General features: G+C 43.0%; 1 protein-coding gene and 1 pseudogene across 1 annotated transcript; both read right to left on the bottom strand.

Annotated features, from left to right (window-relative positions):
* Window positions 1-28,261: 28,261 nt before the first annotated feature.
* LOC126181874 (zinc finger CCCH domain-containing protein 18-like) lies at window positions 28,262-127,257 on the bottom strand. The gene is made up of 3 exons (XM_049924809.1): window positions 126,658-127,257; window positions 100,731-100,982; window positions 28,262-28,402 (listed from the first exon to the last, which is right to left on the bottom strand). The coding sequence occupies exons 1-3, from the start codon at window positions 127,255-127,257 to the stop codon at window positions 28,262-28,264; spliced, it is 993 nt and encodes a 330-aa protein (XP_049780766.1).
* LOC126097379 (U6 spliceosomal RNA) lies at window positions 74,070-74,125 on the bottom strand (annotated as a pseudogene).
* Window positions 127,258-144,179: the final 16,922 nt, after the last annotated feature.

Here is a 144,179-nt window from a genome sequence, read left to right as displayed (position 1 = left end):
TCCTGTACCACTTTTACGAGTGGGCTTCAAGTGACACAAAACGTCCCACGTAAAGACAAATGCGCAACGAGACGTGCACAGTGTCAGAGTGTGCCTGGTCCAGATTTCCGGGGGCACACTTTTGCTGCGGTGTGTACAACAGGTGCATCGTAGTGTCGGTGTGAAATTCTACGGCAACTGGAAACGTGCTACAAAGTTGAAGTACACGTATCAGTACGATTGTTGTGCTCAAAAACTCAAAATTCTCCTTGGGATTCTGACAGCATTTGCACCATGTGCAATGTTGCGTCCCGCCGAGGTGCCAACAGTCCGACCAAGCCCGCACAGACATTGATGATGCTGTTCGGGAAGAAAGCTGTCGAAATCAACCACAGACGACAGTATCCAGGTAGTCTAGGAAATGATTCGCAGCAATCAAAGATTTCATCATCAATGATAAGATCGGCTAATAAAACATTTTTATTTTTTTTAATCCCCCCCCCCAAAAAAAAACACAACCCGGTTTCTGCACATGTGTCCCTTGTTCGAGTGCATCTGCAAAATAATAAATAAACAATGACGTCAGTCCAAACTGCATCATTAAAAGGGGCTAAAGGAAATGAAATTCTTAAGGAAAAGCCTCATTCACGTACATAAAATGAGAGACCATAAAAATCGAATAACAGAGGTTAAATTAGTCTGTGTGTGTAATCTTTTCGGAGATGGTTTGGAAATTAGACGGCTGAAAAGTGTTTGATTTGACATTCTGAGGTTAAAATAGGTTAAAATAAGGCAATCCTGGTACATGACATAAACAGGAGATCCTCTCAGTGCTTCTAAAGGCATGTGTAAACACTCGTAGTGATCCCTGTGTAAACCAGTGTCGTATCCACTCCCATGAGGTCCGTGCCGAGCACACACCTAAGTTAAAATGCCGGCGGGAGAGCGTGTAGCCGTGACGTAAGCGAGTGCACTGCCCTGCCAATTGACGGTCAAAATTTGAGATGTCATAACCGTTATCGTCAGGACTAAGACCTCAAAGATATCCACAGACTGCAGTGAAAGCTAACTTCGCTAATTTAGCAGAGAGGCACTAATATTACAGATTACGTGTACCGTAACCCAATAGAAACCAAGGATATAGACAAAAAACGAAGATAACGTACGTACTTCCTATAACTCCACTGAAGAAATTATACAGCACCCTATGAGAGCATTAAATTATCACTAATTTGCATCTATTCAAAACCGTCAATAAACTAAAGCAAGTCGAAGAACCTATGAGGCCCTTTGTAACCTACGAACAATATAGGTGAAGCAGCTTCTTAAAAATCATCAGGGACGCACTGTTTTAACCTCATTTAATCTCTGTTATTCGATTTTTATGGACTCACATTTTATGTATGCAGATTCCTTTTTCTTAAGAGCTATAGTATAGGGTGAGGTAAGGTGTTAAATTTTCGGATAGCTATGGAGATCTACGGGCACTGTTGATTAAACGTCGGTAGAAATCTCCCGAAAATGACTGAAGTATGTGAAGCGTAATAGATTTTGTTTATGCATAACTTTTCATAGCACAAGTCAACAGATTCTATTCCATAATTTATATCAAAGAAACTTGTGCATTTTAAAGAGTGTACGCAGAGGGTGCGTCATTTCGGATAGTGTGCTTCTTAATTTTGGATAGAGCTATGTCATAAGGAAAATTCAAGATTTCATACCTATAGGAATATTGTTTTATTACAAAACGTAATGTTGAGATATTCCAGTTTCATTACAGTAATGATACACTTATAACTACATTGAGACTACATTTGGAGTTTTCGCATTTGTACGTCTTCCAGCCATGTTTTTCAGTCCCAGCACGTAGTTCGTGTACCCAACGCAAACATCCTAAATACGTATTTAGTCTTCTCCAGATTCATCTTCCCGTTATGGGATAGAGCAATACATACAATGCTATCTTCCACTGTCTTCATCATTTGTGGAGACAAGGGGCACAGAACTGTCGGAATGCGCAGTAGATGGTAGCTCACACGACGATTTTCTTCATCGCCATTTTAGCCATCTTCGTGTTCTTCTGGCTGGCCTTTTCGTTGCTTTGATGTTTTCCCCTTTTTGAAGATTCATTTAGTTCTTCTAAAACTGTCCCCCTGGAATTTAGTTTGTCTTGAGCTGAAGACTCTTCCTAAAGCACATTTTCTGCCTATCCTAGAGCCCAGTTTCTCTTCTAAGTTTCCTGCCTTTGTGTCCCTGAAAATATAGAATTTTGGCACTTAAAACACTTTGCTTAAGAATCCTATTTCCTATTTATACTGGCTTCTCCTGTGCCAACCTCTTCATCTCAGCGTAGCCCGTGCAACATACGTCCTCAATTATTTGCTGAATGTATTCCAATCTCTGTCTTCCTGTACACTTTTTGCCATATACTAAAAAAACTTAGTGAATAACTTGAAAATATTTCCATGTATCCTCGTCACTTTGAACTGTAGTGTAGCAACCAATAAATGGTACTTGGAGTATCACAACAACGGTTGAAAGTCTCCTAGTCGTTCATAAGCTTTCCACAAGAGTCGCTATATCTGCGACGCTAGAAACACCATTAACCGGAAGCGGCGCTACATTACCGCTTGTTTTCATTGCTAATTAATTCTGAAGATAAGTCCAGGTACTGCAGTAAGCCGCTAGCGTACTGCCTTCACACTTGGCTACAAACAATCCTCTCGGCGGAACATCCACAATTGAGCATTATACCAGGTCTTGAAAATACAGATACACTTGTAAGGTTTTTTTATTTAGAACATGACGGGTTTCGGGCTCTTATACGCCCATCTTCAGGTATCGTAATTTGGTGCTGTGACCTCGAGCGCCGCGGCGGACTACAAGGCGCCGTGTCTTGACATCGTGTCTTGTATTCGACCACCGCGGTACTCGGGGTTACAGCACCAAGTTACGACACCTGAAGATGGATATATAAGAGCCCGAAACCGGTCGTGTTCTAAATAAAAAAAACCTTAAAGCTGTAGCGGTATTTTCAACACCTGATATAATGCTCAGTTGTGGATGTTCCGTTGAGAGGATTGTTTGTAGCCAAGTGTGAAGGCAGTACGCTAGCAGCTTACAGCAGTACCTGGACTTATCTTCAGAATTAATTAGCAATGAAAACAAGCGGTAGTGTAACGCCGCTTCCGGCTAATCGTGTTCCTAGCGTCGTAGATATAGCGGCTCTTGTGGAAAATTTGTGAACGACTAGGAGACTTTTAACCATTGTTATAATACTCCAAGTAACATTTATTGATTGCCGCACTACAGTTCAAAGTGACGAGGATACTTGAAAATATTTTCAAGTTATTCACTAAGTTCTAAATAAATGGACCTTGCAACTGTAGCGATATTTTTAGCCTCCGGCTTCACATTTGGGTTATTTATGGTGATAATGTCCACCCCCGGTAGCTGAGTGGTCAGCGCGACAGAATGTCAATCCTAAGGGCCCTGGCAGGGTCGGAGATTTTCTCCGCTCGGGCACTGGGTGTTGTGTTGACCTAATCATCATCACTTCATCCCCACTGACGCGCTAGTCACCGAAGTGGCGTCAAATCGAAAGACTTGCATCCCGCGAACGGTCTACCGGACGGGAGGCCCTAGTCACACGACATTTATTTATTATATGCTGACAATGTAATACGTCACTTGTCCCACATTTTCCTCCGATTAATTGATGGCAGAGTAGGATGAAGTTAATTCGCAGCAGGAGCACCTGTCGGCGGCATTCGGCGGAACGCACAGCGCGGCCGGCTCTCGGCACGAGTGCGGCCGCCGCGCTGACGGCCCGGCCCTCGACGTCAGATGAGGCTGGCAGCTGGAGTGGCCGCGGTGGATCGCGCGGGCCGCGCTCGAGTGCTGTCCACCTGTCGAGCGAGTCTCTTGGCAACCGGCCGCCACAATTATCGGAGTCGCCGGCCGCGCCGGATATCCGGAGTGTGCGCGTGTTGCGAATAATTAGGCGCATCGGGATTAAAACCGACAGCGCGTGCGCGTCCCTCGCGCTCCCGACCTCGCCGGGACCGGAAATTTACTGCAACTGTTTAGCGGGGCGAGAGAGCGTAGTATTTCCTAAAGCGACCCTCGATTTTGCTTGCCGTTCCGAGTTGGCCCAAACAGCGGGTCTCATTTAGCTGGCCAGTTTGTTCCGAAATTCGTTCCCGAAACCCTCCTCCCCCCACCCCTTTCCGCGTCCCCACTCCGGCAGGAGTATTCGGTGCGACGGTCGCGAAAACCAATTAACTCCGGCTAGAACTAATTTACAGGCGGGCGGAATACGAATAAATAGGCTATCGTGGCCCGCCGCTGGCGGTGTCGCCCGGCCGCTACCTCGGCGCGCTACATGCCTGCCAATTACAGCCGCAGCGCGCCGCACACTGCGACGAACTGTGGACCGCATCTGGCTCTCACCGTGCGCTGACCACTATGGAGGCACCGCGCAAGTTGTTGGTAAGACACAGAGATTGCTCAAAGTAGTCGATAATCTTTATCCTGAAACATATTGTATAGTAGGTCGAAACGTAAAGCGTACTTCAGCGCGATACGATTTTAATACTTTCCGCAATGAAACTTTGTCTCGAAATCTGACAGAAAAAAAACTGGTCATGTGTAAAACATGCCAACAGAAAGACACAATTAATACCTTCACTGCACGATAAAAATGGTGGTGTTACTAATGACAGTGCTAGAGTTTTTAAATACGACTTTCCGAAATTCCTTCACCAAGGAAGACGAAGTAAATATTCCAGAGACAGAACCAAGGACAACTGCTAACTGGAGCAATATGGAAGTAGATATCCTCGCTGTAGCAAAGCAGCTTAAATCTCATAATAAATGCAAGGCCTCTGGTCCTAATTGTACACCAGTCAGGTTCCTCTCAGAGGATGCAGGTACAATAGCTCTATATTAAGCAACCATATACAACCGACCACTTCTTGAAAGATCCGTACCTAAAGGCTGAAAAGTTGCACAAGTCACACCAACACACAAGAAAGAAAATGGGAGCAATCCGTTGCATTACAGATCTATATCGCTAACGTCGATGCGGAGTAGAATTTTGAAACATATCATGAATTATCTCGAAGCCAACGCAGATTCAGAAAATATCGTTTTTGTAGAACACAACTACATCTTTATTGTCACGAAGTAATCAGCGCTATCGACTGGGATGTCAAATTTATTCCATATTTTTAAATTTCCAGAAGGCTTTCAACACTATACCTCACCTAATCAAATTGTACCTGTGGATTTTTGTCCAAGTTGTGCTAGTGGATTCGTGATTTTCTGTCAGGAACGCCACATTAGTAGTCCCTGGCGGAAAGTCTTCCACTAAAATACAAGTAACATCTGGCGTTCCACAACGAAGAGTTATATTTCGTCTGTCGTTCTTGACCAATTAACAATATGGGAGACAATCTGAGTAGCACTCTTAGATTTTTTGCGTACGACGCTGTTATTTAACTTTTTATAAAGTCATCAGATTATCAAAACAAATTTCAAAAGGATTTAGACAATATGAAAAGTGGCAATAGACTCTAAAGCCGCGGGGAGTGGCCCGGCGGTTTGAGGCCCCATACCACGGATTGAGCGGCCCCTCCCGCCGGAGGTTCGAGACCTCCCTCGGGCACAAAGTTGACTCTAAATAATGAGAAGTGTGAAGTCCTTCACTTGAGCATAAAAAATAATCTGCTAAATTTCTGTCACAACATAAATAACACAGTTCTAAAGGCTCTACATTCAACTAAATACTTAGAGATTACAATTACCAATAATTTAAGTTGGAATGATCACGTAGATCGGTAAAGCAAACCCAAGACTACAATTTATTCACAGAAAATCGGGAAAAAGCAACAGGTCCACTATAGAGACTGACTACCGTACGTTTGTACGTCCTCTTCTAGAATATTGTTATTCAATGTGGGATCCACATCAGAAAGGATGGACGGACAACATCGAAAACGGTAAAACAAGAGCAGCTCGTTTTGTGCTATCAAACTGGGAGCAGCGCGCTTCGTTACAGGATCATTTAGTAATCGCGAAAGCGTTACGGAGATGATAGATAAACTCCAGAGGAAGACACTGCAGGAGAGACGCTCAGTAGCTCGGTACGGGCTTTTGCTGAAGTTTCGAGAACATACGTTCACCGGGGAGTCAAACCGACAATCTTTCTTTCCACGAACAATACGAGACTGGAATAGAAGGGAGAGCCGATAGAGGTACTCAAGGTACCCCCCCGCCACACAACGTCAGGTGGCTTGCGGAGTATGGATGTAGATGTAGATGTAGATCGCGAAATAAGGGAAAGACAGCCAGGGGTATAATACATGAATTTTGGTAATAACAATTAAAACAAGTCTGGTATTCTTTGGGGCAGGATCTCTTCAACAAATTTCAATCAGCAACTTTCTCCTCTTTGTGTGAAAATATTCTCTTGGTTCCCATTTACATGGGAAGGAATGGTCATCATAATAAAATGAGATATCAGAGCTCGCACAGAAACATTGAAATGTTCGTTTCTCCCGGTCGCTGTTCGAGAGAAGGAATAGTAGAGAAAGATCCTGAAGGTGGATCAGTCAATCCTCTACCAGGCACTTGTTTTTGAAATGCAGGGTAATGATATAGAAGTAGATGTGAGATGTAACAAATGTCTCCACCATAAAGCTGGAATCAAACAGCAATAAAAGTTATGGACGAGTACTTATTTAGGCCATGTATCCACTGCAACTCGACAGTAACCACGAAATTCTCACTCTAGGTTTCATTAACAAAGGCACCTTACCGACCTGAGTACATTACTTGAAAGTTCTGCACGCTCAGTGCCGAGACATCATTTCACTTGAGCAGCGTGACTCAATTACAAATAACTTAACTACAAAACATTTTCTTGCAGAATTTCCATGTTGAACACTAAAGGCGCATGTGTTGCATTGTACATAATTATTTATAAATTGAGTTTATTTTCCGTTATATGATGTGACTGGGTGAAATTGTTTGTATTTGTTACATTTTCGCTGTTCATACAGTAAAACTACCGCATCAGGTATGACGTCATAATTTATGTCTGGTAACTCTATTCGCAACACATTGTGAATGCAGTATGCACATTTACCTGCAAACGACTGATGCCGTGCAGTATTGGAAATTTGTGGTAAGATCTTATGGGACCAAACTGCTGAGGTCATCGATCCCTAAACCTATACACTACTTAATCTAAAATCTAACTTAAACTAACTTACGCTAAGGACAACACAAACACCCATGCCCGAGGGGTAGGGAGAATGGAGTCAGAACAATAATTTCACATAAAGTTCAAGGGTCTGAACGTCGGATAGCATATGATTCTAAAACAATGCTAGACAAATAAGTTATTGCCAAATGGAAAAAGTGACATTAGCATTTGTTTTCGTTCTCATGAAATTTGACGTCTACTTGAAAGGGCAAAGAATTATTCTTTTAACTGACCTGATACCTTAGCTCTTTATTTAAATACAGCAACACGATTGCTCAAAGAACTAGTCAGCCACGTCAGTGATAGGCATTACTCCTGTCAAGTGATAACTTCGAGACAAAGCACTGCAGTATAACACAGTAGCACGCCGATGTGCTTATCTGAATCCTGGACAGGGAGGACACACTGTACGATGATGGGCACGAATTCTGCTTTGAAATTGTCACTCAGACAGCAGAAGTGGTGCAATAATTTCCTACCACTGCCATAGGGAAATTTATCTTGAGAGATAAGCTGTTTCCTTCTAGCAAAACTTTCATTTAATAGTAGTTAACTGACATAATATATAAAAAAATAGCCTCATTGTAGTGGGTGCCAGAAGTCTAATTTAATATGTCTTAACGTTCAGTACGAAGGAGTTAGTTAACATTCTAGTACTTTTTGTCTGAATGGCTCCCTCCTCCTCTGCTTTCATATCAGACCAGGAGGAAATTGGTTAACGCTCTCGTTCGATGGTGAGTAGCCGATAAAGTGCCTACAATTCTTACAGAAAATATCACGTAAGCTATTGAAGACTTATCAGTACGATATATCAGGAAAGCTTTAGTCTCATTTAAAGAAACAAGTTCGCCGTCCAACACTTCGTCACCAAACTCTCTTATTTACAGTCTGAAATACGATTCTGAAAACACAATCAAAATTATTTCCATGAGAAGAATCGGATAGGTGTCGGAACTGAAATGACTAGCGGGGCAATATATTAGATATTATAATAATTATTCAAGTAATTTAACATACAGAATCAAATTTATATGTTTCCTACTAAACATAAAACAAGTGAGAGTGAGCTCGCAGGCTCCAGATAATAGAAGTGCCGTTCTTCTTCAGTTTTCCCTCCATATTATACATTCTTCTGTACAAATTGCACAGAAATTAAATAGTATTGTGATTCCTTAAAAATGTTTACAAAGGAATGTCTTTCCCATAATGTCGCAAGTTCAAAAGTGTACCTTTAACGTACAGGTTTCTTCTGAAACGTCACAGTATTTTGTCACTGTAAAAGTAATCATTTAGGGACACTCTTCTATGTGACACCAAAAGATACGTCGAAATACAATGTCCAATACACAAGAAATTGCTCTGGGAGTAAATACATGTTGGAACAGAAGAAATTAAGCAATTGTCTTTGAGGTAGTTCTCTTCCTATACGCTGAGAATGGAGGAACTGGTCTTCATACCTAGGACTCTCCAATATAAAGTACTAAGTTTGGGGTACCAAGGTCGCCGAGGCATCGTGCTCACTAAAAGGATCGCCTGAAAACGTGTTTATGAAGGGGGATGGAAAAATATATTGAGCTAAACCTACAGAAATCTACTCCCTGCCACTATAACTAAGCAGCATTGCCCGAAATGTATTTTCCGTGGCTAAAACCCACTCAACCTTGGACTTAGGTCACGCTCGACCTTGTAGAACTATTTTAGATGCTCAGTGGTTCATTGTAGTGAATGCATTTAATAGGTTTCTCTACATCACGAAGATGTAGCCGACAACATCAATTGAAGCCTTATGGAGAATTTTGAACGTGGGACGGTCGTCTATAGCTTTGGTTACATGTAATGGCGTACCATTTATCTCTCAATAGTTTGAGAAATATTGTAAGGCAAACGGCGTCAAACATGTTAGTTCAGCAGCGTATCACCCTGACTATGATGGTCTGCGGAAAAAGTCGTGTGAAGCTTCATGGCACAAATACTCTAGTAACTCATACTTACAATTAAGCTTGTCTCTTAACTCTGTTTATCTCCATATTTCGGAACACACTTGAAGTTCATAAATGCCCAGCTGCGAAAACACGAGGTTGATCAATAGTCAGATTGGTGGAACATACCGACCTACCATACTGAGTACAGCACGCAAAAATGTAAGCTGCGTGTCAGTGTGTTTGGTCAATACTACGACAGGGCAAGTGAATGTGGGTGGGGGCATACATCGCCGTACTGTTGGAACACTACGGTTGAGATACAAACGGCAGTTCAGGCCAGATACACTTAAACTAATTACTGCCATAGCAAGGGCGTCTCGAGATACAGAACTGCTCACATGTTTTCTTACTGTATCCATTATGCTAAGAGGCCGCACGCGTAAATGCAGAATCTGTGGGGTACCTGTACAGCAGGCATACGCAGCGGTTTGACCTCGTAATTCCGGTCTGGCGTACAGAGGGTGCAATTCAGAGGCAAAGGGCGCTTTCTCAGCCACACTGGTCACATTGGCGGAGCTAGAGTAAAACACCCAGAAGAAGCTTAGGAAACAGAATGGAAGGTTACACACGAGGACGCAGAGTGTCCGTGGTGTACTGTAACACCATCAGAGATTCCTTATTCACTACCCGCCGTGACCAGAAGTAACACTCGATGGCTTCTCACACTAAGAGGCCAGGAGCAACACCGCTGTGGCTCTCCGAAACTGGAGGAATGTGAACTCTCCCGGAGTCACTGCCGTATTCGCCGTCGATGATCACCAGGGAACCTCCATTATCACTGGAGGCAATGCGATGCCAATACTTACCAATGACGACACTATCCGTAAGCAGGCTTTGTGATGTGTTAATGGCAGCCTAAGAATGGAACAGTCATTTCCTAGTGCAGTTGCTGTTTTTCACTGATCAATGGTGCAAGATGAAACAGTGTGTGACAAGCCACTGTCACATCTGGATGCTCCGTAAATTTGGATATTGCACGATTCATCCATCCAGCCAAATGTCAACACACAATGAGGCGCCATTCAAATTGTGTCGGTTACTGATAAATCTCGGTGTCCTTTATAACGGTCACTCAACGTATGAAGCTATTCACGCACCTTATATATTCCTTAACGGTAACAAAACTTAACAGGAACAACACTTATACACACTGGTGGGCGTTCTACAAGTCGCAGACAATTCTTTGCCCGCATCTCGTGGTCGTGCGGTAGCGTTCTCGCTTCCCACGCCAAGGGTCTCGGGTTCGATTCCCGGCGGGGTCAGGGATTTTCTCTGCCTCGTGATGGCTGGGTGTTGTGTGCTGTCCTTAGGTTAGGTTTAAGTAGTTCTAAGTTCTAGGGGACTGATGACCATAGCTGTTAAGTCCCATAGTGCTCAGAGCCATTTGAACCATTTTAGCCAGACAATTCTTTAACATACCCACACCGACATGTACGTGTACGTAGTCACACCGACATACAGCCATGTCTTACGTATGCTTTACTTCTTTTATGGTCAACGTACGGGGAAGCAGGGACAACTAAAAGAGGTCCAGCAGACGAGTGGATACGACTGTACGTGCTTCTGTGCATATAACCACACGTCGTGATGCGCTCAGCCATGTACACGCCCACTACATAATCCGCACCGGTTCAGAGAGTAATGTAGGCTGCGTCAGTGAGTGGAGAATTAAAAAGGGCTAATGGTACTCACAGCTAATAACCAGGTATTCGTTGTGGAAATTTAGGTGTTAACAAAGTCGTGGAAGCAGTGTGGTCAGTTGTTTCTGAGAATTCGAATGGTGTCACTTAATCTGGAAGTGGCATCAGATAGAATCTGTTTTGAACAAGCCAAAAAACATAACGAACTGCGCCCGCATACCAGACCATGTGGCTGCAGTTCAACAGAAAACGCTTCAGAGTCCGACCAAATCAACCAGACGCCTGTCGTGAGAGACCGGCATACCATGCCGCTTTTGTGGACGAATACTCCAACTGGACCTGCAGTCTGGTCGCGGCTCTAGCTGACTACCCAGGTCACCGATTCTGTCAGTGCGAGATTATTTTTCGTGGAAGCCTGCAAGCCTGTGGTGTATCGCGACAACCCTCATAGTTTTCAAGAAGTACAGCAGAACATTTCGGATGAGATTGCAGCAATTTCCGTAATTTGCTGACCAGGGCCCAGAAGTGCCAAGAGATGAACGGTGGTCACTTTCAACATTTGCTATAGTCAGGTTAGTATTGTATTTCCTTTTCCATGCTGTGTTATTTTGTACCCTGTAATTCTTTTCTCCGGACCCATTTTATTTGCCCCAATTGCATATAAATGATGTGCCGTGCGTAGGCTAATATCGACACCTGTAGCTCATCGAATTTCTGTGGACTTCTTATCATACCGACGGGATCGCTGCCGTCCTGCGAGAGGCTGTGTATCTGCGCATCAAGCAGATTTAACCAAGCGCATTCTCTCTCGTAGTCTCCATTCCTGCTGTTCCGCGTGGTTAAGAAATATCTCACCGAGTACAGAGGACCGATTCGTCGTGTGATGGATGGCTATCCTATAGAAACTGGACTACCATATTTGAAGAATTACTCCTTCCTTCTGCCTTGTGGTCAAAGGTTTGTGTCTTCAGAGGTGGCATGTTTCTTATTTTTATTTCTTTTGTTACGTGTGCTATGGTCGTAGGTTCGAATCCTGCCTCGTCATGGATGTGTGTGATGTCCTTAGGTTAGTTAGGTTTAAGTAGTTTTAAGTTATAGGGCTCTGATGACTTCAGATGTTAAGCCCCATAGTGCTCAGAGCCATTTGAACCATTTTTGTTACTTGTGATTAAAGTACAGTTTGTCATTCGCTAATAACCGCGGGGAGGCTTTTATAAGGAGAGTTAATTTGGGTTCTCGCAGTTAACGCTGTATAGCTTTGATAAGCGACCGTCATATTAGTCTTATCTCACAAGCTGGAACATGATCGCTAAGAGATTAGTGTACCACAAAGTGTAGAAAATATTCTTATGTATGTTATTATATTTTTATCTAAATCGCTACTGAAGGGTCTTGGAATCGCATATCATCACTTTCATTTCCTCTTAAATCTATCTAAATTTAACTTGCTCGTATTTATAATTTATTGAATTTATCACTGTAATTACTTATACACTTGGTAATCCCTCCATATACTTTAGCTGCTGTGTTCTTCTTCTTATTTCATTTTGTAAAATTATGTAATTTACGAATATGTATATATAGGTTTGTATAGCGACATCTAACGTGTTTACGACACAAACATGCTGTGGCTAGTGTAGTGCATTTTGTCATGAACAGTACCGGTTTTTATGATTTTATCGACACTATGGCCTGGTACAGTATATACCACATCTTAAATATGCATCTTAAATATACACTGATTTTGTGTGCATCTTGTGGTAATGCCACTACGGCTTCATTGTGTTAGGACATGAACAGCTTTGCTCGTCATATTTTAAGCTCATGTTTCCATATGTATGTCAGTAATACTTTTCATCATGGCCTATTTCATTGTTTTAAGATGTAGACAGTGCACTAATTGTTTTTCCTTTTTTCATGTTTTGCTGCAGATCTGTAGATGAGCATCGCTGACCGAATCTGTTAGTCTAAAGGCTTAACGATTTTGTGATCATAGACGAAAATATAAGAAATTTATATTAGTTTTGGTAACGAATGTGGATCAACTTTCCGAGTTACCAGTACAAGCCAGAGTTATTTTAAGCCTACATGTAAAAGGCAAACAGAAATTATACTTTAATATTGACTGTTCCAGAGAAGCCTATTTCTGTACTTATTTACAAAAAGAAATTAATCTTTTTAAAATTGTGTGCCTCCTTTTAAAGGCTAATGTGTTTAACTTATTATGTATGAATCCTTTAAGTGTTTCTTCTATTTTACGTACTCATGGGTTAAAATTGCGAAGAATTTCAACATCAATGAGTCACAGTTGAAGCCTGAAAGGACCTTATGAGATTTTTGACGGTGCGAATTGTAATTCACGTCTGCTGCTGTCACTTCGTGGCTGTGTGGATTTCAACCTTACTCTGGGTGTGTTTTGAAGAACCTAATCAGAGGCGAACTTTCACTAATAATTTCCTCCAGATATGTATTGAACAGTGTTGGTGATAAACAACGACCTTGTGTTACACCTCTTCCCAGGTAAATTTCTTCACTCATCAAACCTCCTATTCCTACTCTTGCTCTCTGGTTCAAATATAAATTTCTAATTAGCCTTCTATCCCTCCAGTCAACTCCATGTTTCCTCAGGATTTACATCAGTTTGTCCCTTCTCATGTTCAGTGAATACAACATACACCTTCCTTTTCTTCTCCATGTACCTCTCCCCAATCACTCTCAGTAGCCCAATGGAACCTCTAGTTCACACTCCTTGCCTGAAACAAAATTGTTCATCTCCTATTACGCAATTCAGCTTTCCATATAGCCTTCTGCTGAGCGTCCTCAGCAAGACTTTGGCCGCCTTCCATATCACGTTCACTGTTCTATGTTCCTCACACTTTTTGCTGTTATTTTTCTTTTCTGTAGGTATTAAGATACATTCTGTAAAGTCCTTGGGCCATTTTCCTGTCATGTATATTTGATTACACAATTCAATCCACTCCCTTTTCCCTGTTAAATGTCTTCTACATCCTACGGAGGTGAATAAATGTTGTTAAAAATCTCTTCAGTAGTGTTCAGCGCCTTGTCACTCGAAGCCTCAAACGCTCTACCGCTTCATAGTGTCTAGTGAATAGCGCCAGAAGCTTCTCGAGACATTTTACATACGATGTTGTTGACAGCAGATAAATGGCAACGCTAAAATAGTGTAGCGAAATGCAGAAAGACATGCGCAGGATCGCCGGTCAGTGTAGGGGTGGCAGTTGACTATCAATGTAAAGAAATGTAACAGATTGCACGTAAAGAGAGGAAGGGACCCATCACTGCTAGATTATTGTACTACTGAAAACTGGCTGGAAAGCATTAATAGCCGTAAAATATCTAGTAGCACCCATCCACATTGATCTATGCTGTGTATAACTGGTAGTAGGGAAAGTAGATGCCAGTTTTAAATTCATTGGAAGAATTCTTACGAGGTATATTTGTCACCGAAAGAAAAGGGTTACAAAACTCTTTTTCTATCGTTTCTTGAGTACTGTTCATTAGTCTGGGACCCTTAGCAAGTAAGACTGCCATAAGAGAGAGAATATAATAATATTGTATTAACAGCCGTTACTTTAATATTGTGTTATGACGCAACTAGTGTTGAAGTTCCAGCCACGTCATCTTCAGACCTGCCAGATTAGTGATACCAGCTACCACTCGTGAATTTACGTGGTACTTGGATTCGTTCATGCGATTGGCCTGAAAGTGAAGTGATTGTTACGTCGAAACTGTTTGCCTAATAAAACAATATAAAAATAACTGTTGTTGGTACAGTATTATTACATTTCAACGACTACCCACTGTCCCAGGCTCCTGAGTCCAGGATGGAGTTACATTTGCTATAAGAGTTATAGGTGATCCAGCAATGAGCGTCACGTTTTGTCACGGGCTCATACAGTCATGCTAGAGCGTCATGGAGACTCCAGTGGAATTCGTTACAAGTGAGGAACTGCGTATCACGGGGCAGGTTATTGTTGAAATTTCAAGAGTGTACGATCAAAGAAGAGTCCATTCCGCAGCTCGTGGTCAAGTGGTTAGCGTTGCTGCTTCTCTATCCCGGGGTTACGGGTTCGATTCACGGCCGGGTTGGGGATTTTCTCTGCTCGGGGACTGGGTTTTTGTGTTGCCCTCATCATTTCATCATCATCATCATCATCATTCGTGACAGTGGGTAGATTGGTTGTGTAAATAAAAATAATGTTACTTAAAATACGTCTTGATTGCAAATTTTTTTATTCATATGACCGGTTTCGGTTCATTCAGAACCATCTTCAGATCTGTAAAAATAATGATACTAATTTACTATTTCACGGAAGCAAATCATTTTCATCCTATCTAATCAGCATCAAATGTACCAGAACGTACCTGATATTTCAGTTACAGGAGTAACCCGTCCAAATCCAGCAACTTTCACATGCTACGTCACATAAAATTGGTTGGCAGAGTGCACGTCATTTACATTAATTATAACACTATTACCGACAGGTGGCGTCTGGTACATTTGTTACATTCCAGTTGCACATACTGTATTCAGTAGGTCTTTTATTATATTAAAAGTACTTAATTAAAATATGTAGATGTCAAGGTTAAAATATTGTACTTGTCAGAATTAAAAAAAAACAGTAAAATTGTCATTTTTATACGATCTAAAAAGCATAGGGCGATTTATATATCTATGGTGCTGGTGTGAACTTGTTTTCCTCTACGGTCTGCTTCCGTGGGAAGGTTCCCGCCATTTCGGTGTTGTGCCGCGGTCCGCTCAGTCGTCTGACGTCCATCGCCGCGGGCAAGAGGGCCGCACAGGAGGGCCCCGTCAACGACGCCAGGCGCTGCACGCGTCTTCCGGCTTCTCCACCGCGCACCGTCTCTCATCCTCGGCCTGGATCTCCACACGCAACAGTTGTCATCTTAGTAGGTCGTCATAAATGCTAAAATAGGCGTTACGATTGAATTCGCTTTGCTCGTTGAGGATTAAATCCGGATCTTTATTTTTGTGGGAGTATATTTCAATCTCTTCCAAAATGTTAAGAAACCGTCCCTTATGAGCTCTATGCAGGATGTCTAAATTGTGTTCAATGTTCGTGACTGAGTGCTTTGTCGCAGCCATATGCGCCCCAAAAGCTATTTTGTTTTGAGAGTAGGTGTGCTCCCTGAATCTGTTTTCAAAGTTCCTACCAGTCTGCCCTATATATCGTTTACAGCAGTCATTACATTTGATCTTATATACACCTGAATCCTGAAATTTATTCCTACTATTACATATTCTATGCCGGAACTTCAATTTTAATGTGTTATTTGTTCGGAACCCTATTTTAACGTCGGATTTACGAAAGCATCTTTCAATTTTGTCTCCAATTCTTTCATAAATCCGACATGTAGCATGTGAAAGTTGTTGGATTTGGACGGGTTACTCCTGTAACTGAAATATCAGGTACGTTCTGGTACATTTGATGTTGATTAGATAGGATGAAAAAGATTTGCTTCCGTGAAATAGTAAATTAGTATCATTATTTTTACGGATCTGAAGATGGTTCTGAATGAACCGAAACCGGTCATATGAATAAAAAATTTGCAATCAAGTCGGATTTTAAGTAACATTATAAAATCACTGATTGTTGTTATCCCATAAGACATTATGTCTGTTTTTGTAAATAAAAATGTTGGACTGTGTAAAAATAGGAAATTTGTACGGGCGCTGATGACCTCGCAGCTGAGCTCCCCACAAAACCAAATATCAAAGAAGAGACCTCCCATGCGTGTTTCGCGAAATGAGTAAGACCAGAAACCGGGAGAAATTAGAGCTCAAACGGAAGTTTATAGATAGTCGTTCTCCCTACGCATCAGAACCGAATGGAACAAGAAATAACAATGGTACCGCACTACAAGGTGATTTGACGAACCGCGAATAATGCTTCTGAGAGTCGAACTAGCGCTGCGTTGTGGACAGTCAACATCAGTTTCTCTAATTCCGTTCTGCGTCTTCTGCTTTTTACAGATTTGGACATCTAAATCTGCAACTGTACTCCATTACCCACGTGATGGTGTGTGGAGGAGGGTAGATTGTGTACTATTGTCACTACTCCCATCCCTGCTCGCGAGATATGTGTACGAAGAAGCGTTATATTGGTTGAATCTTCCAGGAACGTATGCTCCCAAAAACTTCACCGAGATTCCGAACGACTGTCTTGCAGCGTTTGTTGGCTGATTATCGCTGTAACAGTTTCACGCTTAGCACATGCACCCATAATGAAACGCGCTGCTCCTTATGGATATTTTCTGTTTCTTCCATTTATGCAATTGGTACGTGTTTCAGACTGAAACGCAGTATTCGAACATTTTAAATCTGAATATCCAGGTATTGGTCAGACAAGCATTTTGTAACCTACCTTCACTGTGGGTGGAAAACACTTTCTGAGGATTCTTAAGCAAGTATCAGTCTGGCATCTGTCTTAAATGTGACTTATGTGGTGCCACTCAATCTATACATAATTCTTGATATTTTAGCGCTGTGAGTGTTACCGGTGATTCTTCTGCAACGCATAATCATACATTTAATGGCTTCTTGTACGTATGTAGCGCAATATATTTTATTTGTCTTTTCTTTATTTTTATTTTTATTCTTAGGCCAGTAGATGGACCAAGTGTCGATCTTCTACAGGTCGTCGTGCATTTCGCTACGAATTTCCCTCGTTGCGACTTTTCTGTGTGTAACAGCATGAACCTCCAAACGCTATATGGAACATCCAACGTTATCCACTTGATAATTTATATGTAATATATAGAAATAAACGTTTACTTGTTCGCTATATGCGTTCCTGCACCATTCATCCGATTAAGCTGAAGCTCGTTAAGTTTTCTGTATGGGTAAGAACCGCCTTCCCATAGCGACGAATGTGAAAATGAATGAGACAGATGCTTAACCCAGGTACGTCTAGAGCAACTACCGTAAAACTTTGTATGTACATGACGTATTATTTGTATAATTATTTACATAAAAGTATTGTCGGCGTAATGCACCCCATGTACCCCAACTACCGCTGGGAGTTGGTATGCGAGTGAGGAGAAGTGGCATGTAAAAGTAGTCGACAACGCCCGATGTTACAATCAGATGCATAGTTTTCGAGGTCACTAGACTTATTGGTGACAGTCACGATGGAGTTCCACCGTAAATAATTGGGCAGGAGGTGCAAGCACAGTGAGATATGAGAGCATCTGATTGACGCCTGAAGGAATTTGTAATAAAACTGCCACATTTGCTCTCTGGACTGGGCGACGGTATCTACTGCTTTCGTGGAAATTCAGAAAGAGCTGAATTTTGGAAGATTTTTGTTGATCACCCCTGGGGAGATTTTCGGCTTCCAGAAATGTTGTAACACGTGAGCAAAAAACACATTCCAAAATTCTATAACAGACGGATGTGAGAGATATAGGCCTGTAGTGTTGGGCGTCTGTTCTACAAACCTTTTACGGCTTGTAATACCCTAAGCACTGAGAGCAAAACGGCGCTGTTGTTGACTGACGGAACGCGGCGTGCTCTCTGGCGCTGCTGCCTCGGAGCACGCGGAGGACAATGGGGAGTGGCCAGCCGGCAGCTGAAGGCGGTGCGGCGCTCCATCTGTAAACAGAGATGCGGGCCCCGCTCGGTGACACGGGGTATGAGGCGCGTCGCCCGCGCACAATAGGCTGCGCCCCCGCAGCCACTGTGCGCTCACAATGCGCGCCGCCTGCCGTTTACGCTCTCCCTAATAGGTTTATGGCGGCGTGCGTCGGCGCTCGTGCTGAATTATGTTTACATCTCATCCGGCGGGAGCTGTTTGCGGTGCAGCCTCGCTTCCAGGACGCGGCAGGCGGGCGCGCAGGGCCTCTAGCGAGGATCTGCAGTGCCAGCGACGACGTTGGTGACGACGAGGAGAGCCTAGAGGTGGCGAGAGCTTCAGAGATCGACTTGGAGTCTACTGTGCTGCTACTGCAGCGTAATTACAGTGTATATCCGCGCAGCTAGAGACGAGTCGTAGACAATATGTGGTCTCGTCGTTCTCTACAGTCAGTGCCCCCCCTCCCATGCCGAGTCAGATGCTTTGAGTGTTCAAGATGTGGAGCAGGCTGTGTTAATACAGCACTCGTAGGCTGCCTACCTTTGGTGCTTAGAACATATTCATTAGCAGGTATAGTTTGCACATGTGGATGGGAATGTAACTCTTACTAGACCGCGGACCTGTAGGTTTAAACCTATTCTTTTCATGAGTTCCCAGTTGCATGTTAACTTGCTCTTATATGTTTCGTGACTAGTTCAAACTGTTAAATTTTTAGCACCTAAAACCATCTATGTCCACGTTAAAGTCTACTTTTGCCTATGTTAGCTTAAAATCCGAGTATTTACCTATTTATTTAATGTAGAAAATTCTTGTATTTTCTGAAAACACGAATTGCTCACAAGAATCGAAAGTGGTATGGACTGAAGGTAGTATTTGGGAAGGGGGGGGAGAGGGGAGAAATATCTGTAACTTACAAAATCTTGGCCAATTGCCTGATTATGGAGAAGGATAATCTTCGGCCTTGAACTGACCTCAGATGAAGAAAATAACTTACAAGGGGAGACTTAAAGTTGCCTAGTCATTGTAATAAAAAAGAAACCTCATTTCTCTCCTTGGTTATACAGGGACTCTCACTGTAGGAAAGCAAGGCACTTGCCGATTTTTACTTTTTATTATTTTTTTTATCCACCCACAGGGCGTCGTGTACTACTTCTAGTTTCAGTGCGCGAACAGCTCTACAGGAGAAAATTCCGATAACAGCTAAGTATACTCATATAAGACTGGCTACGCTGTATGAGATACGGAAAAGTTATTTCTTTACTGGAGGCAGTTTAAAAGGTGCACAACTTTGCTTCCGCCGTTCGTCGATAGGTGACAACAACGGTAAGTAGCGGTCGAAAGAAACAGATCGCAGACACAGGCAGTTAGCTTGGACCACAGTCAACATAATCTCTCAATTTGTGTCTCCATCATAAACTTGTTCTCTATGAGCCTAATTCTCGTCATTTGCGGGAGGTGTTACTGTTTTGTTTCAATATGAAGAAAACAGCGGCTGAGTCTCGGATGCTCTCAAGTACGTATGGTAAGCACTCTATTAGTGAAAGAACGTGTCGTGAGTGGTTTCAAAGCTTCAAGAATGTGATTTTAGCGTCTTAGACCGGCATAGTGGTGGGAGAGAGAATGTTTTCGAAGATGCAGAATTGGAGACATTACTGAGTGAAGCCTCGCCTTGAACTCAAGAAGAATGGGCACTATAAGTGGGAGTGACAGCAATCCATTTCAAAACGTCTCAAGGCTATCGGCATGACTCAGGAAGAAGGAACTTGGATCTCGTGTGAGCTGAAACCAAGAGACGTTGAACGGCGTTTGTGTGTCTTTGGAACAGTTGCTTCAGACGCAAAAACAGAAAGGATTTCTGCATCGCTTTAAAGTCAGTACCGCCATTAGACTGTTTATTTACAGTGTTACATTTACACTTACACAATCATGATTTCGGCTTCAAAGTGCCATTATCAAGTGTTTTAAGTGTTATACAGCGCCTAAGATGTATTTAAAATACAGCATGCCATCTTAGACACTGTATAACACTTAAAACACATGACAATGGCACTTTGAAGCCGAAATCATGACTGCGTAAGTGTAAATATAACACCGTAAATAAACAGCAGTCTAATGTGGCCCCGCATTATGAAAAAAATATTTCTGCATCGGATTGTGGCGGGGGACGAAAAAAGGGTTCATTACGAAAACCCTAAACGCAAAAAATCATGGGGATATCCCGGTCATGCTTCCACGTCGACGGCCAAACCGAATATTCACGGCTCCAAGATCATGCTCTGCATTTGGTCTGACCAGCTCGGCGTCGTGTACTATGAGGTGTTAAAACCAAGTGAAACAATCACAGGTGCTCGTTATCGAACGCAATTAATGCGTTTGAGCAGAGCATTAAAAGACAAACGGCCGCAATATAGCGAGAGACAAGATAATGTTATTTTGTAGCTCGACAATTCTCGATTCCACGTTGCAAAAGAGGTCAAAACGTACTTGGAAACGTTAAAATGGACATTGCTCCCTCTGACTATCACCTGTTCAGATCAATGGCGCATGGCCTGGCTGATCAACACTTCCGATCCCATGAAGAAGTCATAAATTGGATCGATTCGTGGATCGCTTCAAAAGATGAACAATTTTTTCGACGCGTGATTCGTACACTGCCCGGAAGATGGGAGAAAGTAATGGCCAGCGATGGAAAATACTTTAAATGATATATGTGTGACCGACTTGTTTCATTAAAGCCTCAAATGTTGAGGAAAAAACGAGAAAGAGAAAATAAATTAAGGACCAAATGAAGTGGCAGAAAAAGTATGGACAAATATGTGAAAGATTTTGGAGAAGAACACCGGCCTGAAGTACTCGCGCTCAGCTGCGTACACAATTAGCGGAAAATCGAGCTACCCTGATTGCAGCATCCCTGTTAAACATGTGCCAAAGTTACGCCTATGTCACGCCCGTTGATGCAGAACGTTCTTTTTCGGCATGTAAATTAATACTGACTGTCAAGCGCCTTAATTTTTTTCTGGAAAACCTAGAAAAGATTTTAGTTATTTACTGTGAAGCCAGCAATGATCTGAATGTTCGGCTCCACTGATTTATCCAGCATTGATTAAATTAGGTATAACTCTTATTTCAGCTTTTAGCTATGTGCCTTATACAGTATTTTTATCTTAGAGAAACTAAAAAGTTTGGGGTCAAGTAGAACATTAAAGTAGTGAAATTTTTGCTGTGTTCCGCAACTGTGCATATTTTCATTTTCCTCGTTTTTAATCGATAATAATATGCTTATATGTCAACACTGTGTATTTTACATTATCTTTAGCTTTTCTGCGTAATACCTTCTACTGTCTATTTTAGGCTTAATACTGAATTGAGCTACTGAAAGACTCTATTTTAGGTGACTCAAATCTAAAATGCACTTTTTACTGCCTAAAAATGCACGGTTTATTTTATGACCCTCAGACATGAAAAACTGATACTTAAATAATATTGACCTGTAATATTAACTAATATGTCGTCTATAATGCACCCAGTTTTAAGGGCTGCGACTGATTGGATACAATTCCTAGAATACTGCTTCAATGTCCTTTCTGTTTATTTTAACACGACCATGTGCTTCGATGGTGAATTGGATAATGGTAAATTTACATTATTTGAATGCATTATGGCATTATCATTGTAAGCACGTTACGTATGTAAGACAATAATACGAAATTGCCCAAGTCACTAGATCAAAATTATAGATTTTCAAGACTTTTTATGTGTAATGGCGATCAAGAAGTTTCCGTCTGAGGGCATTGCTGCAGCCTCTGTGCAATGAAGCAGTACTCTGATCCGAGTACATTAGTAAAGTATCAACCAAAGATCGCGATGCAACACCAAAGTTGCAATCCACAACGATGAATGGAAAGAGTTGCCGAAGACACGCCTTCTCTCTCAGCACTGTAGCGCCATTACACAGAAGTTGACAAAGCCGAGCATGGGTTTGTTCTGCTACAGTTCGTGAACTCTAATGATGTCACCTACTTAGTGATATTCAAGTCTCAGATGGAACAGTACCTTTCTAAATGTTGTGCTTCAAGGGAAGAGTTCGGAATTATGTGTATCAAGTGATGCTTTACTGTTCAAAGATAGTTGTAAATATTTAGCTTATTCCTGTGGCCTTTGTGTAAAGTTATCTAAAACTTCCTGGCAGATTAAAACTGTGTGTCCGACCGAGACTCGAACTCGGAACCTTTGCCTTTCGCGGGCAAGTGCTCTACCATCTTTTTTTTTTTTTTAATCTCGTTTTGTTCGCTTTCGTTCGTTGTATCTGCTCGGGGCGGACGTCGTAAGACATCCGATGAAGTTCGTTGATGATCGATTAACTCAGTTTTTTTATTACAGAGGGTACGTAACCGTTTTTTTTTTTTTTGTTCGCTTTTGTTCGTTGCATCTGCTCGGGGCGGACGTCGTAAGACGTCCTGTGAAGTTCGTTGTTGATCGATGAACTCAGTTTTTTTTTTTTTTTTGTTACAGAGGGCACGTAACCCTCTGACCGTACACGTTGAGCTACCGTGCCGGCGCCATCTGAGCTACCGAAGCACGACTCAGGCCCCGTACTCACAGCTTTACTTCTGCCAGTATCCGTCTCCAACCTTCCAAACTTTACAGAAGCTCTCCTGCGAAACTTGCAGAACTAGCACTCCTGAAGGAAAGGATACTGCGGAGACATGGCTTAGCCACAGCCTGGGGGATGTTTCCGGAATGAGATTTTCACTCTGCAGCGGAGTGTGCGCTGGAATGCTAGTTCTGCAAGGTTCGCAGGAGAGCTTCTGTAAAGTTTGGAAGGTAAGAGACGGATACTGGCAGAAGTAAAGCTGTGGGGGCCGGGCGTGAGTCGTACTTCGGTAGCTCAGATGGTAGAGCACTTGCCCGCGAAAGGCAAAGGTCCCGAGTTCGAGTCTCGGTCGGGCACACAGTTTTAATCTGCTAGGAAGTTTCATATCAGCGCACACTCCGCTCCAGAGTGAAAATCTCATTCTGGTAAGTATATCTATTTACCATTGTTAAAATTCATAGGGAAACGTTCAACTGTCATTTATTTTGCTCAGTTCACTAGCAGTTTCGGTCAATAATTACTATCAAGCTTAGCTGGCATAAACGACAGGAAGGTTATACCATAGTTGAGTAATTTGCTCTTTAAGCCTACCGTAGTGCGTAAAGAATAATAACTGTCTACTATAATTTTCGTCGAGAAACAAGCCCACATCGACGGTTAGTAACACACTCATTATTCTTGTAGTGAAGTGAAGAACTCATGGTTATGACCAGACTTTTGTAGTTTCGTCAGCCGTAAAGATAAGCAGCAGCATGTAGGCAAATGTGTGCTGTAAATGTGGAAACGTGAACTATGGCGACATTATTACCAACTGTGTCCAAACAGAACCAATATGCTGTTGGTCGTTTCTTGGCTGTCGATGGATAAACACCGTTAGGTATCCATCGGAAAACGAAGAAAGGGCATGTCTGTCGAAATCTTCCATTCTGGAATGGTGCGCCTAGTTTGGTGCTGGTCGCGATTTGAGACAACACGCTGGTCTATCACGGAGGTCAACTTCGTCCTTTAGAAACTAGTGAGAGACACTCGAGCATCCAGCCTTCAGTCGTCATCTCTTCCTATGCGACTATCGCGCCTTCCATCCATTGATGAAGGTCATGAAAGGTCGACACTTCCGGTCGGACGAGCACGTGCAGCAGACAGTTACGGACTTCTCCATGCAGTATACAACGGTGGTTTACTAAACGGGTATCTTCAACCCGATGCGTTGATGAAATGATTACCTCAGTGCTCACGACGATTTTGCCTGCCTGGTAGCGGAAACTTTTTAATCGCACCTTAAACATTTACAGGACAAATATTTGAATTAATAACTTTTAAACACTTTATGGGATTTCAACAAACAACGTCTCAGATGACAGCATTTTACAATATCTGTACCCCTTAAAGCCACTTTTCTGCATATATTTTATTCCCTGATTTATTACGTCTTTTATCTCTTTTTGGTTATTTAAATGTTTGTCAGAACTTCGTACTCTCCACAATAACACAGCAAATGACTGTAGCGTGAATACCTAATATCTTATCGTACTGAAATAATGTCGCGCTGTATTAGTTTAATGCGGGTAGTGGTCAAGTTGAATGAAATAATGTCTCCAGAACTTAAGAACGATGTATTCTTGTTGGGCATGGCCTTCGGCCAATGGGAACGCAGGTAGTAGCAGAACACTACAGGAGTCAAATGAAGAGTGGGACTCTAAGTAAAGAGGTCAAGGTAGCGATTGTGGACACTTTTTTATTGGTTCTCGAGAAAGCCAAACTGCTAGTGATGTATTGCATTTTTCTTTCGTGTCAGTTATAGATCATGGCTGGTGAACAGCTGCCAACACACTAACTTCTGAATGGACTTTATAATTTGAGAGTTCTGAACGTGCTCCAATGTAGAACCCATCCTCCATTCGCATTACAGAACTAAGAATATACAGAGTTGAGTTACTATTAGTGGTATCATGTTTGTGAATTATCGTGTTGAACTGTGAACTATTTTGATCTGTTGAATATTTCCTGTATTGTAATCAAGGGCATAGTTTTCACGTATCTATAATGACTATTTAGTTTATGGGTTTTGCTACCATCCTTGTAAATCTCTCAACATCACTGCATTTGATGAGGGTATTTTCCATCTGAGTATATAGAGGGTCTATACAAGGGTGATGTACTTGAGGACAATATTATGGAAATGAAGAGGATGTAAATGAAGATGAAACGGGAGATATGATACTGCTTGAAGAGTTTGACAGAGCACTGAAAGACCTGAGTCGAAACAAGGCCCCCGGAGTAGACAACATTCCATTAGAACTACTGACAGCCTTAAGGGAGCCAGTCCTGACAAAACTCTACCATCTGGTGAGCAAGATGTATTAGACAGGAGAAATACCCTCAGACTTCAAGAAGAATATAATAATTCCAATCCCAAAGGAAGCAGATGTTGACAGATGTGAAAATTACCGAACTGTCAGTTTAATAAGTCACAGCTGCAAAATACTAACGCGAATTCTTTACAGACGAACGGAAAAACTGATAGAAGCCGACCTCGGGGAAGATTAGTTTAGATTCCGTAGAAATGTTGGAACACGTGAGGCAATACTGACCCTACGACTTACCTTAGAAGAAAGATTAAAGAAATGCAAACCTACTTTTCTAGCATTTGTAGACTTAGAGAAAGCCTTTGACAATGTTGATTGGAATGCTCTCTTTCAAATTCTTAAGGTGGCAGGGGTAAAATACAGGGAGCGAAAGGCTATTTACAATTTGTACAGAAAGCAGATGGCAATTATAAGAGTCGAGGGACGTGAAAGGGAAGCAGTGGTTGGAAAAGGAGTGAGACAGGGTTGTAGCCTATCCCCGATGTTATTCAATCTGTATATTCAGCAAGCAATAAAGGAAACAAAAGAAAAGTTCAGAGTAGGTATTAAAATCCATGGAGAAGAAACAAAAACTTTGAGGTTCGCCGATGACATTGTAATTCTTTCAGAGACAGCAAAGGACTTGGAAGAGCAGTTGAACGGAATGGACAGTGTCTTGAAAGGAGGGTATAAGATGAACATCAACAAAAGCAAAACGAGGATAATGGAATGTAGTCGAATTAAGTCGGGTGATGCAGAGGGAATTAGATTAGGAAATGAGACACTTAAAGTAGTAAAGGAGTTTTGCTATATGGGGAGCAAAATAACTGATGATGGTCGAGAGGATATAAAATGTAGACTGACAATGGCAAGGAAAGCGTTTCTGAAGAAGAGAAATTTGTTAACATCGAGTATTGATTTAAGTGTCAGGAAGTCGTTTCTGAAGGTATTTGTATGGAGCGTAGCCATGTATGGAAGTGAAACATGGATGATAAGTAGTTTAGACAAGAAGGGAATAGAAGCTTTCGAAATGTGGTGCTACAGAAGAATGCTGAGGATTAGATGGGTAGATCACATAACTAATGAGGAGGTATTGAACAGAATCAGGCAGAAGGGGAGTCTGTGGCACAACTTGACTAGAAGAAGGGATCAGTTGGTAAGACATGTTCTGAGGCATCAAGGGATCACCAATTTAGTACTGGAGGGCAGCGTGGAGGGTAAAAATCGTAGAGGGAGACCAAGAGATGAATACACTAAGCAGATTCAGAAGGATGTAGGCTTCAGTAGGTACTGGGAGATGAAGAAGCTTGCACAGGATAGATCAGCATGGAGATCTGCATCAAACCAGTCTCAGGACTGAAGACCACAACAACAACAACATTTTCAATCTGTTTTATACTTAACTATCGTATACTCTGCAAGCCATCTAATGGCGTGTGGAAGCGGGTAATTCTGATACCAGTAACTGTTGCACTCGTAAGTGGCGAGTGGGAAGAATGGTTGTCGCTGAGCCTCGATATTTCTCTCTTTTGTCGTTGTGGTCATTATGTAAAATGTATATGGGAGGAAACGTATGTTGATCGATTCTTCCTGGAAAGTGGTCTCTCCAAATTTCAATAGTAAACCTCTCGGTGACGCACAATGCCTCTCTTGTAACGACTGATAGTGGAGTTTGAGCATTTCGATAATGCTCTCGCGCAGACTAAGCGACCCCGTGGATATTCGCCGCTCTTTTTTAGATCTTGTCTTTCTACTAATTCTACCGGGCAAGGAATCCATATTGATGAACAATACTGAAGAATCGGTCGAACTACCGCCCTATAAGCCATTTCTCTCCTGGATGAATTACAGTTACTAAAGGTCCTTACTATGAGTCTCAGTCTGGCATCTGCCCTTCCTACTATTTGTTTCATGTGGTCACTCAAGGTTGCTATGAATAGTTGCTCCAAGATACTTTACCGTAGATACTGTGTCCAGCTGTTTCTCATCAATACTATTCCTGTACAGTAATGGGTTTCTAAAATCAACTACAGGGACCAGTGCCTGATACATGTAAACATTGTGAATCACTATAGACATAGAGAAACGTAGGTGAGGTACGTGTACTGCAGCATTGTCATGCCTTGGTGAAGTCATATGTTGCATTGCTTTTGAGTCTCTGGAAACAAACGGCTACGAACCGTTATTTCTGGAGGTCCAGTCTACATGACGTCTTCCGATTCGACTATGTTGTGGTACTAATATTTTTCATCTTTTCATCTCTGCACTCTACAGTCCTCATTAACTGATACTACGTTATAAAATTAATACATGACGCAAAAATTTCGAATGACCACGAATAAAGTGAATTACATCCGTTTATAAAAAACATCATCGAGAATACTCCGCAATAATTAAATCTGTGATGGAATTGGTTTTTGTTTATTATTCTGTATTTGAGCGACATTTGAATATCAGCCGTAGAAAATGTTCCTCGATGGCGTTTACTTCTATGTTTTTTTCTGTGAAAGCATGAAATCATGTAAATTTCATAATTTAGTGGTTTTCCTACAGTCGATTTATACTTTTATATGTTCATAACTGTACCTTTTAACATGGACTTAGATTTTAGTTTTGTTTTAGTTCAGTAACTGAACCAGAAGTGTTTCTTATACAAGCAGCTACTTCGTTCCAACTCAACCAGTAATGAAGTCATTACGGGACCAGAATAGTCAATTGGACACTGACGCTGCTGCCGACTCATGACGCTGGTTGGAGAGGGCGAGGTATCAGTTCCCTCGCAGCGAGGACTCAGAAATGTAACCAAATCAGCATCATACTTTATTTAGCATGAACTCACACAGTTGCCTCAAGCGGCTTCTCGATGGTGCTGTGTTGACCCCGGGCGGCGAAGCTCGCCTCAGCGTAACTCAAAGCGGCGTGTCGGCGGCGCACGGACACCAACAGTCCAGCAGGCAGAGTCACGGCTTCAGCAACCTGATGGCATATGGCAGCGTCAGCCGTCCACTGACAGCGAAGCTCCTAAGCACCGGACGCCAACCGGTCTTTTTAATAAGCAATTGTGTTACTTCTTGTTAACTTTTTATAAAGTTCCACCTTACATTTGAGGATTGCCTTGTCAGTATGCACTCAGTAGGCTGGGGAACGGGCAGCGTCCGTATGTAACCTACACTGAGATGACAGAAGTCGTGGCACACCTACCAATATCGTGTCGCACCTCTTTTCGCTAGGCGTAGTGTAGCATCTCGCCGTGAGATGGACTCAAAAACTCGTTGGAAGTCCCCTGCAGAAATATTGAGCCATGCTGCCTCTATAGCAGTCCATAATTGCAAAAGTGTTAGCGGTGCAGGATTTTGTGCACGAACTGACCTCGCGATTATGTACCATAAACGTTCGATGAGATTCATGTCGAACGATGTGGGTGGACAGACCATTCGCCCGAACTGTCTAGAATGTTCTTAGACGCGAACAGTTGTGGCCCAGTGACAGCGCATTGTGATACATAAAAATTCCATCCATACTTGGATGCAAGAAGTCCATTAATGGCTGAAAATGACTTCCCAGTAGCTGAACATATCCATTTCCAGTCAATGATCGGTTCATTTATACCAGAAGACCAAGCCCTTTCCATGTAAAAACAGTCCACACCATTATAGAATCACCACCAGCTTACACATTGCTTTGCTCGCAGCTTGAGTCCATGGTTTCATGGCGTCTGCACCACACTGGTGTCCTACCAGCAGCTCTTACCAACTGAAATTGGGACTCAACAGCTGCGACATTGTCGCGTATATGAACAGTGATCCAGTACTTTCACTTGTTTTTTATTCCAGTCTCTCATCACAATATTAATTCTTTTGATGATGACCGGTTTCAATCAGTAATGACCATCCTCAGACATGGTGTAGAAAAGATCTGAGGATCGTCATTACTGACTGAAACCGGTCATCGCCAAAAGAATTGATATTGTGATCAAAGACTGGAATAAAAAGCAATTGAAATTGGGACTCATCTGACGAGGCCACGGTTTGGAACCCGCCTTGGGGCCCAACCAAATGGTCACGAGCGTAGGAGAGGCGCTGCAGGCTACTTCGTGCAGGTATCAAGGCACTGGGGTCGGCCGCCTTCTGTCATAGCCCATTAACGCCAAATTCCACCGCACTGTTCTAATGGGTACTTTAGCGGTATGTACCACATTCATTTCTGACGTCATTTCACGTAGTGTTACTTGTCTGTTAGCACTGTCAACTGTTCACAACCGCAACTGTTCTCGGTCGTTAAGTGGAGGCCGTCGGACACTGCGTTGCATGTGTTGAGAGGTAATGCGTAGAAGTTGGTATCCTCGACACTCTCTCGACACAGTGGACCTTGGAAACTTGAATTTCCCATGCGTCTAGCTCCAACTACCATTCAGCGATCAAACCCTGTTAATTCCCGTCGTGAGGCCATAGTCACGTCGAAAACCTCTACGACATGAATCACCTGAGTACAAATGACAGCTTCGCCAACGCACTCCCATTTTATACCTTGTGTACGCGATGCTACCGCCATTTGTATAAGTGGAAATTGCTATCCCGCGACTTTCCAATACTGGTTGGAGGCGACTTTAACCTGCCGAGTATAGACTGGGTTGTCTATGGATTCATTGTGTGGGGTGCTGACTAGTACTATGGATGCAGAGGAATTATGGTCAAAGTTTAAGCAGACTGTAAATCATGGTCTAGAGAGTTACCTGCGTAGTAAGTCGATAAAGGATGAAAAAGATCCACCATCGTTTAATAACGAAATTCGTAAGATACTAAGGAAGCAGAGGCTGTTGCACTCTAGATTCAAAAGGGGCACACAAACGATGACAAGGGAAGATTAGTAGAAATTCGTGCGCCTATGAAAAGATCCATCCCCGAAGCATACAACAAGTACCACCGTCACACCTTAGCGAAAGATCTGGCAAAGAACACGAGAAAATTCTGGTCGTATGTGAACTCCCTAAGCGGGTCTGAGGCTTCCATTCAGTCCCTTGTCGACCAGTCTGGTGTGGCTGTGGAAAATAGCAAAACGAAATCGAAGATTTAAATTTCACGTTCAAGAAATCGCTCACGCAGAAGAACCGTCATTTGATCATCGGACAGACTCCCGTACAGGCGACGCAGAAATAAGCATACATGGTGTAGAGAAGCAGTACAAAAATTTGAAAAGAAAATAAATCACCAGGTTCAGAGGGAATTCCAGTTAGATTTTACAAAGAATAGTGCATTGGCCCCTTTTATAGCTTGCATTTATCGTGAATCTCCAGCCCAGCACAAAGTCCCAAACGACTGGAAAAAAGAGCAGGCGACTCCAGTATGTAAGAAAGGTAATAGAACGGACACACAAAATTACGGATCAATAACCGTAATTTCTGTTTGCTGTAGAATCCTTGAACACATTCTCAGTTTGAAAGCTTTCTTGAGGCTAAGAAGCTTACTTCTAAGAATCAGCATGGTTTTACAAAGCATCGGTCATGCGAATCTCAGCTTGCTCTTTTCTCAGAGGATATCTTGAGAACTATGGATGAAGAGCAACGGGCACTAGATTTCCGGAAAGCATTTGAGACGGTGCCCCATTGCACGCTGTTAACCAAGGTACGAGCATATCGAATAGGTTCACAGGTATGTGACTGGCTCGAAGACTTTAAGTAATAGAACCCAGTATGTCAACCTCGTCGGCGAGTGTTCATCAGGGACAAGCGTATCGTCAGGAGTGCTCCAGGCAGGTGTGATAGGACAGGTATTCAGAATAAGATTTTCACTCTGCAGCGGAGTGTGCGCTGATACGAAACTTCCTGGCAGATTAAACCCGTTTGCTGAACAGAGACTCGAACTCGGGTAGCTCAGATGGTAGAGCACTTGCCCGCGAAAGGCAAAGGTCCCGAGTTAGAATCTCGGTCCAGCACACGGTTTTAATCTGCCAGGAAGTTTCATATCAGCGCACACTCCGCTGCAGAGTGAAAATTTCACGTAGTGTTATTTGTCTGTTAGCACTCTCAACTGTTCACAACCGCAACTGTTCTCCGTCGTTAAGTGAAGGCCGTCGGACACTGCGTTACATTTGTTGAGAGGTAATACCTAGAAGTTGGTATCCCTGTGAGGACGGGTCGTGAGTCGTGTTGGGTAGCTCAGATGGTAGAGCACTTGGCCGTGAAAGGCAAAGGTCCCGAGTTCGAGTCTCGGTCCGTCACTCGGTTTTAATCTGCCAGGAAGTTTCAGGACCGGTGTTGTTCTCCATGTACATAAATGATTAGGCGGACAGGTTGGGCAGCAGTCTGCGGTTGTTTGCTGATGAGCCGTGGTGTACGGTAAGGTATCGAAGTTGAGTGACCGTAGGAAATTTTCAGTTGGTGTGATAAATGGCAGCTAGTCTTAAATGTGGGAAAATGTAAGTTAATGTGGATGAATAGGAAGAAAAAACCTGTAATATTTGAATACAGTATTACTGGTGTTCAGCTTGACACAGTTAAGTCGTTTAAATATCTGGGCGTAACACTGCAAAAGAGATATGAGTTGGAACGAGCGTGTGAAAACTATGATATGGAAGCATATGCTCGACTTCGGTTTACTGGGAGAATTTTAGGAAAGATTGGTTCACCTGTAAAGGAGACGGTATTTAGGACGCTGGAGTGACCTATTCATGAGTCCGAGTGTTTGGGATTGAAGGAACACAGCGAAGCAATTCAGAGGCGGGCTGCTAGATTTGTTACCTGTAGGATCGAACAGCTCGTAAGTGCTACGGAAATGGATCGGGAACTCAAATGGGAACCCCTGGAGGACAGGCTACGTTCCTTTGAGGAAACACTATTGAAATAATTTAAAGAACCGGCGTCTGAAACTGACTGCCACACGTTTCTTCTCCCGCCAACATACATCGCATATAAGGACCACGAATATAAGATACGAGAAATAAGAGATCACACGGAGGCGTAGAGACAGTCGTTTTTCTGTCGCTCTGTCTGCGAGTGGAACAGGAGGGAGAATAATGTTACTTAAAATCCGTCTTGATTGCATTTTTTTTAATTATTCATATGACCGGTTTCGGTTCATTCAGAACCATCTTCAGATCTGATATTTCAGTTACAAGAGTAACCCGTCCAAATCCAGCAACTTTCACATGCTACGTCACATGCTAGATGTGACCTAACCTAAGGACAGCACACAACACCCATTCATCACGAGGCAGAGAAAATCCCTGACCCCGAATTGAAACTGTACAAATTTATTCGACCCAGCAGCTTACCACCTACGAACCTAGCTCCCTGCCGTTTCAATCATATAAACACGATATACCTGTCATTCTGCTGCACTACAACAAATCACAACCATGTAAAAATAACACGAGTCAGACTTGCCATGTATGCTTCAACTTGCCATATATGCAAGATACACTGAGGATATTTTAAAGAGCTGTACTTCTTAGTGAACCTCTTTTTAATTACTCTGTATAATTATCCGTGCATTATGCATGCACGACAGCCCTCTAGAATAGTTTTGCAAGTTTATAATGTTTATGTCATAATTGTCTGTCCATTGTTTCTAATCTCTTAATGCAGTAGCTAGTTATTTTTATTTTAAATATCTGAAGATGTCTATTGCACAGTCGAGACTGGTAATTGTTTAACAAATTTCGCGACAAAGGCATTTAAGTAGAAAGATTGTGTGTATCACTTGATCGCTCTCCAGATTGTCATTTTACGTCAAATTGTGTTCTACAGACCTACCTCTCCAGTCGCTTCTTTCATGTCACCAGACCAGCCATGCTCGGTGGCGTGGTTATGTCTTGCTATTATTGGTAGTCTGGCTGAAAGTACGCTTGCCTTTTGCAAGCAAACGCTTCCCTGGCAACGCAGGTGGTACAACATGTAGCCGTGTTTAGTCCCCAGATGATGTTCGAACAGCCAATGTTGCTCGCTATTGCACCACACAATAAAATCTTTTTCTCCTAACGATGGACGTGTGACGATTATTAAGATAAAAATATAAATGTAACATACACTGCTGGTAAATAAACTGTTAACACCCTCAAGTACTGTGTTGGGTGGCACGCGCATATATTTAGAGTTTGTGTATAATCAGATGTTTCGAATTCCGGTCCGGCACAAATTTTCATTTCCAATGTTCCATCACATAGCTGATGTTTCTCACTATTCGCAAATGGGAGTACGTTACATGTAGACCAAGGCTGAATCCCCACAACGGGTTAACGACCGTTGTTTCGGAACACCGACGCGTCTGAGTGTGGCATTTTAAGAGGTTTTCCGCTCGTTATTGGGCAGTTGCTGGGCGTGTGAATAAGCTGCACCTCAGAAGATGTGATACACAGATAGCCAGGGTACGGTAATACAGAACAGAGTTTGCACGATTCACAGGTGGATGTCGCACGCACTTTTCACCCGTTAGGTTAACTGATGACACTGCAATGAGGAAGGTAATCTGACCATGAAGTTAAAATAAAATTGATCGGCCATGTCGCGAAAACCAATATGGCCGTATACACACTATCAGAAAGTATGTTTAGCTACGTTATTTATCTCGCACATCACAGCTGTTAAGTGAAATTTGTTTATCCATTGGATGTTAATAACACTTGTAATCGTAGCATACATGGAGCTTCATCATTAGAACAAACACTCAATGCAAATTCTCTTACGAAGCAACGACATCCGTTCGACGATGTAACAATGTGCAACAAATTGGATTGCACTTGTGGTGGAGTTCTGGCCCTTTACGATGCGATAGCCGTTCATTAGTAGTCACCGTTGGCCATGAATTATTTATAACCCCTCATTAAAAGCGCGTTCTCCGTCTACGCATTCCCCAATTGATTACGCATTATGCATGAACGCTCGTTAAGTCTTCATTCTGAATCAGCAAGAAATTTGGTTCCTTCTCCTTTCCCACAGAAGACTAGCGCATTTCGATGGAAGATCGTTCATAAGAACATTTTTGTAGCTACCTGCCAGTAGAACTGTTATACCTTCATTATAAGTGTTGATATAAAATGCGGTTTCTCCCTAAGAATTTACACTTACTTTGGAGAAGAAGTTACACTTATGTGTATCGTGTGACACGTGAGGGAAAGAAACATATGTAAATGAGCCTTCTTTTGGACTGAGTTCGACAACGGATTACATAAAGAAATTACTAACGATCTGTCATTCGTTTGGTATTGTTCTCAGCTCATGTGTAAATCTTTTTCATTCCTTCCTCGGTTTCCCCCTCAACTGCTCACTAAAACTTTTTTCTGTTTGTGATATTACTTCTTCTGAAAACCCTTAAAGTGTTTATTTTTAGTTTATAAGTTCCTATTTTCGACTAATATTTCCGAATTTTTTAAAAATTATTACTGGATGCTTTTATTTATTGATTTTATTTATTTATTTGTTTACTGTAATTGGAGATACTGCGTTTCCCTTGATTGTGATAAATGCATCTTGCTACGGATATGACTATGTCATCCTGTCCAGTGCTACTGTTCTCAAATATTTATTCTCTCATGTTAATGTAGGTAAGCATGCTAAACTGACATTCTGACAATGTCAAGCATAACACTGCGCTGCGGTTGATTAGTTATCTGTCATTTTTTCTTTGTAAATGTTTGTTTAATGTAGAAAATCACAATCACTACACTACATAGCCGGTTTCGTTATTACAAGCACCATCCTTGTATTGGTTTACCACGACACTACTTGATAAAGAAACCACTGGTGTTCGAACATATGCAGTGTCAAAACTGAACTTTGTTTGCAGCTGCAGCTGATAAGTTGAGTTGATAGATTTCCGTGAGATATTTTTGTTCATTGATTTTATTTTTCCGACACCTGCTCGTGATAGTGGTCTATTCAAAACATTTATTATGCGCTCTTTCAGGAATGATGAGAAATGAACGCTTGTTTTATTCAAAGATTTTCCCAAAGCCGTTATTTTTCTGATGTTTACAGAAAACGACTAAAGTAAGACGTATGGTAGTTTATCCTTTGCCATAGGGCTGTAATTGTTCACTTTTAAATTCCCGAATATGGAATATTAATCCAATGAAACTGGTAGCATTGTAAATGAAGTATGTTGTGGAATAAGTGGAAATTTATGTGCTGCAACTGATTACGGTAAATTAATAATTCTCATACGCCCTTTGACGTCTATAAATTTCCAAGTTTGTATTAAGTGGTGAAAGAAAACATGTTTAGATTTTTGATTTATTGCACTCTCTACAGGACCATTTCGGTTAAGATCTGTGGAAGTGTATCTGTCCTTCGGTAAAAAATATACTGGGTAAAACTAAGGAAAACCAGAAACTAAAAATGCACAATAACGTTGTGGAAGAAGAAGACGAAAATCGTCGTAGCAGTGTTTTAACATCACAATCAACTTCTCCACGTTGGTTAAAGTTGAGTGTAAAATACGTTATATGCCTCCAGAGAATAAAGTATGACATTTACATTTACTATCTAGTAATGGAACATTTGCGTTGTGTATATACGTATTTATTCGAATAATGTTTTTGGAGTGTGCGATAGATCAGCTTCGGCTTTGTTTAGCTTCTTAGTGTTTAATTTTCGTTGCTTCCAGACCTCCTTCATCCTTCAAGTGTGTCGTCCCTTGTCGTCATGAGTTCATTTCCTTCTAGTTTTTAACATTTTCTTTACAGAAATCATGCCTTTTGTGCTGTTTCCCTAAAAAAGTGTTCAGTCATCCATTACGTCCATTCTAACTCCAGTGTTTTTCATATATTTGTCGATTTCCGTGCTTTTATTCATAGCTGTTTAGTAAGTTTAAGCTTCATTAGAAAGTTATTATCCATTTGGTAAATGTGTCCATGAAACTGTAGTCTTTCTTTCCTCATTTTATCTCTTAGCTTTGTCATTTACAAATAGAGCTCTTCAAAGTTAAAACTGACGCCAAAGTGACTGCTTTAGGCGTCAGTGCTGTCACTGACGGTAGTGAGAACAAAAATGATTTTTCGGTTCCACTTCTAGAGCCCTATTTCTTATAAAATTCGTTGCCTTCTTATTAAAAAATACGGATACAAAATTTCCTTTACCACTAACAATAGTTTGCAGAAAAATCTTACTTATAATCTCAAGTCCAGCGTTGCTCCTATACATAATTCAGGAGTGTATACAATCACTTGTGATACGTGACCCGTTTATTATATAGGACAAACTGGAAGATCTTTTAGTGCCAGGCACAAAGATCATTTATTGGGAATAAGAGGCACAGATGAACATAATTCCACCTTTGCTGATCATCTATTAATTTAAGGGCACAAATCGAAAAGCGTTGGCGAAAGTTACATTTTCCGTAGAGGAAAGGAAGGTCACAGGCTCGACGTACTCGAAGAGATAGAAATTTTCAAGCATATTTCTAAGAAACGATGGCCTCATCCTCAATGAACAGCTATAATTACGTAACAGAAATTTTTTCAATGGTTTTAATCCAATATTCGCGGAATTTTGATTCCTAATTTTTTTACTGTATGTTCTGTCTCTAATTCTGAAACATCGTTTTCTTCGAATCTCATAGATGTACACTACTATGGTTACCTTAATGTAGTTATATTTTGGATTAAACAGCCATTTGTATAAATTTTCTATATTATTCTGTGCTTTACGTAATAGTAATTTCTTTAAAACCTAATAAATAGCTCTAATGCTTCGTCTGTTTGACAATTGTATATTTTCAAAAATATATTGAGATCTCTGTCTTTGTAATCTGTTTTTATAAGTAAATGATGTTTTTTCAATTATTTCAAATTGGCACATGTCACTGTCCGCGCCCAACAGGCGGCACAACTTGTACAGGGTTATTACAAATGATTGAAGCGATTTCACAGCTCTACAATAACTTTATTATTTGACATATTTTGAAAATGCTTTGCACACACATACAAAAACTCAAAAAGTTTTTTTAGGCATTCAAAAATGTTCGATATGTGCTCCTTTAGTGATTCGGCAGACATCAAGCCGATAATCAAGTTCCTCCCACACTCGACGCAGCATGTCCCCATCAATGAGTTCGAAAGCATCCTTGATGCGAACTCGCAGTTCTGGCACGTTTCTTGGTAGAGGAGGTTTAAACACTGAATCTTTCACATAACCCCACAGAAAGAAATCGCGTGGGGTTAAGTCGGGAGAGCGTGGAGGCCATGACATGAATTGCTGATCATGATCTCCACCACGACCGATCCATCGGTTTTCCAATCTCCTGTTTAAGAAATGCCGAACATCATGATGGAAGTGCGGTGGAGCACCATCCTGTTGAAAGATGAAGTCGGCGCTGTCGGTCTCCAGTTGTGACATGAGCCAATTTTCCGCGGGCTACGCGTGAAACTTGCCCGCACGCGTTCAACCGTTGCTTCGCTCACTGCAGGCCGACCCGTTGATTTCCCCTTACAGAGGCATCCAGAAGCTTTAAACTGCGCATACCATCGCCGAATGGAGTTAGCAGTTGGTGAATCTTTGTTGAACTTCGTCCTGAACTGTCGTTGCACTGTTATGACTGACTGATGTGAGTGCATATCAAGCACGACATACGCTTTCTCGGCTCCTGACGCCATTTTGTCTCACTGCGCTCTCGAGCGCTCTGACGGCAGAAACCTGAAGTGCGGCTTCAGCCGAACAAAACTTTATGAGTTTTTCTACGTATCTGTAGTGTATCGTGACCATATGTCAATGAATGGAGCTACAGTGAATTTATGAAATCGCTTCAATCATTTGTAATAGCCCAGTATAGTTTTCGTTGCAGCAATGTAAGCCACTGGCCGATCATTCTGATGTTGTCCCCAGCAAGGCATACGTGACAAGGCTGGAAAGTGTTTTATTTTAAATTTGATTTGAGCATAGCGTCACTAAATTTGTTGCAACAGATTATTCGATACTGTATGCGCACCGAAGATTTAGCAATCTGTTCAGTGTTGGACGACACGGTGCTGTCACCTCTTGCCTAGCAATAACAGAGTGGTTCAACAACTTCAGGGCGAGAGGTACAGTGAGACTTGGAACAACTCGTGGAAGTGTTCAGACAGTTAGAACAGCGGAAAACATCGAGAAAGTTCGACAAGCTGTTAGGACAACACTCGGTGTTCAGCAGTACGACATGGTTGCGTTTTGCGCGTTTCAGATAGGTCAGTTCTCCGTATTTTTCACTTTGACCTCCACTTTCGTCATTTTAAAATAATGCTCATGGACTAGAGACAGATCCCTACGTAGTGAGAAAGGAACTATGTGGTGCGGATTAGCTCGATTTGGCTTCACTGCACCCTACTTTTACTGAGAAAATGGGAGTACTGTGGTTTTCAGCTAACAACGTTGTCTCACGATGTTTCGAGAATTTTAATGAGACGATGTCAGACTGACCTCGATAATACTTGATTTCAGCAGGATGGGACTACTTTCCATACATCAAGGCCACCCAACGCTTTTGTAAAGGAACATTTTCCTTATTTCTTTCCGTGGGTATTTGGAATGGCCTCGTCGATCTCCAGATATTTCTCCTTGATATTATTTCTCATAAGGCTACCTGAAAGCTCGAGTTTACATTGAAAAACCACAGACCCTTGAAGCTCTTTCAGAAGCCATTAGTCGAGAAATTCGAAAATAAGCCACTTGCTATCTTGAAAGTTGAAAGGAAAACTTTTCCACTCGCTTGTAGTAATTCTGCACAATGAAACGTCCCCTTAGAACAATTTATACACGACTGTGCTTAACCTGACACACAATATTATTTAGCGCAACGCAATCTGACTATCAAAAATCCCTACAAAAGAATGGCCCTGACTAGCATTAAACTATACCTTTCACAAATCACTTACCTCACAAAAATCTTCGTTACTGGAACTACTGCAATACAGCGAGCGCCACTACCGCCAGCTAAATAAAAGATTCAAACTACGGAAGGCACTAACTACTGATAGGCATAGTTAGCAAATGAAAGATTTTAATAGAGAACAAACAATGTATTTACCTTAATAGTCATAATATATATAGCAGTTCATGACAAATTACAAAACTCCGCCATCTCTCTCCCCACATCCACCACTGCTGGCGGCTCACCTCTAACTGCGCAACGCTACGCGCTGTTATTTTTCGCACCTGAACTGCAATGCCTTCTTGTTTGTATGTATATTAAAAGACATTGTTTTGAAATATTTGAGAGGTATAAAAATTGAAATTTATTAAGATAACAAATGCGTTAGAATTTTTTGAAAAGTGTAACCTCTCCCTACCGGTTTCTGCACTTAACTGCAAACTACCAATAGAGAGAAACCATCAGTTAATGTACAGTATTTTGCAATCTGAAGCTGAAGTCCACATTATTCAATGACTTGTTTCACTAGCGTTGTCACAATCTAGTCTCTGCACGCTCAAACCCAAACAACCTGCCGGAGACAGTGTCACCAAACTTGTTCCTTGTTTGGTTTTCTAAAATCAAACAGAGTGATCCAAACACCCGACGTGGGACATATGTAAGGATCGAACACGTGCCAAAGGTTGAGCGGTCTCGAGCACTATAGTTTACGCTATGAGAACAACTGATTAATCTTACTAATGTTGGAATCTCCATGACATCTCTGTGCAGCGACCGTTGGATTTTCAGGAAGGAAGAACACCTATCAGTCGTGAACAATCTGAATTTTATTGCCGATCGATTTCAACTATAGAATACGCATCGATTTCAACTATAGAATACGCACTATCAGTGCAAAAATCAGTACAAAAGACAAAAGAAACAGTAAGTAACAGTACTTACAACTAGGGTCGCACATCCATACAAGATATGTTTAAAAGACAACGTACCACAAAACACCTAGTGAGGTCTGAACAGCCATTCAAATTCCGGTCAACATGAGCCTAAACTTAATGTGAATGTGACCTTACTAGATGTTTTATGATACGTCGTGTTTTACATACGCCTTTCATGGTTCTGTGACACTGGTTGTAAGTAGTCCCATTTTACTTATTTTTTGCGTTTTCTACTGTTCTTAGAACGGATGACAGCTATTCTGTAGTAGAAATCGATCTTCAGTAAAATTCAGATTTTTCGCTACTGATTGTTACTGGCGTACCGCTTGAATTTGCGCCCGCAAAGGCCTCATTAGCTAATTTCAATGCTGATTATCTCGGAAATGGCTCGACGTACCGAATTTTCTCTTAACAGTTATTTCTCAACACAACTTACATTGCAACATCTTTACAAGTTTTTCATACTCTTTGTGACTACCCTTGCAGTGTGTCCTAATCACCAAATGAAAAAGCATACATTTGTGTAACGACAAAATTGTGTATTTCCAAAGACATTTTTACCACAATACATAAAACGTGGTGGAACGTCCTTTCTTCCGAATACAGGCCTGAAGTCGTCGTAGTATAGCATCGCTGAGATTGTCAAGCCAGCCCTGTCCGAAATGGTTCCCGTCTCAATGGTCATTATGTGTAAGTCGCGCAGAGTACGTTGTCATAGTCGACCTCCAAAAACCGTATCAACCGATCCCGCAGAAGGTCGATTGGCCTCATGTCCGAGAAAAGGCAGACAACTCCATTCTAGCGAGCTGAAGGAACCTGTTCCCAAGAAGAGAACAACAAGCAAGCGGGCTATTGTCAATTAAGATGGAGCTGTTACCAAAATGTTGGCGATAAGGCCTCACTATTGTCTGCTGGATCTCGTTCCTGTACTGCAGAGCAGTGAGACTACCATCAACAATCACGAATGGTGTACTACTGGCTCCATGGTACGCCTCCCCAGAACATTACTCCACCACCATGTTGTACTTGTGGGACACAGTGTTGGACGCGTTCGATATTAACGGTTTGTCTCGAAACGTGTTGTCTACGATTAACGGGATACAAATAGATCCAGGTTCCATCCGTAGACAACACACGACGCGATTTTTTGCCCGTCTGTAACGGAGTCCATGGTGTTGTGGTGTAGGACGTGGTACTTGATACGGTCATCGGAAATGGAGATTCGCATCATGCAATCATCTCTTAAGAGGTTGATGTCATGGATGATGTCCTGTAGCACTTCGAATACTGAATTACTTTCTAAAGTACTCAGCCCGTGGTTCCATTGATTCAAAAGTCGTGGATATCGATCAGCTTCTGCACCTGTCGAATGTAGAAGGACTGTGTCGTGTTGCCGTTTACATTTTCCGCTGTTAAGCTAGTATTGTTGCTGTTATCGCAGCTCCGACACCTGCGTATCGCAGTACGTAGCAAGAGTCCGGACTCTGCCGTCTTACAAAAACTATAAATTTATTCAGCAAACAAACTGGGACACGGTAAGTCATTAAAGTAACACAATTTGTTGACTTCTAATTCACAGAATAGTAAAATTTTGCAAATGACATCGTAGTCACATTTGACTACAAATGTTGTAATTTGTACAACCGATTATTGCAGTTTCGGCCGTGTGTCCACTATCAAGGCGAAATACAAAAATGTTGCTTATACATGTCGTCGTGATATACACGTTGGGACTTCTAACGATGCTAACATCTTCAACATGACTACTCGTGTACCTTGTCTACGTGACACCTGCTTTAGTTGTCAGGAGAACATTTTGGTTTAAAAGATCCCCACCAGGTGCCTCAGCTGCCAAGCAGATAGTGTACACGAGTAATGACTTGGTGTAATACATGTTAAATGTGTTATTAACGTTAGAAGATCCAACAGATATAAACGTCAGAAGATTTATAGATTGTGACAAGTGCTAAAGCACAGTTATACCACTCACTAACTGGACACATGACCCAAACTACTGTCGTGCAAGTAAGTACCTTTTACGGTTAAAAGCGACATTTACAAAGTGAGTTAAGTAGAACCACTAATTTTAATACTGATGACATTCTGCTACAGCGAGTCATGCTTCTCTTCGGACCCACGTGCAAGTCGGTTGCTGAGTGTGCTGCGATCTCCCAACACACGTGGCCAATGACAGACAAACACGTCTTCACCCATGGCGAATCGGGGCATCTTCATGAAGGAAGAAAGTTTACAACATATTTTTTTTAGTAAAACATACAAGCTAAATCTGAAATCCTCCGCCCCTTCAAAGTAGTGAAGGGGTAGTCTCTGAGAACTTTTGGTAAAAGGCACCTGTGTCGTAGGGTAATCACGTATTTGTGACTTACTCAATTTTTTATATCAGTACCGCTCTTGACTTGTAATAACTTTGTAACCCGCGTCCGGCCATCTCCGTGATATCCTTAAATCGCATCGGGCAAATGCCGGGATGGTTCCTTTGAAAGGACACGGCCGACTCCCTTGCCCATCCTTCCCTGATCCACTGGCAGCGATGACCTCGCTGTTTCGTCCCTTCCCCCGAATTAACCAACCAGTAAACTAGTATTTTATACTATTCTGCTAAATAATACACCACAAATATTCTGTTTGAAGTATTCTAGTCTTCGGGTGCCCCTACATTTTTCATTCATCATTTCTCCTCTCATCCTTAAATTAACTGTTCTTTTTTAGTGTGGCGTACGTGTCATCAAAGTATCTTTAGTGTTTTCCCGTCGTATAAGTTCGTATAGATTACTTTCCTCAACTCTTCTTGCTAGTACCTTTTGGTTACGTACTTTTTTTTGTCCACTCTATTTCCAACATATTTCTGCTGAGTGAACACTCTACCGACCAAATTTCGGTTATTCAGGCATATTATCTGCGTATTTTAGTATCAGCGATCCATGGTTTCCAGTGTCGTTAAAGGTTAACCATGTATTTCGTTTATTACCAGAATTGCCTTCTTTCCTGTGAAAATACCTTCATAGCAGTGAAAAACCTTTGATGTGCAAACATCAACACGTAATACAGAGTAATGAGCCAATTTACAGATGCAAAAGTAGAGTGTTATGCTTCCCGTCACTAAGGAAACAGCCGAGCGTAGTGTCGATATGCCGCTCTTAAAACGCCTTCAGTCAACAAATACACGCGGTGCATATCTGCTAGCTCTCCAGCTCCACAATTCTGTGCACCGATGTCAACGTATATTAACACTACAGGTAAACAAACTCGCGGTGCAGCCAATCAGTATTGAACCCGAGCCTGAGGGCGAAGAGTAAAGCGGAAAATGCTATTGTCACATCGTGGGCGAATGGAACATCTATGTTTCTAAACAAAACAAGCATCGCTCACCGTTGACATTTTCACTTATGAGCAGAAATTTTCAGTGCACTACACATAAAAGAAGCAAATGGTGGTAATAAATCAAGCGGAATACAATTACTCAGTAACGAACCAACGGAGGCCACAGGTCCCTGATACGAAAATGCTCGGTACACATCCGTCAGATGTCACCGAATTTTGTCAGTCGGATTACAATTCGACCTGTATATTGACGTATTTCAATAATACTGTAAAATACGGTGTACATGCATCAACAAACATTTTGCATTACCCCGATAAGTTGTGCAGCCGTGTTGCTATTAGAAAATATTTAAAAACCGTCTTGATCGCTGCCGATGTTAACTTCTGATCGGTTGCGGCCCTTTAATTATGCGCCATCATCAGAGTTTGCACTGTAGCAACAAAGTAAATGTGCTATTTAACATGGAGAAGTCAATGATGTTAAAGTATAAAAGGATGCATTATTACTCCTCTGGATGACGACGATGGCCCCTGTGGAGGTCCCAATCACTGTAGTAACTGATGCTGATTTCTAAGCACCTACGAGTTATATAGGATAGAGAGCGGCCGCTCCAGAGCCCAAGGCATCAACGTCAGCCAATGAGGAACGACTTACATATCAGTTTGAGTCTTCATTTTGAAAGATTTATGTTTTAAATTTAATTAATCAAGAAACGAGTTCATGTTCTTTTATGGTTCGTAGTCTATATTACAGCCAGCCTCATAAAACGCCTTAAAATATAGTGTAATTCGTTAACTGAGGTCCAGAGGGTCGTCTGGAGAAAATAATTAGTATTCTAAGATCGCTAATTCTATAGTTACTGCTATCTACTCCTAATAAACCCAAATGTATGGCGTATTAATATGGACATTATAGATATTGACATATTCGTGTTATTAGTCATTTATTTAAATCCTTAATAAACACTATAACAAACAAAATTCAATATCGCTGAATATGTGTGCCACCTCTCGGTGCCTGTAATAACGTATTAGGACACCGTTTACATGGAGACATCCAGATTGATATATCTATCAGTTGTCAAATATGTACTTGAAACTTGTGTAACGCTGGAGGTCGATATTACTCACGAAGGATAAAAGGGACATTCTTCAGAGAAGTGGCGCCAATTTTGTCTCATTATATTATTGTGGATAGTCTGCAATACATCACTTTTCACAAGAGGAAACCATCTGTTATAAACAATTTATAAACATTTGAAGCTTAGAATCAAAATATATCTAAGGAGAGCAGTAAAAATGTAGACATTATGTTAAAATTGTATATATGTCATTTGTAAAATCGTTGATATTACTGGTGCGACTGTTCCACGTTTTATATCAGGAGAGCGTCAATACTATTAGAATAATGAGACAGATTTGTAAGATTTGTTGTCCATTTGATGCTAAAAATCGTAAATCTGGCTGTAACATAGAAGCTTAAAAATCAAATAGAACCATAGATAGTTGTAGGAGTAAGTATCCTCTACTTCAAAGGACATCTTCAATTAATTCAAAATAGGTCTTTTCACGAAAAACTAACTGTTCATTTAACAGAGCTAGCGGGCTACTTCTATGGTGAACAAAAATTTATATTTTTTCTAACATACTGAAATTGTGATTGGTACTGTACCTATCAGACGGTCACACCTGGTGTTGTTTGTAAACATGCACAAAATTACAATGAGCGCTTTATAAGGACAGAATGCTCCACTCGAATGGACTGCAATATTTCAGTGGACAGTGAAGTACCAATGGGGACGCATTAGAGCCGTCTATGAAATACTGGAGTGAGCATCCGTCATGCCTCGAGAGACTATGCCGACCAAAGATCAGGTCCGCATGATCACGTTACGCTCAGAAATCATGTCATTCAGAGGAGTGGCTCAACGTGTGCACTGAAGTGAAAGCGATGTGGTGTGGACATGGAATCAGTTCCTATTGGCAGGTAGTATGGCTGACATTGAAATGCTTAGATAAAATAACCGAACAACGGAACTTTTATCGATTGAATGTTCACTCCATAGAAATGTGTTCATAATTCAGTGGACCAAAAACTGTATGTAATGAAGAGAGAGCAGAATATGTCACTACATTTTCGGTGTATTATGTAGTAGAATTGTATAGATGAGAAGGTTATTACAGGGTAAGAAAGTAATTGCGGTGGAAAACTGGGTAAATCATACTTACATCATTTGTGTGCAACGAGTAATCGTGCACCACAGGTGCCTTTTACCAAAAATTTTCAGTGGGTTTTTAAGAATATGGGTAAAAGCAGATGAGCTACATAGTTTAGAATACCAAAAGGTAAGTTATATCTGAGTTTCCTAAAGCATTTGAACCACAAATTCCTATTCCTCAGTCTGGTAAATTCAGAAATGAGGACCTAAATGTTCCACCATCAGTTACATTTTTTTCCTGAAGACAGGTTGGTTTTCTTCAGGATTACAGTACACTATGTTATTGCCCACTCTTTTGGCTAAAAAATCTTATTTTCAACATGATCTCCGTTAAATGTGACTTCCTCACACCACCGTTCTGTTAGGCCCTGTACGCCTGTATGGTACAACTCTACTGGTCGACGTCTGAGCCAATGTCTTGCTGCATTAATTACCTCCACATCAAGTACTGATTTCCTTGGAGTCCATCCTTTATTGGGCCAAACAGAGGAAGTCGGAAGATGCGAGATCTGGACTGCAGAGTGGATGACCTCATCTCGGATGTGCAGACTTGTTTAAGGCCTTACGTTTTATGGAGAAAGACTAGTTCGTTCGCATTTTTGTGACGACGAATGCCGTGAAGTCGATTCTTCAGTTTCCTGAGGGTAGCACAGTATACTTCAAACTTGATCGTTGCACCATAACGAAGGAAATCGAACAGAACAAGCCTTTCGAGTCCCAGTAGACCGCCACCATGGTCGTTGGTTTAGCGCACGGCGTTGAACTTTATCTTCGGAACAAAGGTAATGTAGCGCCAGGCCATGATTTGCCTTTTTTTTTTCTTGTTCGAAGTGTTGAACCCATGTTTCATAGCCTGTGACGATGTTGGAAAAAAATTGGCGTGATCAGCGTCGTGACGTGCAAGCAATTCCATAAAGATGGTCCTTCGTCGCTCTTTATAGTTTTCTGTTAGGTGTGAAAAACGCAGCGTGTACACACCTTTGAGTACCCCTAATTGTGAACGAGTGTGTCAGCACTACTAACAGAAACGTCCAGTTGTGGAGCGATGTGTTTGATTGTGATCCGGCGATACGGTCGAGTGAGAGTGTCAGCACTTTCCAACATCCGAAGACTCTGCTGTGTGCGATCGACTGGTCTGAGGGAGATCGAAATGGTATGAGCGACCTTGTTGCAATGATGACAGACGACTCGTCCTACGAGTCACCGTGCTTTTGTTCGCTGACAGGTCTCCGTAGTCATTGTGCAAGTGCCTATGGATATCTGCAATGCTCTGGTTTTCCGCCAAAGAAAGTCAATGACAGTTCTCTGCTTGGAACGCACCTCAGTTAGAGACGTTATTTTGAAGGGCACGTGTAGCACCGTCACCTGTTGGAGTTTTACGAAATTATAGAGGCTGACGCGGGAGCATTCCACGTTTCTCCGCAACAAATTTCGCACTTTTTCAACCGAAATGTGTTGCATTAGTTACTGAACGCCCCCGGAATTTGAGGTTATATACTGCAGAAACCAGTCATGCGAATATTTGTAGTAATTAGACGATTTCAACGTAATAAATTATTATATAGCGATTAGTAGTTAACAAGTTTCCATTTGGATTTGTTTAAATCTGTTTGTTTTTCGGAAGTGTATTATTGTTAATCGCGCTTGTGTTTCAGTAACTATAGTACGAAATAAATTTAGGACTGTCCTGGCTTCTATTCAAACTCGAAAAAGGTACATTACTTAGCATTCAGTTCAATGCTATTAAAGTTTCGTCATGTACATCACATAAAAGCTGAAAGTAACACTTTCCTTTAGTTGCTGCTCTTCGACGTTCTTACAACTTATCACAGCTACAAAATAAACTTACTTAGGACATCCTGGAGAATCTCCTGAGTACGGGTCTACTGAAAGTGTGCCCGATCATATTTACCAGGTGCCCTCGAAATGTTGCTACAAACTTCGAGTGGTTACAGGCTGTTTCATGAGGAAGAAATCAAGGATAAGAACCCGTGTCCGGAAACGTCATCCAGCGACCCCTACAGAGCGTCATTGTTACAGGTGACGGTGCCTGCCACTAGGTAGCAAATGTGATTTTGTACGCTGATGGGCCGTAAGCGGAGCGTCTCGCAATGTTGTTTGTTTTTCAGTGATTGCGATTGACTTCCGAGATCGCCACTGGACAAGCTGGAGTTAGCTGCAGCGGAGAAAGGCCCTGTCACCCAAGAATGCGATGCTCGGCGTCAGGCACGGTTTTTCAGGTGCATTTTATTTTTCTCGTGGAACCCTTTGAGATCTCCAGTGTTCTTTCGTATACGGGAGAAAAATAAGGTGCTGAAGGCATCCTGTGTTCGAAAGCGTCATCCTCCGAGGCCATAGAGCATTACAATCGTAGGAGACAATGCCTTTCTACACAGCGGCTAGTTCCATCTTGTCCACTGGCGATCATGGCAACCATTCCCGATAATTGAAGAACCAACAACGCTGCGAGACGTCCCGCCAGAAGTCCGCCATCGTACAAAGTCATGTTTGTTGCTGAAGTGGTGGTCTAGCGGCTCTATAGCTTCGACGCTCTGTAGAATCGTTGGATGACGTTTCCGCACACGGGTCCTTATCGTTGATTGCTTCCCCAAGACACCCTCCACAGCACACCGAAGCATGTCGAAATATTTCTGGGGCACACCTTGCGTACAAGCGTAATTCCGCAGCGCGAGTTCCTGGATGAGGCTGCGTTCTGCCGCATTGTCCCCCGTCCGCGGCCGCAGTGCGACAGCTCGGGGCGGAATGGGACAGGACTGAGTGCCCGCAGCATCCCCGAAGGGCGGAGGCCGCCCGACTCTCGCGTGACCCCACTCAAGTAGAAACTCAAAGAAACCGATTGGAAATTCCGCGGTCTCTGCCGAAGACACGGCGAAGCGGCGCATGAAACGGAATGGGTTCTCCTTTGATGCTGTGACGGCGGGCGCGCGCGCGCACGCGCAGCATTGGTTCCGGGAGGTGGAGCGGCAGGCCCCGCCTGCAGGAGGCCCAGGAAGGAAAAAAGAGGTTGGATGGGGAAAGGTAGTAGGGTGAGGCGGAGGATGAGGTTCCGGACCGCAACTCTGGCCGAGTTTTCGCTGCAGCCGCGGCAGCAACCGCTACCGGCAGGGGACAGCCGTCGAGTGGATCTGGGGTGGCGCGGTACAGCGGTACTGGCGTTGCCTGGGGTGGGGGAGGGGAGGGTGGGAAGAGACTGTGGAAAGGATACGGCGTGTGGGCGGCTCGGCGCACTTTATGCGGGCGCCCTGGCAGCGACGCGTCGCGCCGTTAACATCGCTCTCCGGGGGGCGGCGGGGGCGGCTGAAATACGCGCTGGGGCCTCCCCCTGCGGCCGACAGCCCGCAGACACTGTGCGCCGCCTCAAGTCCCGCGGCGACCTCTGACCTCTGGCGGCGCCGCCCCCAGCCCTCTTCGTCGTGCCCACCCACACCTTGCAGCCTACCTCCCACCGCCGCCCACTTCCTTCCGCCGGCCGCTGCCGCAGAGCGCCGTTGCTGCCGCCGCCGGGTCACGGATTAATTTTTCATGGTCGACCCGCAACTAGCCGATCGTTCCGCGCGGGGAGCGGCCGGCCCCTCCCTTGGAATGTCGCTAAAGTTTACGTCGCGCAGGGAGACACTCTGCTGCCGGGTTGTCCGCTGTCGGTCGTCTCCCTCCCTCTGTGGGGCCTACCGGACTCATTTGGGACGCTTGTGGCGTAAATGTTTTATTGTCCAGCTCTTTGGTAACTTTGGAACAGTGGAACTGCCGCTGAAAGACGAGAACACTTCGGATTATACTGTTGGAAGCTAGTAGCCTCAACATGTAATTACTTGTTGCCACGGATCATCCGTACAAAATTGCAGTTGAAGTATAAAACTTTGCTGATCGACGAGAGTTTCACTATTATCAGATTTACTCATTCCACCTGGAAACAGAATATGATTTACCGGATGATTATAATTAAAGTTAAACTTTAGAAACTCTGTAGTATTAGGCCTAATACCGCTGGTCGAAATTCTGACTTCCGCCTTCTAAAACGGATTGATCGCGGAAAATCGTAATACTGTCCCTTCCTTCAATAACCGCCTGAAGCACGAAACGGCAGACATTCAGATAAGTGATCGCCTCTTAGAAAAGCAACTACAATGGCTTAGAAAAGCATCTGGACCATGTCAGACCAGTAAGATGCTATGTAGATTATGCGAAACGATTTGCTCCCTTTCTAACAGCAGTAGGTCTCGATGGAGAAAAGAAGGATACCTGGCGACTAGAAGGAAGTGAAGGTGATTTCCGTTTTCAAGAAGGGTCGTAGGACAGATGCTGTATCGCTGAAATCAGTTGTAGAGTAATGGAACACGTTTTACGCTCACGTGTTACGATGTTTCCAGGGAACAAAAGTTTGCTTCATGAGAAGCAGCGTGGATTCTGCAAACACAGGTAATGGAACACGTTTTACGCTCACGTGTTACGATGTTTCCAGGGAACAAAAGTTTGCTTCATGAGAAGCAGCGTGGATTCTGCAAACACAGGCGAATAAGTCAAGGTGACCGAACGGTGACGTGAACCACCTTCCTGCCCACACGCGAGTCCAGTGTCTCACCATTTTGCCAACTTGATTGATAATTCTGTGACAAAAGGGCTGTATCTCACTTGACCACCTTCTTTGAGAAGTCATAATTCCATAACTTCGGTGCACATACATGATTCCTATCGCACACGGCAACACTAAATTGTGAGTATAGATCAATATAACCTTGCTACAGATATACAACGTGAATAACGTCCCATGCTCGGGACTCACATTCATATAATGTGTTATTTATTTTTTTCCCAACAACATCATATTCACTGTCGACTATAGAAATTATTTATCACAACTGTAGTTCCGGCCTATCCATTTTCATGTGGTACTGAAAAATATTTTGCTTCGGCTAATGTCTTAACATTTTTAAATCTGACACGTGACGGAGCTACTTGAGGCAAGTATATATGTCCAAAATGATGCATCGTACGAAACACAAAAATGTTCCACAAGAAAATCTCATAATACTAAAGGTGATATCTGTCAGTGCTACAACTGGCTACCTACTAACGATCCTTCCTAGGTGGGCAGGGACAAGTTTGTATTTTACAATGGGACCCTCCCCCCTCCATTTTTATTGCATATTCTAAGCCAAAAACACGTAAGATGTTCTGTTCGTAGTCAATGAGGACTTAGGTGGCCAGCGTGTGTGTTTGAACTCAGAAGAGTGTTCCAGGAGACATTCCTTAGGAATTCTGGACTTGTGGGGTGTCGTGTTGTCCTAATGGAATTGCCCAAGTCCGTCGGAATGCACAATAGACATAAGTGGATGCAGGTGAACAGACAGGATGTTTACGTACGTGGCACCTGTCAGATTAGTATCTAGATGCTGTAGGGGGCCCATGTCACTCCTACTGCACACGCCCCACACCATTACAAGACCTGCACCAGCTTGAACAGTCCGCTGCTAACATGCAGGGTCCATGGATTCATGAGGTTGTCCCCACCCCTGTACACGTCCGTCCACTGGATACAATTTGGATCAAGACGTCCGACCAGGTAACATGTTCCCAGTCATCATCAGTCCAATGTCGGTGTTGATGGGCCCCGGAGAGGCATTGATGGTCCAGCGTTGAAATCTGCAGCAATTTGCGGAAGGGTTGAACTTCTGTCATGTTGAACGATTCTCTTCAGTCGTCGTTGGTCCCATTCGTGTAGGATCTTTTCCTGCCGCAACGATGTTGGCTATTTGATGTTTTCGATTCCTGATATTTGCGATACGCTAGTGAAATGGTCGTACGGGTAAATCCCCACTTCATTGTTACCTCGGAGGCACCAGTGAAGTGAAATGGAAAGAAGGACAGGATTTCTGGTCAGGCGAGTATAGAGTAATATCATTAGCAACAGAAAAAAGGAAGAAGAGAGTGGGATTAGTTATAAATGGAAAGATAGGGCAGAGAGTGTGTTACTGTGAACAGTACGGTGATAGGGTTGTTCTCATCAGAATTGACAAGAAACCAACACCGACAAAGGTGGTACAGATATACATGCCTATCTCGCAAGCCGAAGATGAAGATGTAGAGGAAGTTTATCAGCATATTGATTGGATGATTCGGTATGTAAAGGCAGACGAAAATCAAATAGCCAAGAGGTATTGGAATGCGCTTGTAGGTGAGGAGTAGAAGAAAGGGTTACGGGAGAATATGGGCGTGCTACTAGGAATAAATTTCAGCTAATAATGGCGAATATTATGTCCAAGAATCACGAGAGGAAGAGATATACTTGGGAAAGGCCGAGAGATACGGGAGGATCTGAATCAGGTTGCATCATGGTCAGAGAGAGGTTCCGAATTCAGATGATGGATTCTAAGGCGTGACCAGGAGCAGATATAGACTCAGATCACGATTTAGTAGTGATGAAGAGGAGGGTGAAGTTTAAGAGATTAATCACGAAGAATCAGTGCGCAACCAATTGCGATACGGATACACTAAGGAATGAGGAGATACACTTGACATTCTCTGGGACTATAGATGCTGCGATAAGGAATAGCGTAGTAGGCAGTTCAGTTGGAGAGGACCGAATGTCTCAAAAAATGCTGTCACAGAAGTTGGAAAGAAAAACTTACGTGCAAAGAACTTAACTGGAAAGAAACAATGGGTAACACGAGTAATACTTCAGTTGATCGATGAAATAAGGAAGAAAAAAACTGCTCAGCAAAATACTGTAATATAAAAATACAGGTCACTGAAGAAGTAAATAAACAGGAAGCGCAGAGAAGCTAAGGCAAAATAGCTGCGTAAAAAATTGGAAGAAATCGACGAATAATGGTTAGGAGGACGTACTCAGAATACCGAAAACTCAGGACAGCCTTCGGTGAAATTAAAGGCAAGGGTGTAAACTTTAAGAGCGCAGTAGCAATTCCACCGTAATAATGCAAAGGAGAGTGTGGACAAATGGAGAGGGTACATTGAAGACCTCTATGATGGGGAAGACGTGTCTGATGACGTGACAGAAGAAGAAACACGAGTCGCCAGGGAAGAGATACGGGAGCCAGTATTAGAATCAGATTTTAAAATAGCTTTGGAAGATACAAGACCGAATAAGGCAAAAGGGATTGATAACATCCCATCAGAATTTCTAACATCATTTGGGTCAGGGGCAACGAAACGACTATTCACATTGGTGATCAGAATGTATGAGTCTGGCGACAAACCATCTAATTTCCGGAAAAAAATCATCCACACAAATTCGAAGATTGCAAAAGACGACAAGCGCAAGTAGTACAGCACAGTCAGCTTAACAGCTCATACATACATGTTGCTGACAAGAATTATATATATAGGAGAATGAAAAAGAAAATTGAGGATGTGTTAAATGCCGATCAGTTTGGCTTTAGGAAAGGTAGAGGCACCAGAGAGGCAGGTCTCATGTTGCGATAATGGAAGAAAGACTAAAGAAAAATCAAGACACTTTCATACGATCTGTCGACCTGGATAAAGTGTTCGACAATGTAAAATGGCGCTAGATGTTCTAAGTTCTGAAAAAAATTAGGGGAAGATTGGTAAGGTACAATAAGTAGAGTAGCCAAAAGAGAACAATAACAGCGGAAAACCAGAACCGAAGTCCTCTTATTTAAAAGGGTGTAAGACAGGGAGGTAATCTTCCGCCGCTACTGTTTTATCTGTACATGGAAGAGGCATTAACAGAAGTAATACCGAGGTTGAAGAGTGGAATTAAAATCCAATATGGAACGATATAAATGATGAGATTCGCTAAAAACATTGGTCTCCTTAGAAAAAGTGAAGAAGAATAGAAGAATTACAGGAGCTGCTGAGAATATTCTTTAAAGAAAATCGAAGAAAGACGAAAGTAAAGAAAAGCAGCAGAAATGAGGACAGCGAGAAACTAAACATTAGAACTGGAGATTACGAAGTAGACGAAGGTAACGAATTCTGATACATAGACAGCAACGTAACGAATGACGGGAGGAACAAGGAGTGTGTAAAAAGCAGACTAGCCCTGTCAAAAAGGGCTTTCCTTGCCAAGAGAAGTCTGCTAATATCACAGGCCTTAATCTGAGGAAGAAAGTTCTGAGAATATACATTTGGAGCACTGCATTGTACGGCAGTGAAACATGGACTGTGGGAAAACCGGAACAGAAGAGAATCGAAGCATTTGAGATACAATGTTACAGACGAATGTTGAAAATTATGTGGATTGGTAAGGTAAAAATTGGGGAGTTTCTCCGCAGAAACGGCGAGGAAAGTATCACTGAGAAGAAGTGCTAATACATCGGGGAATAACTTCCATAGTCTGGAATACATTCAGAAAATAGTTGAGGACGTAGTTTGCAAGTGCTACTTTGAGATGAAGAGATTGCCATAGGAGGCAAATTGCTCCCAAACCATTGGAATGCTCAATTCCGGTGGCCACCAACGAACCCCGCCATCAGGGTGACTGATTTCCGTGCGTTTTCTACCCAACCGCGATAACCTTTGTGCTGGCCGCTACACAGCTACCTGCAGAATAAAAATCAGAGTCATTGCAATAAGTTAAAGTGTCTATGAAGTATTAGTGACTGGTGCGCCAGCCATGGATACCTACCGAGAGCAAACACCACAATTGTGACAGGCAAGCGGACTCACCGAAGTCAAGCATCCCCATGGGAACAGAAAGCTATTACATCCATGTCGTTGTTTATGGATCACGCTAAATGTCGTTTCTAACCAGACATTGAAACGGCTGACCATGATGTACTGTACAATCAAATCTGCAACACTAAAGTAAATATCGATCCTACATATCAACTATAAGTACACGAAGGATTGCATTTACGTCGTAAATTAAATGTAAAATAAGTGCGTCGGTTCTCAATTGCAAAACCAGGCACACCTGATATATGTCGATTACAGCGCCATCTTCCATGAATGGAAAACGATCGCCTGAGTAAACTGTACGTATTTTTTGGGGAGAAACGGAATTATGAAATAAAAAGGGAGTTTCCTACTTCAAAATGTATGGCTGGCTCCACCCAAGTTACGAGGTGGTCAGATGTAACGCAGACAGGTGTTCCCTTTATTATCAACATTTTCATCGTACAATGCTTCGTTTTCAAGATATTTAGATGCCACAAGTTAAAACAAATACGCTGTACATCTGGCACAGAGCTTCAGTTTTACACTATTTGTCACGAAGCTAAAGACATATTGAAGCAATTTCATCTGCAGAGATTCATCTTTTCTCAGCTGTTAGAAGCGTCATACGTTTCAGAAAACTTTTGACACTTTCCAATGGTTCACTAGCTGGACTGTGGCCGTACACCACTTGGCGTTAATCCTCTTGGACGTGTATAATTTATTTTTCCTCGGGCAAATTGGCGACTACTTTCCGGTGACACATTGCCGCCAAGAACTTGGACGTTGTAACTAACCTACTGCAGCGATTTAGTGCAGTTTTATCGTACCCCACGATCCCACATACATTCAAGTAGATTTATGAAAGAAAAGAAAGTACTTGATGTCTCCATTTTCTGCTGATATCAATGGAAGAGCATGAGGAAGAAGCACTAGATCGGAGATATGATTTTGACATATTTATTGATAATTACTGAAAAATTATCAATTAGCGTTATTTCATTTGTGACATTTAGAAGTGGAAAAAGGAAGAAGATGGGGAAAGAAAGATTTCTGGTAGCTGGTTCGCCCATGAGTAGGGATAACTATGATGACTGAAATATTGTGTATTCCAATTAAACAATGCCGATGTTTTTCAATATTAATACTTGTGTGCTATTAGTGGCGGTAGACGAATATAACAATTCTGTATCTGTGTACGGCGCATCGCGAAGGAATATCTGAAAGGGGGAGGGCATCGGTAGATGTGATTTTCATTTAGAGAGAAAAAGAGAAACAGCTTCACAGAATGAGAAATTCAATAACGCGTTGGTCCATCTTCTGCCCTAATGCAAGCAGTTATTCAGCTTGTCACTAACTGACAGAGCTGATGGATGTCCTTCAGAGGGATCTCGTGCCACATTCTGTCAAGATGGCGCGTTAGATCGTGAAAGTCCCAAGATGGTTGGAGGTCCCTACCCATAATGTCCAAACGTTGTCAATTGGGGCCAAGGTAGGGTTCCGCTAACATGAAGACAAGCAGTAGCAACTCTCGGCACGTGCTGGCTGGCATTATCTTGCTGGTATGTAAGCCCAGGATGACTTTCCATGAAGGGCAACAAAATGATGCGTAGATTATCATCGGCGCACCGCTATGCATTAAGGGAGCCGCGGATGACAACCAAAAGATTCGTCCTATGAAAATAAATAGCACCCCATACCATTACTCCCGTTTGTCGGAACGTATGGCGGGCGACAATCAGGTTGGTACCCCGCAGCTGTACGAGGACTCTCCAGACACATCTTAGATGGTCATCAGGGCTCTTTCGAAGAAGGGCTCTCCACTGAAGACTGTTCCACTCCAGTTAATGAGACACGAGACCGAAGGCGTGTGTGGGGACACCCCGGACATTGGTGGGATAGCAACCTTACTGTCGCCCGCCTTATGGAGAGACAGCCAGGAGTCATGGTCTGAGATGCCATGAGGTTTCAGGATTGCAGCCGGATCATGCTGACTTCTTGCCACAATATTTCGGCACGTGAGTATCCGCCACATCTTTTTGGTTGTCATTTGCAGCATTCTCACTACAGAGCGTGGTACGTCGATCATATTGTATACCCCTCATGGCAAGCCATCCTGGGATGACATTCCACAAAGATAATGCCCACCCGCACACCGCAAGAATTTCTAATGCTTCCCTTCATGCATGTCAAACGCTGATTTGACCAGCAAGGTTGCCAGCTCTCTCAGCGACTGAGAATTTTGGAAATGTATAGGTAGGGCCCTCAAACCAGCACGAGATTTCGACGATCTAATGCGCCAATTGGGCAGAATTTGGCACGCTATCGCTCAGGAGGACATTCCACATCATTATCAATCCATCTCTGACTGAATGACTGATTGAATAAGGAAAAGTGAACTATTTTGCGCGGTAGGTCTTACCAATAACCGGCTTTGAGAAGTATTTACATAGTGAGCCGTGGTAAAAAAAAAAAAAATCTGTTTTCAAGAGCGCGCCGCAGCGCGATGTGTGAAGCAGTCGCCCTCCGTTTCTGGCGGTGGCGTCGCTGTGGCAATCGCAGCTTTGGTGTCTCCCTCTGGTGGGGAAGTGTAAAGGTTGCCTGTTCACGTGCATTTAAGGGGCAGTTGGTCAGTCGGAGTGAGGTTAGGTGAGTCTCGCGTCACCAGTTGCTGGTCGGCCTCTCGTTCGCATTTGTGTGGCAGTTAGTGTCTGTCTGTCGTCGGAGTGCGAGTCGTTTGCATCAAACTTTAAGCCAGAAAATGAGAGTCTTGCCACTCCGCCAGTAACAGAACTCAGATAGTGGTCGCCCGGTCGGGGCTGAGTTCCTGCATCTGAGTCTGTGCGTTAGGCCCCCGGTCTGCTCGACTACTCGTAACGGTCATTGGCGGTTGGATCGGTCGGTTGGCCGGTCGCGCACTGAGACACGAGATGACTTGTCCGCATTGAGCGTCGGCGCATGTGAGGTCTGCACGTGAGTCCAGTGGGCCGTGCCGTAAAGAAAGGCGTAGTGGTTTCGCGGTTGACACGAGAGCAACAGGAGTGAAACCACGAAATCGGGCTGGCCGGGGCGAGCTGCGACGCCTTCCTGCGTCCGTTGAAGCTGCTGGCAGCGGACGGTTCGGGAGAGCGTTGGGGGTGCTGCGCCAGGTCTTCGCCAGAAATCGCAGTTTATTAGAAGTTAAGTGATTGGAGATATGTTGTTTCATTTACTTGTTAAATTCTATTTGTTTTCTTGGTGAGGTCACCAGCCGCTTTGTTTTGGGGTCGTCCCACCATTCTTCTCCGTTTGCCCACCCGCGGGAAGGTGGTTGTTTGTGAATTGGGTGGTCCGTTTTTCCCTTGTGGAGTTGGGGAGGGTTAGTGCAATCTGTGGTTCGGGTTGCTCAGTAATCCCCCTGTCAATCTACCATACGTTAATAGCTGCCTCTGTCATGTTTGTCGGATTCGGTGTTAACGAATTTATAGAATTCAGGTTTGATGGCCGAATTCCTGATGTATGTCTTTATTTTACCTATCATCTTGCGAGGCGGTATACGTGTAATGTAGAGCATGTTGTACATTTTATGTAAGTCTGAATTTAATGGGTTTTATTTAAATAGTCATTTTTATAAAGTTGCCACCCTTCCACCGTAAGAGTCCTTTTAAAAACAAATTGCACTTTCGGTGGCAAATTATTTCTTAGTGTGAGTGTTTGTACCATTTCCATCCCTCTTACGGGGTGCATAGTTAATGTGTTTGTGTGAGTCGTTAAAATTTTTAGTTTAAAGTAATCTGGTGTGTTGCAGATTTGCACCAGTGTAGTCTTTCAGAGGTTGTTGTGAGCCGTCGTGACTACGGCCGTGTTGGAAGGGAGCGGCAAGCTTCTGAGCCCGAAGTCTCACATTGTCAATATTGTTCTTTCTGCCTCTAAATAAAATTGTGACTTGATATTTCGAGTGTGCTTTTCTCATTTCGAATTTTGAATCTTTGATGTGTGTCATGGCGTTCCATGAACAAAGCAATGTACAGTAAATTGTCCGTCTCAGCAGCTAAGTGATCAGAATCCGGGTTCAGTTCCTGGGTCTGGTGGGAGGACTGGGACAGGTGCACGCAGTCTTGTGATGTCCATTGGGGAGCTAGTTGATCGAAAATTGTGGGACACTGACTGAGGCTGGGAGAGCCGTATGCTGACACCATGCCCTCCCTCACCCCCCCCCCCTCCCCTCCCGTGCAGCATCCGAATGACGCCGTAAGGCAAAGAACTGCTGACCGCTACTGTTAACCTTACAGGGCCAGTGGACGGACGTAAATATTGCAACAAATTTTACTTCATGAGATAATAAACAGAGCAGCAGCCCATTTTCATAGTAGAGCTCTTTAGCTCACGCCATTGAGGTGGCGCTCTCGTATTACACAATGATAGTAGTTTGTGACGTATCTTTTACAAAAATTCACGGGTACACGTATCTTTTATAAAAATTAGAGCGTGGTGCTAGCTTTTATAAAATATCTCTCAATGAACTTTCCCATTGTAATACTGGATTTAGGTAGGGGAGGGTCGTGGCCTGGTGTTAGAAGCAATATTCGTTGTCCGTATTTAAGCATTGAGCGAAGGCAAATTCTTAGCGTAAAGTTGCGCTTACCATATTGTACTGCAAAGTCCTCGATTCAACTCCAGTTTCTTAGTGGAGTCCCATAGGGTCTGACCGTGAAAAAACGTTGATGTAAATTTATCCGTCGACTAGGTAAGTAAGCTAAATGCCCTTCGTTGTGATATTCGAGAGCAAGAAGTTGGCTGCCGGTATCAAATTTCGCCTTCTCCCTTCGTCACCAAAAACATAGAAAGACCTACGTATACAGATTTTCGGGGTTTTTGCAGGAGATGAAAAGAAACATTTATACAGATTTGCGGTGTTTTTGCAGGAGGTGAAAAGAAACATTTTTCTACACGAAGCAACGGAAGAACATTTCTGTTACCGACTAAGAATTCCAGCTGAGTTTCAGGTTGAACTTCGCTTAGGCCAATGTTCTCAGTTGCTTTGAATGCTTCGTATGCATCATGTCAACATTGTAACCTGATCTGTAACAAAATGACGACATAATGCTAGTAAAGGTAAGTAATCGGTGCTGCTAACCGTATCAATGTTTCTGGTCAAACAATTCCGTTATTATTAGAATGAAATGAACACCCTTAGCTGCGTACAGGCGTTGACATACGTCAACGGGGACAGATGAAAATGTGTGCCTCGACCGGGACTCGAACCCGGGATATCCTGCTTACATGGCAGACGCTCTATCCATCTTTTTTTTTTTATTCTCATTTTGTTCGTTTTCGTTGGTTGTATGTGCTCGGGGCGGACGTCGTAAGACACCCGTTTAAGTTCGTCTTTGATCGGTTAACTCAGTTTATTTATTACAGAGGGCAGATGACCCTCTGACCGCACACGCTGAGCTACAGTGCCGGCAAATCCATCTGAGCCACCACGGACAAAGAGGATAGCGCGACTGCAGGGATTTATCTCTGGCACGCCTCCCGCGAAACCCACATTCTAAACGTATTGTCCCTCACTACATTCATAGTGCCCCCCGCCTATTATACTCATTACTCGCGGCGCGTTGCCGATTCCCGTAAGAGTTCGGGCACTGTTTGTCTATTTGCACAGAAGAAGAAGATGGTTAAGTGGCCGGTGAGCATTAACTATATATATACTAAGATAGATACCATCTTAGTAAAGTCCGAAAGAACTGATACCATCTTAGTATATCCGTTATTATTGTTTTGCTATGTTTACATGAAAATTCATACTGAAGTTTACCAGTTTTTCATGACCGTGTGCACCCGAAAGGGTTAGCTGACATGCTTCTCACTTACCTGAAGGCGCTGAAAACAGACTGTAAAGGACAAACAGATTTCGTGGGATGATAACCTTCATTGCCAGCGACCACGAAGTACTGTTCCTAAGCATCATGAATATTTTTGCTGATAAGATTTGTTGTTATTTAATGTGTCTTTTTACCAGTGAACTACAAACGATGCATTTTAATTCGTGAGCTGCGCAGGAAGAAATAAGTGACAACGGCTGTCTTTGGCCTCCCAGCCAGCCACTGCAGCCACTGGACATGTTCGCCTCATGATGACGGACGAAGGGACGAAGAAGATCGCCCGAAGGGTCAAAGTCTCGCTGCACCGATTTTTGAGAAATAAAAAATGGAATAATGAGGCGCAAATCTGCTTTGTACAGAATAAGTCTGCGTTAGTTTTTTGTCACTAAATGAAGCCATACTGTACTCGTACCCCACACTATATTACGCTGAAGTTACGTAACAAATCATTTGTACAAGATGCAAATAAAATGTGAAGTGTTCTGAAATTCATCCGAAGAACTGAACTGTGTTTATTTGGAAATGTATGGATTGAATATCTGTCTGAACTTTTCTGGATGAATATAATTACCTTCAGCCTTGGATATTTGAATGAAGAGTCAAGTGTAATTTCAAGTAGTTGGTAACAAAAATTCTCTCAATTTCAATTTCAAGCTAGTTGGCAACTCAAGACCTTTCTGTTTTTAGAAAATTGCAATAAGGAGACTGATTTTGTGTGAATTAACTTGGTCAATAAAGAAGTGCCTAATATTTCAATACTTTGGTTAAGAAGCCTTGAATTGTGCACTTGTTTAATATCTTGAGGTGAATAACTAAATGTTGGAACAAATTTTCATTTGCTGTTTCCAGTGCAAACTGCGATTCAGACATACAACCATACTTAGTTACCAACTGTCGGAACTCTGGTGAATTCCTATTACGTTAATTTACTCGAAAATGCATACAGATCTCAGGATCCAAATCTCGTTAAAAAGTCCAGATTAAAAGGAGTAAGTTATTTTTCAGGTCGCAACTAGATGTTATCAATCTCAGATTACCTCTAGATTAATTCAAGAAACGGAAAGGTATATTAAAGTACTGAAGTTGGAAGTGATCACTGGTAGTGGTGGCAACACGGATAAACAATATTAGTACAGCAGCGAACTGAATTGAACTTTCCTTCTTTATCGCATATACTGTTGATTGCCCACAAATTAAACTGTGAATAGTATCCAAGGTTCTCGTGTGTCCAGCCGGATCCGATCGTCGCAGTTCCACGTTATTTCGGCGAATAACCGTTCCGCCATCATCAGGTGGTGCTGATGGAATGATCTGTCTGCGCTGTGTCCGTGGTCTCCCTACATTTGACGACACGTTGCCAGCAAACGGCAAAAAGGCCAGAGCTTGCTTCTATTCTTCGGGTTGTTGTTCATCTCGGTTATTGCTGCACTTCTGTTGTCGGAAGGCCCTTTGGATTTGGCGGTTGCCATACCCATTCTTGCGGAACACGGTCTCCATGTGTTTGAGTTCCGTTGGCAAGTTCTGTTCATCAGAGATCGAGTGTGCTCTATGTACCAAGGTGTTGAGCATTCCATTAAGCTGCGCCGGATGGTGGCAGCTGGAGGCATGTAGGTACAGGTCAGTGTGTATAGGCTTCCGGTACACACTGTGCCTACAAGGAGGACATAGACATTCGAGTAACAGATAACCTGATCAACAGGGACACCGGGTTTCAACTTAACAAGGCCTGTAAACCATTATTAAACACCATCAAGGAACTACGGCAAGAACGGACGCGAGATCCTTCCACCACGGCGGACGGAGATGGACTGCGCCTACCACCGGGCGTGGCTGCCGCTACCCCCACCCGTTCCACCATGCGGCGCCCCGCCTGCCGTCCGCGTCGGGTTACGACTCGGGACCCCGCGGACATAAATACCACGGACACAGCGAAGACAGATCATTCCATCAGCTCCACCAGATGATGGCGCAACGGTTATTCGCCGAAATATCGTGGAACTTCGACGATCGGATCCGGCTGGACGCCCGAGAACCTTGGATACAGCACATTCGCTGGGAAAGCGTCAGATCACATATAAACTGTGGATACTTTGAATACTTTCGGATGCATGTGACTTACGAACTAAATAGGTATATATAGCATACTACAGGAGGTAGTCGTGTTATATGAATCCGTATTACTGATCTCACAAAGCAGATTCCTAACGAGGAAGGTCATACCAGTGTAAGATAAAATGTAAACTATGCTTAGTATATATTGATATAAACTTGTATGTAACTTAAATATTAATTTCCTTAAAGTACGGTAGCTATTAAAACCTTATACTAAGGCCCTTGCATGTGGAACAATTTCCACGGAGTAGGTTAACAGATCTCCCCCCCCCCCCCCCCCAGCCCCCATGACCCACGGAACTTGCCTTTGGTTAGGAGTCTTGCGTGCCTTCAGCAATACAGCTAGCCGCACGAGAGGGGTATCTGTTGAGAGGCAAGACGAACGTATGGGTCCTGAAGAGCAGCAGCAGCCTTTTCAGTAGTTGCAGTAGTCTGGATTAAATGATGATGGCGTCCTCTTGGATATAATATTCAAGAGATAAAATAGTCTCCCATTTGGAACTCTGGGCGGGGACTACTCTGGAGGACGATGTTATCAGGAGAAACAAATCTGGCGCTCTACGGATCTCAGCGTGGAATGTCAGATCCCTTAATCGGGCACGTAGGTTAGACAATTTAAAAAAGGAAATGGATAGTTTAAAGTTAGATATAGTTGGAATTAGTGAAGTGGCAGGAGAAACGGGACTTATGGTAAGATGAATGCAGGGTTATAAATACAAAATAAAATAGGGGTAATGCACTAGTAGGTTTAATAATGAATAAAAAATAGGAACACAGATAAGGTACTACGAACAGCAAACAGCATAGTGACCGCATTACTGTAGCCATACCTACCACAGTAGTACAAGTTTATGTGCCAGCTAGGTCTACAAATGACGGATAGATTTAAAAAAATGTAAGATGAGATAAAAGAAGTTATTCGAACAGCTAAGGGAGATGAAAATTTAATATTCATGGGGGACTGGAATTCTGTAGTAGGAAAAGGAAGAGAGGAAAAGTAGTAGGTGAATAAGAACCGGGTGTAAGGAATGAAAGATGAAGCCGCGTGGTAGAGTTTTGCAGACAGCATAACTTAACCAAAGCTAACACATGGTTCAAGAACCATGAAAGAAGGCTATATATGTGGAAGAGACCTGGAGAAACCGGAAGGATTCAGACTGGCTATATAACGGTAAGACTGAGATTTAGGAACAAGGTTTTAAATTGTAATTCATTTCCAATGGCAGAAGTGGATTCTGAGCACAATTATTGGTTATGAACTGTAGATTAAAACTGAAGAAACTTCAAAACGGTAGGAATTTTAAGGACACGTCATCTGGACAAACTGAAAGAACCAGAGTTTGTAGAGAGTTTCAGAGGAAGCGTTAGGGAAAGACTGGCAAGAACAGAAGAAAGGCTACCTCTGAGAGATGAAATAGCGAAGGCTGCAGAGGATCAAGTAGGTAAAAAGACCAGGGCTGGTAGAAATCCTTGGGTAACACAAGAAATATTGAATTTAATCGATGAAAGGAAGAAATATAAAAATGCAATAAATGAAGCGAGAGAAAGGGAATACAAACTCTAAACAATGAAACCGACACGAAGTGGAGAATGGCTAACCAGGAATGGCGAGAGGGCAGATGTAAGGATGTAGAAGCACATATCACTAGGTATAAAACAGATTACGCCTACAGGAAAATTAGAGAGACCTTTGGAAGAAAGAGAACCAGCTGTATGAATATCAAGAGTTCAGATGAAAAACCAGTTCGAAGCAAAGAAGGGAAAGCAGAAATGTGGAAGGAGTATATACAGGATATTTCAAGGTTGATGTACTTGAGGGCAATATTATAAAAATGGAAGAGGGCGTGGATGACGATGAAATGGGATTTGATATTGCGTGAAGAATTTGACAGAGCACTGAAAGACCTAAGTCGAAACAAGGCCCCGCAAGTTGATGAAAGCCTTGGGAAAGCCAGCCATGACAAAACTCTTCCATCTGGTGAGCAAGATGTATGAGACAGGTTAAACACCATCAGACTTCAAGAAGAGTATAATTTTTCCAATTACAAAGAAAGCAGGTGCTGACAGGTGTGAAAATTACCGAATTAACATTTTAATAAGTCACGGTAGCAAAATACTTGCATGAATTCTTTATAGACGAATGGAACACCTGGTAGAAGCCCACCTCGGGGAAGATCAGTTTTTAGATCCTACGAGTTATCTTTGAAAATAGGTTAAGGCGTAAAATATAGGAAGCGAAAGGCTATTAATAATTTATAATGAAACCGGATGGCAGTTATAAGAGTCGAGAGCCACGGATGGGAAGCAGTGGTTGAGAAGGGAGTGAGACATGGTAGTAGCTTATCGCTGATGCTATTCAATCTGTACATTGAGCAAGCAGTAAAGGAAACAAAAGAAAAGTTTGGAATAGGGATTAAAATCAAGGGAGAAGAAATAAAAACTTTGAGGTTCGCAGATGACGTTGTAATTCTGTCTGAAACGCAAAGGTTTTGGGAGAGCAGTTGAACGGAATGACGAAGGGAGCATATAAGATGAACATAAATAAAAGCAAAATGAGGATAACGGAGTGTAGTCGAATTAAATCAGGCGATGCTGAGGGAATTAGATTAGGAAATGGGACACTTAAAGTAGTGGATGAGGTTTGCTATTTGGGCTGCAAAGTAACTGATGGTGGTCGAAGTAGAGAGAATATAAAGTGTAGACTGCCATTGGCATGAAAAGATTTTCTAAAGAGGTGAAATATTTTAACACCGAATGTAGATTTAAGAGTTAGGAAGTCTATTGTGGAGTTATTTGTATGGAGTGAAGCCATGTATGGAAGTGAAACACTGACGAAATCGTTTTAAACAAAAAGAGAATAGAAACAGAAGATTGTTGAAGATTAAATGTGTAGATCGCGTGACTAATGAGGAGGTACCGTATAGAATTGGGGAGAAAAGAAATTTGCGTCACAATTTGACCAAAGGAGGGGATCGCTTAGTAGGACACATTCTGAGACATCTAGGGATCAGCCATTTGGTTTTGGAGGGAAGTGTTGGAGCTAAAAATCGCAAAGATAGACCGAGAGCTGTATACAGAAAGCGGCGTTAGTATGATGTCATTTGCATTGATTATTCGGAGATGAAGAGGCCTGCACACGGTAGAGTGCCACGGAAAGTTACATCATACCAGTCCTCGGACTGAAGGCCACAGCAGCAATCCTCGCCAGTGTCTGAATTTTATCTATCGTTAACACACAAACCGTGTTAAGTTGGCTGCTTTTTGTACGTCACAAGTCTTCAATATCTCGTCGGAATTGGGGAGGTCTGCGTTAGAGTTGAATTATAAAAGAATCATTTTTACGGTCAAAATATTAAAAATAAATAAATATAACAAGGAAAAGAAAGTGGAAAAACTTCTGGAGGGAATGTTGGGACTCGGCATCAGTTACTGCTGCTCCTGTGTCATTTTATTGTTTACAGTCTTCTTCATTTGTCGATTGGGAGCCATGCTCAGCAGTTCATTGTCACTTCCATGTAGGCACATCCTGGATATCTACCGCTTTCGGGCCCATAGGTAATACATATTTTTAAAAAAGCACCAAAGTGATATATTAACGCAGAATATGTTTATAAACACATTAAAACTTTCTGGAAAAGGAATCGGCTGTGATTAAAATAATTTTCCAAATTGGACAAGTTTCCAGATTACACAAAACTTAATGGGCTACGTAAAATTTGTCAGGTACCATGTACAAAAGTAAAGTAAATATTTTTAATTATACATATATCGTATTTACATACCTTCACTCCAGCACAGTAGATGATGATTTACTGTATATTGGTCAATAGAACATTGGACTATTACACTAATTGATAAATAACTTGGCATTTCTATGTTTTTACTCGAATTTTAATTTCGTTTTTTATTATATGTAGATACATATTATTCTCAAGTTTATTTGCTTTACATTTCACACACATATCAAGGAGGGAAAGTTTGTTTAATTCCCTGTACAAAGTTGTTTCCTTCAGGCAATTTTTTGGACCATACAATAGTCCCAACAAGTTGGGAGAACTTGTGTGTGCTGCAAATTGCATAACATCATTAAAGTGGGGTCCCGACAAGTTGGGAGAACTTGTGTGTGCTGCAAATTGCATAATATCATTAAAGTGGGGTCAGTTGACAGAAAGTCATCACTTCGAATGTAATCATCTACACTACATGAAATGTTCTTATTTTCATTTATTCAGGAATTTGCTGCTCCATTTTCTTGAACTTCGATGGCCACAGAAGCGTCTTGTTCTTGACCCCCAAACCCCGTTTTGTTGAAGCACTTGGTGACAGTTTCGGGTTTTATTTCCTTTCCTGCCAAGCCAGTCCACTTTACTGCATCTAGGACAGAAACTGACCGTGCAAGAGCAAAAGCACTTTCGGCTTCTTCAACACTAACAATAAGATATTGCATCAGTAATCGCCTATAATGACACTTGAATTTGTAAGTAAGCCCCTGGCCCATGGGTTGTGTGAGGCTGGTTGAACCTGGAGGAAACAACGCCAATTTCACGTTTGGTAAAGTTACTTTCGGGTGACAGGTTGCATTGTCAAGGAACAGGAAATCTTGGCGATTTCCTTCTTTCGTTTGGAATTGAAAGAGCCCAGCCATTGTTCCATAAGACCACTCACTATCCACGCCTTTCTATTGCTTCGCCATGAGACTGGAAGCTTACTGACGTCTATGTTTTTGAAATAAAGCGGTTTTGCCGTCTTTCCAATCACCAGTGGCTTCTCCTTTTCACCTAACATGTCTCCACACAGCAGTACAGTGAGTCTTTCCTTAGAAATTATTCCGCCGGTGCACTTTTCACCTCGAATTTATAGCGATTTTGAAGGTAGCGCGTGATATAACAGCCCCGTTTCATCGGCATTGAACACGTCTTTCGGGTCATAATTCGCAATTAAGTGGGGGCTCCCCCCCCCTTAAGGGCTCTGAGCACTATGCGACTTAACTTCTGAGGTCATCAGTCGCCTAGAACTTAGAACTAATTAAACCTAACTAACCTAAGGACATCACACACATCCATGCCCGAGGCAGGATTCGAACCTGCGACCGTAGCGGTCGCTCGGTTCCAGACTGCAGCGCCTAGAACCGCACGGCCACTACGGCCGGCACAATTAAGTGGGACAGTATTGTCTTCCACTCTGCTACTACACTTTCCCGCACATCCTTAGCTTCCCCACACACTTCATTCCACACGATGTTGTTTGAAACTGTAAAGCCACCCTGTGGGTGCCCTAAACTCCGTAATTCCAAGCTCGTCAGCGACTTTCAGAGCCTCGCTCTGCTACATGGGTCCAGGTAAAGCTAAGTCTTTTGCCCGCGCTCTTACCAACCATTCCCACACTATTTCGTTAATTTCTTCATTTCCGGTGTTCTTCGCTTTTCTTTTCATCTGCCCTTTCCCTTTCATCCATTCGTCTCGAATCTTGTCCTTGTTTCTTAAAGTCTCATAAATTTGTGTTCTACCGCATTTGAAACACAACGTAATTTCGGCGCAGAGGGTCTGTCTTTCTCACTCGCCTCGACAACATTAATCTTTTCGCTAAGTGTTAACGACTCATACAGTTTGTTCGACATCATGTTACTGTATCTCTTAAAGTGCTACTAGTCAACTGAAACTGTCAAAAAATAATGAACCTGCCTGGTAAAACCATTGTTTAACTCTCGAGCGGGCGCGCTGTTGTAAAAAGTACAACAGCAGTTTTTATGCCTGATCGATTCCTTAACCTTGAGCTATTGCACCATTGCTGCCATGTATTCCATTGTCGATGTTTTCTCGACAATGTTAAAGTGGCTTCAGTGCATTTGGTTAGCTTTCTCAGTTTGTTTTCTGAATTGTAAGCAACGACGTGTCGAATATTGTAAAAAGTACAACGCGCACCTGCTGGTGTGGCAGTTCGAAGATTTGTTCCAACTGTCAATGTCCAGAGGAAAGTGTAACTATACTTGCTGGTTGTTTATAGATGCACGTTAAACGTTACTTTGTCCACAGCGACATCTGAATGTGTTAATTCAGTTCAGTTCTTCGATGTTTTGTTCCAATTCGAAGAGTGTATCAGACGAAGAAATTCGCAAACTGCTCGAAGAAGGTGATGATAAAGTCTATCCAGACTTTTCAGATTTGGAGGAAAGTAATGTAGATTTGAATGATGAAAACAGTGAATACTACCATGGCAGTGAACCTGAACTTGAAGGTGAGGATGCTGATGATCCCCAAGAGACAGCAGATGTACGAGGGTTCTGTATTTAAAAGACAAAGTTTCACGTTGGTGTAAAAGCGAGTGTGCTAAAACATAAAAAACCAACAGAAAAAACATTGTGCAAATTCCACTAGATCCGAAGAGAAATGTGATGGCTGTAACTGATGAAGTTAGTGCATCTTTGAAAGTAACTGAGCCTGACTTTATTGATAAAATAGTAAACTATACAAATACTTATATAAATAAACAGCGAGACACATTAATTCTCACGCAAAAGAGGTAATAAAGTGACGAAATAATGGCTCTGTTGCGGATTTTGTTTTAAGAAGAAAATGCCATCATGCTAATGTACTGGAACTCTGGGCAGCAGACGGAACAGGAACGCTACTGCTTAGCACTGCAATGAGTTACAATAGGTTTCTGTTTTTATAAGCTGTATGCAGTTTGTTGATATGGAAACGAGGAATGACAGGGGAAAAACTGATAAGTTGGTTGCAATTCGTACAGTATTGGATCTTTATGCTGCTAACTGTCAATGTGTTTATAGCCTTGAGAATTCACCAAGATAGATGAAATGCTTCACCCCTGCGGAGACCGCTGTAGATGGATTCAGTACATACCCAGCCAACCGGCTAAATATGGGACAAAAATGCTTTCTCTGTGTGATGGAAAAACATTTTATTGCAGTAATCTGGAGGTTTATTGCGGCATGCTACCAAAGGACAATATCTGGTATCTAATGCTCCTGAGGACATAGTGAAAAGATATATGGTGCCTATAGAAAATTCTAACATGAAAGTTACAACTGACAATTGGTACAATAGCTACCCCCTTTCTGAATATTTGCTGAAAAGACTATCACTTGCATTGGTAAAATGACGAAGAACAGACGTGAAATTCTTCCAGAATTTCTCCGCAAAACAAAAGAAATTGGAAGTGCAATGTTGGGATTTCAGTAGGATAAGACCTTAATCTCATATGTTCCTTGTACAAACTGTGCAATCACACTCTTGTCCGCTGTGCATGACATGGCGACAGTGGATGAAGAAACACACAAACCGGAAAGCATAATTGAGTACTACATGACAAAAGGTGGAGTTGACGTTGTAGCTAAAATGTGTGCCTGATACTCCATTTCAAGAATTACAAGGAGATGGTCATTGGCTACTTTTCAGTTTTTTCTGAACATTGCCGTTATTACTTCGCAAACCAATTTCCTGTTAAAGGTGTTACGAAAGTGAACATTTTTCTTAAAAACTGGCTAAATTGTTATTTAAAGAGCTAAAAAAGCAAAAGCTTTTATTACAAATGTTGAAGATAGTGAATACGAAATGCTTGCTTCAATAAATATAATAGTCTGTTTAAGACGGGTTTGTTTTCAGGGAGAAATGTTGTAAATTTCACAACGCATGCCTGCTCGTGTGACAACAGTAGGCGCCCCTGGCGGAGGGTTAACGGAACAATTGCCACCTCTTTCACTGCGCACATTGCAGCAGTGTGTTGGTAGATGCGCGACAATGTTCCTGTATGCATCGGCGTGCGTCAATAGCCGGCCGGAGTGACCGAGCGGCTCTAGGCGCTACAGTCTGGAACCGCGCGACCGCTATGGTCGCAGGTTCGAATCCTGCCTCGGGCATGGATATGTGATGCTTTTAGGTTAGTTAGGTTTAAGTAGTTCTAAGTTCTAGGGGACTGATGACCACAGCAGTTAAGTCCCATAGTGCTCAGAGCCATTTGAACCATTTTTTATTTCTTTTTTGCGTCAATAATGAGGAAAACGAGAAAGCCGACAAACAGAGCGCTGACCAACGAACTGTTTCCTTTGGTGTATTGTACCGACACTGAGGGTAACTTATTCGTTGTTGCACTGAGCGGCGCGGTTTTGGGTCTGCACTAGCAGCGCCGCGCTGAGTGGACATCTTTTCTTGGTTTTGCGCCGCTTAAGGGGATACGGAATCACCTATCCCCACAATGTTAATATATGCCTACTATAGGGAACATTTTCTCACAAACTACTGGAGACAGAGAGGTAAAAATTTTACTGTATGTGCATTCATATGTTACAACAATACTGAAACAACAGTTTATTGTCAAAGTATTTTCTTACAGAGATATTGTACATTTATTTTTAAGTAAATTTTTTCCATCGCTTTTTACTAGACTATCACCCCTAAGTCTTTTGTAAATCAGGTAATTAAAAAATCGTTGTTTCAGTATGTAATAGGGACCTATGTCACTACGTCATAAAAATTTCAGACTTCTAGGTTGACCAGTACCTGAGATAATGTTCCTAGATGAAGTAAAATGTAAACTTACGGGAAACGGAGAAAGAAGATTAAAACATTCCTGATCCGTAGCTAATACCCCCTTCACAGTCTTCATAATCATCTTCAAGTCTTCTTTTGGCACCCCTCTGCACCTGTCTTGCTTTTTTCACTAATGTCTTGATTATATTATCAGCATGCCTTAGTCTGTGCTGATCTAAAAAGAACATAGCACGTACCGTACGGGAACCAACACACATACCCAACTTTTGAAGGACCTGGCATTTAGTTATATTTCCAAGATTGAAGGTTGCCACAGCATCATACACACCAAAATGTAGTGTATTAATTCCGACAAACACTGTTTTTGGGAGACGATGCCATATCACACTATTCAAGCACTCGTTGGGGTTCTGCGTTTTTCCGTGAAGACATTTCATCAGAAGACTTCTGTCAGCCAGATCTCTGAAAATGGGCTTTATTTCTGCCATGATGGCTGATGGTAGACTGTGGTGGTGAATGTATTTCTCTCCTGTTGTTAGTCCCCTATTGTATTTACACCAGCTGTTTTCACCTTTGGGGCACAAACCATGTTGTGGATGCTCATCCGTGGATGCGGTGTGGAAATATGAAGCCCATATAGCTCTCCTCATTTCTTCAAGATTGCCTGTATTTTGCCTGATTGCAAGGCCATAGCAGTTCTGAATGTGGTCTATTATGGAATCAGTCAATCTTCCTCTGCCATCCAAGGTTTTCCCATCATCTAGTTTTTTCCCTTTCATAACTGATTTTAACCTTCTCAGCCTGGCACCCATTCTCTTCTGCACATGTCCTATACATTCAAGTTTGCTTATATTTACACTGTTCCCATATGGTTTGCTTTCCAAAACTTCTTTGAATGCTTTAGAGTCACCATCTCCCAGATATTTGACATAGCGAACATTATACCACTGTGAAGAGCGATGAAAAATTTTCTTCACCCCAGCAACCTCCATGCCACCACTACTACCATAATAATTAGCAATACAGTCATCACTGTGTTCATTTTTCAGCCTGCCTGTGCACCTACAGTATTTAGACATTATTGCAACATCAATAACCTTGCCAGTATCAACACTAGTTGCTGTTACAACACCATTGTTGGAGGTGTGGCCCCTTTTCTGCCACGTGCCATCAAACGCCACTGTGAGGTCACGACTGCCGTCATTTTCTTCCACTGCTTCTTCCACAGCAACCTGCATTGACTTCTGTGCTACATCTTCAACTGCAGATCCTAGTACATAATTGTAAGCTTCAAACTTTGAAGGTGCACTTGGAAGATCTAGAACACCACATAGCATATCACCAGCTGCTTTGCCCTTACCAATTGCTCGCAATCCATAAACTAACCTAATATTTACACTATAAAGTTCAGTTTTCTTGTATCCATTATTTACAGTTACTGAAACCGAACTTGGAAACTTACAGCTGTATTTACAAACACTGCATATTAAATTAAACTGGGCAGCCAGGCCAACATGGGATTCTACTTTCAGAGAAACGTTTCCATGACATTTTTTGCAGCACAAACTGTTTTCAAGAGCTTCACACAATATATTCGTATCAATGAGTTCAAAAACTTCATTCCCTCTATCAAGTAAATTATATTTCTCTTCCAAATCTCTTAGTTTTTTATGAGAAGCACTGTTTTCATTTGGTGTAAGTTCGTTCGGCAAATCAGTAATAAGTGGATTCACATTTTCCAACAGTGATGATGATGAACTGCTTTGCTTTGCTAATGAATCATTATTTCTTTTCTTTTGCCAGTTCACACGCTTTTTAAATACTTTTGCTTTAGCTCTAGGCATTTTCACTGCGAAAAATGAAGCACTAAATACGAAATAACTCAACAACAACTACTTTCTTATATCACACTGTTTACAAAACAGTCCCGCCACAAAGTCAAAGAGTAACTTGAGGAAACCAGAGAGAAACATTTTCGGGCAACTAGTGTATAAATAGTCGCTGGAAACCGGGATATTTGAATTCATGTCACTTTAAAGGTACTGCCAAAAAGTTCATGGTCAGCCACGAGAGACGTGTATAACTAAAGCGCAATACCCGATCTCACAAATATATAAAAATAAAATAGTTATAATTGTAGTAGAGCTATGTATGATACGTCATTTTAAAGAGGAAACATGGCAGAATATAATACGCCAATAAAAAAAAAATCGATTTTTTAACCCAAAATCCGATTCCGTATCCCCTTAACAGAGGTGTTAAAAATAACGTCCTTGTAGAGTCGTGAGTAACTAATGAACTGTAATACAGTAGGCTTTTTTCCGCATTGTACAATGAATTATTAAGCATGTTCTAATATATATTTTCCGTTGCCGCGTTATGCACGTTCCGATTTATACAAAAAATCATCATACAAAAGTGCACTGAATGCTTCGGGACTGAAATACTTGGATGGTTTGGGAAGATGTCCCAATTATACACGTGCCGATCTGAGCAAGTTTTACTGTAGTAAAAACAAACTAAATTCAATTAAAATGAAGGTCAGCGTTGCCCGTAATATTGATGGTTTATTGACAATAACAATTGTAACCGCTTCTCAGCTTTGGTTACTGATAACTGGATACCAGTGTCTATGAGTTTAATTTGTACACCACAGGACTGAAGATGATCACTTTGTGACTGAAAGTCGATTTTGCTACTAATAAACTATCAGTATTACGGCCAACGCTGACCTTCCTTTTAATTTAACATATATGGTTGTTGTGCACACAGCACTCCTTGGAGTCGCCAATCAATAAAACTAAATTCATTTTGTTCATTCACGATTTTATCGGAGTTTCATTGGGCAGAAGAGATTTCCAATTCTTCCATTTGAACAATGTTTCAACATGAGCTTCAACGAAAACATAAATAATTAAACTTATGAAACTTCCTGGCAGATTAAAACTGTGTGCCCGACCGAGACTCGAACTGGGGACCTCTGCCTTTCGCGGGCAAGTGCTCTACCGTCTTTTTTTTTTAATCTCATTTTGTTCTCTTTCGTTCGTTGTATCTGCTAGGGGCGGACGTCGTAAGACACCCGTTTTGGTTCGTTGTTGATCGGTGAACTCAGTTTTTTTTTATTACAGAGGGCAGCTAACCCTCTGACCGAACACGCTGAGCTACCGTGCCGGCTGCTAATCTTCTCTGTATCGTTCCAATTTTAGTATATGTACCGCCGAAGCGAGTACGTTCTAAATGGTTCAAATGGCTCTGAGCACTATGGGACTTAACATCAATGGTCATCAGTCCCCTAGAACTTAGAACTACTTAAACCTAACTAACCTAAGGACAGCACACAACACCCAGCCATCACGAGGCAGAGAAAATCTCTGACCCCGCCGGGAATCGAACCCGGGAACCCGGGCGTGGGAAGCGAGAACTCTACCGCACGACCACGAGATGCGGGCGAACCATCTGAGCTACCGAAGCACAACTCACGCCCGGTCCTCACAGCTTTACTTCTGCCAGTACGTCGTCTCCTACCTTCCAAACTTTACAGAAGCTCTCCTGCGAACCTTGCAGAACTAGCACTCCTGAAAGAAAGGATATTGCGGAGACATGGCTTAGCCACAGCCACAGCCTGCAAGGTTCGCAGGAGAGCTTCTGTAAAGTTTGGAAGGTAGGAGACGACGTACTGGCAGAAGTAAAGCTGTGAGTACCGGGCGTCAGTCGTGCTTCGGTAGCTCAGATGGTAGAGCACTTGCCCGCGAAAGGCAGAGGTCCCGAGTTCGAGTCTCGGTCGGGCACACAGTTTTAATCTGCCAGGAAGTTTCATATCAGCGCACACTCCGCTGCAGAGTGAAAATCTTATTCTGGAATTAAACTTAATTTACTCATAACAAAAATTTCCAGCTCAAGTGCATCAAGTGCACCGTTTCAGTACTAGCAGACGTTCCTTTACCAGTTCGATGCTCGAGGCGTTGGATACGGGCGGTTTCTTTCAATGGCGCCTGAGTTCGACTTTTTCATGATCTCTTCCATTAATTTTGACTGAGAATTTTACTGCAGGTGCGTATCCGAAAAAAGATCTGTTTTTAAATAAACGTTCCATTCACTTCCATTTGGCTTAAATTTATTTATTTATCTTTCCTTTGTTACGTCAAGATTCAAGATTGCAGCCCCACTCTCGAGCAATCATTCAGGCCAACAGTCAAGCCATCAAGCTGTAATCCGGCATTACTACCGGCCACAGCCAAACTAAAATTCCACAGTAACGTGAATAAGCAGGACTTACACTCCTGGAAATTGAAATAAGAACACCGTGAATTCATTGTCCCAGGAAGGGGAAACTTTATTGACACATTCCTGGGGTCAGATACATCACATGATCACACTGACAGAACCACAGGCACATAGACACAGGCAACAGAGCATGCACAATGTCGGCACTAGTACACCTTTCGCAGCAATGCAGGCTGCTATTCTCCCATGGAGACGATCGTAGAGATGCTGGATGTAGTCCTGTGGAACGGCTTGCCATGCCATTTCCACCTGGCGCCTCAGTTGGACCAGCGTTCGTGCTGGACGTGCAGACCGCGTGAGACGACGCTTCATCCAGTCCCAAACATGCTCAATGGGGGACAGATCCGGAGAACTTGCTGGCCAGGGTAGTTGACTTACACCTTCTAGAGCACGTTGGGTGGTACGGGATACATGCGGATGTGCATTGTCCTGTTGGAAGAGCAAGTTCCCTTGCCGGTCTAGGAATGGTAGAACGATGGGTTCGATGACGGTTTGGATGTACCGTGCACTATTCAGTGTCCCCTCGACGATCACCAGTGGTGTACGGCCAGTGTAGGAGATCGCTCCCCACACCATGATGCCGGGTGTTGGCCCTGTGTGCCTCGGTCGTATGCAGTCCTGATTGTGGCGCTCACCTGCACGGCGCCAAACATGCATACGACCATCATTGGCACGAAGGCAGAAGCGACTCTCATCGCTGAAGACGACACGTCTCCATTCGTCCCTCTATTCACGCCTGTCGCGACACCACTGGAGGCGGGCTGCACGATGTTGGGGCGTGAGCGGAAGACGGCCTAACGGTGTGCGGGACCGTAGCCCAGCTTCATGGAGACGGTTGCGAATGGTCCTCGCCGATACCCCAGGAGCAACAGTGTCCCTAATTTGCTGGGAAGTGGCGGTGCGGTCCCCTACGGCACTGCGTAGGATCCTACGGTCTTGGCGTGCATCCGTGCGTCGCTGCGGTCCGGTCCCAGGTCGACGGGCACGTGTACCTTCCGCCGACCACTGGCGACAACATCGATGTACTGTGGAGACCTCTGGCCCCACGTGTTGAGCATTTCGGCGGTACGTCCACCCGGCCTCCCGCATGCCCACTATACGCCCTCGCTCAAAGTCCGTCAACTGCACATACGGTTCACGTCCACGCTGTCGCGGCATGCTATCAGTGTTAAAGACTGCGATGGAGCTCCGTATGCCACGGCAAACTGGCTGACACTGACGGCGGCGGTGCACAAATGCTGCGCAGCTAGCGCCATTCGACGGCCAACACCGCGGTTCCTGGTGTGTCCGCTGTGCCGTGCGTGTGATCATTGCTTGTACAGCCCTCTCGCAGTGTCCGGAGCAAGTATGGTGGGTCTGACACACCGGTGTCAATGTGTTCTTTTTTTCCATTTCCAGGAGTGTATTTGAAATAATTTGGGGTAAGCATATAGTGTCACTCATGGGGAAAACTATTCTCTTTGCTGATGACAGGAATGTTATAGTCACTGAGGAAATAACAGAACTCCTTGCAAAGACAACAAATGGTACCCTCAACGAGGTACAAAATTTTCAATATGCAGTTAAGTGCCCATGAACATAAAGAACACAAATGCCATGAATATAAGTATGAAGCAAGAAATCGAATGTAAATGGTACGTCTATAGATTGGTTAATAAACATACAATTATTGGGACGAATAGTGCTTATTAGTTTAAATTGTGTCAACACATGAAGATAGTTGCAAATAATATGTCATCTGCATCTTAATACGCTTACAGTGCTGTCATCAGCGTTTGACAGGCAATGCCTTTTAGTTGCAAACTATTCAAATGTAAACTCAGTTCTAAGCTATGGAATTATTTTCTGGGGATCGAACGCACAGAATATTGACAAAGTTTTAAAACTACAACAAATGGCCGTAAGAACAATAAATAAAAATATTAGTCGATCTTCTTGTAATGACTTAGTCTGAACACTGGGAATATTATCTACACCACGTGAGTACCATTACCAATCAGATGTGCACATGCAAAACAATGATAGTTAGTCCACGAACAGTTCTGACCATGACCACAAAACATGATCTAGGCCTGACGTAAACTTAGCAAGAAAGACTAAGCGTAAAACTCAAAACAGTATTTTCTATCAAGAATTAAATATATACAATTAATTCACAAAGATGTTAACAGAACTAACTTCTGAGCTCAACGTTTCACTCATTACAGAAGCATGCTGACTCAATTTTTCAAGCCACTAAAAACTAAGCTGCGATATGCAAAATGGAAACCGGACGTCGTCACTATGCATCCGACGTCAGCTGATAGTATTCGTGGTGCCACGTTATGAAATAATGTGTGTAAGTGTGTGTACTGTTCAACTGGCTCTGAGCGCTATGGGTCTTAACATCTGAGGTCATCAGTCCCCTAGAACGTAGGACTACTTACACCTAACCAACCCAAGAACATCGCACACATCCATGCCCGAGGCAGGATTCGAATTTGCGACCGTAGCAGCCGCGTGATTCCGGACTGAAGCGCCTAGAACCGCTCGGCCACCGCGGCCTGCGCTTGTGTGTACTGTGTGCAGTGACTGGAAGTGAGAAATGAATGAAGAGTGTAGCTATATAGCCTTTTACATTGTTAAATAACTTCTTAGTGAAAGAGTATTGTATATTAGGAATAAACCGAATGACGTAGCGCTGTTTTAAAGAGACAGTTTTTGTCTTCAGAAGGAGGGAGGCTCCAATATCCATCCGGTGATCCTGATGCAGGTTTTCCATAGTTTCCCTATTTTACTTCAAGCAAATGCTGGGATGCTTCCTGTAATAGGGAATGTAAACGCCTGTAAATATAAATTATGTTATTTGGTTGGCGCGTAGGGTTTTTGTTTTGCCTGTTGGTGTCCCGGTGTCTACAGATTTATTTATCGATTGTCATTTTTCATTTATAGTTCGCTGTTGCTGTTTCAGTTTGCATATTGTCTTCTTGATATTTGGAGATAGTGAATGGGCTTGTGGACGCTAGAGAATGGAGTGCCAAGTGAAGAAATCGGAACACTCCCGACAAATTCTTCTGTTTGACATCAGTGGAAGGGTAACAGCAGCGGACGCAGCTAAAAACATTGGCGCCGTGTACGAGGATAATGCTGCTAGACAGAGCACTGCAAGAAAATGGTTTTTCTTTTTAAGCATGATCGGTCTGACATTTGTGGCTCTCCAGGTTTAGGAAGACTTTCGAAGTTTGATGAAGGTCGTTAACAGGCATTCATCCCCAAGGACCCATTTCAATGTATTCGAGAACCGCTAAATGTGATAAACGGTGCTCATTCCACGATCGTGCGAAATTTTCCTGCAGTGGGGAACGTTCAAAAATCGGGTGTACAGGTACCACATGCTTTACGCCAAAATCACAAAAATCAGCTGGTGGCTATATGTGCATCTCTGCTTTCTTGTCATTAATTGGCTCGTGAACAACACCGACCATACCTATTCCTTATCGTTACCAACGTAAGGAAAATAAAGAAATGGCTGAGCATGAACAAAGTAGCAACTCCTTGTACAATGGCCTGCGCACATCCAAAAAAAGATAATGTTTTGCATCTGGTGAAACAGTGACGGTGTGGTGTGTTACGAATTGCTTCCCCGAAGTGTAACCATCACTGTTGACATTTATTGACAACAACTCAGACGTCTAGCAGATTGTCCAAGAACAACGTCGAGGAAGTCTGCGTGAAGTGATGCTATTCCACGGTAACTTCCGCCGCTTTCTAATACACTGGCAAAAACGCTACACAGGAGCTAGGTTGGGAAGTCATTCCGCACCCACTTTATTCACCCGATCTTGAGTCTCAGATTTCGTCTTTTTCGCTATCTATCGAACACCTTCAAGGAACTTCCTTTCCGGATGAAAAGGCGCTCTGAACATGGCTCGAAGACTTGCTCGCCTCAAAACCACACGATTTCTACAGTTGCGGAATCGAAAAGTTACACCAGTGTTGGCAGACTGTTGTAAGTAGTGAGACTAAAGTCTCTGTTACGTGTATCTATTCTGTTTATTAAGCTTGTGTAAAAATGTCATTAACTTATGTAGCAGCATAATATTTTTGTTAATCGTAAACTGCAATACACTAACGTATGAAAAATCCTAGTAAAAATGATCCACGGATGAATAAAATTATTACTACTGCAACCACATTCCTATCCAAATTAAGTTCGGCTGAGACTGGTAATGACAATACAAGTTTCTATGCACTTTTATTTGGGCTGCAACCTGTATTAATGTTGGACTGGCTCATGGCATGAATAATTGCTCCAGAATGAGGCTGCGATCCCGTAACTAGTCGTAACAAAGGTAAGGTATATAGTCTGATGCCTTCGAAGGACGTCGGCAAAGTGCTTCATGTTGTGTGCAAACGCACACTGAGCGAATCGATTGTTTTCCAAGTGTCTCGTGGCTGGCGCGTTCAATCAGCCAGTGTGTTATTTGTTTGTGCCGCTTATCGTAATATATCTCGATCATTTCAGGGACTTTGACCTGTGGGAGGCAATGAGTGGGCGAGCTGCTAAAATTCGATTGTGTCAGAACGCTCTGAAACCGTAAGCATCAAATCTTCTGGACCCACCATTCACATGATATAGTCGCTCTGGCGGACATAAGTGGTTGTTGCAGTGCGTCAGTGCGCTGCTTGGTTTCTCGAGGAGAAATTCCTGCCTGCTGTAAGCTTTATCCGCTGTTCGCGCTCTACTTGCGTTTCCAGTATTTGAAGTTTTTTTGAGTTATGCTTGTTCAAAATAGCTTCTCGTGTTGCGTGTTTGTTCGATTTTCATTAGGGTTTCAAAATTCTTCAGTGATAAGTTTGAATCAAAGTGCACACAATGTGGGCAGTATCTATTTATAATTATTCCATTCGGTAATATGAATGGTTCGAAACATCTCTCTGTCTCTCTCCCTCTTAAAACGCAAGTGAAATACTTTGTAACTTTAGTTTTTGGTCGTATTATGTAATTTTCAAGCTTGCACAACGCTTGTACTGATGAAATCCATTTGTTCATGTTTAATTACCATCTCTGTAGGATTGTTTGGAACATCTGATAGTATCACATTTTGCTTACACATAGTTATCGTGTTAATTGATTTACTTTGTCCATACGCACATACACGTAGCCCTGTCACTTACCGTTGATATTAACTGGCCTCAAGGAATTTTGTAGCATTGTTTGTTTCGAGAGAAAGGCGCCTACTGAACTTTGCAAGTATATTTCTTAGTATTTTTCAGTGATGAGATAAGACGACGTGATGCAGATTCTGACAAGCAACTTGAAGCAGTGGTTGTTTAATTTCAGTTCCGCCATAATAGCTCAATGCTTATTAGTTTTCCAATTTATAAGCATAACAAATAGCTAAGACATTTGCCCTGCACGGGGTGAGTCTATACGACAAAGTTCATTAGACGCTTAGAGATTTTTTATGATGTGGTGTATTCAATTTATTCTCTGTTTCACAAGGAGGCCCCGTTGAGTTTTCTGTGGTTCTACAGCATCAATAAAGATTTTCTTCGAGCCATATTATGTTGCCAGGGATCAAAATATATATGTATGTAAAGCTTGGACGAATAAATTTGAGTAACGCTTATGAAAGTTCCAAAGTCTCGTAAGTGCTATTGAGCAGCTATTACTTTACTAAATAATAGATAAATTGTCAAGCTACACAGAAAAGCACAACATGGAACTATATCCACCTTTTTCTTGTATGTCGCCTAACCAGAAAAGTTGAATGACAACTTTAGGATCAAGCTGTAGATGTCAAGTCTCCATCTAACAGAATTTTATTTACTCTTAAGTTTCACAAAAGTTAGTGAAAGGTTACCGAAGAAACAAGATTGGTCGAGTTACGGATTAGACACAAAAAATGTGTCGTTAACACTAGGGGATGTACGAAGTGAAAGGAAGAATCCATCGAGAATGAAGCACAAAACTATCCTTACCTGTGCAGCTCACAGGTAGAAGACTATCGAAACAAAATACAAATTCGAATTAAATCAGCAACAAAAATTGCATAACAGAAGCATATGAGATGCGAGACTCAGTTTACGGATTGTGCTACTGCAGACAGCAAAAACTTACATCTCTCGCGACTCATCCACCACTGGACCCTGAATGCCGAAAAAATTTAACTTCCAACCCCACAGAAATCCAGCGTGGAGGGGACGACTCCCTACTATTGCCAATGTGACGGACGAGATATTTAAGAAAAATTGGGGAAAGGACAGCAAACTTACCATATTTTGCGTACGAGATCCATATTTTACCATCATGAAGTTGACACTGAGCAAGTGTTATTTTAATTGGTCGGCCCGTGCTTACCATATGGTCAGTGACACGATGTAATCTCATCGGATTTACCAAATTTTTAGAGTGAAATAGAACAAACGCCTCCACACTAGCCGAGCAGCACTGCGGTGTCTGTGCCTTTGAAGTTATATAAGAAAATAAAAAATGTCGTCCTCATATTACCTCCGGCGATCGGAAGGACGGTGCAGCAATCACTGTCCAGCACGCGGACCGGCGCCGGCGGTGTTCACACATTTTCAGCAGAGCGAGCCACTATCTTGCCTCCATGCAATTTGCTGAAAGCCCATGGGAGGCATGCTTGACCTGATAAGGTTCACAGACTGCCGTCTGCCGACAAAGGAGGCTCGAGATTGTACCAGGCTCACCTGCACCACTACGACCTTTCCGAGAACATTTTTTCCATTGCCCACATATGTGACTCCAAAAAAAGGACAAAAATGAGTTGATATCACGTAACGATGAGTAACATAACGTCACACTTAGTTTTAAAGTACGGTCTTAAGAATTTTACGAGACATGGTAGGCTTTCAACTTACGTCCCAGGATCATTCGCCGACGTTTATTTAAAAATGTTCCTGACGTTTCGCTAACATTATTGCCTGACAATGTCAAATGTTCACCCTCCATTGTCCATTCTTGAATACTATACCAACTTGTCGTGCTAATATCTGAGAGCTTTTACCCGCTGATTACTGGTGTGATCCTTCTCTTGATAAATGCAACAGTCATTCACCATAACATGATAACCCAGGATCCATTTCCCTTGAAACTTTCTTCTTTAGTGTTGAAACTGTTGTCATATTTGTGAATTTCTATGGCTACCCTGAACACAAAGGGGTGTAGCGCTCCTCCTCAGTGAGAATCTTCGTGTCCGTGAAATTTATTACGTGTTCGGCCTCATGCATCACGTGATACGCCACTAATAAACTAGCAGATCAAACGACATCATGCTCAATACTGTGATTGTGTCTTTGTTTACCGAAGTGTCAAGCAATAACTTTCACATATCGGTTGAGTTTTGATGCAGGGCATCACCAATTACTCCAAGCATGTCTTACCTCGAGCTAAGTTACACGGAATGGCGATTTCTACGAACATGGTCGCCACGGGGAGCCCACTTATCCAAATAGCTGCCCATTTCTTCAAGGAGCATTTCGAAAGATAGGCGCTTGTCTTTGGCATCTTGTAAGCCTGAAGTGTGGTACAGGTACGTCGACAGCACATTCGTTGTGTGGAGCTACGGCGAGGAACAGCTTCATGAGTTGCTTAAGAGAGCCGGTCTCCACGCCAGCATAAAATGTGTTGGTTACAAGAAGTGATGAGAACCTGTGCCACATCGTGTCTCGACAACTGACACACGCGAACAAATTGTTGCATGAACTGTCAAATGGTCACATGAGGAGAGGATTGATTAATATGCTCGTCACATGCATAAGGCAGATATGTGACCCGAGTCACCTGCCGTGAGTGCGACAGCCAGAATGCGTTCTGAATCGCCGTGGGAACGCTAACAGCTGCGTGTCACGAAACGTAATGCTCCACAAAGTAACAGTAAAAGAATTGGAGACAGAATAGCGGGTTAGGCCTTTCTTTCATACATCCCCAGGCTGACAGACACAGTCTGTCACATAATGAGCAAATACGGCGTAAAGACTGTTTTTCAACAGACCAAGATCAACGAGTGCCGGAGACGGACATTCGTAACGTTGCGAATATACCGCTCGCCGAGACATTACGAGAACGACTGGACGATTGATGTATAGCAGAACACAGAACGCAAGAGGTACTGCAGATTGTGACAGGTGGAGAAATAGGCCGTTGTGGAGCCCGCGCAATATGAAACCGAGCAAATGATGAAATTCACAGACACGTACGTTCTCGATATGGAGAAAAGCTCCTGCACCCGGTTATTCAGCAAAGGCATAGAAATTCTCAACCATGACAACAGTTTCAACGAAAAAGAGTAAAGCCTCAAAGTAATGGGGCCCTAGATTCAGCACTGCAGACAACTACCGTTGCAGGAGGAGGAAAGTAGCTGTAATTTGGAGGGAGAAGCCGTCAGACGTCGCCACGAAAGGTTTAAGAGGACATCTAAAAGCTAGTTACTACTGTTCTAGGCCAAGTAACCTTCATTGAATGTTGCACTACTCTTGGAAATGACACAGATGCATGAGAGTATTTCTCAACATAGTCTCGAAGTCTCTGTAGAAAACGGTCAGAGCGTTCTGCCATTCATTCAATCCCTGGACGATAGAAATCCGCTATTTGGACACTAGAGGATCGCTGTGTGACCATTGAGACGTTGAAAGTTTCAAAACCTGTGGTTTTCGCGAGTCGGTTATTCGACTAAACGTACATTGTCATCTGTGACCGATGTCGAAGGACTTAGTTCACGATCACCGAAGTCTGTGCGGCGTTGTTCAAATCATCTTTCCACTACGGCTAGACGCGACATACCGCCAGAATTTCACTGTGAATCTGTGCACAATTTAGGCGTTCTGCACCAATAATACCGCTGTCCTGCGTACTTTAACTATGGAGGAAATTTCCAGTTGTCGGGCTATTCCACTCCCACAGTGTGATGCACATGTTAAGTGCCACAGCAGAACCTTGTCTGAGCAAATCTTGTTGCTATAGTGGTACGGCATTCTTGATGTGAAATAACCTCTTCATTCTGCCACAAGTACGTATCTAACACTACGTACCTAGTCTTCATGAGATTGCGGTCTGAATGTGGGCATTACTTCTATAATGTACCAAGTAAATACTGCTGTTTTAAAAAATCAGTTGTATAATCCACCGTTGTCGGATTCGTCGATTTCTCCGTTGGTGTACCAAACCATACGTCATAATTGATGGCAGAACGTTTATGATCTGTCAACCCGACTAATAACAATAACCTTTTTCTTTAAAAGTCTCTTAGAGGATCGCCTGTTTCTTTATGGATACTTACAGTTTAATTTTAAATATTCTTCACTTATCATAGAAACATGGGCCTACAACGTTACGGAATTTCGTACGTTTGTACTTTTGGTTTACGGTCCATGTGATTTGTCTTCACTAGAGATCATAAATACTTTCACGTAGTTAAATTGTCTAGCCTGTGAAGCGTAATATCCACCTTTTAAAATTAAATGCAAACTGGCTTTAAATTTCATCACTAACTTCACTAAAGCATTTAGAACGATCTAAATAAAGACTATCTCAGTACCGGTTATCACTTTAAACTGATCTGCTATCATCAATCAGATCAATAAAGATCTTGTTAGCACTTGCGTAAATTTTCATCAACGAAATAAAACTTTATCTTTAGCGTCTGTAACAATCTTGTCTTTAATAATGTAATTTCTGAAATCGGTATTTCTCTTCTCTGCATCACCTCTTCAAATATTCTCCTCTCAAAATTATCAAGAAAGATTAGTCAGTTCTTTATACAGGATGACGCAAACGTACAAACGTACGAAATTCCGTAACGTTGTAGGCCCATGTTTCTATGATAAGTGAAGAATCAAAGAATTTTTAACATCAGCAACTGCGATAAATTAATGTGTCAAAAATCCGCTCGGGTGCGAAGTATTACTGGTCTTTACTCGGGTTTCAGCTAGAGTAATCTAGAGTTTATTTTGTGCTTCTGAAGAAGGTTAGATTACTCTAGCTGAAATAATAAAGCGTGATATATTCTTGTTATCATATTTATGTTATAGCAGACCTGAAATTTCATGCAGAATTTCTTAAAGTGCTTTCCTTCCGCAGCGATAAGTGTTTAGAACCTTGAACTTAATTCCATGGTGACTCTATGAAGAATAACATCTTCTACTACACGAATCCGTCTTGAATTGGAATGTTGCAAGAAAATCCTTGAAGATGGTGTCTTTTAGATAACGCTATAAGAAATAGTCACACGGTTTGAGGTCGTGACCATATGGGTGACATTTCAAACCCATGTCCAATGAATGCTAGGGCGACTACAGTTGAATCGATGTAGGTTCATCTCTGACACATGGAGTGAGCTGGGCGTGATAGCTTCCGCGCACATGCCTTAACCAGTAACGCAGCGTGATTTTGTGAAATACTCCATGGCAACTTCAGTCTCAATGGCAACGCTTCAGTGCTGTCAGAGCTCTGTAGACGGCTATTGATTTCTCTTGCCGCCGTTGCTGGTTCGCAGTTGAAAGCTGGTAACAGCGCTGTGAACAATCAAGGATCTTATTTCGCTCTATTGACAATTTGCCGACGATCTGATGCACTAGATGATCAAAAGTATCAGGATACTCGGCTGAAAAAGACCTACAAGTTCGTGGCGCCCTCCATCGGTAATGTTGGAATTCAATATAGTGTTGGAGCACCCTTACTCTTGATGACAGCTTCCACTCTCGCAGGCATAAGTAATCAGGTGCGGGAAGGTATTTTTGGGAATGGCAGCCCATTCTTCACGGAGTGCTGCACTAAGGAGAGGTATCGATGTCGGTCGGTGAGGCATGGCACGAAGTCTGCTATCCAAAACATCCCAAAGGTGTTCTATAGGATTCAAATCAGGTCTCTATGCAGGCCAGTCCATTACAGTTATGTTATACTCGTGTAACCATTGCGCCACAGGCCACGTATAATGAACAGGTTCTCGATCGTGTTGAAAGATGCAATCGTCTTCCCCGAATTGTTCAACAGTGGGAAGCAAGAAGGTGCTTAAAACTTCAGTGTAGGCCTGTGCTGCGATAGTGCCACGCAAAACAACAAGGGCTGTAAGCCCCATCCATGAGAAACACGACCACAGCATAACACCACCGCCTCCGAATTTTACTGTTAGCATTACACACGCTGGCAGATGACGTTCATCGGGCATTCACCATACCCACACCCTGCCATCCGTTCACCATGTTGTGTACCGTGATTCGTCACTCGACACAAAGTTTTTCCACTGTTCAATTGTCCATTGTTTACGCTCCTTACATCAAGCGAGGCGTCGTTGCCATTTACTGGCGTGATGTGTGGCTTATGAGTAGCCGCTCGAATATGAAATCCAAGTTATCTCACCTCTCTCCTAAATGTCCTAGTACTTGCAGTGGATCCTGATGCGCCGGCCAGAGTGGCCGAGCGGTTAAAGGCGCTACAGTTTGGAACCGCACGACCGCTACGGTCGCAGGTTCGAATCCTGCCTCGGGCATGGATGTGTGTGATGTCCTTAGGTTAGTTAGGTTTAAGTAGTTCTAAGTTCTAGGGGACTTATGACCACAGCAGTTGAGTCCCATAGTGCTCAGAGCCATTTGAACCATTTTGATCCTGATGCAGTTTAGAATTCCTGTGTGATGGTATGGATAGATGTCTGCCTATAACACATTATGACCCTCTTGAACTCTCGGCCGTCTCTGTCAGTCAACAGACGAGGTCGACGTGTACGCGTTTGTGCTGTACGTGTCCCTTCATGTTTCCACTTCACTATCACATCGGAAACAATGTATTAGGGATATTTAGGAGTGTGCACAGATGTATGACATAAGTGACACCCATCACCTGACGACGTTCGAAGTCCGTGAGTTCCGCGGAGTGCCCCATTCTGCTCTCTCACGATGTCTAATGACTACTGAGGTCGCTGACATGGAGTACCTGGCAGTAGGTGGCAGCACAATGCACATAATTGGAAAAACGTATGTTTTTGGGGGTGTCCGGATACTTTTGATCAGAAAGCGTATGTGAATGTCGCCGGGAGAGAAAGGAAGACGTCCGCAGTATGGTATGGATGTACCCCATCCTCTATGAACCAGTAGACCCATGTCATTCGACGGAATAGTGCAAACGGAAAAAATTCATGATCCAGGACTTGTCTGTATTTTTCTTCTGTGACAGGTTCCTCAATAAATATGGGCCGATAAATGCAATGTGCACAGACTGAGCACTAAACAGTGGCTTTTGATGGGTGAAATGGAACAGTAGCCTGATCGAGTAGGTTCAAAGTGCCGCTGTTCCCAATTAGTGCTTCCATTCTGAAACGAGAATTGAGACAACAGTGCTTGAGCTATACAATTTCCAGAGCTAGAATACAACAGTATCACAAGGAGAATCACTGAGGCATACGATTAAGCCACAGTAGACAAACAGTTTCTAACACGTATTTTGCGCCACCCTGTATTAATGCCAATATTTCACAAAAGTATTTAAACAGTTGACATATAACGTGGTACCAGATAATAACTTTGAATGTATTGGATAGATAGTGGCTATTACAAAATCAGATAACGACTCTAGTCATTTCCAGAGCCAAAGATCGATTGAAAATTTTATAATACACATTATATTTTTTACTAAATTACGCTATATACGGTAGACAAACGTCGATGATACAATATTAATTTTCTTTGTTACATGATGACTAGTTTCGAGCCTGCTTTCTTTAACGAATCATTCAATAAGCTATGCAACAACCTGCATTACGAAGCCACATGAATGTTTATTCTAACTGCACAAATCTTGCAAAACAGTGAATTTAAATGAAGAACATATTCGGTGGCGCTAAGTCATCTCTCGGATGTAAAGACTGCCGTCACTGCCAATTTTTTGCTCCACCACTCACGGAACAAAATAAAACAAAACCTCTTGTAGTTACATGGGAACGGTACAAATTACAATAAGATGAAACATGAATCCGATGTACCACATATCGTTGCTGCTGAAAGGACCAGTAATGACACGGCTGAATATTTCGAATCACTAGTTTTTGCAATGGTCTTAGCAGGGGACGAGATGTTTAAATTACTTTTTGACGTTCCCTCCATACAAATCGGGCCTCCCAAGTCCGGCCATCCCAATTTAGGTTTTCCGTGATTTCGCTAAATCGCTCCAGGCAAATGCCGGGATGGTTCCTTTGAAAGGGCACAACCGACTTCCTTCCCCAACCTTCCGTAATCCGATGAGACCAATGACCTCACTGTTTGGTCTCTTCCCTCAAACAACCCAATCCAGCCCCAAATCGGGCCGCGGGTTCGACTCCATTCTGCCACCGGGAACAGAGGGTGACCCTTTGACATCGCCAACCATTCGTGCTAGTAAAACTTCAGTAAAACCGCTAAACTAACTTTGGACGAAGATCCCGAGACAGAAGTCAACACGCAGTACATCAACAAGCGATCGGGTAAACCTCAACATTTTTGCAAAGGAAAGGAAATTAATAAACAAAAACAGCCGTGGAAGTCTGTTTCAGAAACAAATGATTTCGACTGCGCAAGGCAATAGGTTCTTCCATTATGCAGCAGTCGTCCGCTTCTCTGCAGCTCCAGCGAACAGCGGAGGGAGGTGCGCAGCATCGAGGAGGAGTAATGCGAGGGCAAAGTGCGGGGCCGCTGCTCGCGTGTTAAGCACGCATAATCGCCTGAGGGGCCACCTACCGGCTGAGCGCCTCCCTCTCTCTATTATCCCCCGGCTAAGCCCGAGAGCAACTTGCACCCACACTTCGCAAAAGAACCTCGGCCTGAAGTGCGAAGCGAAAGTGAAGCGTTAGAAGTTCTCTACGTCGCGGATCCCCGTGTTGCAGGTTGAGAAGGTCGAGCTTTAAGTGATTTTCTCAGTTATCCGCACGGTAGCGAACTATGTGAAATTAAAGCGGATTTCGGCGGGTCGGAGATTCCTCCGACGCTGCTCGGAGGAGCATTGACGTCGGAGAATTGATAATTGTCCGCAACGTTGGGGAAAGACGTTCCTCCTCTGAGAGGTTCTGGCGCTTTTCTAAAGGAAAATTTAATCTCGAAGGTGCTTAGTTGTATGCGAAACAGCAATTTACGCTATAAATATGCAAATAATGCTGCGAAATATTCTTTAGTCCACGAAACGTTTCATATTTTGGGTCTGAAAAATGCTGCACAAAATTTAATGAAACAACTATGGTTACGTAGTTTTCCTATGTTTTGCTGGTGAAAGAGGTGGCAAAAAAGTCTCTCTTTTGTTTTTCTAACAATTTATTACACCCTTTTAAGAGTGATACGCATGTACCTTATTGTTTCTTAAGTTTGTATTTTGCCTTCATATAAGATAATTTATTTTTATTCAGCATTGCGTCTTGTGAAAATGTGGCAATAAAGAAATGCGCCCGTTATATGATTATTGCACAAGATTCTGTACTAGGGTCACATCATTTCCTGATATGTCTCAATCACTTGTATTTAACTGTTTCACATAACTCCAAAGTAATTATTTTTAAATTCTGAAACATAATTATAACAGACTCGGGTCATAAATATAATATTATGGTAGCTCATCTTCTAGAGCGAAGCAACTTTTGGCTTACAGATTACAATGCTGCTTTCATTTGCTATGAACATCGATGATTCCACAAAATTCATTCAGTTCTGCTTTTACTGACCGAGAACACTTCGATATGGTGAAAACTATCGCCTCCTGCGTCAACTGCAGGATTGTAAAATTTGTTGAAGATGTCGCAGTGTGTCAAATCACCCGGGACTTCAGTGTCAAATAACTACAATCGACGAACAATGATGAACTCGTATTCCGTAAATACTTTGCTGATGTGGCGTTCAGAACTCAAAGGCCCACTCGTGTGCCTCACTTGCTCAAGGCACGGTATAGGGTTCACAGATTAACATGGGCGCATTAATACCGTCATTCGACGTTAGTAGTATGGAGTAATGTCACCTGGTCTGAACTCTCGCAGAACACGTTGGAACAGGGCGTACAAATGAGACAATACCTTCTACCCATCAACAGGGTTTCGTTCAGGGACGTGATGATGATGTCTCTTTGTGGTGCATATGTGAATTAGAATTCTGATAAGCCAGGCATCATTTCTCGTGAGTTTTCGACTGTTGCGTGATGAGGAAATGCGTTTAAATTTTTCTGGTGCCCAAGACACTTCAGGCAATTTTTCGCTTTCACGTTCACTGACGACCCCAGCTCACAAACAAACTGTCACATTCTCCGACTGAGGGGCAGATCAGTCTGCCACCACAACCTTTCTTCGTTTGTTTTTTTTTTTTATTTTGATCTACGATGGCTTCGCCAACTCGTAGACAGACTACATGTGCAAAGCAGCTTATCCCAGAAAAAGGCCCGGGCTCTACAGAAACTTCTCCACGCTGAGGTCAGTCCGCACTAGGTGTTCCAGTCCTGTTTCTTACCATCGAAAGATAAAGGAGTCTTATGTCCGATCATGTACGTTCTTCTGTCCACTAACATCAGCCTAAGGACGGATTTTACCCTTAGAAAGGCATTTTACCATCTTAAGTTCCGCCAGAGCATTTCAGAATAGTTCAAGGTAAACTCCAAGTACACATTGTGTCCAAAAGTATCCGAACACCTGGCTGAAAATAACCTACAAGCTCGTGGTGCCCTCCACCGGTAACGCTGGAATTCCATATGGTCTTGGCCCACCCATACCCTTGATGACAGGTTCCACTCCCGCAGGCATACGTTCAATCAGGTGCCGGAAGGTTTCTTGGCGAATGACAGTCCATTCTTCACGAAGGTCAGGACGTTATTGTCGTGTAGCCACTTCGCCACAGGCCTTGCATTATGAACAGGTGCTCGAGTGTGTTGAAAGATGCAATCGCCTTCCCCGAATTGCTCTTCGACAGTGAGAACCAAGAATGTGCTTAAGACATCAATGTAGGCCTGTGTTGTGATAGTGCCACGCAAAACAAAAGGGGTGCAAGCCCCTTCCATGAAAATCACGACCACACCATAACACCATAGCCTCCGAATTTTTTTTGTTGGCACTACACACGGTGGCAGATGACGTTCACCGGGCATTCGCCATACCTACACCCTGCCATCGGATCGCCACATCCTGTACCGTGATTCGTCACTCCACACAACGTTTTTCCACTGTTCACTCGTCCAATGTTCACGATCCTTAGACCGAACGAGGCGTCGTTTGGCATTTACCGTCGTGGCGTGTAGCTTATGAGCAGCCGCTCGACCAAGAAATCCAAGCTATCTCACCTCCCGCCTAGCTGTCCTAATACTTGCAGTGGGTCCTGATGCAGTTTGGAATTCCTGTGTGACGGTCAGGATAGGTGTCTGCCTATTACACATTACGACCCTCTTCGACTGTCGGCGGTCTCTGTCAGTCAACAGACGACGTCGGCCTGTACGCTTTTCTGCTGTACGTGTCCGTTCACGTTTCCACTGCACTATCACACAGGAAACAGTCGACCAAAGGATGTTTAGAAGTGTGGAAATCTCGCGTACAGACGTATGACGCAAGTGACACCCAATCACCTGACCACGTTCGAAGTCCGTGAGTTCCGCAGAGCCGCCCATTCTGCTCTCTCACGATGACTCAGACCAGAATCGAATAATGGGTATAACCACGCTTTTAACTGAGATCAATATTATTAGGCTTATTCTCATATAGGAGAGAGGTGATCGATAATATAGGAAATAATTAATAGCATTGAGAAATTTTTTATTACATTCATCGATATATAATCTCTCATCAGAATATCACCCGCAGCAAAGTAGCGCTTCAGGGAAATCAAGGAAGGTTCAGTGCAGCTACTTTTGTTTCTAACTGCTAACGTATAAACCACGCGCGGATATTGTTCGTTCTCTTCTTGTTTTCTGCGCTCTGAATAGGTCTACGTAGATGCGGCGTGCGATATAGCCGGCATTTTCGTGTGATGTTCTACAGAAGGGATCAGGGCACTTCTATTAAATTGCAAGAAAAGTGACTATTTATACGGGACAGACTTACGTTGAAACTTTTACTGAGGTCTAGGTAGATTCCTGCGGTAAACTTACGGACTACGAATATCTGACGAAGTGTGTGCGAGAGAGACATGAAGGGACGTTAAATTGATTATAAGAACGGAATTGGAGAGTTAGCTTTGTGACAGTAAAAGCGTATGAAGTTTGAATTACTATATCAAAGTATAGTAATAGAACATAGTCCTTGCTCTTATACCTTTTAGTGACGAACTATAAGAATCACTACCATTTTCTTTACCGTAATTGCTGAGAGTAACTGTAGGATCAAACCTCCTTTTCTCTATCATTCACAATTACTTAATTATTATTAAATGTTGCAAATAAACAACTGAAGTGATTTCCACAATAGCGTGTGTATTAGTCAACGGTAATCATAGGAAAGCTGCAAAATGTAATTCTGAATGACTGGAGGTTCGATTATGAAATATTACGAAGAATAAATTGTTACTTAAAAGCTATTTAACATTTCATTTCCAATCTGACAGATATAATACAAAATCACGAACAGTGCTGATGAGTGGTAACGTCGGAAGTAGGAAGTTTAAATAATAACTAACATACAAAGACGTTATTAACTACCTTGTCTTCGGTAACAGAGCAACAAATGAAGGGTGAACGACTGTGCAATATTATTATGAAAAGCCAAAATTTATTCGCCGTTACAGTTAAGGCGTTTGTCGCTACTCCTTCTGATGTGTAGATATAACGAAAAGTCAGGCCTATACAGTAGAGAACAACATCAATATCTTATGTCAGAGATGTCGACGACAGCAGATCGACAGAGGGCGGTTACATGTGGCACCTGATCTTCGAGAGCGAAGCAAATTTTGCCTTATAGATTACAAAGTTGTTTTCGTTTGCAATAAAATTCAATGGTTCCAGAAACTTCATTCCATTCTGCTTTCACTGACCGCGAATACTTCGATTTGGTGAAGAAGACAGCCTCCAGGGCCAACTGATACCGCTTCAGACAATTATAGATTGTATAAGTTGTTAGAGATGCCCCGGTGTGTCAAATCACTCGCTGTAACAGTGCCAGATAACAAGAATCAATGAACTCGTACTCCCTAAAGACTTTTTTGGTGTGGCGTTCAGAACTGAACGTCCCACACGTATACCTCACTTGCTCACGGCATGTTATAGGGTTCACAGATTAACACGAGTGCAATAATACCGTCATTCGACGTTAGTAGTATGGCGGTATGACACCTGGTCTTAAGTGTCACAGAACACGTTGGAACAAGCTGACACCAGGGCAGGAGTTCGTAAATAACCACATGAAACGATACCTTCCACTTATCAGCGGGATTCCGTTCAGTAAGGAATCGTTTCTCATGAGCTTTTGATTGTTGTGTGGAGAGGAAATGTGTTTAAATTTCTCTGACGCCTAAGACACTTTCAAGTTTATTGACTGACCCAACTTACAATCAAAATGGCACATTCAAACCTGACCTAGATCTCCGACTAAAGAGCAGATCAGTCTGCCATCACAATATATTTTCATTCTTTTTTGTTCTCATCTACGATGGCTTCGCCAACTCGCTGACAGACTACCTGCGAAAATCCGCTTATCCCAGCAAAAGGCCCGAGCTCTACATAAACGTCTCCATTGAGGTGTCAGTCCACACTAGGTGTTCCAGTCCTGCTTCTACTATCGAAAGATAAGGGAGTCTCCTGTCCTATCATGATCATTCTTCGGTCCACTCACATCAGGCTACGGACGACACTTGCCCTTAAAAAGGCATTTCACCATCCTCAGCTCTACCAGTGTGTGTCAGAACTGTTCGAGGTAAACTCTAAGTACGTGAGGTGCTCGTGGGGCGTTTTAGATCACTAGTTATCAACCCTGCTGAGCACATTTGATACGCGAGCGACAAATGCGAGCCTAGAATCCACGACGTTAGCTGTAAGCTATGAGCTGTGAGCTGTGAGCTGTGGGACAGTGTTCGAGAACTGACGTATAATGATGACTCCTCAGTGCTGTAGATGTAACTTACTGCAGCAGATGCAAGAACTTTCCGCACATTGTACCCTTAAAGGAATACCTTTTAAATTCTTCACATAATTAGACGTGATACGTTTGTAAGACATGTATATTTCCATTGTCTATTGTCAAACCACAATTAATGAAAGATTTTTATATTTTATTAATACGATTAAGTAAGAGTAATTAATATTTGTCATGTTGGAAATAATCGCGGTAGCAGACAATGTCTGCACCAAAGTATTGCTGGCAGGAGAGACCGCACATTGATATAATTTTAGAAAGGGCGGGAGAGACCGCGTATAGATCCATTTTAAGAAAAGAGCGGGAAAGACCGCGCATTGATACATTTTGTGATGGTAGCAGGGATTGTCTGCACCCGAAAGCATTGTTGGCGGGAGAGACCACACATTCGCGATCGTAGGAAGTCAGTAGTAAACGAGAAGTGAAGCGAGTCGGTAGCAGGTCTGAAGCGAGAGGTTGAGAAGAGCGGTGTGCCTGCCAGCCACCAGCTATGATTTACAAGAGATTATAGACGGATATACAGAGACATCAGCTAACTGTTATCATAAGAGGAACTAATATTATTGAATTATTTTTTTGAGAAACGCAAGACTACTGAAGGTATGTTCGCACAATGCTAATTTTTAGATTATTGTAAAAAGTAAGTCCCATTTGAAATTTTGTAAAATCATTTCATTCAGAATATAATTAATTTTTGCGAGCAATATTGCTTTACTGATTATAATCCGCCCCAAAAAACCATCAACGTAAAACTTTGCTAAATTTTATTGTTGTCAAGAAAAAGTTTAACTATGAATTTAGTAAATTCAGTCAAATTAACTAAAGAATAACGTCAGCTTTGCTATTAAAGAATAACTTCAGCTTTGGTAATAAACACAGCCACTTATTATGACAGCCCACCAGCAGCTAATACAGTATAGTAAAACAGAGTAAGTATATTCATGTTGCAGTTCGATGTAGCAGTCAGTTGGCGATCCAGTAACAGTGAAAAAGGTAAGGAACAGTTTTGGGTTATTGCAGGTAACGACTGAGGGCCACGACGACAACACATTCTATGTCTCGTCGAAATAATCAGAAAATCACTTTTAATAAGCAGCATTTAAATTTGTATGCGAAGATTGAGAAAGAGAATTAATTTCAAAGGGAAGATTTCATTTGTTATTTTTAAGCAAGAGATAGAAATCCTAAGTGAAGGTTTCATAGGTTATTGTAGAAGAGAAGGTTGCGTAGCAAAAGAGATACAGAGGAGACGGGAAGGTTTCACGTTTATTTTCCCAACAGTGGCCTAAGTTCGGCTAGTACTCCGTTTTACGAAATGAAATTATTTTCGTGAAAATTAAGATAAAATTATAGTCCTGGTTGCAAAGGTTTTTATTTTCAAATTTCAATGAAGGGTTTCGCTAAGGGTAGGCAAATTCAGGCCAATCGTGTCATTGAAATTTGGAAATAAAAAAGCTCCGTAACCAAAACGGTATTTCTATCTCAAATCTTCCACTGTATCAGCCGCAACTATGAAAGGGAACAAATTAGCAGTGTTTTATATCGTTCTCCTTGATTTAATGTACCATACTAAAACCAGATCATAACCCGTTCTGCCGCGAAAGGTATTGTCATTTTGTTATTTAGGGGTAGAATTAACTGCTTGAACGCCAACTAAATAGCGGCTTTTGGGGATAATTGCGTTTCCCTCGATAAATACAACAGTCCTACAATGAAAAATAATTAGGGCCAAAAGCGGATTAACGTATTTAGACCGAGGTGGAGAGTAAACTGTATACGCATCATTACCGCCCAGAAGATCATTGATGAACTTAGTATATATCTACGTAAGCGGTCACACCGCAGCGAATTTTGCGGTATTTAGAAACTGCCAGGCAAATTACGATTGTGAACGTGAGACCTTTGCCTTTTGCAGAGGTGTCCGGTACCGGCTCAGCTTGCTGGGCTCGACTCACAGCTTCGCTTCCACCAGGGCACTCTCTTTCGTTCACAGAAGTTTTTAGCCACAGCCGAGGAGTGATATAACCTAATAGATAGGTGGCTTCATTCAGTTGACGGTAAGAGTGTGATATTACAGTAGTCGAGTTCGTTTGCTGAAAATCTCAGATCACCTACCTCCCAACATTCTCCTACATTACCACATATCAAAGGCTTCGATTGTATTCCTTTGCAGTTTTCCGACAATCTGTGATTCACTTCCATACAGTGCTATGTCCCAGCTATAAGAACGAAGAAAGTTTTGCCTTTATATTAAGGCTTGTGTCTGATACTAGTTGACTCTTTATGGCCAGGAATCCTCTCGTCGCCAGTGCTGGTCTGCTTTTTATGTCCTCCTTGCTTCGTACGTGATGTGTTACTTCGCTTCTAAGACTGCAGAAATCAGCTACTTAGTGGTCAAAATATTTTTGTTAAGGTTATCGCTAACATCATTTCCGCTGTTACTCATTACCAATTTCTTTCTTGGATTTGCCTTGAATCCATATTATGTACTAATTAGTCTGTTCACTCCACTCAATGGATTCTTTTTCACTCTCGAACAGATTCTCTTTCACTTTTACTGCTGACAGCAATGTCATCACCAATTTTTCATTGATATACTTCCACACTGAGTTTTAATTCCGCTTCTGGTCCTTCCTTTTATTTTCTCGTTGGTTCTTGGATTTATGGATTAAACAGTATGTGCTGAAGAGTAGATCGCTATGGTTCACCCCTTGTAATCCGAGTACTTCGTTCTTGATCTGCCGTTCTTATTGTATATTCTTGACTCTTGTACAAGTTTTTCATCTTAGGCCGTGAATTTATTTTCTATTTGTTCTTTGAGTTTTTTTCTTTGTTCCATTTTTCCATCTTTCCATATAGAGTACTCAAATTTTTCTAACAATTTCGAGTATTTTTCACTATTCTACATGGCCGAACGCTTTTTTCTAGGTCCACAGCTTCTATTAACGCATCTTGATATTTCTCACGTTTTTCTTATGTTAATGCCCCTGTATCTATGGCTTTACCCAATCTAGAGTTCAATTGATCGTCATGTGACCTATCCTTAATTTTGTTTTACATTCTTCTGCACATTATTTTTCTCGCCAGTTGGATGCGTGAGTTAACTGTGCGATAGTTCTTGCACATATTTTCCATTACCTTCCTCAGGTGTCTGTGGATGATTTCCTTTTTCTTTTATTTTTCTGTTTGATGACATATATCCAGTCTCATAGATACTAAACATAAGCCTAAATAAATAAATGTTTTTATTTGCCACTTCCCCCATTAAGTTTAGAAATATCATCGGAATGTCATCTATGCGTTCTGCCTTAACTCAGAAAGCTTTGTTAAATAGCGATATTATTGCATAAAATCTTTCGGTTTTCAAGGCGCGTCAATTCAAATAAAATTCTAGAGCTTTCTGTTGGTACTCCTGACGACGATAGCCATGGAAAGCTCAACAGTTTTATTTGAACCGACGCGGTGTAAAACCCGAGGAGATTTCATTCAGACACGCCGCCTCGAAAGACTCCGTGGACCCACCGACATTAATATTGGATCACATATGTCTTCCATATAGACTCCCAGCAGTGCTCCCTTTTCTTTTCTTTTTATGACGTGGCCCACCACGAACTGATATCTTGTGCCAACTTTTCAACCTCTGAGTGGCACTTACAACTTACATCCTCACAAATATTTTCTTCTATAGCCTCTGCTAGTACCAAAGAAGTAATTCCCTAATGTCTTAACAGATTAGGTGTCATTTATTTACGATTTCGAGGCCAACCTACTCATTGCTGACCTTATTAGTCCACTTAATATTCAACATTCTTCTGTAGTGCCACGTATCAAATGTTTCGACTCTCCTCCGATCCGTTTCTGCCACAGTCCATGGTTCACTACCATGAAACGCTGTTCTCCAAACGCACTTTCTCAGAAACTTCTTTCTCAAATTAATGCCTTTATTTGATGCCAGTAGACTGCTCTTGGCCAAGAATATTCTTTTTCCAGGGCTAGTCTGCTATTTATATTCCTCTTGCTCCACTCATCAGGGTTTATTTTGCTGGCTGAGTGGCACAACTGTCTAATTTCATCTGCTTCGTGATCCGCAAATCCGGTGTTAAGCTTTTCGCTATGTTCATTTCTGCTACTTCTTATTACTTTCGTCCTTCTTCGATTTACTCGCAATCCATATAATGTACTCATTAGCCTGTTCCTGTCATTCAACTGATCCTATAATTCTCCTTCAGTTTTGTAGCGAATGTTATCATTGATATATCCTTTACTCTGAATTCTAATCGCACTGGTGAACGTTCCTTTTATTAGCATCATTGCTTCTTCGATGTATAGATTGGATAGTAGGGCGAAGGACTACATCTCTGTCTTCCAACTTTTTTAATGAGATCATTTCGTTCTTTTTCTTCCACTCTTATTGTGCGATCATGGTTTTCCTTTCCCTGTGGCTTATCCCTGTTTATCTCAGAAATATTAATATTTTGCTTCATTTTACATGGCGATAAATCCTGTGAAGGTGTCTTGATTTCTCTGCAGTCTTGCTTCCATTATTAACTGCAACGTGACACTTACCTGTTGAACCGTGATTTATTTTAAAAGAAGATTCTTATGAATTTATTTTATTTACTAGCGATTCATCAAGAACATTAACACATAAATCACACTATGTAAGCATGGAAGTAGTTGCCAGGGAGTAACTGATGAAATCATAACCAAATTCCTTTTAACAAGTAGGAATTTTACTGACTTTAATAGTGCCTAAAAGCAATTTTAAAAAAACTGATTTAAAATTATAATCAGAAAGCAGTCTCTAAATATCAAAGTTACAATTTATTCAGAGACAGAAGGAAACAAGTTTTGACAGTATGAGCTTTCGGGCAGAGAACCTTGCCGCTCCCTTTTCACACGGCCATAGTTACGACCGCTCACAACAGCCTTTGAAAGACACTGGTGCAAATCTGCAACACACCAGATAACTTTAAACTAAGAGTTTTAACAATTTACACAAGCACACAAACTATGCACCCCCATAGGAGGAATGGAAATGGTACAAGACATTAACAATTAAAATATTAACCTTGCCACCGAAAGTGTAACTTGATTTTAACTTCTAAGAAAAGTGTTACGGTGAAAGGGTGGCAACTTTATATACTAAAATGATCATTTAAATAAAAACCCATGAAATTCAAACTTATATAAAATTCTACAAGGTTGGCCAAACAATAGTCAAGATGCTCTTCAGTACACAGACACCGCCTCCCAAGATCATAGGCAATAATATCAATGTTTCCAAAGATCAAAACAAATTTCAGGTATTAGGCCGTCACACTCCAAGCAATAAATTGGTTAACACACCAAATCCGACAAACATGGCAGAGGCAGCTACTAACTTACGGTAGATTGATAGGGAGATTACCGAACAACCCGAACCGCAGGTTGCTCTAACCCGCCCCTACTCCACAAGGGAAAAACGGACCACCCAATTTATAAACAAGATCCTTCCCATGGGTGGGCAGACGGAGAAGAGTGGGGGGACGACCCCAAAGCAGACGGCTGGTGACCTCACCAAGAAAACAAGTAGAATTTAACAAAAGTAAATCAAACAACATATCACCAATCACTTAACTTCTAATAAACTGCGATTTCTCGAGAAGACCTGGCGCAGCACCCTCAAATCGCTCCCAGCCGCTTCAACGGACGCAGGAAGGCGCGCCGATCTCCCGTCTCACGGCGTCGCAGCTCGCACCGGCCAGACTGATGTTGCGGGTTGACTCCTGTTGCTCTCGTGTCGACCGCGAAGTCACTAGCACTCGCTATACGCTGCGGCCCAGTGGACTCACGTGGCGGTCTCACATGCGCCGACGCTCAAGGCGGACAAGTCATTTTGTGTCTCTGTATGCGACCGACCAACCGATCGATCCAGCCGCCAATGACCATTACCTGAGCAAACTCGAGCAGACTGGCGGCCTAACGCACGGACTCAATGGCAGGAACTAAGCCCCGACCGGGCGACCACTCCCTGAGTTCTCTTACTGGTGGAGTGGAAAGACTCTAATTTCGCCGGCTTTAAAGGTTGATCCGAACGACAGACAGACACTAACTGCCTAACAAATGCGGACGAGAGACAGACTAGCAAGCTGGGGACGAGAGACTGACCCAGACTGACTGACTGGCGAACTCATAGCGCCCCTTAAATGCACGTGAAAAGGCTACCTTTCCCCTTTCCCAGCAGAGGGAGACACCAAAGCTGCGATTGACACAGCGGCGCCACCGCCAGAAACGGAGGGCGACTGCTTCACACTACGCGCTGCGGCGCGCTCTTCAAAACAGCATTTTTTTACCACGGCTCACCTATCTGACGCTTTTACCTTTTCTATAGTCAAATTGATGATTATCCACCAGATTCCCAAATTTATTTTCTATAATTCTGTATATTAATCGTGTTAGCAACTCGTAGGCATGAGTTGCTAAGTTGACTGTTCGATAGTTCTCGCGGTATTATTCCTACAACTTTAAAGCTGTGAACTGCTTCGCGTCCCAATGCAGAGGGTTCACAGGTGAGCGGGAGACGGCCGGAGGGCAGGCGTCCCACGCAGACGCGGCCCGGGGCGCTCGCAGCTGCTGCCATGTCGGCGTCAGTCACGGCGCCCACGGGCGCAGGTAGCAGCGTGTAGCGTGCCCGTGACGGGGTGGGGGCGGCGGGGGCGGCACCGTTATTGATGGACGGGCCGGCGCCGACGTCCGCCGCAGCTGATGCCGCCTATCCGCCCGCAGACTCCCCGTCCGCCTCTAGCAAACATCGTTCTCTTCCACCCGGCTCGAGTGACTTTACGCTTGCGTCAATTTCGCAAATTAAAACCTTTTCGGCTGAGAATTCTGGAAGAGAGCAGCAACTTGTGGGAGATTTACAGGAGCGTCCCAGTATGTTAAAAATGCTTCTAAATTATTCTGAAATACGATAAGCACACCGGACGCAAAATTTGGCGACTCACAAAAGATAGCTCATTAGTACCGCCTAATCACGCCTCCAGCCTTAACAACGTCTTACTTCGGCTAGGAACAGAGTGTACAAGTTTCCTTCTACTGTGGAATATTAGAACCCAAGATCGCTCGGTGTGAAGTAGTTCGTTTCATAGCCAGTTTCGACAATAACTAGCTGCGATTTTCAGATTCTCAGGTCTCCAAGAACTAGCTGTCATCTTCAAATTCTCGGATCTCCCAGAAATACACTACTGGCCATTAAAATTGCTACATCACGAAGATGACGTGCTACAGACGCGAAATTTAACCGACAGGAAGAAGATGCTGTGATATGCAAATGATTAGCTTTTCAGAGCATTCACACAAGGTTGGCAACGGTGGCGATACCTACAACGTGCTGACATGAGGAAAGTTTCCATACACCAACGGCAGTTGACCGGCGTTGCCTGGTGAAACGTTGCGATGCCTCGTGTGAGGAGGAGAAATGCGTACCATCACGTTTCCGACTTTGATAAAGGTCGGATTGTAGCCTATCGCGCTTGCGGGTTATCGTATCGCGACATTGCTGCTCGCGTTGGTCGAGATCCAATGACTGTTAGCAGAATACGGAATCGATGGGTTCAGGAAGGTAATACGGAACGCCGTGCTGGATCCCAACGGCCTCGTATCACTAGCAGTCGAAATGACAGGCATCTTATCCGCATGGCTGTAACGGATCGTGGAGCCACTTGTCGATCCCTGACTCAAGAGATGGGGACGTTTGCAAGACAACAACCATCTGCACAGGCTGCCGGACGACGTTTGCAGCAGCATGGACTATCAGCTCGGAGACCATGGCTGCGGTTACCCTTGACGCTGCATCACAGGCAGGAGCGCCTGCGATGGTAAACTCAGCGACGAACCTGGGTGCACGAATGGCAAAACGTCATTTTTTCGGATGAATCCAGGTTCTGTTTACAGCATCATGATGGTCGCATCCGTGTTTGGCGACATCGCGGTGAACGCACATTGGAAGCGTGTTTTCGTCGTCGACATACTGGCGTATCACCCGGCTTGATGGTATGGGGTGCCATTGGTTACACGTCTCGATCACCTCTTGTCCGCATTGACGGCACTTTGAACAGTGAACGTTACATTTCAAATGTGTTACGACCCGTAGCTCTACCCTTCATTCGATCCCTGCGAAACCCTACATTTCAGCAGGACAATGCACGACCGCATTTTGCCGGTCCTGTACGGGCCCTTCTTGATACAGAAAATGTTCGACTACTGCCCTGGCCAGCACATTGTCCAGATCTCTCATCAATTGAAAACGTCTTGTCAATGGTGGCCGAGCTACTGTCTCGTCACAATACGCCAATCACTACTCTTGATGAACTGTGGTATCGTTTTGAAGCTGCATGGGCTGCTGTACCTGTGCACGCCATCCAAGCTCTGTTTGAATCAATGCCCAGGCGTATCAAGGCCGTTATTACGGCCAGAGGTTGTTGTTCTGAGTACTGATTTCTCAGGATCTATGCACCCAAATTGCGTGTAAATGTAATCGCATGTCAGTTCTAGTATAACGTATCTGTCCAATGAATACCCGTTTGTCATCTGCATTTCTTCTTGGTGTAGCTATTTTAATGGCCAGTAGTGCGTAACTAAGCGCCAGTCTCGTCGACATAATGACAACATGCTCCAGTTACAATAACACATCTACAAGGTTGTTCGTCAAATGCATTGCTGGAAATGAAATTGGTACACTTGGAAAGACGATGTCGATTTTAATCCAATGACGGCATACGCCACCTGGGAAATAGTAGATGTATTGACAATGAATTCAACGTCGTCCGCCAACAAACAGCGCAGTAGCATAGCTACCAGAGCGCTATTTGTGCCTGCCCTCTAATAAGGAACGCTCACAACCAGAAGGTTCAATGTGGTGCAGACGTGTGCAGCAAGCAGGCAACCATACCACGGGGATGCACTCACACTTTCTATAGCCAAATAAGCGAGCTTGAAAGGGACCAAATTGTGGCCTTCCGAGGTGCGGGATAGTTCCTTCGGAGAAGTGCGAAAGAAATTGAACTTTCTGTGTGAGTAGTGCAGCGATGCTTGTATTAGTGGTCACGTGAACATTTTCACACGCATAGGCGTGGGTGTGGACTTGCACGCAGCACGAACGTCCACCACAATCGTCGTATTGTAATAACAGCAGTGGCAGATTATACAGATATCACAGTACAGGGAAGTTTCATCGCGAACTGTTACGAACCGGTTTTAACAGTGGGACTATGGGCAAACATACCTCTAGCCCATCTTTCACTCACGCCACAGCATCGACATGGACTGCTCTAGTGGTGCTGTCAGAAGATCGGTTGGGAAATGAAATGGCGGACATTAGTCTTCATCTATGAAGGCAGGTTCTGCCCGCACGCAAGTAATAGTCGTTAGCGCGTACGACCTAGACCTGGTGGGCGCTGTGTCTTGAGTACATTCGTGTAACACACACTGGCCCCACCCCAGGCCTTAAGGTCCGTTGTGCGATGAGCTTCAAGTCTCGTTCACCTTTGATATTTCTGGAAGAGAAGCTAACCAGCGCTAGATCGTAGAATGTTGTTAGACCCGTTCTTTTGACATTCTTGCAACACAGAGGTGATGTAGTCTTCCATCAGGATAATGCTAGCCCACACAATTCCCGTGAAACTACATGCTCTACAAGACCTGCAGCAAGTTCCTGGACAGCGTGATCTCCGGACTTGTCTGTAATCGAGCACATATGGGATATCATTGGACGAGGACTCACACAGAACTTAGTGAACAAGTCGATATGTATGGCATAAGGTATTCCAAGTCAAAATTCACCATCTTTACGGTTGGATGGAAGCCATAGTGAGTGCCTGCATTACCGCCCGTGGGGGCCACACCACGAGCTAACGTGTGTGTTTCAGCATAGATGGATGCGTGGTCCCACAGGATCGCTTACACATTACAGCATTAAATCGCTCCAACAACATGTGTAAATTGTGTAGTTTCTTCTACATCTAGCTCTAAGTACATACTCCGCAAGCCACTCTACGGTGCGTGGCAGAAAGTACCCTGTACTACTACTAGTTACGTCCTTTCCTCATCTGCTCTCAAACACAGTGAAGTAAAAACGAGTCATAGTTTCTGTTATCGTCATAGTCCTTAAGCGAAGTGTACATTGCTTGCAGTACTGTCATTCTGCAATCAACTGCAAATGTCGGTTCTCTAACTTTTCCAGTAGCGTTCCTCGAAACGAATGTCGCCTTCCCTCCAAGTATTGCTATTTTCGTTCCCAAAGCGTCTCTATAATACCTGCCTGCTGTTCGGACTTACCGGTGTAAGTAGGCTCTTTAGGTTTTTATATTGGTAACGCCACGTAGCGCTCTGTATGAAAATCACCGGCTGTACTGTGTGCAGTCTGTGGCTGGTTGGCATTGTTGTAATATTCGCTATTGTAGTGTTGGGCAATTGGATGTTAACAGCGCGTAGCGTTGCGCAGTTGGAGCTGAGCCGCGAACAGTCGTGGATGTGGGGAGAGAGATGGCGGAGTTTTGAGAGCGGATGATCTGGACGTGTATCCATCAGAGACAGTAAATTTTTAAGACTGGATATCATGAACTGATATATTTATATATTGTGACGTTTGAACACTATTAAGATAAACACATTGTTTGTTCTCTATCAAAATCTTCCATTTGCTACGTATGCCTATCAGTAGTTAGCGCCTTCAGTAGTTAGAATCTTTTATTTAGCTGGCAGTATTGGCGCACGCTGTTTTGCAGTAGTTCGAGTAACCAAGATTTTTGTCAGGTAAGTGATTCATGAAAGGTATAGGTTATTGTTAGCCAGAGCCATACTTTTGTAGGGATTATTGAAAGTCAGATTGCGTTGCGCTAAAAATGTTGTGTGTCAGTTTAAGCACAGTCATTTATAATTTTTCTAAGGGGACGTTTCACCGGTAACAGATCTAGTAGCCCACCTTTGAATTCTTTCGATGTCTTTCTTTAATCCAACCTGGTGCGGATTCCAAACACTCTGCAGTACTCAAGAATGGGTTACATGGCGTCCTACATGTAGTCTCCTTTACGGATGAACCATTCTTTTCCAAAATTATTCCAATGAATCAAAGTCGACCATTCACCTTCACTACCACAATTCTCACATGCTCGTTCAATTTCATATCACTTTTCAACATTGCGCCCAGATATTTAAACGAATTGATTGTGTCAAGCGGGACACTACCAATACTGTATTCGGACATAATGAGTTTGTTTGTTCTATTCATTCACATTAACATTCGTTGTGCTGCATTTAGAGACATCTGCAATTTATCACACCAACTAGAAATTTTCTGGAAGACATCTGATCCTCCTACAATCAATCAACTTCGACTCCTGCCCGTTACTCACAGCATCATCAGCAAAGAATCTGGCAGATCATTTCTGTATACAGAAAACAACAGCGATCCTCTTACACTTTCCCGGAGCACTTATGACGACACCCTTCTCTCTTATGAAAACTCAATGTCGTCGACAACGTACTGGATTCTATTACTTAAAAAATCTTCGAGCCACTCAAAGATTTTGGACCTATTCCATACATTCGTACCTTTGTTAACAATCTGCAGTGAGGCACCGTGTCAAATGCTTTTCGGAAATCTAAAAATATAGAATCTGCCTATTGTCCTTCATCCATAGTTAGCAGTATATCATATGAGAAAAAGACAAGTTTAGTTTCGCACGAACGATGCTTTATAAAACCATCCTGATCCTTGGACGTTCGCTTTTCTGTCTCTAGGAATCATATTATATTCGAACTCAGGTAACCATGTCCAGGTGAGGCCACTCATTTATTATATCCCATACAGGTATCAAATTTAATTAGTCTCGGGTGATTTATCGGGCCATTCATGACGCGATAAGGGAGTCGAGTGTCTATGGAAGCGGAGAAGTATGCGTTCATCTCTGTTAAGTGTGAACGCGGCTTTTGTCATCTCGAAGGACGAAATTGTCCACACCATATAATGAATAAGTAGAAGAAAAAGCAATAAAGTGTTGAAACAAACTGCTCAACTCATGTTCACGGTAACCAGAAATAATGTGGCAAGCTGCGATAGGAAAACGCTCCAGCACATCACAGTACCATTCCTCCCTGAAGAACTCCCTTTACATTTTCAGGTTTACGTGCTTTGTTCGGTCGTCGGTGCCCTGACGAAATGCACCGTTATAAAAGAGGGACAACTGCTACACGTCACCTTAAGTTCATGCCTTCATTTAGGAACGTATGAGATGAAGCTTTATGTGTTGCCGAGGGAAAAGTCCTTTTGTGAGATACCCGACATCAGATGTTCATACAGCTCCTGTTGCAATGTTCGCTCGAAAATTGATTGGGACACTGACAGCAGCTCCCAGTAACTGTCGGTTTAAAAACGCAATGTCATTTGTCTTTTTACGACCACTGTTCTTAGGCATAGTTACGACTCGCACACCATCCCGTTTAGGTATGCTAAAGAGTCCGAGGTGGTACACTAATAAATTAACCAGCTTCAATTGCGATCTACTCACTGGAAGGCTTCCTTAGAATCCTCTCGTCACTTACAGGGTGGTTCACAATTAAAATTTCATTGCTTGAGAAGGCCGCCATGAAAAACGAGTGAAACATTTGTGAGGAAATGTGAAAGACAGATAACAAGTAAATACGATATTTCGATGCCTGTGTTGTTAAGAGAAACAGCCCGATATTCCTTCGAACACGCATTCATGTCCGAAGGAACAGGCACTGCTGCCATTACAGCCGTTATGAAATACACGAATTCATTTGTGAATACAACCAACCATCAGCTATATAAGGGAATGAACCCAAATTTCTCGCTTTATGCGAGCAGTCGCCCTAATCGGTTTGACTGTCCATACACGACTCAGGTTATCATGAAGTAACGACGACACATGGAAGTTTGTGTCTTGCAGTGAGTCGTACACGGATTGGCGAAGCCGTTAAGGCGACCACGAGGGTAAAGCGGGAAAGCAGGTCCCGGACTGGCACATATTTTCACTGTCGCCATTCCCTTATGTAGCTGATGGTAATCCGTAACCGCAACCGCGAGTACATTTCATATACTAAATATCGAATAAACCGTTGAAAGAAACACATTTCAATTTCCACATGAGAGGATAACATTCGTTAAATTGCGTACTATTTTTACGTTCCAGGCTGCAAACGTTGCTCGGTGTGACGACCATTTGTGTCCATGGCGCACTAGACCACACTAGAGATTGCTCTATCGCTACCCAAAACATCTCAGGTGGGATGCTGAGTACCTCCCTTGCAATGCTCATATTGAGTCTCCAGGATGTAGTAGTGTCACAATGATAAACCCTACACTTCAGGCAACCCCAGAATCAGAAATCCCATGGGTTGAAATCAGATGATCTTGGTGGACATGAAATTTGGAACGATCAGACAAGCATTCGGTTTTCTCCAAATGTATTACAGATAATCATACGATCTCCTGAGCAACGTCTCTACACTCATAAAGAGCATCAGCACAAACGATGTTGTTTTGATAAAACAGCCTTATGAGAAACGGCCTGCTCATATAGTCCAGATGCATGTTGACTGTGTGTGACGTAATGCAGACTGACGATAGTGTTCAACCATAGAGCTCCATACCAAGAGCGCTAGCTAACAGCACAATTCTGACATTGCAAAACATGCAGTGCACAGTCTGAATATCTGTAAATCAGGGTATATATGTGTATATCTGGGATCTCCTCCTGAAACCCTAAACTGTCACAGAAACAGTAGCCCTTATCAGTATCAGCACTTTGGGGTTTATAACCTCCTGGATTCTATTGATATAAGAGCAAAAATGTGTTATTCCAGTTACTGGCTTATAGGCTGCCTACATGACATGCCTGTTGTATGGGCACAGTATCAGCAGGCCTAATGAATCTCCTTTGCAGGGCCATCTACATGTCATGAGCAAGAAAGGGTTTCCCAGGCCTCATCATGTACAGTAGGCTGCCCTCAATGATTGGCATCTCGTGTTGGAGTAGTGTTGGCCTGTTTTGAACTATGAGCTTGAGTGGGGACAGAATGAGGTGCACAGTAAGGAGGGGATGGTTGGAGTGAAGAGGATGAGGGAATTGACAGAGAGAGGGGGAGAGGGGGAAATACATGAGGAAAATAGAAAGTGTAGAGGGGTGATGGGTATGCGGAAAAGAAAGAGGGGGTTGGGGATGGAAATAGAGATAGGGAGGAGATTACGATCAGAGCGAGGGGTTGGAGAAGTAGACAGAGGGTGGAGGAGGACATAGACAAGTGGAAGTGGGAGGATAAGATTGACAGACAAAAAGATGAAGTGGTGGACACAGAGAGAGGAGGAGTATGTGTTGAACACATATGCATGTAAAGCAGGTGTGTACAAATACAAATAGTTTTCTGTCAACACTGACTATAGTGGCGAAATTATAATTGTGACCACCCTGTTACTGCGCTGAATCCATACAACCGTTTGGCCATTAGTCACCACGTCACTGCCATGACTTACGTCAAGGATGGGGGGGGGGGGGGGTCATACGATTGCCTACACCCAGATCTGTCCCAAAGCGACCACTCTTTGAGTCATCAGTCTTGTGAATGGTTTGATGCGGCCCTCCACGAATTCCTCTCTTGTGCCAAACTTTTTATCTCAGAGTAGCATTTGCAACGTACGTTCTCAGTTGTTTTCTGGATATATTCCAGTTTCTGTCTTCCTCTACAGTTTTTACCCTCTTCATCTCCCTGTAGTACCATCGAGGTATTCCCTGATGTCTTAACAGATGTCCTATTGTATCGTCTTTTCTTCTTGTCAGCTGTTTATATATATTGCCTTCCTCGCCGACTTATTACCAGTTCTCTTCGCAAGGTATGCATTTTTTGCCAGTGCTAGCTTGCCTTGTATTTTCTCTTTGCTCCGTTCATCATAGGCTACCTTGCTTCCTGGGTAGCAGAATTCATTTACTTGGTCTACTTCGTCATCTCCAGTTGTGATGTTAAGATTCTCACTGTTCTCAATTCTGTTACTTTCGTCTTTCTTCAATTTAATCTTAATCCATATACTATCTCATTAGACAGTTCAGTTCATTCGACTCATCCTGTAATTCTTCTTCACTTTCAGTGAGAACTGCAATGACATTAGAGAATCTTATCAGTGATATCCTTTTACCCTGAATTTTAATCGCACTCTTTCACTTTTCTATGTTTTCTTCATTGCTTCCTCAATTCATAGATTGAAGAGTAGGGGCGCAATAAAACATCCCTGTCTCACACTCTTTTTAATGCGAGAACTTCGTTCGTCGTCTGTCGGTCTTATTGTTCCCTCTTGGTTCTTGTACACATTGTATACTATCCATCTTTCCGTATAGTTTACCCCTATTTTTCTCATAATTTCGAGTATCTTGATCCATTTTACACTGTTGAACAGATTTTCCCATGAAAGTGTCTTGATTTATCTTTACTTCTGCCTCCTTTATCAGAACTGCTTCTCTGGTGCCTTTATCTCTCCTGAAACCAAACTGGTCGTCATGTAACAGATCCTCAATTTTTTTTTCCATTCTTCTACATGTTACTCTTGTCAGCAGTTAGGATGCATGAGCTGTTAAAGTGATTGTGTGACAGTTCTCGCACTTGTCGGCTGTTGATATCTTCAGAATTATGTGGATGATGTTTTTTTCCAAAAGTCTGATGGCATATCGCTCGTCTCACACATCTACTCACCAACGTAAACGGTCATTTTGTTGCCACTGTCCCCACAGATTTTAGAAATTCCTATGGAATATTGTCCTTCCATGTGCTTTATTTGACGTTAAGTCATCCAAAGCATTCTGAAATTCTAATTCTAATTCTGAAATTCTATCTGTTTCCTGTCGATTCCTGTTTCTTTTTCCACCAGGTCAACAGACGAGTCCATCTCTTCACAGATGCTTTCAGTGTACTCTTCCTTTCTATCCTCTCTCTCCACTGCATTTAACAGTGGAACTCCCATTGCACCCTTAATGTCATCGCAATTGCTTTTAAATTCGCCGAAGGTTGTTTTGACTTTCCTGTATATTGACTCAGTCGTTCCGACGACTCTTTTTCTTTCTAACTTCTGTGATTGCCATTTTAGAAATGTCCATTCGTCTTCAACTGAACTGCCTGCAGAACTATTCGTTAGTGCTTGCATCTATACCTGAACTACTGTTGTCGGTATTGGTTTGCTGTCGATTCTGATATGACATTTTAAGAGGATGATTAATATTTTGTCTTGATTGCTTGTACGTAGACAGTAAGTCCAATGCTAAGGCTACTGCACAACAGGGGTGACGCACTGTCACTGAGAAATGTTCATAGTTTCTTGAAGATAGCCCTAAAGTTCTGCTGTGGAACTGGTAACAGATGAACGATAGGGTCCGAGTGAAATGGCGCAGAAACTGGTATCATATTCCAAAGTTGAAAGACGTGGGAAAGTATGAATAGTGTTCAAAACGTAAAGAACAAGATGCGTGGGTTGTTACGCAATGGCATTGTCCTTCTGCACTATAACCCAATACCCCAGAAGTTGCGTAAGGTAAGCTCTGCTTCGATTTCGATGTGAGGTTCGGCAACTACATTGAAAAATAGTACTACGTTTCTGTATCACTTTGAAGCGTAGTACAACATTCAATAAAATTTACTTGGCCTGCCACAGTAATGAGTAACATACGTTTTGAAGCAAATAGAGCTCCACATTGCATGGCAATAGAAAACTGAAGCAGATTATTTTTTCGAGTTATTTGTTGTTTCTAATATACAGTAATTATTCGACTGCACCGTCAAAGATGGAAATACATTACGTTTTGCATGTAATATTGGTCTACGAATTAAATGTAGATTTAATCCTCATAATGTTGAGCCAGAATGTTGTATATTTGAAAATATGAACAGGCAGTTCGCGTCAAGTGGATTATCAAATATGGAAAGAATCTGTGCATACAGTTCATTATTTCTCATAAGATACCGTAGTGCAAAATTATATACCAACAGTCAGATAGCAGTCAAATACGACATTAAAAATTGTTAATGTTCAGTTTATGTGACTGCAGATAGACTGCAGCTTCAACTGAAAATCCACGCAGTAGAAATGATATAGATACTCAGTTCCGTTACATTTGCAGCTTACATGTCTACAATTACAGCTTAATTACGAATGACAAAAATGGTGCATGTGCATATAATAAAGGAACTATAGGAAAATTATCTAGGTTAATATTTTCAGAACACAAATGCGCGTCGGCTCTAAAATACAGTCGAGTGCTTATAGCCGTTGTTAGAAATTACGTTTATTTGCTTTTACATGTAGTAAGTAAAAAGTAAAAAATAAATATGAATGTGATTTAGATTAAATAAGGCACGAATTACTGTCATCTATCGAACGATGGGTGCACAAATATATAATCTTTCTCCTAATGGTATTCGTGTATTCCACAAAAAACTCATTCAATAAGCGCACGGAAAGCGTAAGTTACGTGAATCACCGTCTGACAATCAGTCACGTGAACAGATTGTGTATCCGTTTTTCTGAAACACGCAGGGGTGTGTTTTTCGAGTCCTTTGTTGACGTTCATCCCGCTTCTGCATTATATTGATGAAGCCGGTGTTGCAGTTTCTCCGCATTTTTTGTGACGGACTACACTTCGGCTCCGTGTTCACGCAGGCGCAAAAAAAACTGGTTGTCGTCTCCAGAGTGTAGCAACAAAAAGGCAGACCATCAAAAAGTCCTAAAACAACTCGGCCGCTGAAACGTTGCTACACAAACACGACGCCGTAGACATCAAAGAAATATCCAACACGACGATGTGTGGTGCGTCGATAGAGGAGAGGAAGGAAAGACGGAAGGAAACATTGCATCAGATTGACGATTCTGAGAAAGCTTTTGGCGTGCCTTGCTTTTTACAGCACGACACGGCCAGAAACCTTTTACTGCAAAACGAATAAAGTCTGCCTTCTAGTACTGTGCACTGATTATAATTCTTTTTTGTTTGTGATAGAAATATCTCTTTATACTGACAATATCTATAGTTCGTTATGGTGTATCAGTGTGATTCATATTGCTAACACCGCTCTTAAAGATATCCAAATTTAGAACACACGCTTAAGAAATTAGCTGCTACCAAAAAATACTTAAACTCATGACTAAATAAAGTGTCACAAGATGCCCCTTTGTTTTGAATTTTGGTCTCATTTTAAAATCGATAAGGAAGAAATAGCAACATATACCTTTAATTGCTATATGGTAGAGTGAAGCCACCGTTTCACAGGCGTATCTTTCTTCTTGTTAAATTTTTTCTAAAAAATATGTTATTTTCTATTGGAATACCGTGTATTTTAGACATACTTTCTTTGACTTCGTCGTTTCTTTACTCGCGTAACGTTTCGAGTGTAATACATTTCGTTGAAACGTATTCTTTTGGGTCTCTGGACATTCCAGCATTAGTATACAGCCAACCGGTTGCAAATTAATGGATTGTACATTTATCTAGGCTTAGAGACCTACTAATGGTGTCTTCATCACAATGAAATTTTGACAAACCGTAAAATTGCATTGTGAAAAAGCAATGGTCCGATTTTAGAGCAACTATCCTCAGGTCTCTAAAATAGGGCTATTCCTTTTGTGCAATGTAGTTTTACCGTTTATTAAAATTTCGTTCTGATGAAGACACCATTAGTAAGTGTCTAAGCCTAGATTAATGTACCAAAGAGTAATTTGCAGCAGGATAGCTGAATAAGCCTAATGTTGAAGCTAGCATACGGTTGCCGAATAACGGCCATGTTTAAAACTAAGACTTTTGGATATTTGTTAGAGTTACATTTTTTGTGAATATCCTGCAACCTCTAGACCATTTGGCTGCTAGACACATCTGCTTCCATAAATTGCTATACTCCTCAAACAGCTGTAAAGTACTTGGCAGAGCGTACTTCCCACTTATCAAGGTTTCTTCCTATTTCGTTTTCGTACGGAGCGCTGGGATAATGATTGTTTAGACGTCTTTGTGCGTGCTGTTATTAGTCTAATGTTATCTCAAAGGCCCTCTAGGAGCAATAAGTAGGGGGTCACAGTATACTCCTAGATTACTCATTTAAAACTAGTTCTTGAAATGTAGCCTTTCATGGAACAGTTTGGTCTAAACAGTTTATGTTTTGCAGCATCTCCTTGACGCTGTATTAAAACACCTAACTGAATTCAGTCCCTACTTTTATTTTCTGATATATCTGCTATACCTTGTGATAAGTTACTACATCATCTTTGATGTTGTCAATACTGAGGGTTCTTTACCTTCCTCTAGACAAATACTGCCTTCTCTTTTAAAATGCTTGTATTACATACATTCATATGGCCAATCGTTCATTCATACGCGCTACAAGAACACTAAAAGAACTTATGGTTGAATTTAATCACATGGCAATTTAGATAAAAACACGCAAGAACAGTGAACCAAAGTTATTGTGTCTGTAGTTAATGTCACATGTAGGATATGTTATTCTTTTCATTTTCCACTACTAGGAGTACAGATGGCTATTCGAGTTCCTGCCCATTAAAGGGTTCTCTTCAGCCAAATATCAGACAAACTGACAGTCTGGCAGATGGGGGTTCTAAACTGGGAATAAGTGGGGGAAGCCTACCTGTTCCGGCATACGCGTTACAACCAAGGGGAACCTCTCGAATATTCTCGTCGGAACCGGGAAATGGGAAAAATAATAATTTATTTTTTAGGACGTCACCCTTCGTTGAGGACGATGATGCAGCCAAAGAATAAATCTTTTTGTGGATGTAAGGCAATTATACGTTATATATAATTGTACGTACACATATCAAAAAAGATTTGCATCATTCCGCTTCCGAGAACTCCTGGAGATAGACGTTGACTGTGGATATTGTATTACAGACAACGTCCCTCTGACTGTTCAGACACATCACTAAACCCGCCCACAGATGTAAGCAACCATGCATGAGCAGCGTCTACTACACAGAATAGACCGACAGCCGATCAGTTCCAGTCATTCCACCAGCAAGTAGGTACACGACTCCTGTTGTATTTATTTCAACCATGCCTAGACGATCAATACCGCGGTTAGATCGCGTCTGTACTGGTTCTTTGTACCAGAAAGGGCTCCCAACAAGGTAAGTGTCCAGGCGTCTCGAAGAGAACCAAAGCGATGTTGTTCGGACATGGAGGAAATAGAGAGAGACAGGAACCGTCGATGACATGCCTCGCTCAGGCCGCCCAAGGGCTGCTACTGCAGTGGATGACCGCTGCCTACGGGTTATGGCGCGGAGGAACCCTGACAGCAACGCCAACATGTTGAATAATGGTTTTTGTGCAGCCAAGGACGTCGTGTACGACTCAAACAGTGCGCAATAGGCTGCATGGTGATCAACTTCACTCCCAACGTCGATGGCGATGTCCATCTTTGCCATCTTTGCAACTACGACACCATGCAGCGCGGTACAGATGGGTCCAACAACATGCCGAATTGACTGCTCAGGACTGGCATCATGTTCTCTTCACCGATGAGTGTCGCATATGCCTTCAACCAGACAATCGTCAGAGACGTGTTTGGAGGCAACCCGGTCAGGCTGAAGCCCTTAGACACACTGTGCAACGAGTGCAGCAAGATGGAGGTTCCTGCTGTTTTGGGGGGCATCGCGTGAGGCCGACGAACGCCGCTGGTGGTCATGGAAGGCGCCGTAACGGCTGTATGATACATGAATGCCATCCAACGACCGATAGTGGAACCTTTTCGGCAGCATATCGGCGTGGCTTTCGTTTTCATGGCCGACAATTCGTGCCCCCATCGTGCACATTCTGCGAATAACTTCCTTCAGGATAGCTACATCGCTCGACTAGATTGTGGAGCATGTTCTCCAGACATGAACCCTATCGAACATGCCTGGGATGGATTTAAAAAAGCTGTCCACGGACGACGTGACCCACCAACCACTCCGAGGGATCTATGCCGATTCGCCGTTGAGGAGTGGGACAATCTGGACTAACAGTTCTTTCATGAATTTGTGGATAGTATGCCACGACGAATACAGGCATGTATCAATGCAAGAGGAGGTGCTACTGGGTATCAGAGGTACCGTTGTGTACAGTAATCTGGATCACCGCCTCTGAAGCTCCCGCTGTATGATGGTACAACATGCAATGTGTGGTTTTCATGAGCAATAAAAAGGGCGGAAATGATGTTAATGTTGATTCCAATTTTGTGTACAGGCTCTGTAAGTCTCGGAATCGAAGTGATGCAAAACTATTTTAAATGTGTATATATGTCGCTGAATGGAGTGACTGTGTGTCTCTTAATGAAGCCCTAGTATTCGCTTATTATTATAGCTTTGTTTACTTGACGTCGTTGTACTGTAATGCGTTGTTGTTGTGTAGCGGCTCATAATGGCTCTAAGCACTATGGGACTTAACATCTGAGGTCATCAGTCCCCTTGACTTAGAACTATTAAACCTAACTAACCTAAGGACATCACACACATCCATGCCCGAGGAAGGATTCGAACCGGCGACCCCAGCAAAAGCGCGGTTCCGGGCTGAAACACCTAGAACCGCTCGGTCTTAGCGGTCGGCTGTAGCGAAACCAGACGCTCTACGTCCATTCATCCGGTCGGTAGCTCACAGACTGCAGTCGTTGTATACTGTGCGATAACGTACTCGAGGGGTGAATACGCGGATTTTTAGATCATACATTCAGAACTGTGGACAAGCGTTTAAGAGAATGTGGCATTCGTCGTGCGCATCGAATAAGTTGCCCTCAACTGGGTGGAGTGGGTGCTCATATATACCCTCCATACAAGTGCCACCGCGAGGGTTCCTCAACCAACTGTATGGTGCCACCTCCGACACAGCAGTTTTACCCATTTCGACTGCAAAAGGTACAGGAGCTGGCACCTGCACACTACCCCGACTTCAGAATTGGTCAATGATTAAGCGACAGCCATGCACCTGATCCAATGTTCTGTCATCGTGTACCTTTTACGTATGAGAACTCCTGTTTATCCGAGCGGATGTCGTGAATGATCGTAACATCCAAGTGTTGGCGTATGAGAAACCTCGCATAACTACAGCGCGACGATATCAACGTCGTTTTCGAAGTGTTCATCTGGTGTGATTATAGTGGTCAATCAGTTACTCGGACCGCCTGACTGGTAGAGTGAATCGACAGTTTTTGGAACATGAACTAGCTGGTCTGCTTCATGATGTCCCACTATCTACGTCAACAAACTTACGGTTTACGCACGAGGGTGACCCCGCACATATCACTGAGGAGGCAAGAGAATATCTGAATTTTGCTTATCCCGATAAATGAGTAGGTCGCGCAGGACCAGTTCTCTGGCCTGAAAGATCTCTGGATTTGTAACACCCCCACCCCCTTCCTGGACATCTGCTTTTGTAGCTATCTCAGTGAGCTCGTGTATGGTGTAGCAACTGAGAATGTAGCACAACTACAGTAGTGAGTTGAGAATGGCGGTGCAACTGCGCAGAACGAGATGAACAGAGTGACAAGATGTCGAGCACGTCACTATCATCGTCTGGATAGAAATAATTTTGTACATGTCTTGGGGTAAATGTGCAGCATGTAGTTGTGCTGAATTTCGGGTCTCTGGATGTCGTTCGTTTCTGAGAAGTACTAATTTCCTACTGTTGGTGTTGTGCGTGTGATAGGACTACCTACTCTACGTCATTACTCCGAAATAAATCAATTTCAGACTAAAACTCACTTAACATTTTACTCTTGTTTTGCTGCCTACATTTCACCTGGGAAGTAGATACAGTTACTTTTGTATCATCCTGCACTGTAGATCAACAAAAAAGTTTGGCTGGGAGACAGGTTACCATTCTTATGGTATCGTACTAAACGTTTTGCTAAAAATTTCCAATAGTTTCCATCGTTATGGACTGTCTTTACTATATTAAATTTCCTTCAGCAGAAAGCTAGCTCTGAAACCCTGATTTATTCATTAGTGACTCCCGCTAAAATGGTTAACGGCAGTGATTTTTTTTCTTAATGCATGATGAATCTGCTGTTATATTGCTGTTTCGGACAGCGATGTATCCTCATACCCTGCTGACGTCAGTCCATCTGCGCTGCTGCAAGCTACGTGATCTGTGTTCTTCTACTGTAGTAGATGAATGTCGATAGCTGCTAAAAGTGGCGGCCCTCGGCGACCATTTTGCATAAATTTCATTGAAAATGATTACCTCCAAACATCTTACTTCTGGATGGCATCAGAGTTATAATAATAGTTGTAGGTAGTGCCTAGGAAACTGCTGGATGGAATTTGTGGGATGTTTCACGATAAACACAATGTTGTGTTGATGAAGAGTACATGCCCACTTGAATTTATTTGTATTGAGAATGTGCACATTTAAAGCCTTGGGACAGGTCCTCATAAATTATCTGATATTTGTAATTACGTTTCCGCTTAGAATGTTCACGCAATATAATAATTAGGTGTATATACACTTTGTTTGTTAGCCACAATCCGTTAATATGTTCAACTGCTTTTGCAGCGAGATAATTAACTTCTGATGCTAACAGTTTCTTCACGCTTCTCTCGCTGGTTCATCTAAATACAAGGTCCATCAGTTATGAAACTTCTCAAATTTTTGCGTAGACATTATCCACCATTGAACTTTTCTAGAAGCCTTCTCTTTTTCTTTCTGGCCCGCATATCTTCATAAAGAAAACTCAACTCTTCCGATCTCGTTCCTCTAGTTGAATTTCTATAATAGGTACATCCACCATCCTCGTGTGCAATTAGTAACCACAGCTTCATGTGCATTCGTCAAACAGATCTAAGGCACCACAATTACTCATCGAGACCGCAAAAATTTACAACATGTGGCAGTTACTCTGAAAGCTAACTTCACAGTTTAATATATAGATCGAAACTTCAATTAATCCTCTTTTTACCAACACAGTCCAGAGTACTACTCACCCAGGTTCTCACTTTACTTCCTTTAATAAAAACCGCCATCTCTAGCGTACTTCTATTTCCAACCCAAATCTCCACTCTCAATTACCTTTCTTCTCCTACTTCGTTGAAGCCACATATTACATTTAATACTAACTGGACATAGCACTTGAATCGATTAACAATAAATATTTACATCTTACATGTTTTCATAGTAAGAACATTTTTACAAAAACTACTTTTACACAACATAATATACCCATAAACATGTCAACGAGCAGAAATACGTCAATACTAACTGAACATAGCACTTGTATCGATTAACAACATATATTTACATCGTATATGTTTTCATAGTAAGAACATTTTTACAAAAACTACTTTTACATAACATAATATACCCCTAAACATGTCAATGAATAGAAATGCGTGAAGAAATAAGAAAAAGAATTTGCTCCTGATACAAAAATGTATGCTGATAAATAAGTGTGAAAACGTAGCAAGAAAACATAGCTGAAAATGCACGTAGGTTTATTAGGGCTATAGTGTACGATAGATAACTGTCATCTGCGTGAATGTCTGAGGCTACTATGAGGATTGTCTGCCATATCATTTATATACAAAAAAGAACAGTAAGGGTCTCAAAACACTTTCCTGGGGCAGGGGTGAGATTACTTCTACATCTGTCAATGACTCTTCATTCGGGATGACATGGTGCATCTTCCTTACAAAGAAATCCTAAATCCAGTCACAAATTGTGACTGGATTTAGGATACGCACTTTATATAATAAGCACTCGTTTAGTACTAAATTCTGTTCGGAAATATTACACGTACCTGGTGTCAAAGATACTGGACGGTAGTTTTGTGGATCACTTCTGTTACCCTTCTTGCGGACCCATGTGACCTTAATTTTCTTCTAACTGTTGTTTTTGTTGTGGTTTTCAGTCCTGAGACTGGTTTGATGCAGCTCTCCATGCTACTCTATCCTGTGCAAGCTTCTTCATTTCACATTACTTACTGCAACCTACATCTTTCTGAATCTGATTAGTGTATTCACCTCTTGGTCTCCCTCTACGATTTTTACCCTCCACGCTGCCCTCCAATGCTAAATTTGTGATCCCTTGATGCCTCAGAACATGTCCCACTAACCGGTCCCTTCTTCTTGTTAAGTTGTGCCACAAACTCCTCTTCTCCCCAGTTCTATTCAATACCTCCTCATTAGTTGTGTGATCTACCCATCTAATCTTCAGCATCATCCTGTACCACCACATTTCGAAAGCTTCTATTCTCTTTTTTTCTAAACTTTTTATGGGCCACGTTTCACTTCCATACATGGCTACACTCCATACAAATACTTTCAGAAACGACTTCCTGACACTTAAATCTATACTCGATGTTAACAAATTTCTCTTCTTCACAGACGTTTTCCTTGCCATTGCCAGTCTACATTTTATATCCTCTCTACTTTGACAATCATCAGTTATTTTGCTCCCAAAATACCAAAACTCCTTTACTACTTTAAGTGTCTCATTTCCTTATCTAATTCCCTCAGCATCACCCGACTTAATTCGACTACATTCCATTATCCCGGTTTTGCTTTTGTTGATGTTCATCTTATATCCTCGTTACAAGACACCGTCCATTCCGTTCAACTGCTCTTACAAGTCCATTGCTGTCTCTGACAGAATTACAATGTCATCGGCGAACCTTAAAGTTTTTATTTCTTCTCCATGGATTTTAATTCCTACTCTGAATTTTTCTTTTGTTTCCTTTACTGCTTGCTCAATATACAGATTGAATAAACTCGGGGATAGGCTACAACCCTGTCTCACTCCCTTCCCAACCACTGCTTCCCTTTCATGCCCCTCGACTCTTATAACTGCCTACTGGTTTCTGTACACGTTGTAAATAGCCTTTCGCTCCCTGTATTTTACCCCTGACACCTTTAGAATTTGAAAGAGAGTAATCCAGTCAACATTGTCAAAAGATTTCTCTAAGTCTACAAATGCTATAAAAGTAGGTGTGCCTTTCATTAATCTTTCTTCTAAGATAAGTCGTAAGGTCAGTATTGCCTCACGTGTTCCAACATTTCTACAGAATCCAAACTGATCTTCGCTTAGGTCGGCGTCTACCACTTTTTCCATTCGTCTGTAAAGAATTCGTGTTAGTATTTTGCAGCCGTGAATTATTAAACCGATAGTTCGGTAATTTTCACATCTGTCAACACCTGCTTTCTTTGGGATTGGAATTATTATATTCTTCTTAATGTCTGAGGGTATTTCGCCTGCCTCATATATCTTGCTCTCCAGATGGTAGAGTTTTGTCAGGACTGGCTGTCTCAAGGCCGTCAGTAGTTCTAATCGAATGTTGTCTACTGCCGGGACCCATTCTTCTTCTATTGTATTTATTTCCCCCATTCCTGTCAATTGTTCCCTTATGCTCTCCCTGAAACTCTGTACAGCCTCTGGTTTAGTCAGTTTATCCAGGTCCCATCTCCTTAAATTCCCACCTTTTCGCAGTTTCTTCAGTTCTAATCTACAGGTCATAACCAATAAATTGTGGTCGAGTCCACAACTGCCCCTGGAAATGTCTTACAACTTAAAAACTGGTTCTTAAATCTCTGTCTTACCGTTATATAATCTACCTCATACCTTCTAGTATCTCCAGGATTCTTCCATGTATACAACCTTGTTTTATGATTCTTGAACCAAGTGTTAGCTATGATTGAGTTATGCTTTGTGCAAAATGCTACCAGACGGCTTCCTCTTTCATTTCTTACCCCCAATTCATATTCAACTACTATGTTTCCTTCTCTCCCTTTTCCTACTCTCGAATTCCAGTTACCCAGGACTATTAAATTTTCGTCTCCCTTCACTACCTGAATAATTTCTTTTATCTCATCATACATTTCATCAATTTCATCATCATCTACAGAGCTGGTTCTAACTAGGATACACAATTTTTTCTTTGAGCTATCTATGATCTATTTTAGTTGAATGAGGGGCTCAATCAGCCGAGCATTCTGTACAGAATGCCGTAGGGGCCCCCTTGGACTCTGGAACATTATTCATTTTCAGGTTTTGACATGTTTCTCGATGCTACTGACAAAAGGAAAGCCTGATTATGAAGCCTATTTCATCAGGAACCTGAGCATTCATGATCATTTGTAATTATAAAACCAAGATCAGCTGAAGATGAGTTTGTCAGATGATATTACATGAACACTCCCTCTGGTTGGGACCACTTGGAGGTGTTCTGAGCAATTTTTACTAGAGTTGTATTACACTCTCCATACTGTAAAGAGACTAAATAGGATTGTGACAGTCTTACGACCTGGACAAGGAGATAGGTGTTGGATAAATATATTGAAACGCCGAAAACACAGTACATTATCATGCCTAATGCTGCTTTCAAAAATATCTTCCAGTTGCCTCTTCTTCTTTCAGTGCCTATCCGGTTCGGATGTTGGTGATCATGATGGCTGTTCTTCTCTTGTTGGTAGCAACACAGAACAGTTCTGTTGAAGATATGATGAACCAGCATCTAAAGTTGATAAACCAATATATTCGCCATCTTAAGGACTTATTTGGCTGTTGATTTTCCCTTGAAGCATTTTTTGTAGAACATCATTTCCATCTGTGTTCTGTAAGATAAATCCTGGATATTGCAACGTTCGGCACTTCACTATCTTGATTAATTTAGGTGTAGTGTTCATTCTTCTCAAAACATCTTCGTTTGTTACTCTCTGGATCCGAGGTATTCTGTAAAGCCATATTTCAAAGGCCTCCAGTTTCTTCTACATGTTTTTATTTAAGATCCCTGTCACTATCCCATATAGGAGGAGAGAATATGCGTAGCTGTGCAAAAGTCTAATTTTTGTCCTTAACATTAAATTACGGCTTTTGAAAACAGCACTCATTTCCTGAAACACTATTCTAGCTTTCCCAATGCGAATCTTGATTGCTTTTCATATATTATGGTTCGAAGGTATGTATATTGTTTTACCCTTTCTATAGTTCTTTGGTTTATGATTAAGTTGACTCCTGTAATATTTTCCTTACTTAAGACCACGAGTTTTGCGTTTGTGGTATTTATTTCAAGCCCATACTGACCGCTAACTGTTACAATAACTCTATTCATTAATGATTATAATGCTTCGATAGTGTTACCAAATACAAATGTATCATCAGCATATCGAATGTTGAAACTTCCTGGCAGATTAAAACTGTGGACCCGACCGAGACTCGAACTCGGGACCTTCGCCTTTCGCGGGCAAGTGCTCTACCATATTTTTTTTTTTTTTGCACTGATCACTTTTTTTTTTAATAGGGGGGGGGGGGGGGAGATGGATCAGGTAGTGGGTTGGCGGAGGCAAGGTGGGTAGGGGTCGCGACCCGAGGCCTGGCCACGATGTCTCCTCCCTCCCATCCTGGGGATATGTGGTACAAAGGATGCAGTTGGTGTATTATTGTGATTTTTTTTATAGTTTATTTATTCATTTATTTATTTTTAATTTTTATTTTTTGTATTTTTTTGTATTTTTTTGTATTTTTTTAACAGTAAGGAACTGAAAACTAGTAAGTGCACTCGTTGGGTCGAGTTGGTGACGCACATAACTAAAACCATGCTAATAGTTGTAGAAAAAGGCATAAAGAAAGAGAGCAAAGTGCGGGGCGAAGGAAACCATGAAGCAAAACTGAAGGGTGGAATCCTTACCACCATTAACCAGTGCTACATCTTGCACTGGATGGGAAAACAAAAATTGCGAAGACCTTTTCGCACCGGGGACAAAAAGAGGAAATGGGGCAAATACTGCTACAGAGTGTGAGGGTTCACAACGAAACTCTCCATCTGCTGTATCATCCAGGTATGTCTTCTCGTAATGATGAAAGTAGATCCCACGTTGTACCGTGTACTGTTCTATCATCGTCTTGTAATCTTAGCTTCTCTTACCCGTGATGTTCCAGCTACGTGGAGGGTCGTGGAACGCACTCCACAAAAAATTGGAAAAATATTGTCGATACTTTGGGTTACGGAGGATCTTGCAATGTCGTTCCTGCAAATAGTTCCAAAAGTCTAAAGTGTCCTTAGTGCCGTCTTGAAACAAATAATGCACTGCATGTCCACGAAGCCACGTCATTGCATTAGTTTTAGTGCGTGGGTAATACATCTCATCCGGGAATAGGATAGTCTTGGGGTCGATATGATTCGGCGTTACCCGAAGGAAGTATGCTGACATTTGCCTCACTAAGTTCCACACTGCCGTAGACTCGCCACAGCTAAGACGGTGTTCATCGTTGTCTTGAACGCCGCAGCTCGTGCACGTGGGTGAGTCGACCATGTGGATCGCATGTAGCCTTGATCTGGTCACCTGCTTACCGTTGACAGTGATATACCACATCGCCGTGACGTCAGTGTCCAGTGTTACGTGGTGAATTGTCCTCCACACTACTCGCCAGTTGACGTTCGGGTGCTTCCTCTCCACGACGTTATCGGGTCGTCCACGTTGCAGGACCCTATAAACCACCTTTGCCGTCGCCAGGTGAGTCGCTGGTAAGGCAGGTCGAACGTAACTGAGTTCGAGGTAAAAGACACCGATGTAGAAGAGCGAGGAGGGGACATTGTGTATCGGCACAGGCGGCAACAGGGAGGGCGGCGCTAGTTCTTCTATTAACATACTGGACAAACTGTCCGGACGGCGGTGCCATAGTTTGACTAATGTGCTCACAAATAGGGCGACCGCTCTGTCATGAACGTGATAAAGGCCAAGCCCTCCCCGATCCGGGGGAAGGGTGAGAGTCTCATGTTTGATCTTGAAAAGCATTCCTGAACTCACGAAGGACCCAAAAGCCGCAAGTATACGGCGAGCTAACATCACCGGTATAGGTAATATCTGGGCGATGTGCGGAATGCGTGACGCTAAATGTGTGTTAACATACTGGGTCCTTTGGACGATGTCCAGGGCTCGTAGGCGGTTGTTGGCAATTCCAGTCCGAACATTTCGTAAAAGCCGTCGACAGTTGTGAGCAGCGGTCCGTTGTATATCGTCTGTAAAATCAATGCCGAGACATTTCAAACTATCTCTGAGCTGTAAAGGGGTGACACTGTACTCAGACAATCCGGCCCGATGTTCATCGCCACCGATTTTGCGACGTTGATACGACTACCAGTGGCCATGCCATATTTCTCTATCCAATTCAGTGCGCTAGCTGTGTCGTCACCGTTGCGGATGACAATCACCAGGTCGTCAGCGTACGCTTTACATCGGAAAGTGTGGCCTCGTAACGTCATACCCGTTAGTCGTTGGCGCAGGCCGCAGAGGAGAGGTTCCATGGCCACAGCGTAAAGTAAAGTGGAGAGAGGGCAGCCTTGGCGTATCGATCGAGAAATGGTGAGGGGCTGCGAAGGTCGGCCGTTGACTATCACCTTGGATGTCGCGCCACGGAGTAGTCGCATGACGACAGTGACGAATGGCTGTGGGTATCGCATATGTTGGAGGACCGCTTCCAAATAGTCGTGGTCCACTCGGTGGAAAGCTTGACTAAAATCGATTGCCGCCAGTGCACCCTTCAGACGACATGCCCTCGCCAGTGAGATCAAGTCACGATATTCACTGAGTGCTGTTTGAATATTATTGTCGCCTCCTAATGACGTTTGATCGGGTGAGATAACATTTCGTAAGGTCTGGCGTATCCGCGCCGCCAACAGTCGAGAAAAGATCTTAAAGTCGCAGTTCAATAGCGTCAACGGGCGGTAGTCCTGCAGTCGTGAGCCACCGGACGGTTTGTGAATAGGAATGATCATCCCTTCCACAAAGGCCGCAGGGAGCGGCACGTCCGGGGATAGTAGTTCGCGACAGATGTCCGTCCATCGGGAGGCTAATAAATATTGAAAAGTCCGGTAAAATTCCAAGGGGAGGGCATCAGGACCCGGTGACTTGTTGACAGCTCCTTTTCTAATGGCGTCGATCACTTCTTCTTCTGTAATTTCGTCCATCAAGGGCTCTTCCATTGCTGGGGTGACGGTGCCGTAAATCGTCTGAGAGACGTCCTCCAATGCTGTCGGATCAGGGGTCTGAGCGGAATAGAGGTGGGAATAATGATTGTAGAACGCTGTGTTTATGTCTTGTTGCGTGGTGAGGCGACGACCGTCCTCCGTGTCGATGAAGCGTATCAGCGCTCGTTGGCGTCGTTTACGTTCACGAAGCACGTGGAACATTGACGGGCGTTCGCTTGGTATCCGATCCTGCGTCCTCGAGCGGATGACTACCCCCTCTAGGTGGCGTCGCATATGAGCGAGGATCTGAGCCTTAGCACGGTGGACCGCCGTTTGTCGTTCCGGAGACGGCGCCATAGCATCGCAGTCGCGCAGGACCCGGAAGTAAAAGTCGAGTGTATGTCTTCGCCAAGTAGCGTGGTCGCGACCGTAGGTTATCAACGTTCGCCTCAGTGCCGGTTTGGCGCAGTCCAACCACCAGCGGATCGATGTGGGAAATGCACGGAGGCGATTTTCACACGAATGCCACGTATCCTCAACGGCTTGGCGGCGATCCGGGTACGACAGGTGAGCGATGTTTAATTTCCACGGGCTGCGGCTTCTCCACACTTGTTGCCGCCGCAGGGTGACGGCACAAATGTAAGCTGTGTGGTCCGAGAATGCTGCAGGCCACAGTTCCGCATCCTGTGTTCCAGCGGCGAGAGAGCGTGAGACATAAATCCGATCGATACGACTGGAAGAGTGACTCGTGAAGTGCGTGAATCCCGGTCGGTGGCCGTGAAGATGTTCCCAAGTGTCCACCATCTGCAGGTCTCGAATTAGCGTCTCGAATTCCGGGCACGGATTATGTCGTGGGAGTTGGTCTCTGGACGCCAGTACGCAATTGTAGTCACCTCGAAACACCAGATGGTCGTGGCGGCCTTGGAAGGGCGGAGCGACGTCTTCCGCAAAGAATCGTGAACGTTCGCGACGTTTGTCCGTCCCGGAAGGTGCGTAGATGTTGATAATGCGGACACCCAATACTGTGAGTGCCATTCCTCTTGCCCCAGGTAGAAACAGGATATCGTCCGCCACTATCCCTTCCCGAAGAAGTACAGCGACACCACTGCCTGTTGGGGAAGCTGGAGAGACGCAAGCATCGTAACCGTACATGCCTGAGAAGTCGTCGACGTACACTTCCTGAAGAAGGGCTATGTCGATGGAAGCAGAGTTCAACATATCCTGAAGCAAGGATAACTTAGCGCGCGTCCGTATAGTGTTGATGTTTATAGTTGCAACGCGATAAGTTTTAGGTCTATCCATAGCATCCGTGTTGGCCATCAATACCCTTGTAAGGCTGTCTCGTCACTGTAACTGATGGCGGGAAAGGATCAACATTGGTGGGGTAAAGTTCCCCCCGTGTCGTCCGACACGATGGGCAAGGAGTGTTCCTCACAGTCGTCCGCCCAGTCGCCATGAAATACCATCGGCTGTTGGTGGCAGTTAGTGGCTGCTGCGGCACTCGGCGCTGAATCCATCGGCTCTTCTGGCTGGGAATCGGCAGCGGCTGTCTGCTTGTGATCCTGCTGTTCTGTGGGGTCGGAGGGGCTGAAGCCGTCACCACGGCGATCTGTTGAGTTTGATGTTACAGCGGCCTCTGTAGCGCCGGTACCGTCGTCGGAATTTCCGCAGTCCATGTCAGACGATCGCTGCAAACAATCGTCCGATGGAGCACGCCGCCGTCTCTTGTGTTTTCGCGTGGAACGCTGTTTACGGACGTGTGTTTCAGTATCTGAATGTGGGTGAATTTCTTCAGCTGCTCCGGTGTCTGGAAGAAAAGCCGCTGTCGGCACAACCCGTGGGTCAATGTCCATCCTAGCATCCACGCCTTCTTGCAAGGTCGGTCGGTGATTATCTTCAGGTGGGGGCGCCGTTGTAGAGGCCGGATCCTGTACTGCAGAAGCCATCATGGTCTCGCTATCGGGGGCGGCTATCGGACTAACGTGGGCAGCATCAGAAAGGGTTGCTGCCCGTGTAACTTCGGCGTAATTGAGAGGAAGGGTCGTCACCGTAGAAGGAGTCATAGATTCACCTGTCGGGATTTGAGTAAGCCGTCGTCGGAGACAATCCGACCGGACGTGCCCTTCTTGGCCACAACCAGAGCAAGTGCGTGGCTGACCGTCATACATAATGCTCGCCCTACATCCGCCGATGACAAGATATGACGGAACATGTTTGGTCAGTTCAATTTTTATCTGTCGCACCCCGTTAAGAACGGGGTACGTTGTAAAGGTGGTCCATTTTTCGGCCATATGGCTGATCACTCTACCGTAGGGCTGGAAAGCCGCGGTGACTACGTCCGGTGGTACTTCGAAAGGGAATTCGAAGACGCGTATCGTACGGAGGCCAAGCCCCGCGTGATCGATAGAGACCGCCCCAATATGGCCATCAGAATGTTTGAATTTAAGATCGTTTGCATGTGCGCGCACGATTCTGTTGCACACCTCGTCACTTACTAGCTTGACGTAGACAACACTGCTCGTGATAGAGAGATGGATACCAATTATGTCTCACGGTTCAATTTTAACGTCGTCACGTAGAAAACGTTCCACTTCAGAAGCTCGGGGTCGTGCATGATCGGGTTGAAAACCGATCTTGATGGTGGTTTGTCTGTATGAATGTGCCATGTTGCGTCGGTAGTGATGGACTCTAAACTAGCGACAACGCAGTAGTAAACAACTACGGGCACTCGCGACCGCGCGGACGGGACGTAAACAAGACGTCCTCGCCGCAGCGCTGCGGAAAGCAGACTGCCCATCTGAGCTACCGAAGCACGGCTCACCCCCGGTACTCACAGCTTTACTTCTGCCAGTAATCTTATTCCATTTATCACAATTCCTTCTTCTACTTCTTCCAGGGATTCTCGGAATTTGACTTCTGTGTACGTACTAAATGATATGGGTAACGAGATACGCCCCTGTCTTACTCCCCTGAGAATTTTGACTCCTGCTGTGTATTCCCCATCAGTACACAACACCGCTGTTTGTTTTCAGGACAGGTTCCTGATGATTCGCAGATCTCTTTCCTCCATTCCAATATTTCTCAAAAATCTCCACAAATTTTTCGTGTTTTACTCCATCAAAAGCCTTATGGTGATCTATTAGGCAAGCAAATACAGTTTTATTTACATCTCTACACCTCTGAAACAGTACCTGTACGCTGAAGAAGGCTTCTCTCACACTCACGGCATTAACTAACCAAAACTGATTAGGGGCTACATGTTCCTCACATAGTCTATATGTTCTTCTGTATATTACCCTCTGAAACAATTTCAAGATAAGGCTCATTAAGCTTATCATGTGATAATCTACACATTGTTTTGCATTTGGCTTTTTGGGGAGAGTAATGACGTCTGATTTCAGTCACTCCAATGGAATGTTTCCATATACATAAATTTGACTGATAATTTTGGTTAACCATTTTACATGATTTTCAATAATCAGTTTTAAGAACTCCGCTTCTACTGGTCCCATACCCGTTCCATCCTTCATCTGTCTGATAGCAGGTTGAAACTCTACTTATAGTATATCTGTGCCACTTATTTCATTTGCACTTGTATAAAAACACATCTACTGCAATGAAATGGATTGTTTATATATTTTCCATGTCTTTTTATTTGTCTTTTAATTCCCCGTCAAGTTCCCTGGTTCATCCACTAGTTTTCTATTGATGATCTTCCTGTATTTCCCTGTTATTTCTTTGACATTGAAACTATCAAATTTACTTTGATAAAACTCGATTTCGTAGCTCTGCTCAGCTTTTTTAAAAATTTTTTTTGCCTCCCTTGTTTTTCCTCTGGTGTCCTTATTTATCTTACTGTATTCCGTTGGGTTTCCCTTATCTCATCTCCTTTCCTCTATAGGATTTAGTATCTCATCCGTCATCCATGACTTTTTCTTTTTCTCTCTGGTCTCATGTACTTTAATTTTATTTTCTGTACATTATTCTGTAATTTGTTCAAGTCTAAATTGATACTGTTACTTGTGTCTTCCGTGTAAACCGCTAAGTTGAGTTCTCTTCGTATATTCCGTTTTACTATAGGATCTTTTATTTTCCTCAAATTGTAGATCTTCTTTTTCAGTCTCTTCACACGTTTCATTGAAAGTTTAAAAACTCCCACAAGACGTGTGTGACCAGAGTTAATGTCTGGTCATAGGTATCTTTTTACTGATATACCACTGTTATCGAGACTTTTATTTACTAATACGCAAGCAATATGATTTCTCACACATTTCCCAGGTCTGTCTATTGGGGACTTCCATGTATACAGTATTCTAGGTGGAAGTTTAAACCAGGTGTTCATAGTAACCAGTTACCTTGGAAAGGAGAAATGCAGGACCCATACGGTTATCAAAGTAAATCTTACATAATTCTTCCTCGTAAGTAGTGGAAATTTCAGGTACTGATGGTGGAGGTGGATAGTAATCACTTGCGCTGTTCTCTAAAGTAAACCACAAAAACTCAGTAATATTGAGATTTAGTGAAACTTCCTGACAGATTAAAACTGTGTGCCGGACCGCGACTCGAACTTGGGACCTTTGCCTTTTGCGGACAAGTGCTCTACCATCTGGGCTACCCAAACACGACTCACGCCCCGTCTCACAGCTTTACTTCTGCCAGTATCTCGTCTCCCACCTTCCAAACTTCACAGAAGGTATCCTGCGAACCTTGCAGAACTAGCACTCCTGGAAGAAAGGCTATTGCTGAGACATGGCTTAGTCATAGCCTGGGGGATGTTTCCAGAATAATATTTTCACTCTGCAGCGGAGTGTGCGCTGATACGAAACTTCCTGGCAGATTAAAACTGTGTGCCGGACCGAGACTCGAACTCGGGACCTTTGCCTTTCGCGGGCAAATGCTCTACCATCTGAGCTACCCAAGCACGACTCACGCGCCCAGGCTGTGGCTAGGCCATGTCTCCGTAATATCCTTACGTCCAAGAGTGCTAGTTCTGCAAGGTTCGCAGGAGAGCTTCTGTGAAGGTTTGGAAGGTAGGAGACCAGATACTGGCAGAAGTAAAGCTGTGATGACGGGACGTGAGTCACGCTTCGGTAGCTCAGATGGACGTCGGTACGGTAAACTCAGCGTGTTCGGTCAGAGCGTTAGCTACCCTCTGTAATTAAAAAAACTGAGTAATTGGATCAACGACAAACTGATACGGGTGTCTTGCGACGGCCGCCCCGAGCAGATACAACGAACGAAAACGAACAAAATGAGATTAAAAAAAAAAGATGGTAGAGCATAGGTCATGAGTTCGAGTTTCACATCAGCGCACACTCCTCTGCTGAGTGAAAATCTTATTCTTGAGATTTAGTGTTTGTTGTTGCCACGTTAAATGTGACATGTCATTCTTGGGTTCACAAAAGCCGCCCCGAATTTTCTAATTTTCAGAGTATGGAAGAGCAACCAGTTTTAATTGTTATAAACCATTCAAAAGCCAAGATGGCATGAAAATTTCTTTAAAATGTTTTACAACACAAAGATGTTAAAGACCGGAAGGTGACAGCAATGAATGTTGAAACCCGTCGTCTTAAATTAAGAAAATTTTTTATGTGGTTTGAATGGTTTTAAAAATCCGTCCTGGATGATGCCTGCCGTGTGAGCAGGGTCCTGTCATTTTTGGAACACAGCATCACCATTGAGGAAAAACTTTGTGCATTGGCATGGACCTGGTCAGCCATAATTGTCACATAATGCGAATAACCATTTGGTCCATGGAATACCACGACATGGCTCCCAAATCATCCCCGAACCCCCGCCATGTTTCACTCTTGTGACGTAAATTCGGACAGAAGTCGGAAACAGTGTGTAAGCGATTCATCCGATTAAATACATTTCTTCCATCGCTCCGCGGTTCAAGTTTTATGGCTCCTGCACCACGTATCCTTTCAGGGTCATTTGCATCACTGATGATGACAGGAAGCCAACCCATACAGACTTATATCTGCATAGCCATAGCTTCCATCATCCGTCTCAGAAGAGAGCTATGCTGAATACTTTAGTACACAGAGCCAGGACTATTTCCGACAAGGACTACCTCGGTCCCGAGATCAACCATTTGACGACTGTTTTCAAGAGGAATGGTTATTCTGCCGGTGAAATTAAATCAGTATTGTCCAAGAAAGTAAGACACGATGCCGGCCACATACAAGAAGGGGACCAACACACAGCGCGGATTCCTTTTTGCGGTGCTACAACGAGCAAGATAGCCAGAGTCCTGAAGAGGTAAGGAATAAAACCAGTTTTCCGACCACCTAGGAAAATTAAGGAAATGTTGAGACCAGTCAAAGATAGTCTCGGCTTAAGAGTGCCGGGAATTTATACTATTCCTTGCGAATGCGGCAAGAATTACGTGGGCCAGTCTGTAAGAACCGTTGCCGACCGCTGCATCGAGCACCAGCGCCACCTGAAATACAGGTATTTGGAAAAATCGGCGGTGGCTGAACATAGCCTGCTTAACAAGCATAAGATTTTATTTGAAGAAACCAGAGTAATAGCCCACACATCGAATTACTGGGACTCTGTGATCCGGGAAGCAGTCGAAATTAGACTTAGCGATAATAACTTTAATAGAGACAACGGCTATGCACTTAGCAACACTTGGAAGAGTGCACTGGATAAAGAAAAATCGCAGAGAAAAACTTCTCGCACTTTACCTCCTGATTTAAGGGATGGCGCTGCAAGCAACGCGGGATAGCAACTACATCTATGGAAGTAGAGGGCACCACTTCGCTACGCGCCATATCGCAGACGTATTCCAGCCAATGAGAAGCCGTCATTTGCATATAAAAGTGGGAACCTCGCTAGTTCACGACAGTCAGTTTTAGCCCTGACGACGACCATGGAGGTAGTGGTCGAAAGCTTGGAGATTTATCCTGATTTGACGCGGCATGTACACCGAGAAATTTTTACTCACTGATGATTTGACTTCGAATTCCAGCTCGCCCTGCAATTCCCTGATTTTGACGACCTCAGGGTTCACGTTTGCGATATTTTTCTCAGCAAAAAAAGTAGAAATAATCCTTGTCAGAGGTAAAATTTAACTATCGATTTTCGTCTCGATAAAGATAAAATGTTCTAGCAATTCTGCAGAGCTACTATTCATATGTCACTAAGTTTCATTGTCTCCTCTTTCCTATTAAAATTTTCCAGAAGCTTGAAAAATTTCAATGGCTTCTCTACATAGTTGTGGATAATAATTTAACGTTGTAGATAAACATCTGTTCCAGAAAACTTCACTTCGTGGTTTCCTGACTGAAAAGCATGCTCTGCTACAGCTGATTTCCTTATTTTTCCTGCCGGCCGTGGTGGCCGAGCGGTTCTAGGTGCTACAGTCTGGAACCGAGCGACCGCTACGGTCGCAGGTTTGAATCCTGCCTCGGGCATGGATGTGTGTGACGTCCTTAGGTTAGTTATGTTTAATTAGTTCTAAGTTCTAGGGGACTGATGACCTCAGAAGTTTAGTCCCATAGTGCTCAGAGCCACTTGCACCATTTTCTATCTTTCCTAGTCAGCAAAGACTTATGTGCTATTTTAGCCGTGTATTTATGCTCCTCTTCGTAGTTTCAATATAAACTTTACCACACGTACACGGAATTTTGTATCCAACACAGGTCGACAGGGGAGGGTGTTTATCCTTCACAGATCGGAGTACTTGACTTACTTTCTTTGTTGGACTAAAGACCGGTCTGATATGTTTCTGTAAAATCTTACTGATCTGATCCGCTACCTTTTTTAATAAAATGGAGAGAAACTGTATTTTTACGTCGTTGTGGTTCGTCCTTGTCCTTCGGTCTTCTGTTCCTTGGTCGCAAAATTCTCTTCACTTCTTTTTCTAAGTAGCCATTTTTCTATAAGGCCTACTTCAGATATTTTATTTCAGCCACCTCGACCATGTCCCCCTTTTCTACATGTCGCTCTCGGACGTCCGACCGGTCAGTCAGCAAGACTCAGCGGGGAAGCGCCTATGAGGATGTCCAGCGCAGTCCTGGACGAAACGTCAGGAACAGATGAGTTTCTTCGACCACTACCACATGTCCCGAAAAGTTTACCAGCAGTTATCTTACATACTTCGGTCTGTGGTCCCTAGGCGGTGTAAAAAGCTAAAGCTTGTGAATCAACGTAATGAAGAGTGTAGCCATTTATACCAAACATTTTGGTACAAAACTCAGCCATAAAAATCTGAACGGTACTCCCTGTTGGTCTAGAATCGTGAAACTTGGCAAGAAGCAAGGTTTCACAGTACAGGTAATGGTAAAAAACCGAAAATTGATAAACTTTAGTCATATCACACGACAAAAAAAATTTTGTCATCTTTTATCTGTTTGTCTGTCTGTCCCGTATTTTCACAGAAACGGGTAGGTGAATCAGTTTAAAATTCATGTCACATGTTGTCTGCTTTCACTTGGTGGTGTTTAAAATTTAAGCTTTAAGTCAAAACGTTCAAAAGGCGCTTCCTTACGTCACATATTTTCGTGCTCGCAATCTGGCATGGTGAACTTTGACAGCATGAAAGGTTTCGCAGCGCAGGCAAAGGAAAAAATCCGAAAAGCGTTAATTTGTAACTGTCTCACAGGAAAAAAAGTTTTTGTCATTTGTGAAAATCTTGGAGTGCCCGGGACCAATATCTTGCCAGTATCGATATCGACAACAGTCAAAAATCGTCGAAATCTTGATTCCCGACGTGCACGAACTATCCGTATAAATAATTAAGTTTGTACGGAACCCACGGTGTACGAGTGTTACTCACGCTTATCCGAATTTTTTTTAACGACTAAGCGACGGTTGGAAGGAAAGCACCGAAATACGAGCCGGAGCTGCGTACAGTTTAGTTTTATACGCAGACCAGTGCTGCAGGAATCGTCTACAGAAAGCATCGGGCAGCGCACTGAGAGTCACGCAACTGCAACATTGTTGCCTTATTGACATATAGCTGCAGATAACGTATTTGATGATTACGCTGATCTGTACCTATCGCGGAACGATAGCTCTGGAGATCTCGGCGCCGACATCTCTGGCTGCAATGGGCGCCAAACTCGATCGATAGCCCGACTGTTGCTGTTTTCTGCCTTTGCCGCTGCTGCTGGCAGCCTCTTTGTTTCCCTCGCTCATTCTCTCCCTCGCCACCCCGCCCCTCCCCTCCCCCTCTCTTTCACTCACTCTGCATCCTACTACCTCTTCCTTTTTGCGCCACGGGCCGCACTGAAACAAAGAGGCCGAAAGGCACCACGGCCGGATGGAAATGACGGCCGTGAGGAGATAACACGCGCAGCGCATGTCGCCTGGACGCGGCACGGTTCTCTGCCGTCCAGAGGAGTTGACTGAAACGGCGGGAAACGACGGAGCAGGCGCCGACAGTGACGCAGAAATGACGCCACGCTGCCTTGCGTGGGGTTTGGTGGGAGGGGGGGGGGGCGCCAGGGTGAACTCGGCTGCGGCGAGATCGACTTCCACTGGACTTCCACTCCACGCTGATTCCCTCCGCTCGGATATTTGTGGGCCGCTGTTGACATTCCAACGTTATCGTGACTGCCAAATTTCTGTCACTGTTTTTAACACTTTAGTAGCGCACGTCGGAGGATAGAGAGCGAGAAGCCGCCACAAGAGGTTGCCAGACGAAATTAAGCATTTGCCCGAAAGCAGATTATTTTATTTTGTAGTCACTATTGTACAAAATGTGTCGAATCTACTCAAGTTTATTGCCGTGAGGCATAACAAAAAGTACTGATGTGCCGTCAGACAAGTATATATGCCCACCATGTTGCGCTTTCACTGTCTGTTACAGTTGCAACAGGGACATACGTTTTTCCACCTGCCTGGTGAGCTACAAATTTGGAAATTTTCAACATTTCGTTTAAAAAATGCTTCCAGTGCGCCTTATCAACTAAAATCGTGATAGAGCATTTCTTTTGGTGAATTCCTCCTGTGAAAGATTTCGGGGTGTGTTTCGACATGTTGGATTGGACCATTCCCTTTTAAGGGTACATATACTTGGTGAGAAGAGGAGTTTGTGGCACAACTTGACCAGAAGAAGTGATCGGTTGGTAGGACATATTCTGAGGCATCAAGGGATCACCAATTTAGTACTGGAGGGCAGCGTGGAGGGTAAAAGTCATAGAGGGAGATCAAGATCTGAATACACTAAGCAGATTCAGAAGGATGTAGGCTGCAGTAGGTACTAGGAGATGAAGAAGCTTGCAAAGGATAGAGTAGCATGGAGAGCTGCATCAAACCAGTCTCTGGACTGAAGACCACAACAACAACAACATACTTACACACCTCAAAAAAGATTAGAAGATTACAGTGTACACTACAATGACTTCTCATAATACGCCCATTGAGATTTGTACGATATCTAATTAACAAAATATACATAATTCCTTCTGAAAACAAGAAAGATTTCGGCTAGTTACAAAAAATCATTACTAAACTAAGGAGGCTCTCTTCTAAGTGAATATCTTGAAAACCAAAATATTGAAAATCTTTTTCATGGTGATGGTTGTGTGTCTTTAGTAGTGAGGCATTCTCTGGGTAAGACCGCCAGGTTTAACTTGGGGTATGGGGACACACTACACAATAGCAGCCTCAGTGGGGTCCTGGAGAGCATCGGATGGACTCGGACGGTGTGCATTGGCCACCTTCAACAGGGCCCTTGCGTGCTCAGTTGCGTTCACGTATGGGGATTGTGGTGGCCAATGCATTCGGTTTAGATTGCATGTTTGAAGATAACGAGACGCTGCTAGGGTAGGGAGCGATCTTGCACTGTCAACGATTAGGACGAAGTTATCACCAACTTCAAGCCTGTAGGACATTACAATCGTTTGTAGTACCTCTTGCAGGTATCGAAGAGAAGTCAAATCTCCGTAGATGGGGACTAGAGGGTTTTGCTATCCCATCATTATTGCCGCCCAGAATATTACGCTTCCACCTGCAAACGGATGAAGATATGGAGACGCGCTAGACGACACCAGGAACACCGATAGGTTCAGGGAGATCATCCTCTTATTGCTTAAATAATGGTTATTTCTACAATAATGCGACACAACATCAACCCACCACCTGAAACTTTAGTGTCTCATATTTAAATGCAACAATTGGCAGCATATCTACAATACTACAGGAAGTGTCTAAACTAGTTACTATGGACAAACAACTACTCTTGATGATCCAAAACTACTAGACAAACTACTCTACCAAACTACACTACCTCCAGCGTTATAGGTGTGCCAGAGAATATAAACCTACTTCGTTTGGCGGTGCCCACTGAATTAACCCCAGTGGGGATGCCCCTGGCTGTCTGCTGGTCCTAGAACTTGAATTCGCTGCAGTTACTACTTCAGTGTTGGAGAAAACTAACTCCTACTTATAAACTAACCTAAGTACTACTTATAAACTAACCTAATTCTACCGGTCATAATCGTTATGCGATGTCATGATCGGGTGGTGACGGAAATCCCCCCTAGTCCAAGACGCGGCGGTTCCCGACCGTCACGGCGATCGACGAGTCCGCGCCCCAGCGGAATGGGACAGGTGCGTAGAGGTCTTCGGCTATATGCTTTAATCATTAATAGTCCCTACGTGATCCACGCAATAATTTTGATGATACCTCTTTGGTGAGAGTGTCAATGATTATGAAGATAGCTTGGTCTCTGATCACCATATTGCTTTCCATAACCATAATGGTTCGCCGATGAGATTGTAATTCTGTCAGAGACAGCAACGGACCTGGAAGAGCATCTGAACGAAATGAACAGTGTCTTGAAAGGAGGATATAAGATGAACATCAACAAAAGCAAAACAAAGATAATGGAATGTAGTCGAATTAAATCGAGTGATGCTGAGGGAATTCGATTAGGAAATGAGACACTTAAAGTAAAGGAGTTTTGCTATTTGGGGAGCAAAATAACTGATGATGGTCGAAGTAGAGAGGATATAAAATGTAGACTGGCAATGGCAAGGAAAGCGTTTCGGAAGAAGTGAAATTTGTTAACATCGAGTATAGATTTAAGTGTCAGCAGGTCTTTTCTGAAAGTATTTGTATGGAAGTGAAACGTGGACGATAAAAAGTTTAGACGAAAAGAGAACAGAAGCTTTCGAAATGTGTTGCTACAGAAGGATGCTGAAGATTAGATGGGTAGATCGCATAAGTTATGAGGAGGTACTGAATAGAACAGGGGAGAAGAGAAATTTGTGGCACAACTTGACTAGAAGAAGGGATCGGTTGGTAGGACATGTTCTGAGGCATCAAGGGATCACCAACTTAGTATTGGAGGGCAGTGCGGAGGGTAAAAATTGTAGAGGGAGACCAAAAGATGAGTACACTAAACAGATTCAGAAGGATGTAGGTTGCAGTAGGTAATGGGAGATGAAGAAGCTTGCATAGGTTAGAGTAGCATGGAGAGCTGCATCAAAACCAGTCTCTGGACTGAAGACCACAATAAAAATGGTAAATGAACTTTTGGAGTGAGCAACATTAACGTTTTATAGCCTTAAAAATCTTGAGTCCGTGGGGAAAATATAAAAGAGACGACCTACTACAATGAAATCTTCGTTGGACACTGTGCAACGCAGTTCATTGTAGGTCATGACTGCTCGTTGCCTCAGAATTTACTTCATCAATGTCTTGCCGCTCCCCTAACGTTGCTCACCAAGGGATAAAAAGGTGCCAAAGTAAGAGGTGGTAAACTTCCTCTACTTGAGTACTTGAGTGGCGTAAGACAACGTTCAGAAAGAGTATTAAGATTCCTGGAGTAAAGACCAGCTTCTTACATTCAAATTTTGACAGGCTTAACAAATCTGTCTTTAATATACTAAAAACAAGGAGAAAACATATATCATGCACAATGAGGTATGCAACATTAGTTAAATAATTATTTTACCCTAGTCCCTTAGATATGACTTAATCGATATAATAATGCAGTAACAAATATACGAAGTAACATACAAAATGTTGTTTAATTACGTTACACGTCGTTTTCTATGTTGTCAGTTGTTTGCATCTCTGTATATGCAGTACATATTACGTCCACCACGATCGCATTTGTGTACCTCAACCTTCGACTGTTGCATCGTCTTGACGAGATTGCTAAGCCTTCTTCACCTATTTGTTGTTGCCGATAATTAAGAGCTCCAAACGTTGGATCACATCGTGTTATAGCACGTTTTTACGAAATAGTCCTCATTAAAACAAGCATGTGCACTTTGGCTTCATATCCGAAACTGCGCAGTAATGAAATCGAAATAGGTTAATAATCCAACTGTAGTGATCCAGTGAATTTTACTTTTACTATCAGATGAAGAAAACCATCGCGCGCCAGAAATTCTGGGGGTGGTGTGAGGGAGGTGGGAGAAGGTGTAGTGAATACATTTTTGAGGTCAATCTGTCCTAAACAGAAATGATGCGGCTAGGTTTCCGCCAAGTCATCTGTCGCTGAGAAAATCCTGTTTCCTTCTAGATGACAACGAACTCTTTACTGCTCGTCATGTAAAACGACCGTGGATACGCACACTTACGTTCGAAAAGGCAGTACATACAAGAATCAGAAATAAATAGCGTATATAGGCAGTTCCGCAACCGGTCATTCTTAGTGATGTAGGGGTGCTGAGCGGAGACACCTCTACCTTGTGAGGAAACTGTAGAGGGTCTTTCAGTGCTGATGAAATATGATTGTCAAGTTAAAATTCATTCATTCAGATTTACAGTTCTGTGTCTTCTCATCAGCGTCGACTGACGCCGCGCGCTAGTCACACAGAAGACCTCCGTTGACTCTTGTTGTCGGTTTCGCTGGGACACCTGCTGCCTCAGCTATTCAGGAAGTTTTGCAGGTGACTCTGCAGTCTGCCGGCGAAGCCGTTGCATGATATTATGCCCCAAACTGCAACAGAGCGTCCCCGAGGCCTTTCCGGAAGACCATCGGGATGTGCTGCACTGTCGGAATCCATTCAGTCACCTGAGCCTGGCTCCACCGGACAGGTCGTCCGTTGCATCCCGAAGTTTCAGCAGCGATGATCAGGATCAGATCTACCATATGGCTCTCCATTCATCCAGAAGTGATGATAACACCCAGTTTCCTCATCAGCGATGTGGTATACGGCCAATGCAAAGTACCGCGAGTGGCGGGTCAAGGTTACTTGGATGTTGCCCTCTCGGGAACAGCAAGCTTCATATGTTGGAACATCTAACACGTGTGCTTCGGTATTAACGCCTTCGAACGTAATGACCTCAGAAGTGGAGAACTTTGGTGTTTACGGAGTCGGTAATAACCTGAGGCTTTATTCGATATGACCGAATGTGGCCTGCTTCTCGGCCAGCGATCAGCAGTCCTCGTACAATTGTGTTTGCTTAACAGTTTGTTACAGGCTCTTAACTGGACTGCCATGTCTCTGGTAAATGTTATTGCCTCGAAGGTACAGCTGGTTGCTCCGTGTAACAAGAGCTTTCAGTGGACGTTCAGCTGAATGTGTAACTTAAGCCTGGCGATAGGTACCAATGATACAACTTTGTAACTGAGAATAATCGAAGTGGTAGTATTGGCAGCAGGTTCGTAGACAAGTTATAATTATAGTTGCTTTCACTACGAAAGACTTTAATGTGTGAAAATGAAATAGTAACAACTGGTGAATGTAGGTATGTGTGTAACTCACAAATGAAGCATTTTAAATCCCTCCCAAGTGATAATAAAGAGGATCGTATACTCACCTGCTCTGATGATTTACGTCTTGTTCAGTTACGATGCGACAAGTTACAAATGAGACAGACTCAGAAATGCAGCGCCAGGAAGGAATCGGGCTACAGCTGAGTCAGACATTGGCAAGTGGGCTGCGTGGTCAGTCGCTTCGCAACCGTGTCTGTGTGGACAGGTCTCAAGTTCCAACACCGGGACAACCTGCAGGGAGTGTTGCTGATAAAGGGTAGGCGGCCGGTTCCAGACTATTCACCGCTGTTACCATGACATCAACAGGAAGGAGCAGCATCTAAGCGTGGCTGAGCCGGCTCGTCATTGTGTCGAACAGCTGGGCAGTCATGTGACATCGAACATGAGCTACATCGACGCATCTACTTCCATCGGGCACGAATCGCTTCATACCGCCTAAACGTACTTATGTCGAGCGAGCCCCGCGCTTCGCTGCTGTTCCAGGAATACGACGTGACGGTCCAGCCATCTCTGCCCTTACCCGGATGTCGATCTCTGACATTCGGGATCCTGGAGCGTGAAGCAGCCTGACGTCCTCGTTGCAGCTGCCACCCGCGCCGCCTCGCACCACAGAGACTCATGAGGGGTGCTCCCTCACGGCTGTCAACACAGCGCCTCCAGCTCGGCACTCTGCTTCCCGAGCAGCCTTTATTCACCGTACGCTGCACCACTTCGACTTCAGCCGCTGCGCCGGAATATTACGAGAGAAAACTAGAACGCACCAAGGAAATGAAGCGCACTCAGAAGATTGTAAGCTGAATAAATAATAAAGAACTTCCGTAAAGTCACCTCTAGTTTTTCTGCAGCTTCCTCAAACGTCACACCAGTCTCTGAAACTACCTACGAACCACACTACGCTCAGGCAAGTCTATAGCGGTGCACCAGTAGGACGTGGATAGTTCTTGTTCGTCAGTAAGTGTCCAAAAACGGTAAGTGCAGGGGACCCTTATTCGTAGCGACACACGAAGGACCAAAGAGCAGAGTTCGGCTAGTTCAGTGATGTTCTCGGAAATCTCTAATGAGAAATTTGTCGCCTGTTCGCATCACACAGGAAGAAGAGAGATCCTAGTGTAGAAAACCCAAACACGTGACGACAGGTGCATTTTCGCCTCTCACCTCTCCACAGTCAGCACTGGCAGCAATATATATCGATCGCAGGGCTTGTGCCCCCTCTGTGCCATATGCATACCAGTCTTACAGTTGGAAAATACTGAACATCATTGTTGGTTCCGTGGAATTTCCCCTTTTACGAAGTTTTAGCCGATTCGAATACAGGTAACCCTACCGTAGGACTCATAGACAACTCAGTACTCAGCGTTATCTTTTAGCAGATAAATGTTGACCACTCACACTGGCCTAATCGTGACCCGCAAAGAATCCACCTCTTTTACATAACGTTTGAAATAGGAACTGGACACCAGAACTCATTACGTAGAATTTTAACATCGTCAGTCCAGTAGCATTGACGCATTTAAACTCCTGAACCGTATATATGTATTGAGTTCTGTAAGTCAGTTCGTGTTGTTGGTTATGCAGAGTGAAACGAACGTAGTAAGAAAATAGTGTAACTGTAAAAACTTCCTGCTTCTGATGATGTTAAGTAACAATGGAAAGTATTAGCTGTATTTACAGTTTTCTTGACAGCTCGCTACGGTACAGTACACTGTCCTATTGTTGTTTATGCATACAGAGTGCTTCTTTTAACTTGTGACACATAAACCTCTCGAAAATGAAGCATCGTACGAAACAACTGTTCTCGGTGAAAATCTGATGTTATTTAAGGGGACTGTTTGTGCAACAGCAGGCCTCCATCTACCTACCTCTCCTGCGTGGGCGTGGTCAACTTTCTATTTTCAAATGGGAACGCCCAAGTTTTTCTTGCACATTCTGATTCGTCGCGAAAAAAAACATATGAGTTACCGAAACTATTGTTTCCGATTCGTGGTAGATGGTGTTGTAATCAAGAAATACCATTTGTGCCTGTTTCTGCAATTAAGAACCAACACATTTGGTTATACATTTCATTTACAACGTAAATTTAAACCTTTGTGTTCCAACGATTGGTACTAATGTTCAAAGGTTACCTGAGTTTTTCAAATGTGATTGTACAGTGCTAACAGTATGGTTAGAGATTGACATTTCTGTGAAACAAGCTACTTGTATGGGAAACAAAGATTTCTGTTTGCTACAGGATTGAGTGTGGTGAGTCCACAAACCATCGGAACGCTTGGTTTCGGTGGCCACCCTCGAATCCCTCCGTCGGAGAGAAGTTCCATACAGTCGCCGTAAGTTTCGCGCTGCCCTAAACGCGGCTACCGGCGGAATACAAACCGCAAACATTGTAAAATGCTCAAACATCCATGAAGTGACAGCGACTGGCCCAAATACCATGGATACTAACAGAAGTCAAGTATAGCAATGGTGAGAGGCAAGGTGACGTAAATATAAATCCTTTTGTTCCAACGGTTGAGATAAATGTCAGAAATTTACTTCGGCGTTGCAGGTTTGACTGTACAGTACAATATGTATGGTTGAAAACTACGTTTAGCGTGATCCAGAACAACGACGTGGGTGTAATATTTTTCTGTTCCCATTTGATTTACGATGACATCGTAAATGAGATGCAGAAACAAATTCGTCGGTTCTTAATTGCAAAAACAGGTACATTTGGTATTTGTCGATTACAGTACCATCTACGACGAATGCGAAACAGGGTTTGAGTAAACTGTAATTATTTCTTTGTCGTAGAATACGAATATGTAATGAAAATGGAGAATTCCCGCTTTGAGATGCAAAGTTGTCCTAACCCCGCAGGAGGAGCGGCCAATTGCAGCACCGGCCTATACTCCCTTTGCAAACAGCGGGCTTTCACCTAGAAAGTTCAAGTTAAACCGAATACTATACTTAAAAATTGCTATAGAAAACGTGTACTGTAATTCCAGTACCATGTAACTCCAGACATGGTGGGTATTTGGCAGAGTTACCGTTGACTTTGTGCATGAATAGAATTTGTTCGCTATCATGGGGGAGGCTGGAGAGGTGGTTGATTGGGAGCACAGGTGTGTTCTTTGCATTAAGCTGTCAGAGCTATTCTCAGTGGCCAGCTGCGAGTGGTCGGCTGCAGATGTACACAGCAGGCGGCGCTATGCTGTGCGTGCGGCAATTCAGCGGGGTGCAGTAGCGCGCCGTGGCACAGTTGCCGCTGAAATACGGCTGCCGCGGGACGCGTAGAGCGCCTGCAACATAGGCAGCACGGCGCGGCACGGCACGCCAGCCTGCGTGCTGCTGCTGCTGCGTCCACAGCTGGTCGTAAATCTCCGGCCGCCTGGACAACTCAGCCCGCGAGTGCTAACGGCCCCACACCGCATACAGCTGCCGCTGTCCAACACATACACTTGTCAGTCGCGAAGCGGCTTGTGGTTAACATAGCAAGGAGGAGCGAGTCTTCAGATAACATATTCAAACTGAAGAAAATAGTTAGGCAAGGAACTGATATGTCATTTCTAAAGTTTCCTGATTAGAGTTTTGAACATGGCTGATTAGCTTCCGTAGCTGCGTTATACGTCTCACGACGAATAGCATGATCGGCACAGCAAATTATTCTGTCTTTTCAGGAACTGATACTGGCCAAGTAGATGACACGATCAGATTGAACAAACCGTGAAGACTTAGCAACTTCTCCCCTTGCACGTCTTTAGGATTTATCCTCACAGTATCCTGTACATATAAATAGTACAGGCATTAACACAAAGAGTGGACGTTGGGGTGTAGTAACCCGAGATACTTATCGTGATATATAACATCGATTGCACTGCTAAACTGCTGCACGACGGAATAGTTCAAAAATGTGTGTGAAATCTTATGGGACTTGACTGCTAAGGACATCAGTCCCTAAGCTTACACACTACTTAACCTAAATTATCCTAAGGACAAACACAGACACACCCATGCCCGAGGGAGGACTCGAACCTCCGCCGGGACCAGCCGCACAGTCCATGACTGTAGCACCTTAGACTGCTCGGCTAATCCCACGAGGCACGGAGTAGTAGTTGGTCCGATACTGATAGCAAATAAATCGAAAGAAAATCGCATCTTTTCGATTAAAAATTAGTTTGAGAACTGTTTTTTGTTTATCTTATATTCTTCTTGAAGCAACAGTCTAGAGCTACCAAGTACTTCAAATAGTGCACTGGGACCACCAGCTGTACCAAAACAACTTTATTTCTCTAACTCGGTTCACAAAACAATGATCG

This window comes from Schistocerca cancellata, chromosome 1 (assembly GCF_023864275.1).
Source record: "Schistocerca cancellata isolate TAMUIC-IGC-003103 chromosome 1, iqSchCanc2.1, whole genome shotgun sequence".
In the NCBI taxonomy this organism is placed as follows: domain Eukaryota; kingdom Metazoa; phylum Arthropoda; class Insecta; order Orthoptera; family Acrididae; genus Schistocerca; species Schistocerca cancellata.
This window is presented reverse-complemented; position numbering and strand designations above follow the sequence as displayed.

Coding starts and splice junctions, on each gene's coding strand:
- LOC126181874 (XM_049924809.1), bottom strand. CDS start 127,257: ATGACTCCTTCTACGGTGACGACCCTTCCTCTCAATTACGCCGAAGTT. Junction 100,983..126,657: donor ACTGCCACCAACAGCCGATG/GTATTTCATGGC, acceptor GCGGGCGGATAG/GCGGCATCAGCTGCGGCGGA. Junction 28,403..100,730: donor CAGTTCACAGCTTTAAAGTT/GTAGGAATAATA, acceptor ATATGCCATCAG/GTTGCTGAAGCCGTGACTCT.